At 36.6% G+C, this 144179-nt stretch overlaps 6 protein-coding genes across 9 annotated transcripts in view; 1 reads left to right on the forward strand and 5 right to left on the reverse strand.

The window, feature by feature from the left end:
- Nucleotides 1-2308: 2308 nt before the first annotated feature.
- On the reverse strand, nt 2309-13822 carry LOC132145626 (GTP-binding protein Rit1-like). The gene is made up of 6 exons (XM_059556765.1): nt 13671-13822; nt 11581-11670; nt 8701-8757; nt 7530-7603; nt 3947-4138; nt 2309-3105 (listed from the first exon to the last, which is right to left on the reverse strand). Exons 2-6 carry the CDS (start codon nt 11660-11662, stop codon nt 2875-2877), a joined length of 636 nt encoding a protein of 211 aa, XP_059412748.1. The 5' UTR covers nt 11663-11670; nt 13671-13822; the 3' UTR covers nt 2309-2874.
- Nucleotides 13823-15593: 1771 nt separating this feature from the next.
- LOC132145627 (synaptotagmin-11-like) lies at nt 15594-43800 on the reverse strand. Its single transcript, XM_059556766.1, has 4 exons — nt 43548-43800; nt 28832-29721; nt 19190-19310; nt 15594-19078 (listed from the first exon to the last, which is right to left on the reverse strand). The coding sequence occupies exons 1-4, from the start codon at nt 43579-43581 to the stop codon at nt 18768-18770; spliced, it is 1356 nt and encodes a 451-aa protein (XP_059412749.1). The 5' UTR covers nt 43582-43800; the 3' UTR covers nt 15594-18767.
- A 2822-nt stretch (nt 43801-46622) lies between these two features.
- On the reverse strand, nt 46623-73488 carry LOC132145628 (mothers against decapentaplegic homolog 4-like). Of its 3 annotated transcripts, XM_059556769.1 has the most exons (12): nt 73163-73486; nt 70251-70491; nt 64744-64918; nt 64614-64637; nt 62703-62921; nt 62430-62630; nt 60916-61014; nt 60765-60818; nt 60438-60621; nt 59423-59591; nt 51640-51778; nt 46623-50162 (listed from the first exon to the last, which is right to left on the reverse strand). In XM_059556769.1, exons 1-12 carry the CDS (start codon nt 73252-73254, stop codon nt 49951-49953), a joined length of 1809 nt encoding a protein of 602 aa, XP_059412752.1. In that variant the 5' UTR covers nt 73255-73486; the 3' UTR covers nt 46623-49950. The 3 variants fall into 3 exon arrangements, with proteins under 3 accessions (XP_059412752.1, XP_059412751.1, XP_059412753.1); XM_059556768.1 differs by having other exon boundaries at nt 60916-61011; nt 62430-62921; nt 73163-73488; XM_059556770.1 differs by having other exon boundaries at nt 60916-61011; nt 62430-62921; nt 70251-70496; nt 73163-73487.
- Nucleotides 73489-82691: 9203 nt separating this feature from the next.
- LOC132144788 (SNARE-associated protein Snapin-like) lies at nt 82692-85414 on the reverse strand. Its single transcript, XM_059555359.1, has 4 exons — nt 85146-85414; nt 84813-84859; nt 83570-83688; nt 82692-83495 (listed from the first exon to the last, which is right to left on the reverse strand). The coding sequence occupies exons 1-4, from the start codon at nt 85265-85267 to the stop codon at nt 83388-83390; spliced, it is 396 nt and encodes a 131-aa protein (XP_059411342.1). The 5' UTR covers nt 85268-85414; the 3' UTR covers nt 82692-83387.
- A 3231-nt stretch (nt 85415-88645) lies between these two features.
- Nucleotides 88646-102290, forward strand: LOC132145629 (chromatin target of PRMT1 protein-like). 2 transcript variants are annotated; one of them, XM_059556772.1, is made up of 6 exons: nt 88646-88927; nt 91258-91349; nt 92338-92488; nt 99232-99409; nt 99897-100025; nt 101881-102290. In XM_059556772.1, the coding sequence occupies exons 2-6, from the start codon at nt 91285-91287 to the stop codon at nt 102078-102080; spliced, it is 723 nt and encodes a 240-aa protein (XP_059412755.1). In that variant the 5' UTR covers nt 88646-88927; nt 91258-91284; the 3' UTR covers nt 102081-102290. The 2 variants fall into 2 exon arrangements, with proteins under 2 accessions (XP_059412755.1, XP_059412754.1); XM_059556771.1 differs by having other exon boundaries at nt 88649-88927; nt 99891-100025.
- A 21389-nt stretch (nt 102291-123679) lies between these two features.
- The window catches only part of eepd1 (endonuclease/exonuclease/phosphatase family domain containing 1), a 24288-nt gene continuing 3788 nt past the window's right edge, over nt 123680-144179 (reverse strand). The window contains exons 2-7 of the mRNA XM_059556773.1: nt 138255-138306; nt 131805-131915; nt 126636-126770; nt 125743-125851; nt 125343-125537; nt 123680-124418 (exon numbers count right to left, since the gene is read on the reverse strand). Of these exons, the coding sequence (XP_059412756.1) occupies nt 124222-124418; nt 125343-125537; nt 125743-125851; nt 126636-126770; nt 131805-131915; nt 138255-138306 (799 nt within the window). The 3' untranslated portion in view covers nt 123680-124221. The remainder of the gene's footprint in view (nt 124419-125342; nt 125538-125742; nt 125852-126635; nt 126771-131804; nt 131916-138254; nt 138307-144179) is intronic.

Here is a 144179-nt window from a genome sequence, read left to right on the forward strand (position 1 = left end):
TCTGTTCAGATGGCACACAATCTGACAGATGCATGCTGCGTTTAGCTGCTTGCAGAGCTTCAGCCGAGTTCCCCAACCGCATCTCTGACTCAAAACACACACAGACTCAACCAAGCAGACTCTGAGCCAGGACGGCAACACACACACATCACTGATTATTGGAAATAATAGGTGCAATCAGTTTAAACACCTCACTTATAGACCCAGGCAATGACTTGTTATCATGATGTATAATCTTTAAACATGTCAAGCCATTAGTTTGCATTGGGACACTGGAAAAATGTTATTGCTCAAAAGCTCAATATTATGAGCATGTACACAGTATACAGTCACAAACGTTCAGAAGTTTCTGTATTTTAATTCCATTTAATTAAAAACACCATGCTGTTATTTAAAAGAGACAATAATGATTAAGGAGTTTAAAAAACAGCTAAAAATCTATATTTTTACACCAAAAAGAAAAAAGTTCGACCCCCTAACGCCCAGTGTTGCATTTCAGTTAAAAAAAAATATATATATATATATTTGTTTTTTTATTTTATTTTTTTATTAATGCTTTCTAATGTTCAAAATATCAGGGCACGCAATCCATCACTAGCCATATAGAACTAACATTTAAATAAAATTATGTCAACTAAGTACTTTTCAAATATACACATTTGTTCAAAAATCTGTTAAAAACTGTCTGCCACAATTTTGTGTGACTTTAGAAAGTGAATGGAAGTAAATATGCAAATCTTCCCCCGTGGTGTTTTCAGAGGATACGCACTTCTGACTGTAGGCTGAGGCTGGAGTTATGTGGCATGCTTGCTGTGTTGCACTTGATTGTTTTTGTCGCGCTTTAATCAACGGACGGTGGACGAAGAGGGACATGCCGCGCGCGGGTGGATCAATGGAAAGCGCATCCTGCAGTTTTCCGTCAATAACAGTGAATCACGGTTTGGCAGATGTGTTTAGTACGTACGGAGATGGCAAACAAATAACCTTAAAGTGTCCATTTATTTTATTAGTGGCTGGATCAATTTAATATTTAACGACAACAGAGGTTTAATGAACTTCCTGTTATTTTCTGGCAACTAACATTAAAAACGACCACCAGGGGTCGCCAAATAAATTAAAAGGCATGCATTTAATATTACTGATAAAGTATATGAATCTGGACTACAAAACCTGTCATAAGGATCACATTTTTCGAAATTGTGATTTATGCATTATCTGAAAGCTGAATAAATAAGCTTTCCACTGATGTTTGTTTAATAAGGATAGGACAATATTTGGCTGAGAAACAACTACTTGAAAATCTGAGAGTGCAAAAAAATAAAATAAATAAATCTAAATACTGAGAAAAAAGCTGTTCAAATTAAATCCTTACTTAGCCATGCATATTAGTAATCAAAAATAAAGTTTTGATATATTTATGGTAAGGAATTTATAAAATATCTTAATGAAACATTTACTTTATATCCTAATGATTTTTGGCAAAAAAAAAAGGATACTTTTTACCCATAAAATGTATTTTTGGCTATTGCTACAAATATACCCGTGCTACTTAAGGCTGGTTTTGTGGTCCAGGGTCACAAGTATTGTACTTAATATTACTGATAATATCTATAAGAACAAAACAATACGAGGCTAATAATAATAATAATAATAAATAAGCAGACTATGCAGTAGATTGGTAAAGTGAATTTTATTTGAGAATCTTTGATAACAATAAATAAAGGACAATATAGTAAACCCATTCTGCTTAAAAATAAATTCTAATAATAACAAGAAAACAAATTTCATGAATTTGCATGAAATGCCAACGTGAACAGACGTACTATTCAAATGTGATGCGCAGTGAGCGCACAGCATGTGTAAGAGAGGAAATCCACATCAGAAAACACATTAAAGTCTTTCATTTCCTACACACTGACTTCAGAAACCACTGGGGAAAAATGATAATCAATCATTTTCAATCATAATCAAGTTGCTCAGCCTGTTAATGTGCTTAAAGGAGGACCTGAATATTGCTCAAAAAATAAAAAATAAATCATTCATACAGTGTATTTTCAAACTAATTCATACAGCTCAGTTTCCATCAAACACATCCTAGTTGATTGAATCTTACATGCCCAGGTCATATTTCAGGTCAATTATTTTGTTTTAAGAAGAGTGCATTTTTACGAGCATTTCTGCATTATTTCCATGACAATTAAGCGACCCCACTGTTACATCTGCATCCCATCTTATTAATTATTTATTAAATTATTTATTTTAAATAATAACACTTTTGGGGTGAAATGCGACCCGGACATGTTATATAAAAAAGAAGCTAAAGAACAGAGTTGCTGTTGAATCAACTACAGCAAGGGTTTTTAAATGTGTCTAACAGAAGGAAGGCTTCACAGTACTCATTATTCTGGCAGATTAATATTTCTAGCATAAACCCTCGCAGATTTACCCATCCTGCAGCACATCGCTCTCTTTTCCTTCTTTCTACTCTGCACAACATGCTCTCAAGAACTCATTCCACCTTCATTTTATTCCAACTAGCAAATCTCTGACCCTACACCTCTCTTCACTTCAAAAAACACATGCACCAAATCCTTCTTCATTCCCATCCGTTAAAATATGAGGAACAACAATTCACCTTCGCAAAGTATAAAGTGTCCAAAAATACATGTCGAGTTGTATATTTCTTTCTGAATCTCTAACATCAGTGAATCAGCCCACGTCCCAAATGACGACAGAGAGTGTGTCCTGCACGGTGAGGGTTTAGTCTAACTGAAATGATTGGGAGACAGTCAGATAGAAACTATAAAGACAGTTCTCAAACCACCTGAGGGAGCTGCAGGTGAGAAGGCCACGGTATCCCATCATGCCCCTCTCTCAGTGCTCGGACTGCTGTTTCTTATGGAAGGGGGCTTTGAGGCGCCTCCAGAAGGAGTGGCTGCGTCTGGTTTTCCTCTCGCTGCCTCGCAGCGTCTCGGCCTCGCGCTGCCGGATCTGACGCACCAGTGCAGCGAACACCTCATCGATGTAATAGCGGAACGCCGCCGAGGTCTCGAAGAAGGGGCACTGGAACTCCCTCGCCAGCTGTTTGCCCTCCTCTACAGACACCTGGACGTGTGAAGACCAAACAAACAGCTCTTCAGTCAAAACGCCTTCATTTGTCTCTAACGTAATGATTCAATATGTCCAAAATAGTGGGTCATTTAACTTTATACACACAGTATATTCATGTTTATGATGTTTTTGAAAGACCACTAAAGCACCTGCATTCATTTAATCAGAAAATAGAGTAAAAACTCTTAATATTATGAAATATTATTGAACATTGTAGTGTTTTATTTTAAATAACCTTTAGATTTTTTTAATACGTAGTTATACCATTTAAAATATACATTATACAAAAATTATAAGAATTTATATAAATTATAAAATGTAATTTTGAAAACAGTTGTAACATTTTAAATGTCTTTACTGTCACTTTTGATCAAATTAATGCATTGTTGCTGAATAAAAGTATAATTTTTGAAAAAAACAATCCCACTTTGAACTATTGAACAGTTATTTCTATCCGTTTATATATATATATATATATATATATATATATATATACCCTCACAGGTGGCTTGTTGTTTAGGAGAGGGGGCTATACTTGTTATATTGTTAAATATAACGAGTAGATGTGTGTCTGATTGGTCCAAATGCTACAAGTGTCTGAAGCTGGGACACGGTTCATTAAAAACAAGAAACTTCATATATGAATAATTTAAGGGCTGGCCAACAAAAATACTTGATCATACCGCTATATAACTGCTAAAATATCTGTTACTTATAGGTGTAGTATTTTGAATGGGATGCACCATGGTTCCGTTATGTAACACAATATTATGTAATACAGTTTGAGGGGGGTGAATATTTCTGCAGTACAGGGGTTTGAGGTAAAGCGTCTCACCTGTCTGAGATGGACCAGGTCAGACTTGTTCCCCACCAGCACGACGGGGGTGTCGACGGTGCGCCGCACGCGGTAGATCAGCTGCTTGAAGTGCCGAGCCTCCTGGAAACTGCGGCGGTCCGTGATGGAGTATGAGATGATGAAGCCTTCACCCGCTCGCATGTACTGATCACGCATGGCTGTGAACTCCGCCTGGGGTCAAACACAGAGATCTCACCGGCTTGTATCCTTGTGCATATCATGCAAAATTACGGGATTTTTCAGATTTACATGGTCATGACAAGAGCACTTAGGGCTGAACGCTAAAACGGTATCTTATCGAAACTGAGATAAAATTTATATTGTCTACAATTTTTACTGGATATGCATTAATCTAACAGTCAAGGCAATGCAAGTTTATTTATATAGCACATTTCATAAACAATAATCATTTAAAGTGCTCAGCATAAGAGTAAAATAATCTTAAAAAATAATCACATCAATAAAATGTTTTTTTACATAATTTAAAAAAAGATTTAAAATCAACTTAACCCTTGTGCATTGTTCAAATTCACTACCCTTTCGGTATGTGCACAAAGGTCTCTCTCACACCCTCTCTTTCTCTCTCTCTCACACACACACAAACACTATAATTTCCTGTTATACTCCATATACCAGCCAGAAACTAAGCCTTTTTTTGCACAGGCCTATCTAAAGGGTTAATGGTCCCACCTAGTGATCAACTGTAAAATTAACAAATTTTACCTCTTCCTAAAAGTGAAAACCACAAACAATCAAGAATGCATGATTATATGGTGTCATGGCTTTGCAATCAAATAATGTCGTTATAATGGAAGTCAATGGGGCAAAAACAGCCACCAACAACAAATGAGGGAGAAGAAATTAAAATCTAATGCTGTACAAAAACTAACAATGCATCAAAGTCAATCTTGTTACTAATCTTTGACCGGCCCAAGACTGTCATAAAAGGTAAAAAAAAATATCCAGTCCACAATCACTTTTTAAATTGAAAATATGTAATTTTGTGTGTTTTTTCCCCAAATCAGTGACATCATTTATGAACTTGGTAATTAAAGAGTTAAAATCTTGGATTTTTTTTAAACATTTGTTAGTTTTGATCAGGACTGAGGTTGATTAATAGATTTATGCAAAAAAATTGAAAAAAATATTTATCTGATACATTTTTACAGCAGTTTAATTGAGTGGATGTTTTCATCCACAAACATAACGAAAGGGTAGTGAATTTGCCCAGAGTGTACCGTTAAGTTTTTGAAACATTTCAAAGCATTTTCACAAAATATGGGTCAAAATAAGATTTGTCACCAAAAATCATTCCATTAGCTCAAACACAGAGAAAGTTGTGGTCAAAATAAGACTCAACTTTACCCCCTAGTGGACGAAAACATCCCCAACAACGCATAAAGGGTTAAAACAGTTAAAAATAGGAAATGATTATATATCAAATACAGTGCAGGTATTTTCAATCATTGCATGTTTCTAATAAGTGCATGTGTGGTGTGTTTCTGTGTGAATGAACGGCGCAGTTTCGTCTGATACACAAATAGCCTACATGTGACGCTCACTGATTTCTGCATTTTAATATATGAGGACATGAACAGATGAACTTCAGTCTCCAAAGCGGCTCTGAGAGTCTCTTTACCAGCACTACACAGTTTCTTTTGAAAAAAAAAAAAAACTATGTCAAATACACACTGAAACTCAGAGTCAAACTGAAAGACCATCCGGACAACCCGTCAAAATAAAAGTCTGCTTTAATTTTAAGAAATTATTACAGAAATTCACTACTACTGTACTGTATATACTGTATATACTACTACTGTATTTTTTCATCAATTTATACAGTTCTGTTGTGTAGCATCTTGCTTAAAGGTCCCATGACATGGATTATTTCCTTTTTTTTAAATCCTTTTTTAATGTTTCCTTAGGTGTACTTATATTGTTAGTATGATTTTTACATTTAAAATTTAGAAATAAAAAGCATTTTTATATCCTGATATTAGCCCTCTGGCTTGAATGCTCTGTTTGAAGGGGCGTGTCTGCTGTGAGACTCCGAGTAAACGACAACTGTTGTGATTGGCTGACATCTTTGCATTCGAAATGCATATTACATGTGGAACCCCTCTCAAATATATATCTATTTTTTTTTACTATTACAGCTGTCGAGATTAACGAATCGTGGAAGTATTGACTATATAATTATTTTTTTGGATCTTTTCCCATCACATGAAAGGCTGCAGTGATGAGCATTTAATAGACAGAGTGTGTTTATCGCGTGAATGCAGTGATCTCGTCATTATTGCAGAAACAACGTGAAGTTGATCGTTTAGTCACTGGCTTGATTCACTGATGCATAAACAGTATTCAACGATTTAGAAAGAAAGTCTGTGTGAACTTGAATAATTAGCTACACATCAGAAATCACTGATCACAGATCAGGCATTAATGAACACTGTTACTCACTGTTTGTGCCGGTGCTGTCGAATCCATATCATAAAAGTCTGTTTGTAACGCCTGTGCTGACATTGCGACTGAATTATATGTAAATATTTGGGCAGGCAAAGCAGAGAAAGGGGAGGTAACATTTCTCCTTACAACGTCACAAGGAGGAGATTCAAGATCAGCCCGTTTAAGCTTCCATTTTCTAAAAGGCAGAGAAAGATAGTAAAATCTTGATTTACACCGATTAAAATTTCTAGAAACTTGGGGACCATATACAGGCTAGGGGAACTCATATTAATGTAAAAAAACCTCAGAAAGTGACATTTTCATGTCATGGGACCTTTAACAATAAACATGCAATTTTTTTTTGTAAATTGATTTCATTTGATTACATTTTTAAATAATGACCAAACTGGTGAATTTTACTAAATCGACTTTTTTCAAACATGTGGAATTTCCTTCCCCATTAACAGTAGATGAATATGGCGATAAATATTGAAATATTACAGAAATATCATGATACAATTTTTGGCCATATTGCTCAGTCTTAAATAGATATAATTTTACACAAACAATGTTATTAAGCGTTTTTACCACATTAGTCTCTTTTTCAAACACATTTTTACATAGAAGTCTTGTGGCTATATTTCTGGCTGCATTCCTGTAAACAAGATTGTTTAAAAACCAAGAGATTAGTTTATACTGCGGTCAGAACTTATGTCGTAATCAACATCATACCACAGATGCATTGTAAAACATTCCCTGAATGTTTCAATAATGTTCCCAAATGAACCCTTAACACTACATTATTAAACTGTAGGCGAATTTTCATTAAACTCGTGATGAGATGACTAATGTATTTTATAACATCCCTGAGTGATCCAATGACGAAAAAGATGTTGATTCAAAGGGAGAAGCATTGTGCCTGATGTTGTGTTTGTGTCTTGTGAAGTGACAACCGCAAAGATAGACACAAAAAAAGAGAAGTGAGACATTTGAGAATGACTTTCTTATAGTCTGTAAAATAAAGTGTTAAGTTGAGCAGCACAGTTCACCATAGACAGGTTTTGCACTTCACTGTTTCTTGTTTTGTTTTCCATGTGTCCTTCTTTTATCCTCCTACCTGTCCTGCTGTGTCCAAGATGTCCAGGTTTGCTGGCTCATCGTCTATGCGGATCTGTGTTTTATATGCATCCTCTAAAAACAGAAAAGCACATGCATTGAGGTTTATTAGAGGACACAAAAACATTTAACAGCTCAACAGAAAAAAACAACAACCTTAAATGGGAAGAGACTTCAGTGTTATATTTAGGATTTAGTAAATACACACGACACGACCATTACATTTTTTAAAGGGTGAATTAAATTAAAAAGAAACTAAATTAAAATGTAAAGCCTTCCATCATGTTTTACTGTATTTATGATCAAATAAATGCAGCCTTGGTTAGAATTAGATGCTTCTTTAAAAAAAACATAACATACATTACAGACTCCAAGCTTTAAAACTCAATGAAGATAAATTAAACATGTATGTATGTAAAGCATGTAAGGACTTATAAGGATGTAAATGACTATTTCTAAATTCCAATTTATTACATAAAGTCAAATTATTAGGTAACATTATTAGATAATATTGTTAAATTAGAAAAAAAAAATTACATCATAAAGGTAAATTAGAAATCAACTCAAAGTGTCATTACTGTGCAACTACCAAAAAAACAATTACTGTATTCAAACAAGTTGCACATTAAAGGAATAGTTCATCCAAAAATGGAAATTTGCTGTAAATGTACTCACCCTCAAGTCATCCTAGATATAGATGAGTTTGTTTCCACGTCAGAACAGATCTGGAGAAATGTAGCATTACATCACTTACTCACCAATGGATGCTCTGCAGTGAATGGGTGCCGTCAGAATGAGAGTCCGAACAGCTGTTTTCTTACAAACACACATGCTTTTCACTTTACAAGACATGATGGACTGGAGTGGTGTGGATCATGATTATGTTTTTATCAGTTATTTGGACTCTCATTCTGACGGCACCCATTCACTGCAGAGCATCCATTAATGAGCAAGTGATATAATGTTAAATTTCTCCAGATCTGATGAAAAAACAGGCTCATCTACTTCTTGGATGACCGGAAGGTGAGATGTGACTTTTTGACGCATCCAGAATTCACCCAAATTCTTTGGTCATCTAAACTTGTGGCATCACAAAAACATAATGCAATATCACTCTGTAATGTAAAAGATTTGACTGATGAGTTAAGAGGACATGTTAATTATTTCCTTACCGATAGTGGGGTCATGATCCTCTGGAAATCTGTGACTTATAAACTGCATGATGATGGCTGCGAGACAATGAGAACAAGACAAGCAGAGTTCTTACATAATTGTGGTACCATGAAATTCAATGAGAAGAGTGTAAACATCTCCCTCTTCTCCCTCATGTGCGGCAAACACACCCTGCTGTCGGCACGTATTTGCTCTGTATGCACTCTCTCCTCTGTTCCCATGGAGACAGTGATATAAAGAGAGAGTATCGGTCACCCTAAAGCACCTTCTGCAGTGCACTCGAACAGTGAGACCCTCACCAGGTGACCTCTGCTCATCTCCTAGCCAACAGACTCCTGGAGGGGAAGGAAGCTGCTAGGCACCTGTGTCTTTGTAATGGCCAGACTGAAGCCCTGAGCCAACACCCACACTTTTATTGTCTGCCCGACTGTGACTGTACGTCTAAGGCTGTGAAACCAGCCCACTGTCTGACCACAATAAAGGGCTTCAGTGAAAGAAAACCACTCCGATCTGGCACAAGGGTCAATCACACAAAATTAATTCATGCCAAAATCAAAGAAAGGAAGGATATTTAAAGAGACAGTTCACCCAATAATAAAAATTAATCATACAATTTTCTAAATTTTATTTGAAAGCAACCTCAGTCTCAAATATCCATTACATCGACTTGATGTTTTTCCTGTGTCTTTTTTAGAGGCACTTAAAAGCTTAAATGTTTCTGTGTCGACTGCAAAAAGGCCCCAAAAAGGGCTGTGGGCTAAACTTGGCCTTTAATAATTGGGAAGAAAAATGTATCCATTTGCCCATTAATTTGTGGTGGTAAAATATGCTTGATTTTAAAACAATGGAAAATAATGACAAAAGTGCAAAAACTCTTAAAGGTATAGTTCACCCAAAAATGAAGATTCTGTCATAATTTACTCACCCTCGAGAATTTCCAAAACTGTTTCTTTCTTTTATTGACCACAAAAGAAGATACTGTGAATAATGTTGCTAAAGAAACAGTATTTTGTTTTGTTTGGTCACCAACAAATTTCAAAATATCTTATTTTGTGTTCAACAGAAGTATTGAAAAAAAAAAAAAACACTTGAGGGTGAATAAATGATGACAGAATCTAAATTTTTTGGGTGAACTATACCTTTAAGACTTTTTGCACTGTCATTATTTTCAATTGTTTTAAAATCAAGCATATTTAACCACCACAAATTAATGGGCAAATGGATACATTTTTCTTCCCAATTTATTAAAGGCCAAGTTTACCCCACAGCCCTTTTTGGGGCCTTTTTGCAGTCGACACAGAAACATTTGAGCTTTTAAGTGCCTCTAAAAAAGACACAGGAAAAACATCAAGTCGATATAATGGATATTTGAGACTGAGGTTACTTTCAAATAAAATTTAGATAATTCGTTTTTTAATTTTCCTAAAGGTTAATTCTTAAAAATAGTTTTTAGACTTCATTGCTTTTATGAAAAAATACATAATTTCTAATAGAGGAAATAGCTCCAAGCAACAGATATCTCTGACTTGCTCACTGAAGGATTTAAGCAGGATTTTTTCTAGCTGTTTAAATGGCTGCTGATTACATTTGGAAATCATATTTTTGTTAATACGTTCAAAAAATTGCTTAGTATTACTTAGAACAATACCGACTAATATAGTTGAAACAATTAGTCAACATTATTGTAAGGTCAACAATAAAAAATTGTCAACAAATATTTGTGTTGTCGAATAGCCGTGTGATCTTATGACCTAATGTAAGAGCCAACAATAATGAGGCTTGACCAGTGTGGCACTGCAGTGCAAGACTGTCATTCAGCTCCCCGGATGAAATCCAATAGAAGAAGACACAGCTGTTAAGAGAGCAAACGCAGCCGAATAGCATTCAAATGAATCCTCTAAATAATGAAAATAAACACAACAAAAATGACACCGGTGAGAAAGCAGCAGTTAAGAAAGCATCTAATTATAGCAATGTGGATATGTTTGCACACGCTCTGCAGTTTAGCACTCAACTAAAGTCCAGTCAATTCATGTTTATTTAGTGCTTTATACATAAGATTGATTTAAAGCAAGAAGTTTCACAGTATTTCACATTTTAAAAAATCAGTGTCAGTGTGGCTTTCAATTCGAATTATTAACGAAAATAGATTTTCTGTTATAAAGCATCTCTCGTGTGGAGTTATCTAATGATAAAATCTTTTTATTATTGAATGTAAAAATCCAAAACATATTATTACATTAAAGTGATAGTTTGGTTTGCAGAAATTAAAGCTCGATCTAACTGAGGACTGTTTTGATTATCGTAACATTATAAGGTATTTTATTATATAATTTTATATGGTATGCGTGTCACTTTTTCATATAGCTAACTAAATGGTGAATGTGAGTGTCACTCGTCTGTCATCACATTTTGTGTGCCAAATGTACTCTATTTATTTGTATTGTGAAAAAATATATAATTTTAATAACATAATATTAATACAACTTTCAAAAACTGAAGTGATTACTATATTTTATTTATTTGTTTATGTTTATAAAACTCATTGCAAAAGCTGAATAAAATTATCAAAGCCTACCAATTTAATCAGTGATAAATTAGGAAATAAATCGAAATAATCCTTTGTTGCAGTCCTGTTGACTAATATTAATATTTCTTATAGTTGCAAGAAATGAAAACTGCTCCTATCAGTTTGGTAAACCTTGTAGTAAACAATGAAAATTAAATAATTCTATTTGCTGACAATGACAGATGCTGACTTGTGAATGGGAACCAATGAAAGAAAACAACAACAGCAGCAGAGAGGAGAGAGAGAGCGAGAGAGAGCGAGAGAGAGAGAGAGAGAGAGAGAGAGAGAGAGAGAGAACTACTTTACTCACCACTTTTGCCCACACCTCCCTCTCCTAACATCACCAATTTGTACTCGCGGGAGTGACCCCCTATGCTCCGCGAGGACTCCATCCAAATAACTGAAACAAGACACAAGCAAAAACCTGTTCAACATAGTTTTAAAAACTTTAAAAGATTAAGCTGAAAGAATGACTGACAGACAGACAGACAGATAGGGTGCTCTGAGTGGCTGAAAGGCATTATTAGGTGGTTGCTAGACCGCTGTTAATATAGTTTGCAAGTTCTAGTAGGAGTTGGACTCTTTGTCAAGCCATCATAATAAACAATGAAACCCCGGGCGTTTGATTCCACAGCTGCACCGCTGCATGAGCACAGGCCTGTGAATGTGACCGACTGCACCCAGAAGGGCTGTGTTTGACACCAGAGCTTCAGTTTGATGGAGAAGAGGAAGTGAGTCATTTTGTCGAGCTATTCATGTGACAAAGCGAAGCATCCACAGGGTGGGTGTTACATTAACCACGGTCAATAATAGATTATCTGCTAGTGTACCCCTGTCTGATCTATGTTTCCATTGTCATTGACTGCATTAGTTACTTCAGAGCAGCCCTTCTACGTGATTTTCAGTGGAAATAATATTAGAAAATGGAAAAACACTGCTGAGTGGTGTTTTTTTTTTTGTTTTAAGCAGCTCTATTTAATGATGTATGTGTGTGTGTGTGTGTGTGTGTGTGTGTGTGTGTGTGCAACTCCTCTTCATCTCATTTCATCCTGTACATGTTTATCATTTTCATAGAAATATTAGTTGAGTTTGTTTGCAATTTTGTGTATTTTATAGGACCCCTGTACAAAACGTCTGAGCAGCTCTCATGGTGTCCATGGGTTGTTAGTTTGTAATAAACGACTTAGCAATTTATTATAAAAATAAATACCAAATAGCTTAAATGATTTACTCTGACAGAATCATTATTCTACTGTCAGTTTCCAAAGTCACATTCAGCCAAGTGAGTCTAAAATTTGGACATGCATATAGGTTTCATATAATTGATTATAAGCATTTACAAACAATGCATAGTATTTGTTTACTTCATGCTTATTATTCATTTGATGAATTCATCCTTATTCTAAATTAGCAAAAATTAAAAGCTTTAAACTGTATTCACACATCACAAAATCTGTCTGCAAGAACGACAAGATTGCAACAGAGATATCACAGAAAGCTGAAAAAATAAAGCGTTTGACCTTCACAATCAACATTTTCGGAAGGTTAAGCCTGTCCCTTTAATGACCATTTGTTGTTAGCATTTCAAAGTACTGTTAAATCATAATTAATGTGGGATCTTTTTCAAACAGTGTCTAAAGCTTTAGTAGCTAATATTTGTGACAATTAATGATTAGTTTAATCTGATGAAAGTGGTGGCTTACACCTTGTCCAGGACTCCAGACACTTTTACTGTAGGCTAGCCTTCTTTACGATATGAACTATGGTTACTGTGGTATGTTGGAGGAAACTATGGTCACTATGGTACATGTACAAAAGCGCATTCTTTTAATATTAGGCCTTGAATCACTGAGTGGCAACTGCGCCTCGAAACCACTGCGTTAAAAAGTCGAAAAGGGGCACTTGCATGACCTCAGGAACAAGTCTTTTAAACCACCCAAAGATGAACAGATATGCATTATTATTTAATGACCGAGTTTGAAATGAGCAGACCGACAGAACTAGATTATCTGCAATGAAAACATAGTTTGAGATATTAATAGACCGAGCGCCTCGACGACTTGCAGTGAGTTTATCTCTGAGTATACATCAAACACATATATGACTCATTTTATTAGTTATATTAACAAAGTGTATTTTATAAACTTCACTAAAACCATGCGAAGGTTTTAAAACGCTTTAGAAGTTGTGGAAGAACTGCCCTCAGTTCATCGATGTGAATGACTGAGCTTGTTTATGAAGCGACAGTGTTGCATTACAACAAACACTTAAATCGTTCAAATCAAATAAACTAGCATCGTTGCCGTCGCGGTTACAGACTTTTTGCGTTAAAAAGTGTGATTATGTACGTTACATGATAAAACTATGGGTAGAAGCCGACTGAGTTACTTGGTGGCTTACCTGTGTCACAGGATCTCTGTCTCCATTGGGACTTTTGTATCGATGCAAATTATGTTTAAATATTTGATGTTAGAAAATTCCTGCCACTGCCATACAATTCTCACTGTAAACATACAAAGCCCTGGAGGACTGAGCGCAGACGGGTCCTAAAGCCCGACGAGTTACTCTCGGAACGTCGACAGATATTATACCACGGTAACGCAAGTATATAATATATATAAATAAAAATACTTGCTAATCAGTGATAACTAATTACATTTGATAATGATAATAAATACATTTACATAGTTTAATCATATATAGTTAGCTATTACGGTTATTGTTGTTACTATAAAATTCGAAGAAATTAAAAGTGTAAAGAAAAAATAAATAAATATATAGAGAAATATAAGATAGAAAATTGTATATACTATCCATATTAAGAAGCTTTCTGAATCTTTTTGTCATGTATTTGTTTTCAATGACTAAAATACTGTTTTACCATTTACAGTCATGTTTTTTTTTTTTGGGGGGGGGGGGGGGGTACTTTAAAAATTTAGTTCTAATTATCCATCGTACATCCGAGAAAAAAAAAAGACTCTGTTGCTATCTGGGAAGCCAAGTGTATGTGCTGTGTCCAATGAATGCAGAAGCATAGTGAGCACGTGAAGCCGGCGCGATCAAACAGCTGAAACAGATAATAGACAAGGCCTACTCCGTCATTTTTGGTTTTACAGTAAAGGCATGAGTCGAAACTGAAAAGTGCAAAGTGTTAGCAGTTTGAAATTCCAGAATAATAGCAAAGTTAATAAGAATTCTTTCTAAATGTAGTACTGTTCCTATTTCACTCTGCATAACCTGAACGATAAAAAAAAAATGTTGCTAGGGACAAACCGAAATGAAAACATTTAACTTTTAATCTGTGTATTTAACAGCCTGGGAGATGACCGGACCCCCTAAGGCCCCCTGTGGCACCGACACTGCCTACTGTATGTAGTTTTGTGTAATTCTTGCGACTCTGGAGCCCCATATAGTTAAGTGAGCCGAATTCACTGTCGTAACACACGTGCATTTGTGAAATTGAGGTCTATGCAGCGCAAAACTGGACATTTCTGAATTTCTGGGTGTTTTCAAAGCACAGGGTGATTCTCAATCATGCAATCAAAATGATCCTCCTTACCTAACCCTAAACCTAAACCTACCACTATGACATCAGATCAGGCAATCAGGACACATGGTGTAAAAGCGCCCCGATTTGGTAACTCCCATTACTTTCCTGCAGAGACCTGTACTGGCATTTGTTACAGCCATAAAGCAGTCTGCTCATTTCGCAGGATTTCATACCATCCCAGGGCCACCAAACACCTTTACATAGCATCAGAAAACGTTTCAGATTTTGGACAAACTTATGTAGCAGCATAAAGGTTTAAGGTTTTACTACAAAAGAGAGGGAGCTTTGGTGATAAAGCGAATAATTAATTACTACAGTAATATTTTCTCGCAATAAAAAGTTGGTCAAAAACCTACATTTACACAGTAACTTACCACCCACCAACCACAACATTCAGATGTTATTTTTATTATTTAGCTCACAGAATTTAACACATGATTGTGGGATGTCAAAGGCAGCAAAGGATACATTTATGCTGCATTCAAAAACCAATGAAGGCATCTCTGATGAGGAGGGAGCATGGTAAAGTAACAAGCCATTTGCCTTATTACAGTCAGTGTACCTTCAGAATGATTCTGAAATTTATATTTCAAGGTAAAAAATGTAGTTACATTAAGTTGTGCTCAAATGTACTTCAAAAAAGCATGTATTTCCATGGTATTACCAAAAAAGCATGCTAATACTTTTTGTTAGTGCACAGTCGTCTTGTAATGTCATAGCAGTGGCTGTATTTAATTCAACTTCAGAGCAGAGAAAGAAGAGAAGGCCCGATCTAGTGTATCAGTTTTTATTTTATTTGCACGTCCACTTCAACATACAGTACAAGGCAGCATTAGTGTAACATACTGTATTTAGCATTAACTCACAGCAGTATGCAGATAACTTGCCCTCAAAAGCATTACATCTCACACTTTATGTTAGATGTCCCTGAAGTTCATGTAGTGAAATGAGCAGTATTAAGCCGAGTATGTAAAGTACATGATATTCACTGTACTTACATTATATATAGACAACTTGCTTTTACTTACAAATATTGAAAAGGCCACGGAACATCATGGATCACACTACAGTTGTGGTGAACTAACACAGTTTATCATCTAGGTACAGTGGTTTTAGGGGGACAACTAAAATAAAGCTGAATCACTAAGTTCTTTCCACCTTAACCATATCAACATTGCGGCATCCAAATGGACTAATATATATTTATTACAGAAATTTTTTTCTCAGCTCATTTTTGTCTTTGTTCAGCTTTCAATGTTTCTGTACAACACACAACAGCAAAAAAACTGAGGAATATTTAGGGACCAGTGGCAGAGAGAGAAAAAAGGGGCAGATAGCACTCCAAAAGAGGAGGTTTACACATAAAGAAACCATTTCCATTCCATGTAAAACAGTTAGATACAAGAAGAGCAGAAAGTGCTACTGCCCACCAGTGCATTGGAACAAACACTCATTTACAATTGGTTATATTCATCTTTATGTCTATAGTTATTGATGTAAATCAAGCTTGTATGCCCGAAAGATCAAAAAAAGTTCCAAGTAACACAAGGAGCTGAGGGTTAAAATAAAGTAAAACAAACATGTATTATTTCACATAGGCTGCATTGTGTAGCTTGGGTTGCTGTCTTTACAAAAGTGGGTTTTGCTGTCATATAAACCACTAAAAACTGTAATATATACACCAGTTTTATAGCAGAAATTTGAATAGTCATTGCATGCAGGGTTAAAAACATTATAGAGGGTGGAAGCGTTCACTTTTCTGTTGAAAATGTCTGGAGTGAAATCACAAGACGATGGGTTTCTTCATTTTCTTCGAAATGTGATTGGAATGTGATTCGTTTTTGCTAATAAACAGTGGTTAATCTCATTATGTGGCATTAATGACTCACAATGAGCTTGACTGCAGATATCATGGAGAGAACCCTCGGGCTTAATTTACCGCTATATTAATTTCACATGTTAAATATGAAGTATCTCTAATGAACCAGTTGTTATCTTTTTCCCTTCTCTCACCCTCCCACTTTCTGCCTTATTAACTAAATATGTGCTCATTCGCACTGGGAATACAGCATGTAATCTGCCTCAGGGGCTGTGGGCACCAAATGACATCAATGGGAACACATCCACACACACATTGCAAGCCTTCAAACATGGACTCAAAGCCTGTCTAAAGCTGCAGTGTGAGCTGCTTCATCATGGTCACCAACACACCACAAAACGTTGGTCCATCTACTTTGGTTAGTTTTCACCAGCTGTCGCTGACTAATGGTTACTGGCTCATGCCAAATCCTAACTTTGATATGGTCAGTTATTAGTCCTATCATAGTTATTAGGGTTTTGATATACATATATATATTTATTTTCTTTCTTTTAAACACAACTCATAAAAATAAATACAGTAATCTACGAAAGTGCAAAAATCGGTCTGAATATGCATATATCTCAGCTATAATCCATAAAATAGAGAATAGACTGCCTTAGAGCCAAACTTATTGAAGTAAATAAGCTGGGGTGGCTAACTTTTGTTCTGTTATTTCCATGACACCATTATTTAAGTCAAAGGTTCAAATGTATATTGGCGAAATTCTATGAAAAAAAGAAACTGAAGACTTCTAGTGTTACGCCTTATGATACATTATGTACATTGTGACCAAAGATGTTAAGATGATAAGAATTAGTTGTATGGGCTAAAGAATTAAGTCTGGCCAAAAACACGTTTGATGGCAATAGAAACTTTGATGTTTGGTACAGTACATGTGAAATGTACAAATATGACAATATGTAAATATACTAATATCTGTCACATTTGGCTTTTACTGTTGTTTTATCGGTGTTTCCCTCCAACGTTTTTAACCAAACCTTCCCTGATCTCTATGCTGTTGTATAGCACAGCAACTGGGTCAAAACATCCTTTGCAGTACAATGGAAATGTGCATAGATATGCCTAAAGAAAAAAATACAATTTAAATCAGTGAATAGTAGATATGTTGAGATACGCCAACAACAAATAGCTCATAGAAGTGCTTTGTCCAAGTGATTAAGACAGATAAATTAACAATAATGTATGAGTACAGCTACAAATAAATAAAACAGCTACAGCATAAAAACGGGGTGAAGTGTAGACTGTCTTTACTATATGGAACAACAGAGTTTTTTCATAAATCAAATTCATTTTTAATCCTGAGCTGACAGTCTTTAATTCCAATTTGGCGGTTGGCTGAAAACTGCCAAAACATCAGGTTTTGTTTAACTGGCATCTGGAGTTTTATTTTCTCCAGAGAATTTTCATCTCAAGTTCAGTTTCATTAAAAGATTACGCATTACTTTTTAGCTGGATATGAACAATAGCCATATTTCAACGTTGTCTTCTGTGTTAAATATTAGCATGTTAGCAAAAACGCTCATGATGGTGTCCAGATTAGATCACTTTTCATCCTTTTTTATCCTACACTATCAAAACATTCACCCCATTATTTTCTTAAAAATTTGACTTTAAAACTCACTTTTTCATCCAACCCTCATCCTAAAAATAAAAGTCCCTAGCTAGCTCTAGCATGCGGCTAATTGAAAGTAGTGTTTGAATAGTCTGAATATGCCTGTATACTGATAAAAGTCTCTGAGGATACTACTCTCATATGGGTATAATTCTCTTATAATTGACTTTAGCATTATTTAATCAGAGCCAAAACCAGACAGACCTAGTCATTTTTGCTTTTTTCCTTTGTTATTTTGCTATGACGTATGAGTCTTTTTTTTTGTTGCTACGAGTTCATTAGAGAACTTTCTAAGTGTCTTTTCCTGGTCTTACGTCCTGACACATACGTACTCTCATACAGCTATCTGTACTGGGAAAAGAAGAGACTGTTAAATGGGCTTCTTTCTATAGAGGGGCTGACAGGAAGGAAGTGGTATAATAGATTTTGCTTTCCCCATGTGTTAGCCGGACACTAGTACTCTATAAGGTTATGCCACTTGGCAATCTGCCGCCTTGGGTTGTCACAGACTTCCCTCCAGTGAGTCACCCCTGATGGAATTGGGCTCTGACCACCCAGAACCAGGCGACCCACGACCTCATTCTTAGTGGTGCGGTCAAAATCGATGACCAGAAACTCCACAGAGATGTCCGGCATTAGCTCAGTGGGAACATCGTAGATAAATGATTCATTGAAAACGGGACTGAGTGTGCATTTCTTCACATGTGTCTTCTTCTTGGCTATGCGCTTGCGGCCGTAGAAGACGTTCACTTTAACATAAGGGTCTGTGAGGGGAGAAGGGAATTAAAGACATTAGTATTTGTCAAGTTTTTGGTATCATAAATAGGATAATTTGAATATCTTTATATTTGTGTGAATGTGTGGTGTGTACTTACTGCCGGAAAGGCCAGTGATGTCCATGGTTGGCAGGTGTTTGGCCTTAAGGACTACCACGTTAAGCCTGTGAGTAACAGGCTGGTAGGAGAGAGAGACCAGCAGCTCCCCACGACTTTCACACTGCGGAGAAACAGAACAGAAATTGAGCACAAGATATAGGACGTAAATGTTTATAGGCATACACAAAAGTCTATCAGATGAATAAATAAGGACATGATGTTGAGCCATCCTATAAGTGATCACAGCACTGATATAGAGGGATTGTCCACTTTCCAAGTGAAAATGGGATACAAATTTGGATACTTTAGGTCAGTCCAGTCCATGAGTGTCTCACCTGGTTGCCTGTTGACGGCAACAATGCTCAAAAAGTTTCCCCGTGTATCATCAACTTCAGAGTCTGTCCAAAAGTAAGGTAAGCCTGGCACAATCATCCATGCTTCCTAAAGCAGTACCAACAAAGGGAACAATACCCATCATCTAGTGCTGTAGTCGAGACTAGCTATTTCGAGTCTAGGTACAGACTTGAATAGATTGAGTCAAGACCCAAGTATACTACTTTTTTTTCTTTTTTTTTTTTACATAGTTGTACGCGTAGCTTTTTAAAGTATAGTCCATTTGAGGGGTAATACCGAATGCAGGCAGTCTGAACATGCACTCTTTTAATCAAAAGTTGCTGCTATCTCACATCCTTTTCACACAAATGCTCATCTATGTGTCTGTTGTAGTCTCCACAATTTTGTTGTTGTTCTGTCTCCTTAGTTTTCTACTATGAAACAACAGCTCGGCCCAGTGTTGCCACCTTAAGGGCAACTGATTAGTGCAAAACCAAGTCAATGCCTATGTGCAACTGGTTACAAAATTCGGTTGGTGCGTTTACAGTACTATTAAGGTAATGAATTTTGCATCACATGGCCCCTCATGTACATGTAAATACTCACGTCTTCTTTGGCTTTCAGATTAATAACTGAGACCAGGTCAGCCGATAGCCTTGTGGGTAGTGCGTCGACATAGAGCACCATTATGCTTTGGGCATACTGAGTTCGCGTACCAGCTCACGATCCTTTGCCAATCATGTCCCCCTCTCTCTCCCATTTTGTTTCCTGTCAATATTTATACTGTTCTATCCTAAAAGGCAAAAATGCCAAAAAAATACAAATATTGAGACCATAAGAGGGTTGAGTCTGAGTCAACACCGAGACCTACATGTGAACTCTTCAGACAGTTTAAATAAGCTTTTCTTTTAGGCTGAATGAAGTCTGGTTTTACTTCAATGTCACACAAACCTGAGCAGCAAACACACAGTGTGCTTCTGTCCAAAGACACAATAGCACAGAGTGGACCTTATGAAGTGATACAGATAGCAAAAAGTATCCGCAGTGTTTTACTACTCAAGACGGACTGTCAAGACTGAGTACAAATGCTCTCAAGTTTATGACAAGTTTATGAAAACATGCTCTTAAGCTCAGGCTTGAGACACAGTCTTGTCTCTAGAACTACTGAGTACTGCCTACTCTGTGTCAGGGTATTGAGGGATCTAATTGTTTCTCTGATCATGCAATAAGGTCAGGTTGGAAAATTATTAGATTAAGAGCTAAGAGAATTGTTGCAAAGCAGGAGATCAGTGCTCTCTTGGCACTCCTGGCCTCTGGGACAAAGCTTGACTAAAACTGAGATAATTATGTGTTGTCTGCCTTGTTTTTGGAAATGATCTCTGGAGTGTCCTTCGGCCAAGAATAGAGGTGTCCAGTCCTGCTCCTGGAGAGCCAATATCCTGCAGAGTTTAGCTCCAACCCCAATTAAACACACCTGAACCAAGGTAATCAAGGTTTACTAGAAATGTCCTGGCAGGTATTTTGCGACAAGGTGTAACTGCTTGTGTCGAGTCTTTGGAAATATTGGCAAGTACCTTCTGTCACTTAGTTAGGGTCCTTCAACACTACAGGAATATTGGCAGTACAGTGCCTTTCCTTTCAGTATGCATGGGGTACCATCCTTGTCCCATATGATGTACCTCAGTCTACCTGGATGTAGTTATTATCTACTTTGTGTACTGGAAAGGACACCTACTTCATCTCCTGGACAGTGAAATTGACCATAGAGGAAGAGAGAGCATTTACTCCATTTACAACAGAGCCTATCCTGCTCACATGGCACATTAAATGGCCACTTATTCTCCAGATGGACAAGTTTGAAGGAGAACTGCAATGATGAGCCATGTCAGTTATCCCTAGGAAATGGTGATCATATGGTCATGAGGGTAAGCTGGGTGGAATAATCAAAGGCAATTTGTATTAATTTTAATGAATGACTTATGCCTAACCCCACCCTTAAACCTATCCGTCACTGGGGTCTAGACAAATCATACAAAATCTTAAGAGCGAGGTCCTACAAATTCATACAAATAAACAACCTCGGAAAAATATGTACAAATTGGTCGTAAAATAGAGTTGTATAAGAACTGAAACATTCAGCAGGAACCACCTAAAACAGCTTCGACTTTTATCCCAACTCTTTACAGGACTTTTAACCATGAGTTATGAAGCCCTGTGCCAGAGTATGAAAAGCACTAACATCAAATTGTGATTTTAGGAAAGTTCTTAGATATGGGAAGAAGGAGGCAGAGAACATTTAAACCATTTAATAATAAAATAAACAAACACAAAACCGCATAAAACATAAATGAAAACACAAACTAAATCCCAGGCCTGGTCCTCTCTCGTCTCCACTGTCATCACTCCTCCTTTTGTCCTTACAGAGCTCCTCCTTGGTGCTCAAAACCAGTGAGTGGCACAGGTATCTCTCATTATCATTATCATTAAACTCCAACGGTCTCACTCCGCCTCCATGGCTCTCGGTCCCGCCCCTCTCATTACAGTGATGACACAGGTATACCATGTAAACAAATGCCAAGTGTAAAATAGTGCCAAAATGTAACGGCATAGTTTAACAACAGACAAAATTTAAACTGTCTTAAGGCGGGCGTACACGGTGCGAATTCGGATGGTCGGAAGATCGTATGTCCACGCACACGACACGAGTTTATCTGAAAATCGTACGGAGGAGATGATATACGACACGATTTTCCAGAAGCAATCGCACAAAGTTGATAGACGCGTTCGACTTGAAGCACCGCTGCACGCACAGAAGGATCACCTGTATGACATTAAAGTACCGCGAGAGCGATTCGAATGCTTTGGATATGTCTGCTCTTTTATCGCTCTCGCGGTACTTTGATGTCATACAGGTGATCATTCTGTGCAGCGCTGCTTCAAGTCGAACGCGCCTAATATAACTGCTCTCCCTCTCCCATAACTGCTTATAAAATATTTATACAAGCCGTGACTGTTTCCTACACATACAGGTTATTTTTCAGCAATAGGAAAAAGGGACGTTTGGTCACCCTGTGTGTGTGTGTGTGTGTGTGTTCTTGTAGGTTTATAAATATCTGAAATAGGTATTACAATGTAAACATGGTTTGTGAGGACAATTCCTGTGCCCTCGTAAACCAAATGGCTTTAAAAAAAATACTATACGGTGTTTAATAGAAATTTTAAACATGCATTTTCCGTAATGGATAGAGGTGTATGGGGATATACAGTATAGAATACCGTTACGTCTATGGAGAGTCCCTGTAAACTACATAATGCGTGTGTGAGAGAGAGCGCGAGAACTAAAAAGCATGGTACACGTTGCTAGAAACATCATACAGCGCTCGCTGTTCCTGTCAGACTTCAGTGAATTTATCCTCCTGGTAAATAGTCCACATTCGCCGTGGCGCTGCCCTGTTTGTGTTTCTTCTTCTGTGGTTTTCCTAGTTCGTGATTGGTCAACTTCAGATAAATCAACAAATCGGCTCGTTCAACCGCACACATGTCACGAATTCAAACCGATAGCTCACAAACTTTTTAGACATGTTTAAAAATGATCGGGAGGTCGGGAAGTGCTCGTAAGCCACTCTGCTCGGCTCGTAATTCATCGCAAATGATACGAGCCACGAGCATACGAGCATACGCAATTTCCACACGATTGAAAAAAATCGCATGCGAACTCGTACGACAGCAAAAATCGCACCGTGTACGCCCGCCTTTAATGCAGTGCAGTCCTCATTAAATGTTAATGTGCTGTGTACAGTTGCTGTTTTTAATTTCAGTGCTGAACTTTCACTGTCCCTCAACGGTGGAACAAGCATCCAACCCCAACCTGATTTGCTGACGCCACAAAAAAACAGCTTAAGATGTAAATGAAGCCAATTAAAAAGGCATTCTTTTCTTTTTTCTTTTTTTTATTCAAGGTATGTTTTTTTACTTTTATGGTTTCATGCAGTTATGATTATTTTTATGTCTTGTTATGCAGTAAAAATGATTAAACATTACTTAAACAAGACAAAAATACAGACTGAAAAATAAAATATTGCAGATTTTTTGTGACTGCTTATATTGCTGGTTTCCTAACCTCCTTTATTATTCCTCAGTCACTTTCTATAAAAGTATCTAATCAAATTAATGCATGCAAAAAAATAAATAATCCACGGCTTCTTCCACACTGCATGAAAAGACTTTGCTTCTTATTTTTTCCTCTTGCCATCTCTGTTGTTTTTCTCTTCTTTGAGAGTTAAGATTCCAGTCCTGTTCCTGGTTATCACCATGGCAACTTGCATTAGGAGGCATCCTGGAGCTAAACATGGACTTAAAACAGCCTACATCCTAATGCGTAATGTCTGTGGGTGTTTGTGATTTTCTTTTTAGCTGCACAATGAGGCAGTCTCTGTGGGTAACTGTGCTTCTCGTATGCCTGTTGATGTGTGTATTTTGACCATAGATACATCGGACCAGGTTAATAAAATATTGGGTAACACTGATTTTCTCTTAACAGTTGCTTATTAACATGCATATGACTAGCATATTGACTGTTTATTAATACTTATAAAGCACATATTAATGCCTTATTCTGCATGACCACATTTTCGATTCCTTAAAGGCAGGGTAGGTAATGAATTTATAAACAACTTTCTTCCAAATTTGTTTAAACTTTCTATATATATCAGTGCATGATTAAAATGTAAGTACTCTGATAAAAATATTATAAAAATCGAGTGACTCTAGACCGTTTAATCTGTATTAAACACAGCTCATTATTTCCATTTCGGGACGAAACATAGGATTGGCTTAGGCGACTGTCACTCTCTCGCAACCATGGCAACCACCCTTTTGCCACACATGACCTGCCCACTTGCGCACGCACGTTTGATTTGAGGAATTCAAGAGGCACGGATCCTAGGAATACCAAAACAATGGCAGAGAAACAGCAAGCAAAATTCACAGTACCGGCCTATGCAGTTAGTGAAGGCGAACCAGGCAAAAAAAGGAAGACAGTAACAGTACAAGAAAAGGCAATGAACAAAAAGTCTTTGGATAAACAAAGAAATAAAACGCGAGTTAATATCGGCATGGCTTTCCAGCGATGGCGAGAACTGAGGGAACTCAAGGGGCTGAAAAGTGACTCCTTGATGGCTTTATTTCTGCTGGACAGGTAAATCTTTCTTTTTGTATTTTGATCATACATATTTTTTTCATGAAGCATGTGTCATTAGCACACGTAGCTGCGTAATATAGCTAACATAACATTACTTAGCGAGCCATAGTAGAGGCTTTGGAAGGAGCCCAGAAGGGAGGGGGTGGAGTGAATGGAAATAATGAGCTGTCTTTAAAACAGTCGTGAGAGGTCTACAGTCACTCGATTTTTATACTTTCTTTTTCAGAGTACTTACATTTTAATTATGTATTGATATATAAATCAAGTTTAAACAAATTTGGAAAAAAAAGTTTTTTATACATTTTTACCTACCCTGCCTTTAATCCTACCCCATACCTAAACTTAACCACTACTTAATAATCACAAAATTTGTAGTTTATTGAGTCAAAAGTCATAGTTAATCTAAAATTAAAAACATTTTACCAAGGTAATGTTTCTTCATAATTTATGAGATTTGGAGTTAATGCTCGAGTGATTTGTTGTACATCTCTCAAGATTCGTGAGAGATTATGCTTAAGATACTGCCAATATACATTGAATGTGTGCCTTTAAGTGTCTATTCAAAAGCAAAAAAAAATTAAATGTACAGTATGAGAACACTTTAATACAAATGCCTACTAATATGAATGAGATCATCATGTTTCCCCTTATAGCTAAACCTCATTAACAAGGCTATTTTTACTTCTTTATCTCCCGTGAAAATATTCTTCAGGAAGAGCTATAAGCAAGCGTAACGAGAATGGCGCTGCCGCAGTATGTCCCTCACTCTTCATAATCACCCATCTCTCTCTCTACCAGTCTCTCTTGCCACACGGACTGACTCCATCTGTTCCCTGAGCTTTTTCTCCTTCCTTCTCTCCTCTAATCCTCTCTCTCTCTCTCTCTCTCTCTCTCTCTCTCTCTCTCGTTCTCTTAGCTGAATCGAATGTCCACCACTCCCAGCCAACACCCTAATGCTCCTGTCTTGTGGAGTCATAGGCACAGATTCAATTGAAGATACTCTCTCTGTAGAAGAGTAAAAAGCAGACAGGAAGTTCTCTGATTTGAACAAGCTTACTTTGCATATTTTGTATACTGATTTACAAAGCCGTACACAAGCGGGAAAACAAGCTCAAATGCTTATTTGCCTTTGAGCACTAAAGATTTCCTGCCACCAGAGAGAATGAGATTATGAACATCGCTTATAATGCTATTGTTCCCGTTTCGATGGAAATACAGAAGAGTATTAAGCTATGATTTCTTGTTATGCAACAATTTGTACAGTGTTCAGCTTGTGTTGGAGAGCAAATGGATGCAAAGCCTTCTCTGTCTGATTCAATGGGTGTTTACTGAGGCCTCTTTTACACTTCCTATCGTTCTTGTTTGATATGATCACAAGTAAACAATCCAATGCAGTAAATACAGGTGCAAAAAAAGGTCCAATATATATATATATATATATATATATATTTATATATATATAACTATAGGGAGCACTTATTATAAAATATTAAATAGAAAACAGTTGTAATGTAGTAATAATAATAATGAGTGCTGTCAAATGATTAATCGCATTTAATCGCATCCAAAGTAAAAGTTATTGTTAACATATTTATTTTGTGTGTAGTGTGTTTATTTATTATGTATATATAAATACACACACATACAGTATTTAGAAAATATTTACATATATTTATATTAATGTCATTTATATTATATATACATTTATTTAATATATAAACAACATTTTCACTGAAATATATACATGCATGTGTGTGTATTTAAATATACATAATAAATATACACAGAACACATACACATATATTATGTAAACAAAAACTTTTATTTTGAAAGCGATTAATCGCGATTAATCGTTTGACAGCACTACTAATAATGTAATAATATTTCACTAAATTACTGGTTTGACTGTATTTTTGATCAAATAAATGCCGCCTTGATGAGCAGAAGAGAATTCTTTCATAAACATTAGAAAAATCTTACCAACCTCAACTGTTTTGAACAGTAGTGTTGTTACAAAGCCAGACCCTCCCTTCAAAACAACATCAAAAGTGTTGAAAGACTTACATTTCCCATCAATAACATTCCTCAATATCAGGTGTAAACAGGCGTAAGAGACTACAGAAGCATTGAAAGTATCAATCATTTTCAAAAACTGAATAACTGAACTGGGATGTTAATGGATTGGTTTGTGGGTTTCATTGCTAATGATGTGAGAATAAGCACTAGTTTCCAGATGGTTGTACTGATGGATGTGTCCCCTGCAGTCCTGGCCTTTATGGCTACACTCTCTGTCTGCTATAATAACGCTTTAATGGATCAATAGACGCTCTCACCATCCATAAAGCCCTGCCCATACATTCAAATATGTGTGGACCAATATGGTATAATCTTCATAATATAACATCTTATAGTTCAAAACACAGGATGATTTCAGAAGAAAAAGTGATTGACTGATGTTTTCCATTCAAAATGCACAATTGAAATGCAATTTGGTGTCTGAAAACATTACATTCAGTTACAACAAAGCGCTCTTATAAAGTATATTACTGTTGCTTGTCTAAAACTTATTTGTAGTCTTACAGTTACACATGCGGCTTCAGAGGTCTTAAAAATCACAAGTCGAAAGCTCATGTATCATTTTAAATGCCAAAAAAGTTGCAACTAGTTAATAATAAATTCTGTTCCTAATCTAAAGTGTTACCGGATTCTTACATTTCAAGATCAATCTTTTAGGGCTGTTTTTTAGTTGATGTATGAACAAAACTTGATAAAACATTATTTACTAGCATTCCTCCCATCCAATAAATTACGATAAGCTTTGTTCTTTGTTACTTTTGTTATGTAACAAAGTCTCAGCTTACAGATCCTGTCAATTTTGTTATGAAATTGAAACAATAAATACTTTTTGGAGCTCTTTAAAGGAACAGTAAACCCAAAAATGAAAAACTGCTATACATTTACTCACCCTCAGGTCATCCAAGATGTAGATAACTTTTTTCTTCAGCAGAACAGTAAAGAAGATTCTCGGCTGAACTCATGGTCCTTGGTGATTCATAAAATGCAAGTCAATAGCTACCTTCTTTTTGAGAGTCAAAAACAGCAACACAAGCAACAAAAAAATGAAAACCCATGGCTCTTGACAAAATATTGAGGTCTTATGAAGCGAAACGGTTGGTTTGTGCAAGAAACAGACAAACAGGGAAATCCAATTCTTTTCCACTAACTGGTTCTTTCAGACAGTTTGTCTGTTTTATCATGCAATGGCCTAACATATTACGCAATTAAAGCACTTAATAATGATGTGAAATGTGGATGTTTTACACGACTGAAGCATATAAAATGAATAATCTAGTCTTCACCAACTCATATTAAGCTTGTATCAGCTTGCATCGGATCATTTTCTTATTTCAGACGGGACATCACTACAGTCTGTTTACCCGAGGCTGTGTATTATAAGTAATAATATTGTAAATAATGTTTAGTTTCTTGCACATACTGATTGTTTTGGTTTATTAAAACCTTAATATGTCATCAGAAGCCACGGGTATTATATATGATTGTTTTGACTGGTAGCCACTAACCTGCATTTTATGAAAAACAAGGACCATGATTTCATTTAAAAATTACTGATCTACTCAAGAAAATTAATTATGTGACCCAGGACCACAAAACCAGTCTTAGGTCGCTGGGGTATATTGTAGCAATAGCCAACAATAAATTGCATGGGTCAAAATTATAGATTTTTCTTTTATGCCAAAAATCATTAGGATGTTGAATAAAGATCATGTTCCATGAAGATATTTTGTAAATTTCCTACCGTAAGTATATCAAAACTTAATTTTTGATTAGTAATACAAGTATGCATTGCTGAGGACTTCATCTGGACAACTTTAAAGGCAATTTCTCTATATTATTATTTATTTTTATTTTTTTATTTTTTTTTGCATTTTCAGTTGAATCCAAATATTGACCACTCCTAACTGGTTTTGTGGTCCAGGGTGAATACTGAATTTCCAATTTCATCCCAGAATTTTAATTTCGCTGCATCACTAAAGATTAAAGTCACCCATAATATCCCCCAATCCTGTGTAAGGTCAAGAAATGCTCACCTGCGTGTTCCTCTTGCTGATTTGCTGGGTGATGTGCACCCGTCCCGTGCTGGGATCCACACCCACCAACGGCACCACTGCCTCCCCGATTACATCATCCCGTGCGAAGCGATCGAAGCTGAGCACCAGGAAGTGCAGCGAGAGCTCGGGCAGTGAGCTGTAGGGGATGCCGTAGAAGGTGAACGTCTCGTCAAACACGGGCTCCAGAGTTTTCCTCAGGACACGCGTCTTCACCCGGTGCTTCTTCTCGGGCAGGATGGTCATCTTCACATAGGGGTCGGAGCTGCCCGCCTGCTCGTCCACCGCAGGGAGTCCCTGCGCTCCTACGATGGTCACAACGAGGGCCTTTTTGGGGAAGTTGTAGTCAACGGCCAAACTGAGCGTTCCCAGAGAGGGGGAGTCGAGACTGTGGGGCGACGCCGTCTTACTGGGAGCTTCGCTGCTGCTTCCTGAGCTGCTCTCCATACAGCAGTAGTCAGCCCGGATGGGCAGCGCCCTCTCCAGTCTGGGGGGTCCCACAGGCGGGACCAGGTGGTTCATCTGTAGGTGTGGGGTACCACCTTCAGGATCCGCATCCACAAGAAGCACATCGCCGTTTCGGGACCCACGACCCCATTCTCTCAACAGGGAGCCCGATCCTGAGCGCCGGCCCACCCGTACGATCTTCTTACTGTTGCTGAGGCTCTCGGGGTAGATGCTGATGCCTTTGAGCATGTGGATGAACTTGTAGGGAGGGTCAACGGGTGGGTCGTAGGGGCCGCTGGTCAGCTTGTAGGCACCTGTCATTTGACGATATCGCCGCTGACAGCACGTCCAGAGGAAAACGGCCACTGTCACAGAGACGACCAAGACCCCTGCACCCAGAAATCCTGCAAGTACTGGGGACACATCTGAAAGAGACAGAGACAGAGCATTAGATCGCTTTAGCAATCAGCATTTACACTGACAAGCATTTATTGTAATCTAAAATATACATGAATGTCATTTATACCGAAACTTGTATATCATGTATTTTAATATACTTGTCCTTTTTACACATTTGTAATGATGAAATGGCAATTTAGTACTTTTAAAATTTGTTAACTTTTATCGTTATATCAAAAAAAAAAAAAAAAACACTCCAGAGTTAAAATTATAAAACTGCCTTGTGTGATCTTGAGAAAATACATAAAACTAGGTCTCACAGCAAAGCACAGAAGCAGTTTGCAGGCACCCACTCGTTTCAGAAAGGCAGTTTTTCTCCTCAGGCTGAATATTGCAGAATATCAGAATATTGCAGAAATGAAGCAAACAATCATTCATACTGCAAGCCATTAAGTTGCTAAATTAATATACTCGAACTTGGAAAAAACTTTAAAGCCATCGTTTTAATTTTTGTGTTAGCATTCTGATATGTATGGTTTGTACTTCTAGTATGCATTTTGAACAAGCAATTATAGAAATGATTTGAGTTTGTTACTGATTTCCATGTTGTCTTGCCTTTTTGTCTATATGTACGTCATGTTTGATATACAAAATAAACATGCAGAGAACACCGACCATTTTAACATGAATGAATAGCACAACCAAACCACAGAAAGTAATTTTATGCAGAATCTCCTGCAATATTTGCATATTAGGCAAAGTATTTTTAGATTAAAAAATTACACACTCCACCTTCAAAATGTGTATTCAAACAGCATCATCACTGCCGCAGAACTCTTAACTAAATACTATGCACAAGTCATTTTCTTCATAACTCATTATAGTTTCGTTTGGACCGTGACCCACATTCACAGAGAGTTCTGGGTGATAAAGACTTGGATGAGGTTTCTAGAGAAAATATCTGGTCTCAAAGTGAATTTAACAGAATGACAAACATGGCCACAGATGGCCTTAAACTGAGGTGAGAGACTGACCCAGATAGATGCAGAACAGAGAAAAAACAGAGGCAGCGCTTCATGTCAGTTCAGGCAAAGGCAAAAACATGAATCTGAAAAAGAAGGTTTATGGAGTATAATTACAGAACTTGTTCGTGAGGGTGAAAAAGTGCACTCAAATAAAAAAAAAGAGCTTTCTAAGTATTGAAATGATCCACGTAATGAAAAACAATTTTCTGGGTATTGCATGATAATTCTTGCTCTTGGCTGCAGCTTGGATTCTTTCCTGTTTAATTCATGACTATTTGCTTCTTGCTTGTTCCACAGCCATTTGCTAGCTCATTGGGCTGATGCTGAGCACAGCAGTTATATTTATGATCATGGACTCTTCATTGCAGTCCATGAGAGGATCCACCAGCAACATCCACCTGACTGAAGCATTTACTATTCACACAGACCCAATCTCAACACACAGACATCTCTACTGTTTCATTGAAGGAGGCAAAACTGACAGCGCCAACAGAATCTGCTCATTTATATTGCAGTCATAACTGGCTCATTACAACACACATCCCCCAAAACGTTCAAATGTCAGCAACAGACCATAACAAGCTTAACCGGGGCTGGCAGATGCAGCTCTCACCCCATGCTGCAGGGCATTCAATTAGGAAACATCACACTGTGGGTTCCCTCTGCCCAAACACCTTTAATAACAGACATGCAAACAAGCTAATATCTGGAGGCTTTAGGACAACATGAAACATTAGCAACCCAAAGTTTAACTTCAATAACATAATGTATTTATGAATGGAACAAGACGTTCCAGCTTGGACTTCATCGCAGTTTGTTAGTTCAAAAAAAAAATGGGGAATTCACAATATTTTGTTTGAGGGCATGACCGGCAAATGTCCCCCATGTTTCTGACAGGACAATGACAGCAATTCGGTGGACAAATATTTTGGTAACTGAAACCTGTGCTCCTTTCATTACTCAAAGTATCACACCGCAGGCTTGTGCTCCCAGATTTCACCTAAATGCAACTGCTTTCATCCTGAATATCAAGGTGTGTTGGCAGAAAGATTGTATTTAAAGGTTGAATGCAGATGAACAACACAACAAAATTGTAATTATGAGTGGGAAACTTTAAGCTTAAGAGTTGGGGGCCAATTTGGTAAAGTTGTTTACACAATTATCTAAGTTGCATGTACAAAATATAATAGTATTGTGCAATAGAATATAGAACAATTCCAGTTACAGCATCTGTATTATCTGAATAAAAACATCAAGCAAAATCTCACCTGATGCACATAGTTTATTAATCATTTTGTAGATGTAGAGTTAAAAAATTCAGAACAAACCGTTCACAGAAAATGTGACATCACATTTTACAAGCCCCGCCCATAACTGTTGACAGACTGCTGTTTTAGCAGAGACTCCGCCCTGAGTGAACTGTTATTGCACACAATCCTCCATGTTTATCTTCACGCAAGAGCATTTAAAAGCACAATTCAAGTATAAGAAATCTCTTTTTATTACAGCTATAGAAGTTAATCAGTCTAGAGCATTGAGTGATTTTCTGTTTTTATTTTGTTTGGGTCATATTAACAGTGCAGACAGCAGTATAGGTTCTGTGTATTGTGCTGCTTGCACTTTATACACAAATCTAATATAAACGTGATTTCTTTCCCAGTTGTTTTCCTTCACAGACATAACTGACTGTGTTTTTGTAACTCATGTCTTTTAACAGAAATGTGTGTGTATTTGACAGTTTAAGTGCAATAAGTCAGGAAAGAGAACTTAGTTTAGTATCCTTTGTGTGTAGGGTGGCCATATTGTGCCGTTAATATGGGACACGTCCTGGCCAGGATAAAACATCCAAAGCAGTTTGACCAATAACATGCAGGTATTCGTATATAATTGACCAATCGTGGGGCTGCGTGTGAGAAGGTGAGATCTACAGGGAACGATCAAAGCGATGCAAATATGAGCACATCTTCGTTTTACTTGAAGTGTCACTACACACCAATCAAAAAAATACACACAGTGCGCAGTTACGCTTCAAGTCAAATTAATGAACAAACACGCAAGAGCGATTCCAAAGCATAAAGAGCCATCTGCTCTTTATAGCTCTCATGAATGTCACACAACGATCGACCTGCAGTGTAAACAGTTAAAAAAATTATATTGGTCTATATAGCTATTTTGCCCTTCATGACAACTGTGAGAGGAGTTTTTATAACTTATCTGTTTTAATTATATTAAGCCTTAAAGTTATGCATAATTAAGGGTGTGTCCACTTGAGTGACAGGTGGATTGCCGCTGCTGTCACCACCATCACTAGGTGGGCGTGGCTTCAGCAACCAGCTCCATCCTTTTTGCCCATTTTCGATGATCCGGGAGTGACACGTGGTTGCACGCTGCCAAGATGGCGACGGCCGCCTCCTCCTACTTTGAGCTTCAAAACACTCTTCAGAAAACTACGGGTGACGTCACGGACACTACGTCCATGTTTTTATGCAGTCTATGGCTTCCACTCAATATAAGCATTTTCAAAGTTATATAATAAATGATCTGTTGGGTATTTTGAGCTGAAACTTCTCAGACACATTCTGGAGACACATGAGACTTATATTACATCTCGTAAAAAGGGGCATAATAGGTGCCCTTTAAGAAATGCACTGGTTGGTTCTGTGTGGAGCACAAGTCATTTTTAAAAGTGCTTTCTTTGATAGACTGGCGTCCACTGGCTCCATTTTTCTTTGTCATTCCCTTTCTGTCTCATCCTCTTTCATTTCTCCATTTACTGATTTGACACTCTTCTCTATTCTCTTTTTGTTATATTCATTTCACACCCCTCTTTCTTCGCCACTTCTCTGATCTCCTCTTTTCTCTCGCCAAACTCCGAACTCCAGGGCCCGGAGCAGGTCGCCGTGGCAACGACAGGCCCCTTTCTTTGCTCATGGCAGTCAGAGCTGACTGGAATAGTGAGTCGGGCCCAGCTTCAGTGAGCTGATCACAACAGGATGTGCTCTCCTGCCCCGCACAACAGCCTCAAGGAAACAACAGCCAATGGGAAAACAGAAACCAACCACATGCCCGAGCAACAACACACAACAATAATGTCTAAGGAGACAAGCCACCAAAAACACTTCCTGCAGAAAATGTAGTTTAAAGGCGTCATATGATGCAATTTGAATTTTTCCTTTCTCTTTGGAGTGTTACATGCTCTTGCATGAAGAAGATCTGTAAAGTTGCAAAGACTAAAGTCTCAAATCCATAGAGATAATCTTTATCAAAGTTAAAGTTCAACTGAAATCAAAATTGACCATATTTACTTTGTTTGCCTAAATTGATAGTTTTGTGGTAAACAATTCATCCATGCAAGTCAATCCACACACAAAAAAAATTTGGCTTCGTAATCTTTAATCAAAACCTGAAAATGCCCCTCCCCTGTGCATTGGAGGACCTTCCCTGATGATGTAGGTTTGACCGTTTGGGTGTCTGCTTCGCATCCGTAACCACGCCCCTCCACGCATTGACAGCGTGTGAAAGGAGAGATGGTGAGGAGGTGCATTTTTGGTTGTGGCACTCACTAAACACTTTTCACATTCCCTAAAATTCCCCCGTTACGGTCCAGATGGCTCGAATTTTTTAATTTCGAGGAAGGAGGGATAACAGAGAGGTCACGGATGTGCTCAGGCACTTCACGAGCGAAGGCTTCAAAAACCGATTGCTTGCGTTTAGATCTGCCTCCATTTCTGAATGAATCACCTACTTTTCTAAATCCAATTAGGTGCAAGTTGGAGAATAAAGCCACGCCCACTATTTTTCCTCATTTAGTATTACGTTTCTTTTGGAAATACGTCTCAACATTGGAGAAAAGTCGTTTGCAACTTAAGGTTCACACGGACTTTAAGACTCTGCCACGCCCCACTAAAACGGCTCATTCAAACACACCCCCTCATGTCTACATCACTATGTGGAAATATTTGCTAATGCCGCACAAATGTTCATGCAAAGAAAGAAGGCGTAGTTTCAGTAACCGCAGTTAGTGTTGAAGCAGTCATGTCAGGGAGATGCTGTGTGTATCTAGATGAAAGCAAAAACACATTATTTGTCCTTCTGAAAGTAGATGCATTTAGGAATCTTTAAGATTACTTACAACAGAATAGCGACACATTTTATGGACAACCGTTTTATGAACATAGGAGAGGAGGTCATTCTGACTGCTACAACAATCTGGCGCTTCTGAATCATCTACTGTAAGTATGTTTTGTTATTAATTTAAAGGGATAGTTCACCCAAAAATGAAAATTATGTCATTAATGACTCACCCTCATGTCGTTCCAAACCAGTAAGACCTCCGTTTATCTTTGGAACACAGTTTAAGATATTTTAGATTTAGTCCGAGAGCTCTCAGTCCCTCCATTGAAGCTGTGTGTACGGTATACTGTCCATGTCCAGAAAGGTAAGAAAAGCATCATCAAAGTAGTCCATGTGACATCAGAGGGTCAGTTAGAATATTTTGAAGCATCGAAAATACATTTTGGTCCAAAAATAGCAAAAACAACGACTTTATTCAGCATTGTCTTCTCTTCCGTGTCTGTTGTGACATCATTTTTCGGTGAACTAACCCTTTAAGTATTTGCTATTGACTGTTCAGATGTGGAGTTTTGCACGTTGTGTGTTTGTGTGTGTGTGTGTGTGCGCGTATGTGATAGAGAAAGAGAGAGAGAGAGAGACTGTTACACAGTGGAGTCAGCTGTCTTAACTGTCCGTGGCTTGTTACTGCAAACACATACGAGCTTCATCACTGTGTCTGTCACGCGACTCTGTTCCTCTTTCAGGCTTGAACTAATGGTAAAACTAAGGATATTATTAACTGTCTTTATATTTATTTTGAAAGATGAAGCTCGTGATTATGGAAAGCGGCATCACATTTCCGATGAGTGCTTGCAGTGTTCGGCCAATCACAATGCACTGTGTCAGTTGGCAAATCAGAGCAGACACGTTTGAGAGAGATGGGGCATAGAGCATAGTGTGTAATGTTGGGAGTGCAGATCACCGACTGACTCACGCAAGACCCAACAGGTTTAATTGAGAGACCTTAAATAAAATAATGTTATAAATATTTAAGTTGTTAATTAATGAGTGGTGGTTATTCAAGGAAAACTTAAAGGTCCCGTTCTTCGTGATCCCATGTTTTAAACTTTAGTTACTGTGTAATGTTGTTGTTAGAGTATAAATAGTATCTGTAAAATTATAAAGCTCAAAGTTCAATGCCAAGCGAGATATTTTATTTTTAACAGAATTCGCCTACAAAAAACGACCCGTTTGGACTACATCCCTCTAGTTCCTGCAGTAATGACGTCACTAAAACAGTTTTTTGACTAATCTCCGCCCGCATGAACACACAAAAAGGGGGCGTGGTCTTGTTGTGCTCCGACGGAGAATTGGAGCTGCGTTTGTGTTTGTCGCCATGTCGTTGAAACGCTGTTATTTTCATCTCGGAGTCCAAACATCTTTGTTTGGGCTTCCCAGGGACGCTGTACTTGGAGATTAATGGTTACAATTTATGTTTAACTCGGTTCCCGAAAATTATAATCCACATGTAAAACTATGTGCAGCACATTTTGCTGAGGACAGCTTCCTCAGTCTCAATCAGTTTAATGCCGGATTCGCACAAAGATTATTCCTGAAAGATGGAGCAGTTCCCTCTTTGTCTGGAGAAGGCGTTGTTTATGGACCACAACCGGTAAGTGTATTTTATTATTTAAGTTGGTGCGTTTAACAGTTTCTGTAACTAATTACACAAAGGGCAACGCTGTTTAGCTTTGTTAACTAGATGGTAGGGCTGTGCAAAAAAATATAATGCGGTTTTTATGCGCATCTCATCAGTAAAAACGCTCCTGTGATTATAAGTCACAGCAGTTTTCAAAACAAATCCTACCCACTTGCTTCTCAAAACTAGCCCAATCGCGTTTCCAGGAGGGCAGCGTGCGCTCAGCTGCTGTCGAATCACAACACAGGAACCGCTGGCACAATCAGAACTCGTTACGTGTTTCTGAAGGAGGGACTTTATAGAACAAAGAACAAAGCATGAAAATCGGGACCTTTAAGTGTTCTTTTATTTTTATCTGCAAGTACAATTTATTATGCTTTAAAGAGTTTTAGAACACCAAAGGTGCACATTTAATGCAATTAAGTGTATGACTTGGGTGTCTGCTTTAGTTTAAATCTATGAGATTTTTTCATGCATTTTATAAAAAATTGCATATGAAAACAACATCACACCTCTTCTCAATAAGTTACGTGATTTGAAGCTAAATAGTTCAGAATGGTTAAAATCCCTAAAGAATGAGTAATAGTAATATTGATGCTTGCATTAAACATTAAAGCTATAATTTCAGGTACCAGGAACCCGTACTGCACAGAGAGTAGTGAGAAACATCCAAACATTTTGTGAAATGATCTGAACATAGTCGTTAGATAATAAGAGGAGACAAAGAGTTGAGAAAGAAGGAATGAACTAAGGTGGAGGGAAGAAAAATGTATATAAAGATTCTGTGTGACAGAGAGATTAAAAAATAGCGAAAGGGAACGCTAGATTAAGAAGAACAGAGAGACATAAGATATTTTAAATTCCTGACTGAAACCATCATCTCTGATACAGAAATCTGTCAATTTTCTTCAATTTGACCCTGATTTCGACCCCTTTGGCTTTATATTTCCTGTCATTTTACCTAAATTATTCTGGATTTCTGTTTTTTCCCCTGCCCTGGATCAGTCCACACAAAGGCGGGACCCTCCCCAACTCAACAGGATGTAATACGCCCCCCCCCGGAGGGACTCTAAATCACATGATGTCACTTTTGGCTGCATGTTTAAAAGCCAGCTGCTTCTGTTGCTTAGAAACAACCCCTCTGAGAGAAAAGAGTATGGGGGAAACCATTTTGCCAGCTGATACACTCAACTCTCGCTTTGGTAATTGCTTTATAAATGTAAAATTAGTGTCAGTATTCTAGCTGAAACCTGACATTGTAGGTACAAGGAAACAGGAATCTTAATGACCACTGAATAACCTTAAGCGGTGGTTGCTAAAGGTAGTACTATTGCTTGTGTTTATAGTTATGGATTGAACAAACACCTAACTATTATTATTACACCGTGTCCTAACTACAAGCGAAGCAACAAGATTTCAGCGACAAGCAATTTGGGTGTCCACACCAGACACGACGCGACACCATGACAGAATCAATCAAATATCACAGCCAATCAGAAGCGTGTGTGGGCGGGCTCTCTGTGGAAGCCCACTGCAATCGCGACGAATTTGATACGTTTAGAATTTAATTCATATTTAACCTTTTTAAAATCATATTTATTTAACATCTTTGTCAAGGAAACACTTGTTGGTTCGCAGTGAGTCCACAGGTTTAACGGTCATTTTTTGCTTTTATTTGTTTTCAAGATCTGAGGTAATATTGTTGCTTTCAGATGGTCATAAAGTCATACAAAAAGTAGGTTATGACAGTGTTACACGTTTCTGTTACAAACATGAATGAGACCTTAAATCAAGTGAGCTGTTACTTTTCAGTACACTTGAGTAGACAAGTGCACAAAGTAACAATATCAAATTTAAAAGTTTTATTTTAAAGTACATTTTAAATAATATTTTAATAATCGTTTGTCATGTTTAAAGAAGTACACTTATTGTAATGTGTTGCCTAACTAAAGCAGACGTAAAGTATTTGCTTGAAATATTAACTGTAGTGTGTTACTCATTATTACATTTCAAGTTAACAAATGGACTAAGTTGTAACTTCCTTTCTAAAATACACGACATAAACGTTTCAATAAATTACATTAAAGTACATTTAAGTTTATCGTAAATGCTTACCAGTGCATTCAGCAGTAAACTTTAACCATATTTCAAAGACAATAAAAGACATTTTGAAAAAAAAAAAAAAAGGTACAACAGCTGTACCTTTTAGGTACTAAAATGTACATTTCAGGTACTAATATGTCCCTTTAAGATACCATTATGGACTTTTTTGGTACAAAGCACATTCAGAAGATGCGCCTTTTAAAAAGTTACCGCCTCAGGGACAACTTTTGTAACTTTTTTTTCTGACAGTCTACTTAAGTAGGTTAACAATCGCTCTTAAGTTCAACTATAATAAATTAAGCTATAAATTTTTTTTATTTAACAGCAATTAGCTTAAAGTGCCTGAAAATATTACATTTAGCTAGTTTATTTTTTTAAGTATATTATCTCCTTAGTAAGTACTCTTTTTAAAACTACACTTAAGTGTCCTTTTTTTCACAATTGTCATCTGGTCTCTGATTGGCCAAAAAGCAGACTTGACCTAGATCATCTTAGTAACCACTTAGTAACACACTAAAATAACTCACACTAAATTAAAACCTTAGCATCCAGCGTAGCACAGTGACAGCAACTTCTACACACACGAACATCACTTCTTTTTTATTCATTACATTTGAATTTTAAATGCGACATCTTTTCATGCTCCAGAATGTGTGGCGGTCTCTCAACAGATATTAATGTACGTCAGCACAGCTCATTCCTCAAAAAACCAATACATTATCCACGCCAAAAACACACGCCTCTGATTATGACACCCTCCATAATGTGCTCCAGACGCACAACCGTGAGCCCAATGAGTGTGGGCGCACATGATTAATAAGCTGGACAAAATGGCCCACAAATGAGAAATGATGGCATTGTCTGTAGACACGGCTGAGCTGGACGCCAGGGTGGAGTTTGTGATGAGTAGAAATAAAGAGAAAGCAGGATGGGAAAATGATGAGGTTAAGAAAAGAGCATGTGCTGGTGGCGGAGCGGACAGGTGTGAATAATGATGCTCAGCACTGCTAGACTCTATGCTTTTCGCTCCTTCTTTTGTTATCGTTCGTACGTCACCCGCAGTTTTGCTCTCTGTTCAGCAGGATCACAAAGAGGTTTAGCTAGCTGCCATGTGAGGACGGTTCCCTCTCCATATCTGCTGTCAGTGGTAATGAGACAGCACCAGCAGGGTGAGAATGAGGATCAGCTGCAGTCGTGTTGTGGAGAGACACTGTGTGCTGGATTTCAGCGGGGACAGAGAAGAAATGTGTCACTCTGACCCCAGTCACACGCATAAATCAAGCCATTGTTCAATCACTGCAGCTACACTCAGGCTTCAGACAGAGAGAGAGCAAGACATATACACTGCAGATATCTTTTAGAAAGCTGAGATCAAATAGAGTCAAGGCTAGAACTTCACTTCAGAGACCCTCCGTCTTCAAAAACAACTCTTGAATTCAACGATTCATTATTTATCACTCTGCCGTAAAAAGAGCTGGGAAAGCATCAGTTTTAATTGCCATTTAATGATCCCAAAAAATAAAATGAAATAATAAAATGGATAACACCCAAGCTTTCCATCACAAACACAGATTAAATCTGTCCACATAAGACATTCAGCTGCAGTCAGTGAACTGCTGATACTTTCATCTAAACGTGTTAACCTACAAATGTGCTTCATGTGTTAATTATTATTTACATCATATAAAAGTTGAATAATGCTTATATATTTCTATAATATATTTAATAATTAAGTTTAAGGCAGAAGTACTATTTTACCATCACAGAATCAACCTAAAAACATTGTTGCACAAATAAAACTTATAGCAATAAACTCCTTATGTATGTATATACATATATATATATATATATATAATATAAAATATTATTGGAGTATGTTATTCCAAAAAAATAATATTTCAGTTTTTTTAATGTAAATGTTATTGTTTGTGAAATTTACGAGCATTTTCTTGATCCTGTTTTGCTGATGAAACGTATGTCCTACAAAGTCAGTCGATTCTCTGTTCAATCAATGAAGGCACTGTTATAATCTGAGAGGACTTGACATTAGATTAATATTGATACAGACACAATCTGACGCAGTTCAGAAACCAGGTTCTTGGTTGGGCAGTTTCAATAAGTTACACCCTTAACCAGGTGTGAGTTGTCTGTTCACACTGAAAACAAAAAATGCTGGAAGTGGGCGGATGATATTTCAGTGTGGTTGTGGCAATACAGTGTAAACCACATAACCGGTATAGTTTGTGATGTCAGTATCTGTCATGTTAAGATACAGCGATTTACAGACTTGTTTTATGTCATATATTAGCATTCTAGTTAACACTTATCAAGTGTCATAACCAGGCATGATGCAAGAAAAGTTATTATTGATAAAAGCTCTTCCTGCTAATCAGAGTATCAGTCCTACCCTTGTGTAATAAACAATAACTATAGCATATTTTAAAAAGATTACTAATGTACTTAAGTGTGAACGGAGTTTAAAGTTTTCAACACTTTGATTAAATGAAAAAGTATTGTAGTTTACATTTATATTAAATGCAATTATCTGCACTTTAGAGTGTTTTTGACCCACTTAAGTGTGTCTTAATTACATCTTTATATGTACATTCATAATCACTTTGAAGTGTATGGTAAAGTAAAAAAAAACTTTGAAACTTGTATGCATACATATATTTAAATATATTTTAATTAGACATTTTCAATGATAAAGTTGCAATTTAGTACATTTAAAATATATGAACTTTATATATAATTTTGGATAACACACTACAGTTTAAATTACAATCAAGTGCTTCACATTTGTGCTTTAGTATATTAGTCAACATTAAAATAAGTCTACTACTTTAAAGCACAACAAATGATGTTTAAAACATGATGCTTTAGAATGTACTTTAAAGTTGAACTTTAATATTGATGATCTGACATTACTACAGACTGTGCTTTTTAAAAGTGTACTTAAGTGTGTTAAGAAACATAGTCTTGAAAGTTAGCTTAAGTGGCTTTTTATTGAATTAATATTATATTATCTGCAAATACAGTTAAATATATATATATATATATATATAATTTTTTTAAAAAAAATTCTGTGGTGTTGTACATTTTCCAAAACTCCACTTCACACAACTGTACATGCATATACATCCAACATGTCCTGATTTTCTATTGTTTCATCACAAAAAAAAAACAGCATTTTTGCTTTAAGATTAAGCAGACAATTCACTGAAGGCATCTTCATGGTTTCAGAACTCCTAAATCTCAGTTTATCTGGCTGAACTTTTTCTGGTTATTTTCCTCTCTTGCTGCTGATTCTGTCTCCAGTCAACTCCCACGCGCTGAGTTGTGATCCAAGATGCCTCAGACGTGTTCCTAAAATACCTGACCCAAACTACATCACACGCATCCACCAGGACACACGTCAAAACTCTCCACCTCCCCCAGCGCATGACATAACCCCCATAAAGACTCACACAAAACCGCTATAGTTATCAGAAAGAAAATCATGTTTTCTTCTGTACTGAATATTCTCAGCCATGGTTTCTAGGCAGTCCATTAGGCTACAGTATATTTACATATAATTTTTATATAAGCCTATATTGTATTATAGTCAGTAGGCAACTCAGGCAACAGTAAATAAAATAATTAAAATAGACATTTTGCTATTTATTTTTCCAGTCAATATTTAGCTTTTCAAACTTGAGTGGTCTTTTTGACATATCATATCATCTATGTTCTGTGGTATAAAAAATGGCCCAATAATGAAAGACTGACGAGAAATGAAACATGGTCATATAAAGGTGTATTATACAGATATTACATTATCCATAACAAAGACTATAATAATATATTAGCATATAACAGGCTACTTATAAAGTAATATATGTGACCCTGGAGCACAAAAAGTATATTTGTAGCAATAGCGACAATACATTGTATGGATTTTTCTCTTATGCCAAAAAATCATTGGGATATTAAACGTGATTGAAGATCACGTTTCATGATGATATTTTGTTAATTTCCTACCATAAATATATTAAAGCTTAATTTTTGATTAGTAATATGCATTGCTAAGAGCTTCATTTAGGCGACTTTAAAGGCGATTTACTCAATATTTCCATTTTTTTTTTGCACCCTCATATTCCAGTTCCAGATTTTATATCTCAACAATCCATACATCAATGGAAAGCTCATTTATTCAGCTTTCAGATGATGTATACATCTCAATTAATAAAATTGAGCTTTATGAGGTTTTGTGCTCCAGGGTCATGATACATAGTAGACAACATGAGGCTACTGTTTACTGTGAATAGGCCAGTGATGTGGGCTATAACTGTAGTTTGACTGTGATTACAATTATTTATGAAAAGATATAGGAATAATCACAGTACAGTTCATATGGCATTATGAATATCGTTATGATGCACGGATGGTATTATCCATGTATCAGTAAGGAATGAAGTGAATAAAGCAGCTCCAGCTGATGCGCGCGCGCTCCACAGACATGGCGTCATGCGCGATCGCGATCCGAGAGTTTAGCTGATCTAAACGCGTCTTTTCTATAGAAAATACATTTATTTCTACTTTGAGCCTCTTTTTGAATGACATCAATCATCATATGGCGCAGCACGTGTCCAGATAAACATACTTCATGCGTCTGTCAGGTGCTGCACTTTACGCTTTACACTTCATTGAGGAATATTATGTTTTTTATGATTTTATAGTTGCCTATTTTATAATCCGATATTTCCTGTCCTCATTCACTATAATACAATATAATATAAACCGATATAAAATGGCCTATATCCTGTAGCTAAATAATGAACAGCTCAGAATATTTCGTGAAAATGACAAATAATCCCATTAACCTAAATTAAGATTAATTAAGAACCGAATAAACAGGTTACGATGGTGTTTCTATAGCGTCTCAATGTGAAAGACCGGATCATTACGTAAATATAGATCGAGATCCACTCACCATAGGTTGGTTTTAAATTATTCATCTCAGGCATTTTGAAGTCCGGTGGCTTGGCTGTGAGCAGAAAACAAAAAAATAAAAAGCAAGGGGAATGAATTTCTATTTTATTTCCATGAATTTCTCCAGGCCGATCCTCCAGCTGAATGGGTGGCCGAGCTGTGGATGTTTTCTTCTGTGTCTGCGCGCTCCTTAAGGATGCACTCGGTGACGCGCCCGCGCTCCCGCCTCCTCCTCCGCTCCAGATGAGAGTGTGGTGAAGATGATGATGATGATGCACAGGGCGGATGCTCCGAAGACTCAACCTAAAATCATATGGAAACCCTTCAGCTCCCCCTACAGTCTACAATGTTGAAAACACAGAGCACACCCCGAACCTGAAGATATTACATTCACTTACATTATATAAACATGATTGATGTTGATTTCACTTTAAATTATATAATATTTTATTTGTAAATACACAAATTATTTATGTTCGATTAATAAGTAGGCCTACATTTAAAAAGTGTCATTCCAATATTATTGTATAAAACGAAATATTAATTTAATATCTATTTAAGAACTTTTCACAAATTAATGAACTTCCATGTTTTTCCCAGATGTGTGTGATTACTTTTAATTAATGCATCCAAATAAATTATTTTGCATCCAAAATAAATGTTTTTATTTACATATGTGTGTGTACTGTGTATATTTATTATGTATGTATTTATATATATATATATATATATATATATATATATATATATATATATAAATACAAATGCATGTATATTTAAGAAAAAAATAATTAAATATATTTATATGTAAAATATAAGACAATAAATATTTTTGGTGCAGTTAATCATGATTAATCGTTTGACAGCACTATACATTTAATTATAAGTAAATTGTAATTGTTAATAATTAAATTGAAAAATAAAGTAATACATGTGTGTGTGATTACTGAATAAGGACTTAAACTAAACTCGTTTTATAGAGATTGCATTTGCATAGAATTCCTTCTATAAATTCAAGGCCTCGAAAACACGATTTTAAAATATTCTGATATTTCTAGGTTTTCTGTAAATGCATAATCCCCGTATTTAAGTTGATATATACTGTGTATAAGCATCATTTGACACAAATAAATACATCACAAACCATATCTGTATCAAAATGTTTTTTGTTTTGTTTTTTACTTTGGTGTACAGTCAACATACAGGAGCAGAATGTCCTTTAACAATAGAATAATTATAACAACAACAAGAATTGAAATGACAATATCAGTAAAATAGTCGATTCAAATATATTCACACTGGATAACAGACTGATAAACACTTGTAAGAAATAGTTCTCAGATGGAATGCTGTTGATCTGACTTCCAAATGAGTGATTGTCATGTGACTGACACACATGTTGGTTGTATCCTCACACAATACAGTATGCGTCATCAGTGGAAAACACACACACACACACACACACACACACACACACACTCACTCTAGGTAAAGTGTTACAAGGGGCTAGGCCACATATTTTCAGGAAAAAATAAAAGTAATCCTTTGGATTTCTTCAAATATGAATTACAGTGCAGAACACAGTAGCTACTGAAGGAGAAAGAAAGTGAAGTTACTGTACAATGGAAGTAGTAACTGTACATTTGTCACAACGACGTGGGCTCGACTGTAAAATATTGTCATTTTTTAAGGCAAAATAAACCGTAAAATGTCAGAGAACCATCTAATATTATTGGTTTAAACCAATAAAATGTCTCGAATCATACCTGTAAGTCTAAGCAAGCTATGCACTGAAGTCGCTAATGACATTTAGATACCTGCCTATGTCTATTTTATAAATATTTCTATCTTTAAATACAACACATATGTTTTTACAACACCGAGGTGTCCATTGGATGTGTAATGCGAGAGCTTAAATCTATTTCACCCAAAATGACCTACTGGTTTAAAGATAACTCAACACTGATTGCGTACAATGCAGAGTGCCTTTGAAATCTGTATTAAAACTACAGCTTTACTGTAATTAGCATTTAATCTGCAGTGTATGTATATGTAGCACGTATCCCATGAAATACAGCCTGAGGCACTCATCGAAACAATGAGCATACCTGACATCTAAATTGAATGTTTAATAGCAACCGACGACCACGAAAAAGAAAGAAAACAAGGCATTATGCTTCACAATAAATTTCCCTTAAAGGCTCATAATTCTCAACGTGACCTGAGCCGATGTGAACAACCCTGCAGATGAAGAGTTTGCATCTTTTGCATCGCCCATTTTACAAACGTCATGCGGGGTCCAAACGAAGCCCGAAAGACGACTAAAACATCCCTGACGTACTTCATTGCTTATAACTACTGGAACATTTCAGACCAATAGAAGGTTTGCGATGTTCATTATCAATGTGAGAATCACTGGAGAGGGCTTTTTAGTAATTGCAGAATCTACCTATGAACAAAGGAGCACAAAGGAAAGGCACAAAGATTACTACAAAGGAAACAATACTGGGAACGCAGAACATCATACGATCCTTAGTTTCTCTTAAGTTGTGACTAATCACAGATAACACTTTTCAAGCACTGATTAAAGTCAACATGAAATGCCATTTGCTAAGCATTTTCTCCCGTAACGTAACATTTCACAGCCATATGCAAAAATGCAGTGAAAACTACAGTGACCCTAAAGGGACATGCTGATGGGAGGAAAAACTGTATTCGAATGCTTTTGCATTCTCTGTGATCAAAGTTTTTGTTTTGTTTTTTGCCCAAGAATGCAAAGTTTCTCAGTTGAACACAATACTTTTCTTAGAGAACAAAAATGTTTAACGAGAGATTGCAAAGGTTTTGCAAGAAATTGCGATTGTTTTATGAGCGATTGTATATTATTTTATGAGATGTGCAACTGTTGTGCGAGAGATCGCAAATCTTTTACAACATTGTAAATATTTTGCGAGAGATTGCGCATTTTACAAAACATGGCGTGTATTGTGCGACGTTTCGAATTTTTGCAAAATCTATTTTTTTTTTGAGAAATCACAATTTTTTTGCGAGAGATAGGAAATGTAAACAAGAAAGAGATTGCAAAATATTGTGCAACATTGCAATTGTTTTACGAGAGATCACAATAGTTTTTTTTACTTCGCAAATGTTTTACAAGATTGATTTAAAGATATTACAATTTTATTTTTACAAGAGATTGCAAATATTTTCCGAGATGACAAATGTAATGCAAGAGATCGCAAATATTTTACAAGTTCTTAAATATTTTGCAAAGGATGACAAATATTGTGCAATATCGCAAATGATTTACAAGAAAACACATTTTTTAACAGAAACTGCAATTGTTTTATTAGAGAAATAGCTTTTGTTATGAAAGCGCAAATATTTTCCAAGAGATGGCAAATTTTGTGTGACCTCGCAAAAGTTAAGAGACTGAAATGTTTTTGCAAGAAATGACAAATTTCTTTTACAAGACATTGCAAATATTTTCCGAGATGACAAATATTGTTTGATCGCAAATATTTTACACGTTCTAAAATATTTTGTGAGAGATGGCAAATATTGCACAATATCGCAAATGATTTACACCTTTTTTTATTATGAAAGCACAAATATAAGAGATCACAAATGTTTGCAAGAGATCGCAAATTACACACATTTGTGAGAGAAGGTTTCTTGGTGAAATGCAATACTAGAATATAAAATTTAACTATAATTTTTTGAATTTTACTAAATATAATTTTTCCTCCCATCTCATATTTTCTTCCATTCCCATGTCTCCTGGGGCTCTGTAAAACAAAAATAATAATGAAATATTTTGACAATCTATTATTAAGAGTTTTCTATTTAAACATATTTGAAAATGTAATTTATTATTGTTGCGTCAATAAGATAAGATCAGGAACACGTGTTTAGAAAGTGAACAGGATGAATCTTGATTTCATGTTGACTTTAACGTTCTATAATGTGGTTCCACTTTCACCATTACATTTTCAGTTACTAAATATTTGCATTTGTACTGGACATACATCTTAAATAAGCCAAAATGAAGGGTCTTTCAATAAATGCAAAATTTACTGTAAGTGTGCAGTATAATATAGACATTTCAATTTGGGAAGGCTGCAAAACCATAATGTTCTTTGCTCAAAGTTTGAAGTTTAGATGTTCTATCGTTTGCAAAATGTTAAAGTGGTATGGGGCTGAATTTTGGTCACAATCCAGACAAGAGTTTCTGGATGAGATAAAAGCTGAAGCTGAGTTACTGGTGTTTGCAAAAACCCGTTGTTTGAAATCGGTCAGTCGGTGCATCAAGGCTCTACATTCGTTTCAAGACACGCCCTGTTTTAATTTGGTTAAAGTATGAGGTGAACATGACGTCCAGAAAGTAGAAGATTCCAGACACAATTTGGCATAAAGTAAAATCCACTGGGTTCATGCTTGATTATCATGAGGTAATCTGGCTTTGGTGACATGGCAACTGATTTGGTTACAAACACTGAACTGCGTCACAATACGAATACCACCGTTTTAAAGCTGAACTATTTTTTTTTCTTCTTTTTTGGGGGGTATGAAAATAGAGGAGCTGGAAGGCTATTGCAAGTTTAACTAAGAAGATGCCTGGATAGTAAGCTGCATCAAAGCTGAGTTGAGGTCCACATGTCGAGGAACACAGCACAAGCAGAGAGACGATGAGCGTTTTGTTTTGACAGTGTGTCCTGTTATCTGTCTGGTTCAGTATTTCTCTCAGAGGCAGGTTTGCATCTACATCAGCTGGACCAATCCAACGCTTCCTGAAGTGACCAGCGCCAGAATAGTGATTTGCTCTGAGGCAGTTGGTGCTACCAAACCCGTGAAACTCGAGATCAAGAGTTTTTGCAAAAAACTTGATTGGAGGTCGAAAAGTCTCTTCCTCACTTGTGTCGCCAGAGCGTAACAGAGCACAACCGTATGGCTCCAAAAGCAAAAATACCATTCATTTACTCCACAGAGATTCGAGTCAGTCTCTCTACCCAGTATTTGACCAAATATTCTGCAATAAACTTCAAATATATAGCATGCAAAAGTCATTTAAATTCAAAATGCATATGTTTTGAAATGTTCATCCTGTAGCTCTGAACTCTCATGGAGTGAATGAATGGAAAAATACTTCTGAAACCAAGGCCACTGCAAAAGCGTTTTGTTTTATGTTCAGACACTGACCCATAAATGTAATTCTTGCAAGGACAGATTTTAAGCTTTTTCTACCAGTATTGCAAAACTAATAGACTCTAAGATTCTTAGTATACCTGCATGATGTGCAAAGCTAGAAAGGCATATGAACAATAAAGCTATTTCCCTGAACTTAATCTGCAATCAACCCAGTGTAAACTTGCATTCGTTAGTAGACCTGTAGCGCTAAGCTATATACATCTAATTTAAACAGAGTGTCACAAATCCCATCAAGAACATGTCAAAGTCATATTTCACCTTAAAAAAAAGAGAAAGAAATTGAAAATGATATTCTGTATAAAGAGAGAAAAAAAAACTTTTTTTACAGAATTATTTTCATAATAAATCTTATTTCCCCCATTTTCCATTGAAATAACATTATAAAAATTATCATGATATAATAGATCTAACATTATTATTCTTTTATTTTGTATTCTTTATTATTCTTATATAAATATAACATAAATGTTATTTTAAATATTTAATGAGAATACTACCTGACTGTTCAAAGAACTACACAGATTAATGTACAAATATTAATTATTGTATTTGTATAACTGTAATTGTAATTTTTTTTTTTTTGGACCTTCCTTAATTTATGCTGAATTTAAATCAAACAAATCATTATTTTAAATAAAAAATATACAGTAATCTGATAAGAATCACCACTGCATAAACAAACAACCTCAAAACATCTGGAAACATTTCAGTTATTTTAGCAGCAAAATGTGCTTAAATAATTTAAAATAATGTCATAATTAGGGCTGCAAAGAGGCAGTGAATGTCTGGTAAATTTCCAGAAACTTTCAAGAATTTTGGGGAAAATTTGTGAATTTTAAGAAAATTTTAAGAAATGTTCTGCCCCTTTGCAACCCTAGTCATAATGCAAAAAAAACATCAGTCTCCATTGTCTTTAAGCAAATATAATTTTTTATATCAGAGCAAAATATGACCTAGACATGTTTTTGTGAGATGAACCCGAAAAGAAATGCAACATTTCACGATAGAACAAGAAAATGCACTGAAATATCTTTCCAAAACATGAATTTTAGAATAGTGAACTTCTGTGGTGTTTTCATGGGTATTCTAATTACTGATAAAAGTGCAAAGCACACTGTGGCATGTCAGCTCTTCGCACGCTTACTGTAGTGAGTCCAGTGTCTGTTTGGTGAGTGTAGGCTGTGTATTGTTGGCTCTCAGTTAGCAGGTCCAGGGTCTGCCAGTGGCATAGTGTGCAGCACCTCGTCCAGCAGCTGCAGCGCCCGGTGCAAGTGCACCTCCACCCAGCAGGGGGTGTGCTTGATGCTCTGCCGGGGGTAGTCAGGACCCCAGCCCTTCACGAAGCTCAGGCGCAGGATGCACAGCCTCCGGAGATCATCCACACCGATCCCTGCTGCTGCCGAGAGGCCTGGAAACAAACATTCCCAAAGTCAGGCTCCAGAACTGACAAGAAAATCTGTTATGTTTATATGATCAAACATGACCAAAACAGATTTCTACCCAATTTTGACTTATGTTCTGTTGTAAAGTTGTCAGTTAACTGGTGCTATTTCTATTGCCGTTTTTCCCTATCACATATTTTTGTAATCATTGTAATTTGCTACAAATATTTTTTAATCAAGACTTTGTTCTAATCTTGACAAAACACATTGTTGGAGTCTCAAGGTTCCATATTTTGTGGTTATTTTGTGACAGACAAAATATTGTGAGAAATTTATTAATTTGTGGCAGGAAAATTCAATGGAGTTTGGGTGCCACCTGGTGGATATCCTTGGTATAGCATCTAAACAAAATCTCAGGGACCTCAATTTTTGTAATATCAACTTCAAATTTGAAACAATTTATTTGGACATATGGCTTTGATTTTATAGCAATTTAGGATTCCTAAATATTTTTTAAAATATTAATTATATATATATATATATATATATATATATATATATATATATAAAATAATTTTACAACTTCTCTACAGTAAACTTTTGTGTTTTGTTTATGTTTGAAAAGCTGCTTCCACAGAGCACGATCTTGAAGGGTTGCCATGTCCACTTATCATAAACGATGCTTTTTAAGCATTTCACGGATTGTTGTTTGGACTCAGCTTATAAAGTGATCCAGTTTATGGATTAATAAAGTAGACACATGCAGGTCATTATATTTTGGGATGAGGTGCATTTACAAAGATAATGCATTTGGATTCATCATGAGTTCATCATGAGTTTTCTGTAAATCATACAACCACAACAAAAATACATAATGTGTTTAACTTTGTCATTAATCACTTACCCCCATGTTGTTCCAAACCCGTAAAAGCTTCGTTCGTAAAACCTCCGTGCCACAAGGATGCGCTGTTTCTACGTGTATATAGCTTTGATTTGAAATAAAACAGCGCCTCCTTGTGGCACGGAGGACACAGAAGAGCATACACAGCATTCGGTGATATGGAGAGACACAGAGGAGACATTTGACAAAGGAATTATTGAATATCATTATTGAAGTCATTATTTTTGTTTTCTTCGCTTACAAAAAGTGTCCTCATCGCTTCATATAACCCAGATTGCACGCCTGATGGCAGATGGAGTATTCGACGACGACTTTTCATATCTTTTGTGGTACTTGGCAGTCTATGGGATAGTCTCAAGCCTCCAGGTTTTCATCCAAAATATCTTAAAATAAATTCCAAAGATGAACAGAACTTTTACGGGTTTGGAATGACAAAGTGGGTGGAGAATCCCTTTAATTCACCACCCAGAGCCGTGTGAGGCATGTTATATTCTGAAGGATTGTGCTTTATTGGACTTATTTTGGACTGTTGAAAAGAAAGAGTTGTCCCCTGCCATTATAAAGCTTTGAAGTGCCAGGATGGTTTTAAATTTAACACTCACTGACTGCAGGAGCGATTCCACCAACACTTCCTGGTCCTGGGATATTCCCAGCCACCGCTGCGGCCTGTGCTGCTGCTGCTGCCTGCGCCGTGGCCGCCTGCTGCTGCATCTGCCTGTGGCACTGCCTGAGGTCAAACACCTGCAGAAACCAGACAACACACACACACACGTCTGCTATCAGCAAAGCAATGACATACTGAAACCTCGCTGCTGTGTGCTGAAACTATGGGGTTAGAATTGTTGCATTATTCCAAATAAATAGATTATGATCCACAAATAAATGTAACGAGATTCACAAAAATATATCAAATTCACAAATGAATATAAAGAGTTTCACAAAAAAATTTAAAACTCACAAATAAATAAAATGAGATTTGCAAATAAAAAAAATATATTTACAAATGTGTTTAATGTCACAAACACAACTCTACCTGGTATTTATTTGTGAACCGCTGTCTGTGCATTTGTAAATCACTGCACGCATTTGTGGATCGGTTCCTGTGCATTTGTGGATTTGAAACACTTCTAGCGTCGACGTGCAGATAAATCCACAAATAAGTGGACTCCACCCACCGTTTACTCAAGCCAATCAAATAACGGCCACATTGAGCTGACCAATCGTAGCACGTTATCGCTTCAACCAATCACGTTTTGGCTTACAGCCAGGGGAACTGCGGGAATAGACACCGAACTTGAGACCAACAACAGACAGTCAGGGCATTTCTCAATACCAAGTTCGCAGAGTCTGGACTTCCGTCCTTCCGAGTTTGGACATGCCAAGTTGGATTCAGAAGAACGAACTCTCGAGGACGGGAGGACGCGAGTCCAGTCATTCTACAAATGGAACGGCAGCGTACTTGATAGCTTCACTCAGCATGCATGTTTTACTTGAATTAACTTCTTTTTTATTTTCAATATATTAAATATATTAGTATTAAAAAACTAATATTTACCTACTCTGATTATTTTCACTTTATATTTATAATGAAATTGAATATAATATTAAACGACTGTCTCTTTTTTATTTTAAAAACTATTAAACATTAATATGTGGTTCAGGTAACATTAATACTGTGATTATATTTACGTCGTTCAAAATAAATAAAATATGTGGAAACAACTGCCTCTTTTCATTAAGAACAATCTAGCAATAAACCCACTCAGCTACAATTTAAATAATACGGTTGAAAAGTGTAAATCAATTGTAAATAAGTGTAAATCAAAATGGAACAGCTTAGGATTGCCATTGCAATTGCTATTTATCAAGATGCTGAAGAGGAGGCTGCCGAACGGAGGAGACAAATCCTTCAAAGAAAAGCCAGGATGCAGCGGAGGATGGCGAAGAGACGTGCCATATTAGCATGTCTCTCTAGCATTGTACGTTTTTCTAATTATTCTTTCTTCATAAACTGCCCATATACTTATGTGGACTTAGTTAGGTATATCCAAATGAAAAGTCATAATAAAAATGTATTATAATGTATCATATAGGCACCCTATCAACAGACTACAAAGTACTATCTCACAAAAAGTTATGTAAACTATTGCAGGGATGTAATGAGACAACATTAGATTTTTCAGTATACCAAATAAACTGACAAGTACAATAGGTTTGACAGTTGATAACATTTAAATTAACTAGCTTACACTTCACACACCTTTTATTTGTCTTTGTGGTGCTCAAATAAGTTTATAGTTTATCATCTTTATATAGCTAGGTGCACATCATATTACTGCATTAACACAAACAGGACAATTTAATATCTATAATAATCATATAGGCTACAACTTTTAGACTCTGGGATGAATGTTGTGCTAGAGCTTATCAATAAATGAATGAAACCGAAATAGAGTATAAAGAAATACTTCACGAAAAGAGCAAATGTTAGAGGGAGATTTAATTATGGCAGATTTTAGTAAATTTTAGACAAAATCCTTAAAACAACTGAGTATATAGCTTATATTAAATCCAAAAATATAATAAATACAATGCAACGACAGTACATATAGTAACAACTTTTTAAAAGCAATACATATAACAAATACATAATACAACAAAAGTAAAAACATTCTTAATATATTATCTATATATTTTAACAGGAACAAAGTCCCACTCGCAGGTATTCACAGATCAATGACCAGGTACCAATCCTGGTCAAGTTTTTTTCTGGAGAGGATTTAAAGCCAGCTTTCAGGCTCTCCAGGAACAGCATCAACATGCTGGTACAGATGCTGCCCCGTCAAAAAGCCCATGGATGGAGCCGTGAAATTGAAGTACTTGTTACGGTTTATTGGCTTGCCTGTTGAGCATCCTACAGGGTCACATCAGATGACTTCAGCATGCCACTTTCAACAGTTTGTAGGACTGTTCACAATGTTGTGGAGGAGATGATGACCATCCTCCACAAAATTATTCATTTTCCAAAAGCAGAGGAAATGGATGAGGTGGGGGGCCTTGCTGGCCATGAGGCATTCCGCTGTGCTGCTGGTGCCACATCAGGATTGTTCCTCCTGCAATGCCACAAAAAAGATGCTACATAAATAGAAAGATCTTCCCTTCCATCATTCTACAGGGCACCTGTGATGCTAAAGGCATATTTATAGATGTGTATATTGGCAATCCAGGCTCTGTACAGGATGCCCTTGTGCTGCGCAGATCACCAATGTACCAGCAGGCTTTGTATTCACCAGCTGGATACTATCTTTTGGGAGATGGGGGATACCCTTGCTTGCAGCATCCTATTGCAATCATGACCCCATACCGCCAGCCTGTCGCAAGTAAGAACACTTTTTTTATGTCAGACAGACAGACACACACACACGATAAACCAAATTTTTACTGTTATGAATTTGCAATACACTACACATTTTCTACACGATTTTTGATTAACAGGCCAAGTTGAAGCCCGATACAACAGGCATTATGCACAAGCACGGAACATCATCGAGCGCACTTTTGGGATGTTAAAAACTCACTGGCGTGCAATTTTCTTGCGGGCCCTAGAGATCAGGCCACTGTTCGCCCCAAAGGTGATTGGTGCCTGTTGTATCCTCCACAACATCTGTGTGATGGGAGGTGATCTCTTGGAGGAGGAGGAGGAAAGCCAAGGACAAGAAGACCGCGAGGATGGTGAGAATGCAGCAGTGGGTGAGAGGGACCTATCAGGGAACCATCTCCGAGGACGTCTGGCTGCTCAGCTTTCTTCTCCCGTGGAACTGCCTGGGTGTCTAACTGAACAGTACTACATCTAGACAGTAAACCTTTCCAGATGTTGTCATGTTCATTAAAAGAGCAACATAAACAGTTGAAATAGCTATGACATTGATTAGAAAGATAGGTATGAATAAATGTGCAAGTAGATGGGTATAGATACATTTATACGTTTTCTTAATGTTGGTATGTTCTTCTTGAGATTTAACTGCATGATTGTAAATAATTGTATACCACTATAGACATTGGATATTACATTATTTTATATTATTTGTGTTTTTGTTGTAAATATAAAGAATACACTGTTGCTATAACAATGATTTGCCAGGGTTGAAATTGAAACATTCATTTTTATTTTTTTTATTCAAATAATCTATATAAAATCATTTATCATTAAATACAACATTAATTTAGAATTTATTAAGTTTTTCAAAAAGAGACATATGTCTCTGCTCTGGCTGTTGCTGCCCTCTCTCTCTCCTCTTCTCTCGCCAATGCTTCTCTCTCCCTCTCCTCTTCCCTCTCTGCCTGTTCTTTTAGAAACTCAAGAAGAGCCTGGCTGTCCCGTCGCCTCTTTCTTGACTGCTGGCTACTCCTGGCTTCCACAGAAGGGGCTGAACCTGGTGTGCTGACTGAGCCACCTGTAGTGGCAGTGGGTTTGATGCAACAACTACGGGCATAGTAACTGAGTGCTGCCCCTGGAGTGCAGCATCCATTGCAGTGTACCACTGCCAGGTTGCAGCAGTCACACTACCGGCCTCTACCCCTTTTCCTGTGGGTGGGTCCCTAAGCTCCTGAAATAAAGCAAAATGCTGTCATGTTCTCACCTCACGTTGTTCCACACTTTTAGACATTTTTTATTTTTGCTCTACACAGAGGAAGATATTCTTAAGAATTTTTGTAACCTAACAGTTTGAGGCACCAAAAAATTACACATGTCAGTGGTGCCCCAGAACTCTTAGGTTACAAATATTCTTCCTTTGTGTAAAGCAAAAAAAAAAAAAAAAAAGAATAAATAAATAGTGTATACAGGTGTGAAACAACTTAAAATTGTAGGTGAATGGCAGAATGTTCATTTTGGGGTGAACTATTCTTTTTACAGTCTCAGAGTAAATGTAAACGGAGTAAACTACATTTTACAAAATAAAATGTAAGGGCCAATGCATCTATGTTAGGTTTCAAATATGACCGGAAAGTCTTTACACACATCTTGGTAAGCCTCTTTCAGTAACAGAAAGTAGAGAAACAGGCAGATTACCTTGTATTTATCTTTTAGGTTATTCAATTTTTTCTTTGCCTGTTTGGCAGTTATGGCCAAACCAGAAGTGGAACAAAATGCCTATAGGCAAAACAAAACCATAAAGATTTACATGATTCCACTTCAATAACGTATTCATTTTTATGGATGAAGACTGTCCAAATCTAGCTCCAAACCTTCAGACATGCAGGGAATTATACAAGCACTCAAAATGAATACTCACTCCCATCAACTTTTGGAGGAATTGCGCCTCCCGGTGAAAAGCCTTTCGTTGGCCGCCCGCCACTCTATCAAGGCCCGAGTTTCCTCAGCAGTCCCTTGATAAAAAATAATGCTTAATTTAAGTTGATGAAAAATAATACAATTATAAAAGAATTTGTAAAAAATTTTTAAATAAAGACAAGCAAACTATTTGGTTAAAATGACAAGAGCACTCTAAAATAAGGTTTGCATTTGATATAAGTATCGTTAGGCAAACGTTAGTTAGGAAACTTTTCCCTCAGGCAAAACAATTGCCCATTAGATATACCCAAAGCAAAATATATCAAATGTTTATCCACTACAGAATCAACACAGGCAGCCCCATATTTTACAAAATGTTACAGGGCCTAGCTACTTTTTAGGAGGACTTGCCGAGGGTTAGGCTACTTTTCAACTCGTAACGAAATAGTCTGAGCAAATTTTCAAAATTCGACGGTAGCTTTGAAGTTTAAACAACATTCTGGCATCAAAACTCTTAGAACTACGTTACATTTTGTGATAAAACAACAATAGTATTTCGAAATGTATAACTTACAGTTGTGAGTTTTCTCCTCCGCCATTGATGCTAACCTGGTTCGAGCTGAATTCTGGGTTATGGCCCGTATCAAGTCCGCACAAGTCACCTCTCCATGCATCCTCGGTAAAAGGAGCGGAGCAAGAACACATCCGGGGATTTGAACTGGACTTGGCTAGATGTGAACTTTGAAAAGGGAAACAGTACTTGGGCAGCGACTGATGACATTTCACAAGTCCACAAGTAACGTTACAGACAAGTACGCACAACATGGCCGATCAGGCAAGACGCCCCCCCCCCCCCCTGGCTGTAAGCCAAAACGTGATTGGTTGAAGCGATAACGTGCTACGATTGGTCAGCTCAATGTGGCCGTTATTTGATTGGCTTGAGTAAACGGTGGGTGGAGTCCACTTATTTGTGGATTTATCTGCACGTCGACGCTAGAAGTGTTTCAAATCCACAAATGCACAGGAACCGATCCACAAATGCGTGCAGTGATTTACAAATGCACAGACAGCGGTTCACAAATAAATACCAGGTAGAGTTGTGTTTGTGACATTAAACACATTTGTAAATATATATATTTTTATTTGCAAATCTCATTTTATTTATTTGTGAGTTTTATATTTTTTTGTGAAACTCTGTACATTTATTTGTGAATTTGATATATTTTTGTGAATCTTGTTACATTTATTTGTGGATCATAATCTATTTATTTGGAATAAAGCAACAATTCTCACCCCATATGAAACAACAGCTGACGAGAAGTCATCTGGACAGGCTTAAAAAAAAGTCAAGCTCTGGATCATGCAAATCTAATGTGACAAGAAGCAAAAATACATACAGAGCTCTCAAGTGCACAAAGGTATTCACTGGCCATCGAGGCTGGAACCACAGGGGCCATATTAGGAGAACTTTTCCTTGATTTTCTAAGATGTAATAATAAAAACAGCATGATTGCACTACCATTTACTATGAAAACAGACCGAAAAATCTTTTTTCAAAAATTAAATGAGGAACTTGTCTCAATTTATTTTACATTTAATTTTTTTTTTTATATTTTACATTATTTGCATTTAAAAATGTATTTTTAATTTATTGTTATATGTAACTACATTTTAAATTTTATCTACACAAAAACAATAATTACATTTTTTAATAACTTTTCAAATGGACAAATAAATAAATTGACAAGTTACTTATTTCCATTTTTTAAATACAGTTTTTTTTTGTACATAAAATGTAACATATGCTGTTATGCTTAAAATAAAAATAAAAAAATTCTAATTGACAAATAAATCATTTAAATGCTTGTAGAAGCTTTAGTTGCCTTATTTTGTTACATGAAAAAGGTTTTAACCACAAACACATTCATTTTATTAGATACATTACATAAGCAGCTGGTCTAAATTAATCCATTATGTAATTTAGATCAAATATTTCATCCATTTATTTATATATTCCTATAAAAATTCATCAACATTTAAATCATTAAAAAAGGTGATTTATTTAAATTTAGAATTTTGAAGTGTTACTTTTTAACTAGAAAAAAGCTATATCTCAAAGATCAAATACAAATTAGACAAATTAAATATATACATTTATTAATGTGAAAAAAAGTTATTTCGATTTTAATCGTTGTATTTAGTAATTTGTTTAATCGATGTTTTTTTTGTAGTTAACAAGTAATGCGAAGATAAAATACAAATTTAAAAAAATGTAATTCAAAGCTCAAAACTTCACCCACTTTTTCAACACAAGTCAATGCTATTTGACTGGCACTATTAAAGGTACAATATATTTGCAGTAAAATATCCAAAAACCACTAGGCTAGTGTTATATATTTTGTCCAGCTGATTACTAACAATATCTCTAATGTTTTCAACTACTTGTAAATCATGAGAAAATTGCAACCATGGCTTACCAGGTGCTTACCGCCACCTACTGTATCGGAGCATGTAGCATGGCTATGAATCTAATGAGGCTAGCTACCCTTTGTTACCGCCTTTACTGACGTAGAAACCACATGACAACAGTGTCATGGACAAATGCGAAAGTAGCTTCGCGACAAACTTCAACTAGAAAGAGATGCCGATCTTGCAAGTGTTTTACTCGACAGATGAGTTGTTTTGATTTGTATCTTTACAGAAAACCTATGCTATTAAAACGATCAACAAGATTAGTATTATGGGGCATACACGCCAAACGCGGGGCATTGCGTCTCTAGACCCGCGCTAGGACGCGTCTGATCCATAGTCTGATCACGTCTTTGCATTGACTTTGTATGTAATCTACTTACGCAAATCATTGAACTCGCATTAAATCCATGATTTATCTTTCCGTCTGATTGATGGCCGTCAGCGGTTGGGTAAAAGACAACAAATCCCATCATCCCACGCTCCTTAGCATCATCAAACCACGCGATTGTTATTGTTTTTATAGGGCGCCCTCTAGTGGCAGGTCCTACAACCTGTACCTTTAACATTGCACATAAATAATTAAAAAAATATGATGACCCCTTAAGTGTTTCATCTTTTACCTTTATGTAGGCCCCTGGGTAGATCTTGTGCACTGCGTCTCCTGGCGCTCGACCCGCTTCTCTGTCCAGGTAATAACTCTGCACAAACACGGCATGATCACTCATGCAGCGCATCCACACATCGCCCTCGCCACGACACTCCAGCTGCACTCCTTTACCAATGTGCAACCTGCAGACAGAGAGACAAGACACTGAAACAGAACTGCCTTTAACTATGTCAGGTAGTTACATAACCAAAACCAGATGTGCCTCTGTTGATACGCTTACATGTCATTTCATCAGCTTGTTAAAGACAGTTCTGTCCCGGCTGTTATTCTCACATAATCTGTCTGTTTATTATTGTTCATCACAATGTCAATCTGGCACAGTAAGATGTTTTTGAGACGTGTGTGAAGGCAAACATAAAACCTGTGAAATTCATCTATACACAAATAAACACATATCACACACACATACAGCCATTTTGTCTGGACAATATAGCTTGATATTTTTCAGCCTTTTGATGATTTTCATCATTGCATAGATAGATAGATAGATTAAATATCATTAAATAAATACTATAATTATATATAAGCAATATTAAAATAACTTTGAATTAACATCTTTAACATTAACACCACGGTGCAGTGAACTGTAGCCAAAAAGTCATGAATTGCAGAAACAAATGCAGTCCGTGCCCTTTTTTTTAATACTACAATATTTAGTTGATTCTCCACCTTGCTCCAAAAATGTCTTTCTTCGATAGCTTGCAACTGTCTGCATCTCTACCTTTCTTTCTTGTTTGATGCCATTAAAAATGTCATTCCATTCAAGTTGTGACAAAATAATAAATGTGGAACAAGTCTACTGTCATTGATCTTTGAAGCTTAATAGCTAAATAAAAAGGACATTAAAATCATTGTCATATTCACAATGTTGGTTTTACATCTGCATCAAAACAAGACAGAGTAAATCATAAATCCTCAGTATGTGACTCAGCTCTAATAAGCACACGGAGACATTACGTGACACATACCTGGCGCGCTCGCTGGCGTCTGTGCGGTGCACATTACTGAGCTGACCCAGGCAGAAGCGGTCGCCTCCTGAGGGGTCCACATACCCATCAATCGTCACCACCGGACAGCTGGACAGCACTTTAAACATCTCCCCCACCTGCACATCCATCTCGAAGTATGAGACGGAGCACCAAAACTCAGGACCTGTGGACGCACCTTTGATCAATTTAATGTGTCCTTGCTGAAAAGAAGTATTCACTTCATCTCTTTTGGGGTTTTTTAAATATCAGACCATTTGAAGGTTTTGTATTGTGTGTTTTAGTGGAGACTATATAGAGTCTATAAACCTGGATGGTTGGAGACTGGAGGAGGGAAAGACGCTGAACTGTGATGTTGAGACCCTGATAGAGACAGATATAATAATGGATTCATTCAGTTCTAGTAGGAATAATGGTATATTTGCATACATGTTTGTAGCAATGTTTCAGGCGAGCGTACAGAAGTGTGGGTGATGGAGAGGAGGCTGGTGGCCGCGTCCGTTTTGCTGGGGTCCTACAGGAGTGTAGGAGGCTGTGCTGCTGCCTGTCCAGGTTGCTGCTGCAGCAATTTAAAGATGAGAAAGGTTTGTATATGAAGCACATAACACCTAAACAGACATGACACCACAAGTTTCCAGCGACAAGTGTTTTATCGGTCTACACTGAAAGAGAAAGTGCATGCCAAAACCACGGCCAATATACGTGATGTGTGATATACAGCTTTGAGGAGTTGAGTTTGGATCGAAGAGATTTCACTGTGGGCGGGGCTACAGAAACACAAACCAGGATCTTATTATTAACTAATACTGAAATTAGCTTTCATTCATTGAAATAAAGCTGAAATTAAATCATAAAATGTTAGGTGAAAAACACAGATTACTAAAACTACAAAAAAAGTAAAGCTAAAGAAAAATATTTAAAAAGTAATAATAATAAAAATAAGTCAAAAGCCCATCACAAAATTACTACAATGTAAACAAAATGTAAAATAAAACTGAAAAATTGTAAAATAAATAAAGGTTATAAAGAATATAAATAACTTTAATAATACATTAAAAATATTAAAACAATAATAATCGACAGAAAAGGTTTTATTTATTAAACAATATAACAGGATAAAAATTATACTTAACTTATTATTACAGGGTATCTGCAGGATTTTTAAAATCTAATTTCAGACTTTTTAAAACCTTTTAAAGATGATTGTGAAAAGCTTTACTTACAGTTTAGATACCGGTTTTCACAAAAACAAAATGATAAAATTCTTTTCAGCCTCAGATATTATTTTAAACCATTATTATTAATCAATTATTATATTAAATAACAAATATATCTTAATTATTTAGTTTTTTATAATGCTTTAGCATTTGCTACAGTGCATATGGCTGGATTTTCACATTGGTCTGAACAAAAACAGCAGACGTGCTTAATGAAAATGCAAATTTGGTATACACTTCATATAAAGGTGTCCTTGTTACAGTGTAATTATACATTTAATTACTGAGTAATATTCCTTAACTACATGTACTTACTCTATGGTTAGAGTTAGGATTAGGGTTTGGCTTAGGGTTACTTGCAAGTACATTTACATTCATTCATTTAGCAGACGCTTTTATCCAAAGTGACTTACAATTAGGGAATACATCAAGCAATTCATCTTAAAGAGGCGAATAGACACAGGAAGTGCTCGAAATACCAAGTTTCAAACATTGTTCAAATAAGTACAAGCTAGAGAGGGAAAGATTAAAGAAAAGATTAAAGAAAAGAGAAATAAACTGGGTTTTTTGTTCATTGTTTTTAGGATGAAGTCAAATAGTGTAATTATGCATAATTTATTGTTATTATAACCTCAATCAGAAAATGATGTACATGTTAACATGGCATTTCTAACAAATTAACACAAACTTATCTTTATCAGTAAATAAATGTATCAGTAGTCTCGCTGTGATTGGTTGGGACTAGTGTGATACTCACTGTGAAAGGAGCCTTGCGTCTGGGAGTGTTTGGAGCCGTTGTAGCCGTTCTGGTTGGGTGGAGGCTGGGGTGGGACGGGGGTCTGTGGGGGTCCATGTGTGGGGGTGGAGGGGGGAGGTGTAGGGGTCATGACTTGACCCTGAGGAGACGCAATCTGAAGTAAGCCTACACCGTGACCTCCCTGCATCTGCATCATAGAGCCTGAAGATGAAAGACATGAGAGTTTGGAAGATGACACTGTGCTGATTACAACAGCTGTGGTCCAGCTCTTACCGGCGGGGGAGAGGGGCATGTTGGAGTAAAGGGTGACCGCTGGGGGCGCGCGGCTGGGCTCTGAAGGCAGCTGTAGAGGAGCAAGGGACTGGCCGTAGTGGTCCGGAGGAGGGAGATTCATCGCCCCCTGGTGGTCCTGCTGAGGAGGCAGGCCTGGGGGGACGTCCATCTGGATGCAGTCGTGGCTGTACTCTTCCTTTATTAGTCTGCCAATGGGACCTACATACCAGCCAGAGGACAACTTGAATCAGTTACGGAGTCAGTTCATAAAAAAAATAAATTGCAGATTCATTTGGGACTTCATTTGAGTCAGTGAATCTTTTTTGAACCTGTGTGAAATGGCAAGTCATTTTTTTGTAGAAAAACACAAAATAACACTGTTTATCATCATGTTTAATATTAAATAATTTTGCAACTTTATGTGTTCATTATGAAGATTTCAATAAATGTGTATTTAAAAATATATATTTAATAATTTATATAATGTATCATTTGATTTATCAATCAAATGTAATAATAAATATTAATATTAATATTAATAATAATAATAATAATAAATATTTCTTACTATGTGTAAGTGTAAGATTACTGATAAACTACTGTCGATTAAATTGTATTATTTGTATTTGTTATTTAATTGAATTTTAAAAGTTATGTCTGAATTTTATTATGTCTGTATAGGTCTTATATTAAGTTTTAGTTTTATTTCATTTGAGTTATTTCAATACTTCAACAAACTAAATGGAAATTAAATATATAGAGAATTTATAAATGTGTATGTATATGTATGTGCGTGTGGTTGTACATACACTGTATGTTTTTTGGGGATTAGTGTTATGGTAGAATCATTATTATACTCTTATACCTTTTGTTCTTTAATATTTTTCTTTTTTCATTTAAATGTTACGTTTTGAAATTTTGCTGTATGCATTTGTCATTTCTATATAATTCCTTTATTTTTAAAATGTGTATAGGTAGTATTTATACAGTTTTAGCTTTTAGTTCTGGATCTGTTTTTAGATGTTTTAATACTACAATTGATTGCTTCTGTTGTCCTCATTTGTAAATCGCTTCTAAAAAAGCATCTGATAAATGACTAAATGAATGAAAAGAAATGAATGAATGAAATGAATTTTTTTTTTAAGTTAAAAGCCTGATATAATTACATTTTTAATAACCATGTTTCTTGAGCAGCAAATCAGCCTATTAGAATGATTTCTGAAGGATTTTATAAACTATGCATCACAGAAATAAATTACATTTTAAAATATATTTAAATAGAAAAACGGTTATTTGAAATTGAAATAATATTCTACAATATTATTATTACTGTTATTACAGTTTCTGATCAAATAAATGCAGCCTTGGTGAACATAAGAGAATCTTTCAAGAACTAAAAAAAGGTTAATTGTTCTAAACATTTGAACCAAAGTGTGTGTGTGTGTGTGTGTGTGTGTGTTTATATACAGATTTAAAATCATAACAAGATATAGTTTAATAGTTATGATACTGTTTTTTAAATCAAATCTTTGCATGACAGGAAACACCGGCATCTAACAATGCCCTGAAAAATAAAATAAAAAAGCATCTTAAAAAATAAAGCATATATATAAAACAGTTATAGAAGTAGTATGTGTCCTATTCTGTGTCTCCTGAAAACTCCTGAAACATTGGTGTCTCATATTTTAGAGCAATCAGTGCATTTTGGGAAAGAAATCAATTAAATCTGTCTGTGTGTATGTGTGTGCGTGTGTCATTGTTTGTAAAAATTCAGATGTAACCCTTTTCCATTAGTTAACATTTTTCTCAGTAACTGTAACTGATTAGTATTACATTTATTTTGTAATTAAATTATGAAATTCCTTTATATGTAACTAGTTACTCCCCGACACTGATTATTGCATCACTTACCCGTGTTTTGAAGACTGAGACCAACTTGAGATGAGAGAAAAAAGAGAGAAACACTTATTAGAGCCTGTTTTCCTGCACTGATGGCAATGAACAGCATGAGACTCAGTGATGTGTGTGAGGACAGACTCACCGATGCCGGGTGACACCACTCTCTCATAATGGTAAGGGTTCACACAGACATTATCGTACTTGAGGTCAAATGCGTACTGGCAGAATTTCACATGCTTCAGCTCGTTCTTGTGAAGGTCAGGCCAGCGCCACAACCGCGCGTAGATTACATGAGGAAAACCTTTACGACCGGCAACCTGTGGGAAGAACACATGAGGGAAAAAGAAACGGAAGAGTTAATGAGGATTATAATACTAAATAATCTGTTAAGTACTGCACAATCATTATGTAGATATTAACCAGTCATGGGCCCTTTTTTAAACCAATTAAAACGTTGAATGTTCCCAGCGCTAATATAAAACCTGTATTAGTGGTTTAAATATTTCACACGATTACACTGAAAGGATGCAGCCATACGCTATGATAACTGATTTCAGGTCACGATTTGGTTTAATTTAATTTTCATAATCATTAAGGCATGCCTTATCAAGCACAAGCAATTTTAATCTATTACTGAATTATGGGATCACTACGGTGTTATTTAAATATTATTTACTTACTAATTATAATATAGGAAATTATAATTGCTATAATTTATGGTAGTTTATTATATTTTCAGTTTAAATTTGGCTTACGTTTTAGTCATTTTATGTGTTTTCTAACAGTAATTCTACCTAGAATATTAAATGTTATTATTAAATTTTAATGTATTATGCATTATATTAATAAATGTATACATTTATATTACTGAATTTCAGTTTTTTATTTTTCCATCTGATATTTATATTTTATTTCATTTCAGCCTTATTTCAATAACTTTTTTTATTTGTGCTGTCAAATGATTAATCGCGATTAATCGCATCAAAAATAAAAGATTTGTTTACACAATATCATTGTTTGCTGTTTATTTATTATGTATATATAAATACATTAAAAAAATATATATATTTTGGAAAAATACTTACATGTATATATTTATATTCATATAATTTATATTATATATAAATATATTTAAAATATAAAAAAATCTTAAGTATATACAAATGCATGTGTTTGTATTTATAAATACATAATAAATAAACAAAGTACACAACATACATAATGTAATAAATTAATAATGTGCATAATCCAAAATGACTTATTTTGGATGCGATTAATCGCGATTAATCGTTTGACAGCACTACTTTTATACATTTTATTATATTTAAACTGTTTGAAATACATGTGATTTTAAAAACAAAATTTTTTAAAAACAAAATTTATATTTTTTTATATAATGTCATTCTTTTTAGCTGACTATCGATTCCTCACACTCTTCAGCAAAGGAACTGTTTAACATTTTTCTTTTGGCCTGCATGTCTATTATTGAAAGATGGGAACCGAGATCAGGAACTGAACAAACTCATGTCGCCCATATGAGTGAAGTGGCTCATATGACAAGTCAAACTTCTGCTAAAGACACAGTAAAATGTTTGAACACAGCACGTATGTGACAGGAATGCAGCAGTATGACAAAAGAGCGTCACATGATCCTGAAAGCACATTGAGCATAAGGTCATGTGTTGAGTTTTGACTGCATATCACAGCTGCAGGAGGACGTGTGTGATATGATAATCCTCTGTAGATTAACACTAGAGGCATGACACTACAGTTGTGCGCTAGCAGCGTGATACGAGAGAGAGAGCTGAGCAGAGGGATAAATCCAGCTGTCAGTGCCATTTCGGCAGAAGCACTGAAACACAGACACAAATGTGATGGGGCTGCAAACCAAAAGGGCCAGGGTTCAAACCCCAGAGCAGACAATAGAGTCTCCTTGGTCACTAAAGCCTAATTACACCAGGTGCACATCTCCATTACATTACACATTTAAATTATACATTACCTTATACATACAAATGCTAATGTTATTTATTTTTAGAATTAACATAAAAGCTTAAAAATCCAACTTTATAAAACCTACATATTGAAACCCATCTGACAAACATTAGTGAACCTGTTCTGATGAATAATACTAGTTGTTGGCCGATATATCGGCCGATATTTGGCTATTTTCAAAAGCCGATGTGTTCTAAGTGGGACTTTTATTTTGACGGCGGTTCTGTTCTGTCTAATACGGATAGAAGTCTGTCTAATAATCAGATAGAACGGTTAAACAAAGAAATTTATATATACAGATAGTATTATAACGATTGTTTTTATATTAGGCCTATTAGTAAGAGAAAGGCAAGCATTATAATACTTTCTCGTTTGCCATCAGCATTAAGCAAATATGAATTTATATAATTTAAACAAATATTTGAATGCTTAATGAACATTTTTGAGATTTGAGATTTACGACAGCCACTAGTGAAAAAGAAGCACAGTGTAATATAAAACAATATAGCAGGTCCCACTATTTTTAATATAGGTGTCTTTAAATACTAGTATTTACTTAAATATAATTATATTTTATATATACTGTTAGGCAAAACATGCAAAACACTTTTTAAATTGACATGAAATGCAAGTACATAGTAGTTAAGGACACTTAATATAAAGTGGGGCCTAGTAGTATAATACAATCATATAGTATTATTTTAAGTAAATATATTAACGTAATGTTTTCAGACCATTTTTGCATGTTAATTGCAATTAAATAAAAACATTTTACTGTTCAAATTTATATTAAATGCATGGCTGACCTTGAGAGTGCTTTCTGATACAATTAGGATTTCATAATAACTTCTATTGTCTTTGAAATATGGTTAAAATGTGCTGCTGAACTAAAATATAACTGAATGTAATTTCTATTCAATCTTGTATGTCATGTATTTAAATATATTTTTAACTGCACATTGTTATGATGAAGATGCATATTTAACACATTATATTAACATTGAATATTGATATTTGTGCATTTAATGTTAACATATTAACAATAAATGAAATGTTGAATAACACACTACAGTTACAATTATAATCAAGTACTTTACATGAGCTTTAGTATGTTAGTCAATACAATAAAATGAATGCATTTCACTAACGCACGATAAAACATTATTAAAACATAATGATTTAAACGTACTTGAAAGTCAAAATGTTAATTTGCCATGGAAATCATAGACTACAAGTGCACATTAAATGCAATCAAGTAAAAACAAAAATACATTTACAAAATATCTATAAATTATCATTTAAAAAATCCTATACCAAGTAATTGTTCATTTCTATAGATTACATCATAATGATTCAAACTTGGTGCAATAATAATGTTTGTGATAAGAATATTGATGAAAAACAGATCAGAGGTATGTGTGTGTATCATACAGCTTTTTTACAATAGTATCTTAAGGTCTCTTTTTTCCCATGCTCTCTCGGTCTATGATAAGGTCAATAAAGGTGACACATTATGTCTTGACTCAGTATTTCAGCTTTACTTCACCAGATCCTCTGTCACAGCACATACATGTTTTTTCCCTTGTGTTGCCTGGATATCATCACATCTTGTGTGTAAAGAATAGCATGGACTATCTACCAGCAGCCCTTTTACACAGAGGAAAAAATAGACGGCCTTAACTTAACCCAGCCCCTTTCCTGTGTTTTAGACAAAACAACCTTCCCAGCCTGTCCTCCACCCCTCCCTCTAAATCTGCCCGTACTAAAGGCTGGGGAAACTGCACACACATTGTCCTTCTCCATATAAACCAGCACTTTTACTTTGAGGTTGTTGAGGTTTACAGTCGAAGGCCTAGTGATGAATGTCTCTCTTTGTAGCAGCTGTCAATCATCTAGTATCCATGCAGACCGATGCTAGAGGCAGGAAGCTATTAGGATTGGCTGAAGCTGCGGCTAGAATGGTCTCCATATGAAAGCCGTATGTTCAGATGTGGGAGGTGTGGATGCGATGAGCGCTGGGCCTCAAAACAACACCCTAACACTACGTTTATTCAATGGACAATGCCTTGATTATTTACTTTGGCTGGCATTATTTTTCCCAGGATTCACAAATAGATTAGGGGAAACACAATTGTGTGAACAAAGTTGGAAAACACACTTTCCAAAGTTATTCTAGACTGGGGAAAGGGAGTTTATACAGTGGTTGACTGTTACGAGTTTTAAAAGGCAGATGCCAAAGCCGATATCTATAGAGCGGGACAGACGGTGAATCTTTTTATTTTTTTTTGGGCTGTTTTTCTGTGGTATGAATTTAAATATGGTAAAATGTGTTTACTAAATGTTGGTTGCTTATGACTTGTATTTGCAATCAATATAAGTTCTAGGTGTGGTTTTATTAAAATATTTGGGGTCTGAGAGATTTTTTTTTTTTTTTATTAAATACAGTGATGCATTAATTTAATCAAAGGAAACAGTAAAGATGTTCCAGTAAATGTTCCTGTGGCTCAAGAGGTAGAGAACTGCTTTAAAAGCGCAAGGTTGTTGGTTCGATTCCCAGGGAACACATGTTAGGTAAAAAATGTTAGCCTGAATGCACTGTAAGTCGCTTTGGATAAAAGTGTCTGCCAAATGCATAAATGTAATTTAAAGACATTTATAATGTAATGTTAATAATCATGTTACTTGGGCATTAAATTAGAATTAATATTATCAGAATGATTTCTGAAGGATCATGTGACACTGAAGACTGGAGGAATGATGCTGAAAATACAGTGATGCATACAAACAAAAATCTAATACATTTTTAATTATATATGCAAATAGAAAATTGTTATTTTAACTGGTAATAATATTTCACAATATTGCTGTCTTGGCTAAATTTATGATCAAATAAATGCAGCATAGGTGAGAGACTTCTTTCCAAAATAAATAATAATAAAAAAACATTACCAACACCAAACTTGGGAGGACGAGTGTCCAGTAAATATAATGCAATTTATTGATCCTAAACTAGATCTGAATTTTATTATTTTACACAATATTTACCCAGAAAAGAGGATCGATCTGAGGCAGTTTGCATGAACAAAATGTTATTTATTTATTTACTTGTTTTTGTTTCATTCATGTTTCATTTGTAACCGCTGTCACAAATGATGACCAAAGCATTGCTACCTCAATAAAAATACTGGATTTCTTAATTTTAAACCATTTGGGTTTTTTTTTTTTTTTTTAATGCTTCATTTACTCTTTTACAGCTGTAATTTACACTATTACCTTTTTTTTCTTTAAGAATACATTGTTTATTGACAGCACTAAACAGCCTATGTCTACCAAATAATCGATCTGGCCAAACTAGCCTATTGCTAGTTTTTTTGTGACAAAGACACATCCTCTTTAATACCCTTTAAACACCTTTACCGCTGTGTCATGTCCGATCAAACCTTCACATTGACAGAATGACAGCCTAAAACAGCAGTTCAATGCCTGTCTGAAAAAACCATCTAACACTGAGTAAAGCAGACGAGAAAACCTGCCAAATGAAGACATGACTCATCCATTCAGTCCATTCAGCCTTAACATTCCTTGAATTCACTGCATTAGAGCATTAAAGCGAATGTTAATAGTTGAACGTGAGTTACTGTAAGCGTGGTTCACCTGCAGGCGTCCGTCCAGCGTCCTCTGGATGGTCACGCACTTGCTGGGATGGACTCCGTTGGTGGTGATGGCCGTGATGAGGGAGTCCAGCTCGTCCTTCTTCTCCTTCAGTTTCTTGACCAGGCTCTCGATAGCACGCTTGGCGAAGCCCTCGTTTTCGCCGCCCTGCCTGTGACACATGAGGCTGTGCACGATGCTGAGGCAGGCGTCATTACTGTTGGGAGGGTTCACGGACATCCTGCTGCTCTGACAGATGGGAAAACAGAACAGCAGCATCAACACATGACTCTTACAAGCTGCATCTAGTGTGCCAACACACTGTCAGTGCCGTAGTTATTCTTCATGGACATCAGTGGCTGAATCGCTCAATATTTCAAAGCTATGATTTTGCTCAGTTGCATAAAATAGTTTACCCAAAAATGAAAACTCTGTCATTAATTACTCACCCTCATGTCGTTCCAAACCTGTAAGAGCTTCGTTCACCTTTAGAACACGAATTCAGATATTTTTGATGAAAACTGAGAGCTTTCTGACCCTCCCATAGACAGCAAAGCAACTGGCACGTTCAAGGCCCAGAAAAATAGTGAGGACATCGTTAAAATAGTCAGAGGTTCAACTGTAGCCAATGAAGCTTGGAGAATACATCTTGTGTGCAAAGGAAACAAAACTGTAACAACTTTATTCAATATTTTTTTCTATTCTGTGTCAGTCTTTGAACCAATTTTAACGATGTCCTTACTACCTTTCTGGGCCTTGAATGTGTCACTTGCATTGCTGTCTATGGAGGGTCAGAGAGCTCTCGGATTTCATCAAGAATATTGTCATTTGTGTTCTTTCGATGAATGAAGGTCTTACGCGTTTGGAACGGCATGAGGGTGAGTAATTAATGACAGGAATTTTAATTTTGGGGTTAACAGTCCATATAACTGTGTGTTTTTAATTCCTTTTCCTGAATGCGCTGTCATGTCGCTTACATTTTGTATAAAAATGTCAGTCTTCTGGCAGTTTGATCAAATAATGAGTCTACAAAAAAAGATAATTTGTCACACTGGAAATGGAAGTTAAGTGCATTGGATTATGGGATACAGTATTCCATACAGTGTGTTTTTCATAATACTGCACATTGTCTGCTCCATGTATACAAAAACTGCATATTTGCACAGCATGCATACAAAATACTGCGTAAATAGTAAGAGTAGTAAATAAGTATGCAATTCCAAATATTTAAAATGTTTAAAAAAGCCAAAAAGCATTAGCATTTAGTGTAAGGAGCCATGTGAAACTCCAAGTCGGGCCTTTGTTATTATAAATTTGCATTTAAGATTTAGCCCAAACAAAACAAAGCGATTGTGAACAGAGGGCCCCAAAGCATATCTGAATACACATTGATAAATTCAGCATGTAAAAACAAATTAACTTGCATTATTCCCTGCAGAACTGCTATCCTCTCACTGATCTCTATAGGTTACAGACAGGCCTATGATATCTATGTTACAGATCAGTGTTTCCACAGTGTTCCCCTTGCAACATCACAACACGGCAACTCATGTTTTATCAAGAAATTTGATTTGATTTGATCTGCACTCGTAAATATGACTTTGCTTGGTCAGAACAGAGCACATACTCCCAGTTGCCCATGCACAATAAACTAAAATAGGAAAAATAAAAGTGGTTTAAAAAAAAAAAAAAAAACATTTACTGCATGCTGCAAGTGAGAGAGGTGGTTTATACAGCAGTGATGAACTTGAATTTGTATTCTCTGTACATAAGAGGCAGAACTTCATGTTTCGGTGATGAAAACCCCTGTGATCTTTGCATGAGATGTTGCAAGTGCAAAAGTGCGAGATTTCTAGAGTGCAGTGGTAATTGAGAGATGGTGGAGCGCTGACGGATCCTGACACTTCAGATCTCTGAGCATCATCAACTCTAATCTGGGGGGAGCTTCTCTGAGACCCTTATTATCAGACGACTCAGCGATGCTCTCCGTGTCTGCACAAGTGGCCCTTTAGGCAGAGCACCAGAGGAACAACTTTACATTAAAACTGTCACAGAATATATAATGCTATCAGATGAAGGGATTTCATATGCTCTAATATTAGAGAAAGCGTTTTCTTTTTAGTTTCTTCTGACAGAAACACGCATGCATTATTCCTTTCTTCTTATCTGGGTGTATTACTCTGTTATTTCATCATATACAGTGTACTTGACTAAAGCATGGCGACCTGATTCTAAAGGACATTTGGATCCAAACCCAGCTTTAGAGACCACATACTGATTTATGGTAACATTTTAAGACATAGACTTTCTTTAACAGATTTAACATGCAATATTGTATACACTGAATGAAATAATCATAACATTAGGACTAATTCAATAGTAAGCCTTAATGTTTAGACTACACTTCATCCAACACATTGCCAGCGCACTATAGGATAACATTACAGCTCATGAAATGTCATGCAAAGTTAAAGCCAAACTGTTGACTGCTCTGCAGGCAAACAAACGCAGCGGTCACGTGACGTCATCGAGTCCTCGTTCTAAACGTTCTAAACGTTTCACGCGCTCCTGCTGGACTGGAGCATGTTTAAGGTGACATGCAAACCAACTAACTAGTCGGGTCAATAAAATCAAGGCGAACTGTTGAATGAACGAACTGCTCGCGGACTTGTTGTGAGAGGCTGGACGTTTCAGCGTCTCGAGACAGCATTCAAACGCTAGACAGTTACTAAATAGGCTATTTCAAAGCTCAGACAAGGGCAAAAATGAGTTATTAAAACACGGCCAGACGCAATATGCTTTCTAACTAACGAAATGCATCACAGAATACGCGCAGTTTCTGATACGGTCTCCAACGGTGCAACGTGCCCTTAAAAATGAATAACACAGATGCACAAAAATGTTAAAATACTTACACATCGGTCGTATTGTTGGAGGATAGCGAAAAGCTGTCTTCTGGACGAGGACGGAGAGGTAGTAAATCGTGTACCCTTCCCCCTCCCAACATCTAATTTGAGTGTATCAGAGTCGATAGCGGTCTATCAGGCTCGCTGTCTCCGCATCCTGGCCGCTCGCTACAATAACAAAAGCGGGTAGACATTGTGCGAGTGGAGTCCTCACAGCTCCAGCCAATAGGAGGGCGAGTCTCAAAAGGAAGGATGCGCCCAGCCAATCAGAACGCGGCTCTCACGGCTGGGCCTCAGGGCCGAGGTCTGTCTGGGTCGCGTCTGGATTGACATATCGGCGCGACTGTGTTTTAAGGTGGCGCCGCTGAGAATGCTCCGCCCCTTATCGGCTCTCCCCGCCCCATTCATCCCTTGTCAGTTTCCATCGATGATTGAAATCTACAACACAGGTTTATTAACACAGGTTAATAAGAAAATGTTAAATTTTAGTTGAAAGAATAGCCCACATTACTCAAATTGAGGTTTGTTAGGCAATTTATTCCATTAAGGTGCTTTAAATGCTATTGAGTTTGAAGTTTATAACACCATTTTTTAAATTAACTGGATTCAGAATTATATTAAATCTAATAACACAATTGGCGGTATTAAATTTATTTTCAGTTGTAACTTTGATATTAATTAAATGTCGATGGGCAAAAAATACACCTAGTTATATACAATTTAAATTTGAGCTTAGTCGATATCTTAAATCACTGGAGGATGTAATGAGCAGCAAAGCAAAAAAAGGTCTTGAAATTCTATCCATTTTAAGAATTGTTGTATTTATTTTGTAGATAAAGATATGGATTTGACTTCAATACCCCTGTGTATATAGATATTCATCCTTGTATTTTGTCTTTATTGTTTTTTTATTATTATTTATTTATTTTATTTTTTAGTAATTATTTTTAAATGTATTATTATTATTATTATTATTATTATTATTGTAATTTATATGTATGTTTTTACTGTGTTTTTTTTTATTCTGTATTATCATTTTTATTTAATTATTGTGTTTCTTGTTACTTAATAAAGCATAAAAATAATAATACAAAATACTCTTAGACTAGCACAATACTGGTGCGTTACAAATCGCGTAACTTACACACTAATCTGTGACGTGTTCACATAAAAAAAAATTCAATTAGAAGACGTGCACTTTAAATACCAAGATGATGCACTTAAAAGGGTCATGAAACCCTAAAGCACATTTTTTGAGATATTAACATATATTTGCATGTTGCACATCATTGAAAACAATAATATCGCTCATTATGTCTACAATTAAGGATATTTTTAATATTAATAATTTATTTTTAGCAATTTCGTTCTTCCGGTCCAAAAAGCAAAATAACCAAAAAATAAAACATGCACTATTGTGGTCAAAGATGTAGTGTATGAATTTAATAAAGTTATTTTGTCATTCCTAATCAGAGTCCTATATCACCTCCCCCTTCGCTACTTAATTAAAGCTGCGATAGTTGAGTGCATTAAGTGTCCAAAATTCCACACTTAATTCTTTGGTTATTTAAGTGCATCATTCTGATTTTTCACTGTGAACACACTATTTATTAGGGGTGTAACGATTCACTCGTTTTCTCGATGCATCGATTACAAACCCTGTCGATTCATATGCATCGATCTTGAAACATGATTTTTGAATCGTGAATCACCGATCTTGGACAGCAATCGATTCAAAATGCTAAGAATCGAATGAATCGCGATTTCTATAGCGATTCAATTATTTAAATATGTATACACATTAAATTACTACACGCACGAATTAATGGAGACATTGAACAGTGTTCGTGAATCGTGCCTCTTATCTGTCCTTCACGCGCTCCACTGTTTACCGCCTGAGACTGTCACAGGATAGATACAGTCGGCATCTAGTCATAGCTGGGGGCGTGGCGAGGGCAGAGTCGGCGTGGGGGAAAACACTGCGAACATCGTGTGTATTTGAATGACAAAAATGCACATATTGAGCACTCATTCCCAGAGACACGTAGAACAATTGTAGTCTCTTTTAACTTTAATATTCATATACACTAGTCCATATCGATATTTGATTCATTTTACAGCCCTAATATAGATGTATTCATTCAAAAATAGCCAAATTCCGTGACGTTCTGCTTTATACAGCAAGTTCTATTTTTGACTGGATTCCGCGATTCAATCGCTTCGCAAACACAGACGGGGTGAATTTATGAATGAAAGTGTAAAAGTTCTGACACAAAACTAAGTTGTTACGTGTCCACACGCTTTTTTAAGTGGGTTTATGTTCGACACTAGGCTAACATTACATAGTTTAGCTTCAGGTAGAATGATAAGGCTAATTATATATGCATGCCACTTTCTGAAACAACCTTACACAGTTTTGATAACGTTAATAATGAACACGATGTTAATATAGCCTGCCTGTGATGAAATGCCGACTGCACACATACACATGCTTAGTCTTGGGATTCCACAACTTCCCTTGATCATCCTCAAAAACGTATTGCTTGTAGCCATTTTGTCCTCCTTTCCAGCTCTGTATGTTTATTAGGAAGGATGTAGAACTTCAATTCATAATTTGTTCGTTTATTGGAGGTACAGAAAACGACAAAGCAACTCTTCGGCGTGATTGTCCCGTGTATTTCAATTGGCGCCAAGGCAATGTTTTCCCCCACGGGCTAAATTCACATCACGTGACGGGGCGTTCCCAGACCAACCGTCTGTATCTATTCCGCTGCGCTCGCGCTCCGTTCATCTCTGACGCAGCTGACGTGTGATCTATAGGACTCGTGGCCAGTAATGCTAACGTGAAGTAGTTTTACTTTTCTGTAGTTTGTCAATGGCTCTCTGCATCTTACCGACGGAGTTACCGCAAGTAGGGCTCTTCTTCTTCTTCTTCTTTTCGTTTTTTGGCAGATTGCAACCATGACTATAAAGGTGCATACCGCCACCTACTGTATAGGAGTATGTAACATGAGAAGATATTATCATGACTATATCAAAAAAAAAAAAAAAAAAAAAAAAAAAAAAAAAAAAAAATATACTACCTAAATCCTATTATATATTCCAATATTTTTCAAATATTGTACAACTGCTTTCTGTGCATCCTTTACCCCATCTCCTGTTGTGCCTAACAAACCTTCAATATTCCACTTTCTTCCTACCTGACTTATCTTTTGATTTAGTCTCATCCTCTCATCCCTATATTTCTTACAATGCAATAATACGTGTTCGCAAGTAGGGCTCGCTGCAGCCTGCGGTGGACATCCAACCCCGCCCACATCCAAGCGTGACGTCAGATACCCCGCCCACATCCAAGCGTGACATCAGAAACCACACCCACATCCAAAGACGTCACATATCCAACCCTGCCCACCCGGATGTGCCATCATAAACCGCGCCTATATCCGTCTACGTCACGTTCTCATTAAATTTCAAACAGGAAGAAGCGTCAAGAAGACTGAAGTGAAGAAGTTTGTGATGTTTTTAATCGGTAAAAGAAGGAAATATTGTTTTGCGATCGCCAGAAAGAAGAAGAAGTTGTTGTTATCTGTATTTGCCAGTTGCCCAGAAGAGGAAGAAGTTATCTGCCATGGCTGTAAGTAATGAAAAATTCGGTTCTTAGGCCAAAAGTGTTTGTCACACTCACTGTATGTCTCTGCTTAACGTTAATAGTTAAAATGGTAAAATGTACATTAAATTATCAATGAATATTTTGTTAGACATGAAGTGAAACGATAGCACAACGATAACTGTTTTGTTATGAGCTTTAGTAAAGTTACAAAGACACGATGCTGACTTCACACAGGCACATTATAAGGCTACCAACACTGCTGTGTTTACTTTCATAATGTCTATATTGCTCCTAACTGTATCCTGATAAAATGTATGTGCATTGATTCATCCTTCATGTTTTTTTTTTATATCCCTGACACATAATACTGATCTCTCTCTCACTCACACACACACACAGACACACACACACTTCACCTCTCTCACATACATGTACTCCCCTGGCCCCACGCAAAACACATGGAATATATTTAATGATATACACTGACAACTCTTGCACAGTAACTTGTTTGAGCAACCACACAATTCACTATGTCTTACTATGTCTCTGTTCGTGGCAAATCTTTGTATCCTTCTATATACACATAATATTTATCATGTTTTACAGGATCCTACACCTCTGCAGTCCAAACCTGATCCAGAACGGTTCTGCCGTGATGGGGGGGTTTGAATGTCCCTGCTGCAGTTTCACCACTGAAGAGAAGTTCTCTTTTACACTTCACCTAGAGAACCACATAAGTCATGCAGTGGACCATGGAGGTATGGTGAGAGTATGTCTTTAGATAATGATTGGTTTTTGTGTTTTTAAATAATATATGCATGTATATGTATGTTGTATAATCTAAATATGTATGTGAATCTCAAAGAACAACAAGATGAACTGTAGTTTCTTGGGAACCACTAAAGTGATGAGAATATTGTTGTTATTTATCTATGTGTGTTTTGTAACTTGCTGTGTACACTACACTTTTGTTAATTTTTTTTTCTACAATCCTACAGGTTACTTCATCTTAAAATGAATGGCCCATGGAAGATCATTAAAACCAAGGTACGAGAATGCAATAATCATTTTTTTTTCAGTCCTTGTTCTGTAGTTTTTTGTATAAGAAAAAAATTAATTATACATTTAAATATTTGATAGAATATTCCAACCCAGAGAGAGGGACTGGATTGTGGTCTGTTCATGCTGATGGTAAGCTGTGAATTACAGATTCTGAGCATTTATGGTGATGGCAGAAGTTTAGTTTAGTTTACATGCAGTATTTAGATGAATACGGTCGCGTTATCTGTACGTTACAGTAAATTTGTGTCAGTTAGTTTCAATATTTGAATTTTCTCAATGGTATTTGTTGTCTGTTTCAGTATGCACTCTATATAGCCCTGGACTGGACATTTGACTTTAGCCAGGTGATGATCTCAAATTTTCTTTTGGAAGGTTTTCCTTTTTTATTTATTTATATTTTCCAGAAGTTTTTTCAAATGCATTCTCAGTTTTTTATTTTGTGTTTTATCTGTTAGGATAACATCCCGCAGCTCAGAAGGTGGTGGTGTAGTTTGCTCTTGCAAAACATGTCACATCCAATGTACACACAACTGGTTAATGAAATGAAATTGATTCTTCTGCATTCAAACTACCCAGACACACTAAATGTTTCCTCCTAGAATGTTAAGCGGTAGCAAAACTTTGGAGAGGCCACAATATTGAATGTTTAGAAATGTGTTGAATGCTTTGAGTGGTTGGAAATACTAAAAAGATGCTCTACAAATGGTCCATTTACCTAACCTTTGAGTCTGTCTTTAGGTTGTCGGAGTCCACCATCACCAAACAGCCAGCTAGTACGGAAACTGTGATGGGTCAAGATGACAGTGATGAGGTAAAAACTTTTTTTTTTTTTTTTTTTTTTTTTGTGAAAATAATTATAGTAATTTTAGATTTACCCCACAAACACAGTTTATTTTGTACTTTCCACAGAAGATCGAAGAGGAACTGAAGAGGAAGTTCGAAGAGGAACATAAGGGACATTGGTGTAGCATGGTGCTGGGTTCAGAGCCACTGTCAGCTGTTCCATGGAGAGGTGACAGAGCCTGAATTTCTTCAGATGGACGAAGAAAAACGGTCTAATATAATCAAAGACTACCTGAAAAGAGAGACTGAGAAAGCAAGGGATGCCTGTGTGTTTGTCTTTGACAATCGCGAGGATATGGAAACGTTCTTATTAAAATGTGTTGATGAACAGGGGCTGAAAGTCAATACCATGTTTCTGGGAGTTATTTAATTTATAATAATTTATTTACTCTACATTGTTGAATATTATTGTTTTGTGAAATAAATATAACAATACCCAGTTAAACAAGGGATGTCTTTTTATTGATCTTTATGCATCCGTAGGACTTGGACACATTTTTATATATATTTGTGTTGATGGAAAAAGGCCCAAAAGTCAATGCCATGTTAATCTATCAAAGCAACCAATGACTTAAGCCTATGTATGTGTAGCTTAGTCTATATAGAGAACCGTCAATCCTATCATGCAAATGTAGTTGCTCTTTTTTGCGAGGTGATACATTTTTTTTTCCATGCACATATAAAAAATATTAGTGTGTAGATCCTAATTGTTCTTGTATATAATTAAAAGGAAAATACAAATACTTAAAACCAAATGAAGTATATAAATTTGCCAATTTCAGGAACATTTTTTTTATTTAAAATGAAAGAAATATGAAAAATAAACCCATTTAAAAAAAAAGAGAGAGGAGGATTCCAGTTATTGCATAACACCCATATTTATCCTTAAAATAGTGATATGATCACTAACATTCCTACCTTATAAGTGAAACATATTTTTAGAGAATTAGATAAATAAAAATGCCTTAAACAAAATTGTCTACTTAACTTTGAAATTGTCTAAGGTAAGTTACAATCGATCATAAAATATGTGAATTTGTCATTACATAATCGAACAGCGGAAGGTATAAATATTTTATTAATTTACCTAAGTATAATCAACCAATGCATGCGTTTTACCGGCTGTTTGGATGAATTTACTTCCATACATTAGAGATGTGGCCTAGGTTTAATTTGTACTATTTAAATTTATTTAATGCAAGTTATTTAACCTGTATTAGTAAAACGAAAGATAACATTATTTAATTTGATCCCCGAAACAATATACTTCCGCCATATTGATTCAATTTTGTTTACGTCTTAAAATTGTACCTTGACAAAATGTTAATAAAAAAAAAAAAAAAAAAAACATACTTCCCCCATTTTTGCACATGCACACAACACATGGGTGTTCACCTGGCATCACCCGATGACGTATTTTTACGTATGGCATAGGCGTGGCGTCTGATGTCACACTTGGATGTGGGCGGGGTTGGATGTCCACCGCAAGCTGCAGCGAGACGCTCCTCAGTTACCGGAGCCGTCGACAGCTGTGTTTATTGCATGGACGGAGCAGAAATGTAAGTGTCTAAATCATACGCACAGATCCATTGAATGATAAATGTTTTTAAACAATGCGGATGAACCGAATATACTAAGGAAACTTTTAAAATTAACCACAGCATTAACAACGACCTTGAAATAAGAGCGCGAGATTTATCTGATAATATGCATGAAAGTAGCGTTTGTTTCATTAGCAAACAGACATCTGGCGCGTTTTCTCTCAGAATCATTCGCTGATGGAGAGGAAAAGTTAAATAGAGATGAAGACGTTTTCACACTGAAAGAGAAGCGATCTCGCTCTCATAGACGTGCCAGGCTATATCTGCAGCTAAACTGAATAAAAGCAGAATGAACTGATGAAACTAAAAAAAAAACACAAACAATTTATGAATGATGCAGTGCTAATTGACATTTATTACAGTACAGAAACTATAAAGTATATTTTCTACCTTATTCTGTGCAGAAAATTTAAATAATTGCTAATTAAATGTAGCCTAGTATATAAAACAATCATAAAATTGCCGTTAGGAAAAAAATATCAATTACAAATGATTGATTATTGTCCAGCAGTGTATTTGATTTATTACAGCTAATTAAAAGTAATTAAAAAAGATAATTCCTTGTAAAAAAATATATATAATAATAATAATAATAATTATTATTATTATTATATAGGCTACATACATAAAATTATTGTATTTGACATTTCTGTCACTTCTGAAATTATGGCTACGCCCCTGGTGTGACAAAATGTTAGCTTATACATAATACTCTATAAGCTCTTTTTTAAAAACTTGGCTTACATACATTTTTACGTATGCCATGTCGCATCATTAAACTAGCATTTAACAATGGACAAATTTTTTTTTTCTAACCTATGGTGCTCTAAACATAAATGCTACTGTAATTTGCCCCCTGACTAAGCATTTAAAGAATTTAGTAAAAGCATTTAAATAATCCCGTGAATGCACTTAAAGAATGCAGAATCGAATCGTTATAATCGAATCGAATCGAATCGTTCTAAATTTGCAAAAATCATTCTTGAATCGAATCGAAAACCTATGTATCGTAATCGAATCGAATCGCTGCCTTGCCAAAGATTCACACCCCTACTATTTATACTACAAAACGTCACCGAATAGTGTACAAGCACACGATTTGGGACGCACTGATGGTGTATAAGTGCATAGTGAATAGTGTGTCATTTGTTATGCAGTTCTTCTTTTTAAACCCCACTGACGGCTTTAATGAAGCACTAATATGTACAACGGTGCCCAGAAGTCCACATCGAAAATCTGGGATTTATAAAACAACAAGCAAAGCATAAAAAACAAAAGATCAGATTTCTCACTACTTTTGGATACAAATAGATATATTTTACAGGAACAGCATACAGTAGCATGCACATCTTTTAGCCAAGTTTGCATATGCAGTGAGCATCAAACATGAGCAGACTCCTAAAGGCTTTTACTCTTTCATTTTACTTGTTGCAGTCAAGTGATTTTCAGCAATCTGTCTTTAATCTCTCATCAGCAGAGTAACTTTTAGGAGGCCCCTCATATGATTTCAGCTTCCTCCTTGATAGATTCCTTCCCTTGACCTTTCACCTGTCCTGAAATCTTGTCCTAACCCTCTCCCTTTTAGCCTTCATCAGCCCTTTCTCCTATCCTCTTACAAAGCATACACTATTTACATAAAACACGTGCATGCCAATGATTTTACTGCTGATTCAATAATAATGCAATGCCATGCCATGGATACCTGGGTGCTGGGGAAGTTCATTTCCCCGCTAAAATTGCCATTTATATCTACACACTTGTATTGGCTTGATCTGTGATTTATAATCAAGTAATTCTAACACTCTTAAATGGAGTCTTCAGTGGCTATATACATATATATATGTGTGTGTGTGTGTGTGTGCGTGTGTGTAAAAATGTATATTTTAACATTAAAATATTTTTGAATGTTTTTTTTAAATGGATAGTGCACACAAAAATGAAAATTTTGTCAAGTTACTCATCATTCTAAAGACAAAAAACATGAGACATCACTTGCTCACCAGTGGACGCTCTGCAGTGAATGGGTGCCGTCAGAATCAAGAGTCCAAACAGCTGATAAAAACATCACAATAATCCACACCACTCCAGTCCATCAGTTAATATCTAGTGAAGTGAAAAGTTGTGAGTCTGTAAGAAACATCAAGATGTAATGAACTTCAAACTGTTACTTCTGGCTAAAACAAATAATATTGCCTTCCCCAGTGAAAGATTATTCTTGTATGAATCAGGAGAGAAATATGTACATGTAACATAACATCATACAATATAAATAAGCACCATTCAGAAGCGAAAAGAGTCCAAAACTGGATTTTGATATAACTTTTGCATTGGACATTAATATGGTGTTATAATGGACTCGTAGTTTGGCCAGAAGCAACCATATACGTAAAGTTACGAAGTCTTAATGATGGATTGTTTCATACAAACATACAGGTTTTCACTTCACAAGATGTTAACTGATGGACTGGAGTGATGTGGATGATTGTGATGTTTTTATCAGCTGTTTGTACTCTCATTCTGACGGCACCCATTCACTGCAGAGCATCCACTGGTGAACAAGTGATGTAGTTGTTCTGATGGAGAAACAAACTCATCCACATCTTGGACGGCCTGAGGATGTGTACATTTTCAGTTTTGGGTGAATGATTCCTTTAAATACATTAAGCACATTTGCAACAGAAAATAATTAGATAAAAATGTGTACAGAGTATAAACCCAAGAACAAATATGGTAAGACTGACAGTAGAATATTTGCAGGAGTAGCCTTGATATTTTCACTGATAGTTCTGATAAACAACAATTATTCAAACCCTACATCTGCAAATTATTAGCAAATCCAAAGCATTGCATTTGTCAGCAACAGTTAAATTCATAAAGACAAATATTTTATTTAAAAAAAAAACATATGTTCAAGAAAGGGATGAGTGCATATTTACACTGCTGTCTCCCTGACTACTCTCCAGTGAACTGACATTAATGCTGCAGTGCTCTGTTAGCAGTGCTTTGCATAGCCCAGCGCCCTTTAATGAGAAGAGGAAGATTCTGCAGGTCTACAGTGTCGGCCCTTGGCATCGAGCACAGTGTAATGGTGCATTCCCACAATGTGCGATTTCGGATATCATGGTTTGCTGGGAGAGCGTGGAGTAAATGCTCCAGAGGCCTCAAGCATGGTCTTCCTGCGTGCCGTCTCTTTAGCAACATTATGGTTCAGCCTTCGCAAACGCTCCTGCAACATAAAGATGGAGAAGAGGAAGAGAGCAAGCAGACTGATGTTTTATATTCAAAGTCTCAGTCTCTTACCTGTGCATTCTGGAGTATGTTGTTGACAAGCACCACTCTTCGTCTGGCATTAAGGAGTTTTTTCACATATGGATCTAAATCTAGTGCCACCTTCTGGTGTTCGTTGATCCTACACAGCTCTGCAGAAGAAAGGCTCACATGAGATCACATAATATTCATGAATTCTGCAGAAATTATACATTTTGTAATGTGGATGGATTATTAAATACTAATACTGTAAACAGACATACAGCCACATTTTATCTTCTTATATTATATGACAAAAGAATTTCTAGTCCTAACACGTCACTTTCTAGGATGACAATATGTTTGATTTTTCATGCTTTGACAGTTCTCTATAGATCCCACCTTCTCGCACACAGTGATTGGTCGATCATGTACAATGCCTGCACGCTATTGGTCAAACTACTCTTCATTCATTACCTTTTGCAAGTATCAAAACAATTGGAAACGTATAAATCCTAGCCAGAAAAAGAAAAGAGGACATGACCCTATTCAATTAATTTGTTTTGTGTGTGTATATATATATATATATATATATATATATATATATATATATATATATATCTCGGGGGTATATTTTTAGCAATAACCAAAATTATCGATTTTTCTTTTATGCCAAAAATTCTTAGGATATTAAGTAAAGATTACCTACCGCAAATATATCAAAACTTAATTTTTGAATAGTAATATGCATTGCCAAGAATTAATTTGGACAAATTCAAAGGTGATTTTCTCAATATTTAGATTTTTTTGCACCCTCAGATTACAGATTTTCAAATAGTTGTATCTCAGACAAATACTGTCCTCCTAACAAGCCATACATCAATGGAATGATAACTAAATCTCAATAAATAAACTGACACTTAAGACTGGTTTTGTGGTCCAGGGTCACAGACATAATATACATAAATGTACACATATACACACATACACATATGATTGTGTTTCCGATATTATTATTATGGCATGTCATTTCCCAATTTAGCAGACATCAACAAATATTCCATGTCACAAATATTTACAGAATATACATGTGTCTGTCAGATTTTTTTTTACAATTAAAGGTTTAATTTTTACATGTGATAGCTCACACACTGAATATAATATTAGAAGTTGTGAATGTTATAATAATTTCACACAAAATATCTGAGCAATTAGAGACACAGGTGCCACAGCACGTGCAATCTGCTAAACTGAAAAGAAATTCAATCCTACCGTTATGAGAAAAATAAAAACTTACCAGATGCCAAATTATCAATGTGTTCCCTGAGTTCCACTTGGCTTTCTCTGTGAAGATACATTTACAGTATATAAATGATGTAGCTGTATATACTCATGCACGCTTAGAAATCCATGACTATGAATCATATCTCAAACATCGTGCGATACTGCGAGAATGTAATAAATAAACAAAATGAACTGCACTTGTTTTAATGGTAACGTTACAGCATCCCAGAGTCACGAGACCCGTCATGTTGACAGGCATTAGCATATTAGCACACAGAACTAATCGTTTTGAATTAAACATTTATCGGGTCTAAAAAACACTCGTATGTTTCCCAGAATGCACTACCTGACTGAGTGCACATGTGTGTCGAGCTGCTGTACAGCGGGACTCAGGAGATCCAGCAAACCCTCGGCGAGAGCATCTCTCCCTGAAGGGGTCTCCTCCACTGCTAGCGCGGCCATCTTCATACTGAGCGCTGATTGGACGGCGCTGCTCAGGGTTGCCAGGTTTTCAAAACAAAACTACTTCGATCCACCGATCTATAGCTATTATCGATCAGTGGCCAAATCGATTTTGGAGTGGGGTACCACAGTAAAAAGTGTGTTCCGGAGATAAAATGCACGTTATTTTTATACAAAGCTATATATCATGTGTCGATTAACCCGCGGAAACAGTGTTAAAGTAGAAAATCGGGAAAACCGCGGACTTGGCAACACTGCGTCTTTAGCGAAAGTACAGAGCCCGTCTTCCTATTAGACATTCTCTGGAAAGTACAAGAGCGGTGCGATGATTTTTAAATCAATGTATCTCCAAATTTATGGATATGGCTGTGTTCAAATACAATAGTAGACTAATGCTAGCGTATTGCTTACTACACACGACGCAGAATGTGAAAGTAGCACATGAACAGTAATGGTGAACAGTAAACATAAAGCACACTGCAGAAATAGTGTGCAACTATTCATTTCAAGCAGTGTACTCAAACAATTTAGAAAAAAAAACCGCAAAAGCAGTTCAGTCAGTGTACTGTTTGAGTGCATGAATTACTCCGGGATATTGGTTTGTTTTAACTCAGAGGGAGTGTCAGCCACATTAAACAAGTTAACAGCTTAATTCATTTGTGGATTAATGCGTATTGGAGACAAAAAAGTAAAACAGCTTTCGATTACAATATATTTATTATTATTATTTTATCCCAGAATTAGTAATAATTTATGCTAAAATGCTTTTTTGACTGTCAGTTAATCTAAGTACTACACTATATATCGTGCCTAAACATGTCATCAATAATATAATGTACAAATATAACAAAATATTAAAGTTTTTTTTTTCCTTTTTTTTTTTTTTTTGCTTTATCTGGAATCTCAAATGCTGAATGTTGGTCAAGTGTTTACTATAAGGAAAAACCTTTAAGCATTCATTGGAAATAGACCAATTTCACATCTGTGTTCTTATTGCTCTTAGTGAGAGTTTACTACATGAGTATTGTTCAACACAGTCAATGACCATGTATTGTGCAAATCATTCAAAGGTCAGAAAGCTACATGTACTTGTTTATATAGAGAACACTTACAATCTTTAAAATCTTTCCCCTTCATTTACATTTTCTAAACCTCTTTTATATCACTCATCTACCTTTCTTCTAGTTCTGTATATTATTAGAGAAATTGATGTTTTGATGAAATGGATGTTTAAGCACTTGTGTTCTTAAATGGATTTTTAAAACCTGTTTTCTTTGTATTCTCAAACCAATGTTAAAGCTTGTACAACATTACTTGAATTTTTGAATATTTCAATAAATTTTTTACATTTTTGAGCAGACCAGTTACAAGTTTATTTATTATGAGCTGATTTGAGTTTTCTTGAACTGATAATGTAACATAGTAAGTTGTTTTAACTCAGAGCATCAAGTTGAAACAACAAATGACCATTAGTTTAATAAATTGTAAAAAGAGTATCTGTAAGTTGAGTTAACTCACATTTTTAAGGCAGCAGGTGAACTTTCGTTTATAAGTTTAACCAACGTGAAATGTTTTACAGTGAATGTAAAAAATGTTGATTAAAATAAATGGATAATAAAAATTAAAAGAATAAAAATAAATAAACACAGCACATTTGTAAATAAAAATAAACGTGGTAATGTAATATAAAGTTATGAAGTTCATTTTTCACAGCATGGATTTAGGATTTTATACATGAAAATGTAAAAAGTGGCTGTCTTCTATTTCAGAATAAGGATTATTGCATTGAGATGATCATTTGAGGGTCTGTGGCATGTTAACTTTTGCGGTCATTCTACAGCAGTGGTCACCAATCTCGGTCCTGGAGGGCCGCTGTCCTGCAGAGTTTAGCTCCAACCAGCTCCAACACACCTGTTTGAAAGTCAGTTTGCCTAGTGAGATCTTGATTAGCTGGTTCAGGTGTGTTTAATTGGGGTTGGAGCTAAACGCTGCAGGACAGCGGCCCTCCAGGACCGAGATTGGTGACCCCTGTTCTACAGAAATGTCAATTTTTGGTATGGACAAGATGTCTTAAAATGTATGTCTTTTTCTAGGATTTAAACTTAGGCCACGTTATTAGATTACCTTTATGAATAGGTTATAAATAAATGACAGCTTAATAATTTGTTTATCTTTTTTTGTGCATTTATTTACCCATGAGGAAGTTAACAACAGTGACAATTTTCATGAAAAATGCATTTGTGTCATTCTGTGTCAGCTCAACCAGAGGTCCCCGGCTCAAGCTGAACGATGTCCCTTGAAAATACAGACTTCAAAAGAAAGGTTTATTAACAACTAGAATCTAAAAGCATATTGCAATATTTTTAATACTTCTTGAGTTACAGGAAGGAAAACCTTGGGAAAATAATATATATGATACTCTGACAGACCTATGTTCAGTGCATGTTGTTCTGACAAAAGGACCCATTGGTTTTTGACCACTGAAAATATGTACGATTTAATGATTTAATTACTCCTGTAGCCATATTGAACTTCCAATATTTCTGGAACCGAACAAAATAGGGCCTTAAAAATGAAGACGTCCAAAGTAAAGTTTGTTAAGACCCAATATTTAAAAGGGCATTGAGATATCTTTAATATTTTTTGAGCTACAGGCCTGCAAACTTTGGCGAAAACGCTTTAAAAGTGCGCTTTCCTGATTTTTGAATCGTCACCATTGGCACATAATGCAGAAAGATTGCTAAAGTCGACAGATTTTACAAATAGACCTAACAATCTCTGTGTAAGAGTAAGATAATGGTGCTCTCATCTTTCTGAAGTCATTTTTAACCCCGTAATTTGGCTCTGAAGCTCAGGTGAAAATGGCCAAATGGGGATAATGAGCAATTTTGTGCTGCTTGGAATTCTATAGAATTAATTTAAAAACAAACATTGCCACATTGATGGCTCAAAAATGTGTTATTGTTCAAATAACATATTGTTTAAAATAAAAAAATATATAAAAGAATTTAAAAATCAATAACAAAAATGTTATCAAGTGTAATATTTCTGTAAAGGCTAGAGACAAATTGGCATTTCAGTAGAATGACCCTTTTCTTTAAAATAACAATAATAATTATAATTATACATGTTTTATACAAGAATTTAGCTATTGTGTGCAATATTTTTTATTATTTAAATTATTTTGTCTCACCGCAGGACGACAGGAAGAATATTGTAATTTCTCAAATGTAATTTAAAATGGTTAAACCTGCCCAGAACACCTTAAAATGTGCCGCGACGTTTAATAATATCTAGAAAATATTTTATGTCTACAATCTTGATGCACGCTCAACGTCACGCACAACTAGAAAATCTCGCGATATCTGACGTAGATCTCCATTTTCCTCGCTCGCGCAGCTGCTAGGCTGCTAGCACCATTTTGTGATGAATGAGGGGAGGTAGTTAGAGTTGCGGATTAGACGTAGATTGGTGTTATATAGCCACTTTTCTGGGATATAGCTTTGTTTTTAAGTTCTAAGATATATTAAGAAGAAGGAGCGTTAGTTGTACAGTTGTCGTGCGCTAAGTAGAGAAGTTTGGAGCGTGATTGTGTCGAGTCAAGTCAGCGAGCGCTAAGCTAACGTTACACAGCTAACATATCTACTCGAGTCTTTTAGAGAAAAGGTGAGAATTAAATATATCTTACACATTAACATATAAAATTAGAGTGGTTAATATGTGAATAAGAACGATTTTTGTGTGATTTTTAGGTTGATATTGAAATAAGGCTGATGAGCAGTCGTGCAGTTATGTAAATCCTTCTGTTTAACCGTCGAGTCTTGTTGTTTTATCATTATGTATGATATTTTCAAACACACTGAGCTCCTGAACAGAATTTATGAACATCATAAGCACTATTATACCTACTGCAAACATGTAATGCTGTGTAGGTCTTAAATCTATTTAAATAAATTTGAAAAAATAAATGTAAATGTTCAAATAAATAATCAAGGGAAGGGAATTAAAGGGAGTCAAGGATAAATGGAAAAAGGGAGAAGATTATTATTATAAGATTAAAATAAATATGAATTATTCAAACAAATAAACGAGGTCCACAAGGTTTTTTGGGGGGAAATATGTGGAAAAGTTTAGAGAAAACTGTAAAAAATAAAAAAAAAGGTAGAAAATAAATAATCAAAATGTAAAGATTTAAATAAAAGAATGTATATTTGCATAAATAAAAAGATTAAATAAACGGGAACCAATCCCTTGCACATTTTTGGGGTTTATTTTCTAGGCAATATGTGAAACAAATTTAGAGAGCAAACTGTAAAAAAAAAAAAAAAACTGTTTAGAGAAAAACTAAAATAAAATTACAGTACTCAAGAAAAAATGAAACAAGTAGGGGGACAAAAATCACCTTAAAATAAAAAATATCTAAGTATTTTAAAAATATTTTCACTGTATATAATGTTTCTTGCTCTTTATACAATAAAATGTAGTTACAGGGCTCGACATTAAGCTTTGACATGAGCTAAGTAAATAAATCATTCACTTGTCCGAGTAAAATAAGATTCTTGTGGATAAAGTTTTTTTTGTTGTTGTTGTTTTTTTTTTGGCACAAATGTAATTTATTCTGAAGCAGTCTCATCAGAGCTCTATAAGGTATTACTTTAATCAGCATATTTTAGATATTTGCCTTCAATTGATTGCTGGCACACTTTTTAACTTTATGTAGGACAATATTTTGATTAAATTAACTAAACTGATTAAATGTACGTGTCCATTAACGTTGATTTTTACATTTGATCAATACGTTAAGTTAGAATAATAAGACACTATATGGTTGTTACTATTCAAATGAAATCAGTATCAACAAACTCTGTCCACTGCAGAGGAAACACAGAAGCTGCGTCGAAAGTGCCATTTAGATGTATTTACTCAGACTGTTTAATGAAGATAGGTTCCATAAATTCACTTACTCAAAATTGTAAATGCATAAATAATGTTATTAGATTAATGTTTTACTTTTTTTGACATACAAATATGAAATGTTGGAAAAATGCACTGATACTTTTAAATATGAAATTAAACCACCAGTAGGTGGTGGCAAGTCACTGTCTTAATGAGTGAATCACTGATTCAACCGATTCATTCAAATGTCTGATTCATTCAATAAATGAAGCAAGTAACCGTTTTTATAAATGGCTCACTGAATCATTGACTCTTTCAAAAATGAGTCGTTTAGTAACCAAAGACTGTTGCGTGTTTCTCAGAGATGCGCGACTGTTCTGCTGTGGCTAACTGCTGTTAACGAAATGGAGCAAAAACGATCCGCAATGTGTCAAAATGTCAGTTAATGACTTTTATAAAATCAATGTCATATTTGCAATCGAGTTGAAAGTCGGGAAAACATCACTCTTGTTTGTGCGATGTTGCATATATTATATATCTTTTTTCTACCGCATCATTTGTTCATGTTTGTTTCTTTGTGTGTGCTGTTCTTATAGTGTTGATTTCTCCGTGACAGTCTGCACGAGCCACAACTGACGCGATCTTGATACTGTCAATACATTATCCTCTACTAGTCACCGTTTACACAAATAATAAAATCTGATTCATTCTTGCCAAAGTTTCCGTGCTTCCCTAGTTATTGTTTATTCAAATTTTGATCAGGTTACTTCTCCGGTCGGGCAAGTAAAATTCTCTTTCACTTGCCCCGTCACAAAATCCACAAGCGTTAATGTCGATTGTCGAGCCCTGCAGTTGCCTTCTATATTTACACTTGGAGGTCCCTTGCATTTAAGAATGATCATATTTGTGGGTCTGTGGTGTCTGAAAGGTTAAAAACCCTAGTCTAGGTAGTCAACTCACGAGATTTTACAATACCGCTTTTAAAATGACCTTTTCTAACTTCAGGTTTCCCGATTGATTTTCTTGTTTCTGTCTGTGAAACTTTCATTTCACGCAGCATAGATACCGAACATCTATATTCTGCTGTTTCTCCCTTACAGGAGAGATCCCTGCGAGTCTGAAGGAACATGAGCGCCCCTTCTTCTCAAAAAGTCGTGCTGAAAAGCACCACCAAGGTGTCCCTGAATGAGCGGTGAGGCGCTACGCATCCTGACAGCATTATCTCAAGGCCAGGGGGAAAGCATACAGAGATAACTAAGGCACCAAGCCTCAAGACACGTGTACTATGGAGGTCATTGAGGGAGAGACATCAGACCTGACGCGGACGCTAGACCGCCCTCACGGTGTGCGCCGCTCACCCAACATGACGCCGATTACATGAGTGGAGAATAAAGATCTGATAGTGTGCCGTGTTTGGCGAGAGGTCTCTTGTGTAAGCGGTGCACACCCGGAGGTGAGAGGGTAATGGTGAGGTAAGCCGACTGCACTGCAGAAGAGCATCCTCAGCCATGGGAATAAGATGATCATGCAGGATGGTGTGTGTGTGTGCCATCCGTGTTTCTTGCCCTCTCTAACACAAAAACACACACTCTCGCTCGCTCTCTCAGATGAGTTTTTCTGCTCCTCCTCTGTGTTTCTCACTTTCTCTGGCTGTCTGCAGAATAAGGTGCTCAGTCCGTACCTAGACGTGACCTGTCCCCCCACAATCCCCTTCCCTTCTCATCAGAAGCGTCTCTCAGAACAGTGTGACGGGTCACGGTCTTGGTTGTAAGTGGCTGGGTGTCCAGACACCCCTCTTTAGCCCCGGGTCGACTCACCGTGTGGTGTCTCGGTGACTGATGACGTCACAGTGGGTTGATGCCGGCCCGTAAGTGGCAATCGCTCAGAAAAATCTCCCTCTTTTCCATCTATGTGTTATCTTTTCCCGCTAAAACCAAATCGTAGGCATTGGGTTTAAGCCAAATATGTTGGGGTGTCTCCACACATAATGGGGAGAGAGAGTGAATGAAAGCAGCTGTGGTCTAAGAAGGGCATTCTCTTGATTGCTGCAGGATCAGCTGTAGCTGCGTCCATGATGTGTGAAATGATTTGATTTGGAACCCTCCTTTCCTCGTATCCCCCTTTCCCTCCTCTTTCTCTCTCTCTCGCTCTACCCTCCTTCTTCTGTTGTGTCCCACAAGCTTCACGAACATGCTGAAGAACAAGCAGCCGACAGTGAGTAGCATCCGGGCGAGCATCCAGCAGCAGCACATGGCCAGTGCGAGGAACCGTCGGCTCGCTCAGCAGATGGAGAACAGGCCCTCTGTGCAGGCTGCCCTGCAACACAAACAGGTAAGAGAGGAACATGTGCAAAGATGACCCATCATGACACTGAGCTCGTATAGATGGAGCTGCAGATCAGCTGCTTTAACTGTACAAGTGAATGCAAAAGGCTATTGAATATGTACACTACTGTTTGCATTTTTATTGTTCAATTTATTTATTTTTTCTCAGCAAGGGCACATTAAATTGATCAAAAGTGGCAGAAAGGACAATTATTTCAATTTAAAAATAAAATTTATTTTTTAATTTTTTACATTGATAAAAAAAATCCATTACAGGGAACTACACTGCGACCAAAATGGTCACATATGCGACCTTTTGAAATGACATTGCGACCCAAATTTTTTTGAGGTCGCAAATGTATCACTGATTATTTTTGTACCTACCTTATGTTTTAGGCAATATGCTATTATTTACTAAGAGCATTTATTAAAACAGAAATGTGTATTTTAAGAATACGTTTTATAACGTGCTCCGAGCATTCAACACATCAAGTTGGCTTCAGCCAAAGCTGAACTGAGTAGCTGGTTACTCGCGCGCTCTGTTCAGTGCACACGAGAGAGCCGCGTCTCACGGACAGCAACACTGAACCGAGCTCTCCTTCAGGACATTCGCGTCCTCCTGCACCTGAACGAACAAATACAAATCGCAGTTTAAACAAACGGAAAAAAAGAGCAAAAAGCGAAAGAACCCAATTCAGCACCACAGTGTTCAGGGTGCACGCAGAGATGCGTTTCAAAGTCTTCCTGCTTTTGTACCGACTAAATATGTCAAAATACCCGTCTTGGAAAGTGTGTTCGAAAAGTCTGTGGTTATTACTTAAGTGAAAGAAAAGAGTTGAGAAAGAAATCGGATGTGTATCATTATAACAGATGCATTGTCTCTTAAAGTGACCGCGCCAAATTTACTAGCTCTGCTGTCAGTGTTTTTAATGTTAATCCAAGAAAATGAAAGTAAATTACTCACTGCTCTTGACTGAATTACATTGTATTTTAAGAATTTATCCACAGTCAAACCAAAGATAAAATAAAATTGATTATATTTTTTTTACTAGTGGGTGCAGGACACAAGTTCATTTATGTGAGTATAGCAAAATACAGCGAACTGTGAAATATTATACCCAAAAATTCTTCATAATGTAGACTACCTGTGAAATTGATAAAAAAAATATATATAATAATAATAAATTAGGGACCTGACCATGTTTTGCTTAAGTGTTTCTTTCTTTAATTGCTAATGCAACCTTTTCACACCACAGAATGAACAAAGCATTGCTTGCTTAGTAACTGTTCAACAAAGTATGGATATTTGTGTAAATATTGTCATACTGACAGTTGTCTGAAGTTTTGGTTGTTTCCATTACATATCTTTCAATCAAAGTTATCTGACATTATCAAGATGAATTTGTTCTGACACAGTTTAACTCTGAGTTCTTGTCATATTTTATTACCAATTTCTAAACCATAACAAATAAACTGTGATAATGTGAGAAATGTTGAAGGTGTCTGCATACAGTTTGGTTTGACTGTGTATTTTATTTTACAGTGAAGACTATGCAGTGCTATTTTAAATTAGTTTCTGGACACCTACAAAAAAAAAAAAAAGTAAACATTGTGTAAATAGCACAAATAAATAAATAGAACGAACATACAGTAAATATTAAACAATTTCAAACAGGGCCCACTGGTACAACCTGCACCAGGGCCCCTCTAACCCCAGCTAAGGCCCTGTGTTAAGATACCAAGAAAGAGCAATTCACTGTATGTACTGTAAGAAATAAAACAAGACGTGGTTTAAAACATGGCAAGTAAAATTAAAAGCACATGTGTATGCAATACAGTTTCATTATTATCCAGAGCGGCTTACTATAAAAAATTTGTGCGACCAAATCATGTTTTGCGCCAGTAACTGAAAAAGTTAGTCACGCAAGTGCCACCAGTGGAAAAGGTTAGTGTAGTTCCCTGCATTAAGTATTAAAGGGATAGTTCACCCAAAAATCATAATTATGTTATTAATAACTCACCCTCATGTCGTTCCAAACCAGTAAGACCTTCATTTATCTTCAAAACACAGTTTAAGATATTTTAGATTTAGTCCGAGAGCTCTCAGTCCCTCCATTGAAGCTGTGTGTACGGTATACTGTCCATGTCCAGAAAGGTAAGAAAAACATCATGTCCATGTGACATCAGAGGGTCAGTTAGAATATTTTGAAGCATCGAAAAAAAAAATTGGTCCACAAATAGCAAAAACTATGACTTTATTCTGCATCGTCTTCTCTTCTGTGTCTGTTTTGAGAGAGTTCAAAACAAAGCAGTTTGTGATATCCGGTTCATGAACGAATCATTCGATGTAACCGGATCTTTTTGAACCAGTTCACCAAATCGAACTGAATCGTTTTAAACGATTCGCGTCTCTAATACGCATTAATCCACAAATGACTTAAGATGTTAACTCTTTTAATGTGGCTGACACTCCCTCTGAGTTCAAACAAACCTACAAGCCTAAAAACGCGTGGAAAACACTAGGCGCAGCTTTCTCCTTCTTTCCAAAGCGCTCGGGCAGTTGCGCCCCTGGGATGTCTGCCTTTGCTAAGCAACCATGACGTGGTCTCTCCCTGAAGACGCGGAAATTTCAGCAAAGGATAAATGGATTTGCAGCACTAAAAATAGCTTGCAGTAGCTCTGCTACTAAATTTATTTCAAAATGGCAATCCATATACAGCTATGATCAGCAGTTCCTTCATCTTAGCTGAGCTTTCAACGTTGTTACGGGAAAGGATGAAACTGATTGGTTAGTTCTTGTCACATGACCCGCGGTGCGCTTGTGGCTCTCTGAAAAGTTGAGATGTTTTTAACTCGATGCGGTGCGGACGCACCTGTTTTCGCGTGCGCGACGCTTCCATTATGAGCGCGCCTACATTAGACATAACGAACTTGAGCGCACAAAAGACGCGATATGTGAACGGCCCCTTAAAAGACAGAGCGCCGCGAGACAACCGTCACAAACCACTGAGCTACCCAGAATCAGCTCCAGATCTCTGGAAACCATGCTAAACCATAGCAGAACCCTGACTACATTTATGGTTTGTGATGCTAAAGAACATTTCATGACGTCTCAGACAACTGTAAATTTGTGGCTACTGTGGTTTAATTATAAGCGCTATCGTAAACTCATATTTACCATAGTAAAATAATTGTCTTTGCCTCTATTTTTGTATACTGTAAAAACTTATAAAATGAATAAAGGTTGAAATATTATATTAGAAGTTGTACTTTATATTTTTTTTGTAAAGTTATCCAAATGATTCATTAGCTAATCAAAAAAGGAACATTAGATTATTTATTGTAATAAAAATAATCGTTAGAGTAGTTGACTAATCTGAAAAATAATCGTTAGATTAATCGGCAGAAAAAATAAGCGTTAGTTGCAGCTCTAGAAGAAAACGGTTCACCGGTTCTTTTGCGCTCAACGTAATGGCGTCATTGGCGATGACTGTAAGCCTTCGGTTTACCCGCGCTCATAACATTAGCACAGAATCAGTTCAGAATCAATCACCAAAAGAATCAGTTCGGTTCAGACACTCTGTGTGTCAGTCTCCTTCACGCTGAATCACACATGAGCAGTATCATCAGCTCCTCAGTTCTCGAATCGGACGTGTCTGACAGAAACGGTTCTTGACTCGTGAACGAGTCATTATCTGGCTCGGCTCGGTGTTCATCTTCAGTTCTCTCTTCACAGCAGTTCAGTCAGTGTACTGTTTGAGTAAATGAATTACTCCGGGATATTGGTTTGTTTTAACTCAGAGGGAGTGTCAGCCACATTAAAAAAGTTAACAGCTTAAGTCATTTGTGGATTAATGCGTATTGGAGACGCGAACAGTTTCAAACGATTCAGTTTGATTTGGTGAACTGTTTCAAAAAGATCCGGTTACATCGAATGATTCGTTCATGAACCGGATATCACAAACTGCTTTGTTTTGAACTCTCTCACACAACAGACACAGAAGAGAAGACAATGCTGAATAAAGTCGTAGTTTTTGCTGTTTTTGGACCAAAATTTATTTTCGATGCTTCAAAAAATTCTAACTGACCCTCTGATGTCACATGGACTACTTTGATGATGCTTTTCTTACCTTTCTGGACATGGACAGTATACCGTACACACAGCTTCAATGGAGGGACTGAGAGCTCTCGAACTAAATCTAAAATATCTTAAACCGTGTTCAGAAGATAAATGGAGGTCTTACGGGTTTGGAACGACATGAGGGTGAGTTATTAATGACATAATTTAGATTATTGGGTGAACTATCCCTTTAACACAGAATTAAGTGTCGCAACTGTTTTCAACATTGATAATGTTTCTTGAGCAGCATAATCGAATGATTTCTGAAGGATCATGTGACACTGAAGACTGGAGGAATGATGCTGAAAATGTAGCTTTGATCACAGGAATCAATTACATTTTAAAATAAATATTCAAATAAAAGGCATTGTAATAATATTTCAAAATATTATTGAAGATGCTGTATTTTTGATCAAATAAATGCAGCCATGGTGGCCATAAGAGACGACTTCAAATGTTTTTTTTTGTTTTGTTTTTTACCCCAAATGTAAATTGTAGTGTAAGATTGAAGTATGTCATCAATTAAATTTGCCCCTTTTTTTTGTTCATAATGTGCTATTAAGAAATTTTCTATGTCCAATTCTACGCAAAAAGTGAAATTTTCCAAAGGAAAATTGTCTTAATCTTTTAGTCTTTTTTTGAGTAAATACAGTTGTGTTCAAAATTATTCAACCCCCTAGAGACTGCAGTACTTTACAAATACAAGCTTTTCTGAAGATCCAGGATATAATAAAACTTGCATCTATAACAGTTCACTGGCATATTAAAAGTTATATTGTCAATATATAATGTAATATATTTGAGTTATAAGATTTTTTAATAATACTGCTGTGTCATAATTATTCAACCCCTATTCAACATTGCTGTTTTTAAATCACTTATTTGCATGGTGGGGAATAAAACCGTCTCAAAACACAATTAAGCCTTTAGAAACTCTATTAAAAACAGAATTAGCTTGAGCTGTTACACATACAGTTTGGCCCATGCATGTATTGAAGTTGAGTAGCAAAAATGTCAACAGAGATCTCACAAAAGCAAAAGAGAATAAATATCGTAGTACTTTAGAAAGGCTAAGGCTATATGATGATTTCCAAGAAATTGAAAGTTCCTAGAGACACAGTTCTCAGCCTTATTCATTAGCTTAAAATGTGTTTTACCAGAAAACCTTTGAGAGGTTGTGGAAGAAAAAGCACAATATCATAAAATGTTTAATCAGAGCAACTGAGAAAAAACCTGCAATGTACAGCCAAAGACTTGCAAGATGACCCGATGAAAGGAGGAAAACCATTTCAATGCAGTGTGTAAGAAGAACACTAGACAAGTATGGCCTTCATGTTGAGACATCTTGATAAATACCACTCTTGATCAAGAAGAACAAAAAGCAAACTTAAACTTGATAAAAATTCATTTGTGTAGACCTGTGGAGCTCTGGAGGAATGTTTTATGGAGTGATGTGACCAAACTGGAACTTTTTGGACCCATGGATCAGCGGTATGTCTGCTGCAAAAAATGGCAAAGCTCATAAGCAGAAGAACACCATCTCCATCGTCAAACTTGGAGGTGGATCAGTCCTGTTATGGGGTTTCTTTACTGTAGAAGGAAGTGGAAATCATGACTGTATGAAGGACATCATGGATTCTTTAAAGTGTCAGGCCATTTTGACAAGAATTGTGATTCCTTTGGTGCAAAGACTGAAGCTGATGCTCAATGGGCTTTCCTGCAGGACAGTCATCCCAAAGTACACATTCAGATCTACTACTGCTTGGTTCAGGGATCAGTCACAATGTACTTGAGTGTCCTGTTCAGTCTCCAGGCTTAATTCTCATTTTAAATATCTGGTTGAATTTGAAGAAAGCAGTGGCAATGTGAAAACCAAAGATTATCAGTGATCTGAAAGCTTTTTCAGGCGTGGAATGGGCCAAGACTTTAGTAGAGAGGTGACAGAAGCTTCTAAACGCTTACAGACAGCGTTTATTGGTGATTTTAAAGAATAAAAGATTCTGCACAAAGGGGGTTGAATAATTTTGAACATGAATGTTTAGAGCCAATTCGAATTTTATCATGATTCATCAATGTTCCATTCTCAGAATCACTCAAAAGTGTATTAACAAACTTTCTCTAATACTTTACTGATGCCTTTGTTAAATTGATTTCATAAAATGTTATCCTCCACAGCAAATTGTCTTGCAAGTCAAGGGGGTTGAATAATTTTGAACACAACTGTATGCTCCATGCATGAAACAATTTTAGTTTTCAGCTCACATCCGAACAAGTTAGCACAGGCATGTTCAATTTTCTAGGAATTATTTTAGGGTAATGTTGTGGGTGGTGCAGCCATTCTACAGTTTACGTGTCAATTTAATTTTGGCTGATAATGCTGTTACCTTTATGGTAAGACTTTACAATCTGAAGTCACAAAACTGCAGGCTCTCAGTTCATTCTGGTCTGAAACATGCACTTTTTTGCATGGGTAAAACAAAGTTGTTGGTTTTTACATGTTGCATATCACGTTTCATTATTTTGTAATACATTACAGATTTATTCCGAAACTCAATTCATGCTTTTATAAGTTAGGCATACCACATTTAAGTCAGCCCAGTGTAACAATCCTTCATATCACCCGCCTGTAGAGCCTAAAACAGCGACTTGGGAAGAGCAACATCCAGGCCAGGCTGGGTCGGCCCATCGCCTCGCTGATGCCGGGAGGCGGCAGAGGACGAGGTTTTCCTGGAGGATTTCGAGGAGCTGGACGAGGACTGCGGGGAAGAGGGAGAGGTGGAGGCATGAGAGGAGCACTCTCTCTAAGAGGTGACTGTCTTTTCATCACACGGCTGTTTGTGTTCTCCAGTGCACTACTAGTTTACTGTTAATTAAAACAAAGCTGAATACCCTCTATTTATACACAAACACAGGTTCTAATTATGTGGCTTTATTATTTTTCACTACTGTGTTATTATTCCAATGTATAATCCTTGTTCGCCAAGTAATAACCTGTGAAGCTGATGTGGAAATAAACTTAAATCAAGTCCAGATTGAGATCATTTGGAGATTATTTTTGCAGTTGAAATAAAAATGGAGAATCAGTTGTAATTTTGACTCATTGCAGATCTTGAATTATCTTTTAGTTTTTGAGAGAAGTTCACAGTAAAAGACATGGCATTGTCCTGTGTGGTTAAACAATGGGATTCTTAGTAATGGTGTTATAAATGAACTGCAGGTACTCCCTTATGCACTCTGGAAGTAGTTTTTACCTCCATTTTCATGTGGTGAAATGATCTTTTTCTGTCAGGTGCAGGTCAGATGAGAGGTAGGGGTGGTCCTGGACGTATCGGTCTCCGTCGAGGCATGCGTTATCGCGGAGGAGCTGCAGGACGAGGTGCTATGGGTGGCCGAGGAGCAGCACGTGGAGCACCTGGAGGAAGAGGTGAGAAATATTAGGGCTGGGCCATATGGACAAAAAATAAAATCAAATATTTTTGGGCTGAAATGCGATATACGGTGTATCTCAGTATTTTCTGCATTTTCTGTTTGGATTAAAAATGTATTTCATTCATTCTGCCCAATGTTGTCCCAATGAAACCATGTTTATATTAAAGACAATGTAAGCAAATATAGTGAAAGTATAGGATATGTTGTCCATTATGTGCAAAAAGGGACTAAAATCACATTGCATTCCAATATTGTGACATTACAAACAAAAATAATGCTTTTTAAAGCAGAAGTTCAATTCACTAAGCTAAAAATTAAGTTATTTGGATTACTCTATTACTGCTATCTGCTATTATTAAATACACTTGTTAGTTACATTTATTTATATAAATAATTTTCAAACAAAAAATTGTCATTGACGTGTCTGAATTGGGAAATTGATTGTTTCCTCTTGCCTTGACATGGCGTTAAATCATTAACTAACTTGTAGGTTTAAAATTTGACAATGTTTGGTGTGCCCGTTCAATGAAGTACTTGAAGTCTAGTGGAGAATCACATGCAGAAGGCTCCTGACAGCAAAATGGAAATACTTCCATGATTGTCTAATGTTTACAGATGGAGACCACACCTGTATGTTATGCACTGATGAAAATGCACATCTCAAATGCATTAAACGGCGCAAATAGCGGACATGAGTCTGTCAGAGCATCTGATGGGGCAAGCCGCTTTGAACTATGCATGTTAACTATATCTTACGATTGATTTTAAAGTCCTTGATACAAAGCATGTCTCATGTTTAGGAAAAACTGGATTATGCACTTTACCGGCAGCAGCTCACTCTGTGTCCTCCGTGATTCAGATGGGCGTTTATAAAACTACTGTATATCGAGAAAAATGGTATTGCAATATCAATACCATTGCCATCACCAGTGAATCAAGTCCTGGCCTACATATTCATGTTCAAGAAGCCGTTTCACTCCTATATACATCACAATAAGGAAAAATACCATTGAAACAACATCTTTCAATGAGCTTTGAACATAAAAAAAAATGCAGTCTTCTGCCAGTTAGTGTTTTCTGTTTTGTGCTTAAAGGATAAGTCCATTTCCAGAATAAAAACTTCCTGATAATTTACTCACCCCCATGTCTGTTTGTCTTCAGTCACAAAGAAATTAGTTTTTTTGAGGAAAACATTCCAGGTTCCATTCCAGGAAAACATTCCAATGGTCAAAATGCAGCTTCAAAGGGCTCCACATGATCTCCGCCGAGGAATAAGGGCTTTATCTAGCGAAACGATTGCTCAATTTCTTAAAAACTAACATTTATATAATTTTTTACCACAAATGCTCATCTTGCTCTAGCTTTGTGATGTGTATCCGTGTCGTCACACAGTTCTTCGTCTTTGTACTTCGTTTAAAAACTTTCTCATTTTCTCCTCCTGCTTTAAAATCATCCAACATCAGTGTTTTTTTTTTGTTTGTTTTTTTTTTTTTTTTTTTTCACGTTTTCTTTGTAATCTCTGGGCCGGTACTTCCACCTATATGTCATGCATGACTGTTCCTACAGACGCACATCGCAGCCAAGATTTTGATTTGTGGTTAAAAAGTGTATAAATATAACTGAAAGAAAATGACTGATTGTTTTGGTAGATACGGCCCTTATAGCCCTTTGAAGCTGCAATGAAACTGCATTTTTTAATCTTGAAATCGTTAGCAAACAAATCCTGGAATGGTTTCCTCGCGTCATTTCTTTGTGACTGAAAAAAGAAAGGCATGAACATCTTGGGTGACATGGAGGTGAGTAAATGATCCTTTAGATGTGACATTAAAGTCTGTGCTTGTCTCTGTTAGGCCGCGGGGGTCTGAGAGGTCGTGGAGGGTTTGCAGGAAGGGGTCGTGGACGCGGCAGAGGCCGAGGAGCAGGCCGTCCCATCGTCACACGAGAGCAGTTGGACAACCAGCTTGATGCTTACATGTCCAAGACCAAGGGCCATCTGGATGCCGAGCTGGACGCATACATGGCCCAGGCAGACCCTGAGAGCATGGAGTAACCAGAGCCGAGCTGAGAGAGAGACTGCAGCCCCCCGAAGATCTGCAGAGAATAGACTGATTGACAAGATACACGTCCAGTACCATTGAACCTGTTGCTCTTGGACACTCCCTGAGAAGACGTTTTAAACTTGAAGGTTGTACAAAGTTATGTACTATCCCTGTTACCTTCAAAGATTTGTGAGTCGCCACTTGCGTTTTCTAAACTGAACTCTGTATCATCATAAAAGCCTTACCACGGTACTTAAACACAAGTCATCTTAGAAAACGTTTTGGCAGTGAAGTGAAGAAAAAAAAAAAACTTGTTTTCAACTGAGCTATAATAATAGACATTGTGTTTATTTTTTGGCTGAAATTCAGAAAATGGCCCAATGTGTGAGGAACTGAACTGAACCAAGTACATTTGATCATCCGGTGTGAAAAAGTGGTTTATATAGATGAACGGATGTTAATTACCGTAATGCTCTACAAATGAAACTTACCTTTTTATTATTGTATTTTTATTATGTTTTAAAGTAGAACTTTTATTCAGTATACACAATCTAGATAAGTCTTTTTCTTTTTTTTGTCAGACACAACATATGTTTTAAAAGTATATTGTAACCTACAACCAATTTGTTTTTTTTTTGGCTTCAAATAAATCTTGGCCATAAGACTCGTGTGCTTTCTTAAGGATATTATCAACACTAACTTTATAGACATTTAATGATTTTTTTTTTTTGTTTGTTTGTTTTGTCTTACAAGCTTCAAATATTAAGTATCTCCAAAAGAGGGAGATATAAAGCTGTCTGTGTGTGGTATTTTATTTATTTTCTTTCTTCAAAGCATAATTTAGATGGAAATAATTCAATGTTTCTGGGGTGTATGAATGTGTACAGTGAGAACTGTACATAACTCTGTTCTATGGTCTATACATATCGAAGGAATTCGATTGTAAAATATATTTTACAATACACGGGACGGTTGAAACATCAAAAACATGAAATCAGAGGCTAGTGTTAAAAGAAAAAGAGATCATGAGGTCCCGATGGTTCAGGAATAGGTAATAAATTACAAATCCATTTAAGACTGAAAAATGTAAAACATTTTTAACATGATTTACATATTGTCTTATGTTGCAAGCATTCATAATTATATATTATGCAAACAAAAATTAATCGTTTGACAGTACACTTTTTTTCTTCTCTCCTAAGTAAATAGGTGAAAGAGGTTCAGATGACACTGTTTGGGAATGCCTGCATTACATGTAAATAAGAAATAACGTGAAGTTTTTGCAATTCAGTGTGTTTGAACGATAAAAGCCCACCCAAATGATATAGTAATACATGGTGAAATAACCTAATTCCGATAAAACGTGATGCAATCTTGAAATACTTCTTAAACCTGAAGTGATTTTTATAAATCAGTGGTTAAATGCTGTGTTTGCACCTGATTATTGCCTGTTCTCTGTGTGAATGTCCATTAAACTGGAAGACTTTCTGAGTCTGTCTGTAAGCAGCAGGCTATTTTAGAAAGAAACATTTAAAAGATAAAAAGGGGACTAGGGAGAATCAATAAATTATTAATAATGCTATAGTGTGATTAATATGTAGCCTAATCAATAAAAAGGGAATTGTCCGATCACGAGCATTCTTAATTAGTTACTTAATTTCTTAAATCTGATTACCTAATTAAGATCGCATGTAATTAATGACTACAAAGCACTGTTAAATGTCTTCGCTGGACATATGCAAGATATTACAACCGCATAACTGAGTATTTGTCGTGTTGTTTATGGGCTTCTTTGTTTCATATAAACATTTAGTTCACGGGGGAAAAGTTGAGGCTGCACAGCACAAGCGAGATGATGCTCGAATCCATTGAAGTTACAGGTGAGTCTGTTAGGATATGATGTTACAACACTGTTCTTCAGTGGATTGCACAGATGTAATGACCATCTGCTTTACGGAATTGAAGTGGATGTTAAACTAAAACGAGATTTCTTAGAATTAATTGCAGAGACTTGAAAGGAACCGGTTTCATACATTAGAATCCACCAAAATTAGACTACCACGACACTGTTTAATTACAAAAATGGCTCCAGAAAGTAAAATGAGTTCACTGTTGTCGTGTCGAATTCATTGAATTGCGTCTAAGTCTACTTTATGCATGATACATCATCCAATGAAGCCCTAAGATCATCATTACGAGAGGCACGTGGAGTATTGCTGCCATTTGACGTTAACACTGATACAGTAAATGCATCCTTATTCTATCTTCCTAAGATGATGTAATCATACATAACAGTACATTTATTCATTTAGCAGATGCCTTTATCCAAAGTGACGAATGTGGACCAGACAGGGATTACGAAAGCCTGCAGGATCATTGAATGCAGAGCATGTGATGATTGTCAAGCAGTACCTGTCATGCTGAATGGGGAATATTATTTGTGGGGAATATTATTTGTTGTGTTTTCTAATAAGATAAGTCTGGTCTGTGAAGACAAATCACTAGACAGTGAAAGAGCTGCTTACAGCGTGCTGTGCTGTTCGGATCTGTTTCTCGTCTTTTGTTGGATTCAAGGTTAAGTGGGCGAAGGGGATTTTGTTTCCAGGGAAATGGGGATGCAACACTGAATGGACAATTACGAGCTTAGGACCAGCAGTATTTCCTTTACTTGAAATTCCACCTAGTGCTCTCGGTTATCCCATCCTAATATGTTTAGATATTTAAACTTTGGGATTGTTTGGCCCACGAAGCATCCTTTCGTTGTTTCCTTTGTGCCCTGGAAAAGGAAGGGCACATTTCAAGGCCACTATTGAAGGAGGCTTTGAAACGGATTGTCTTCATCGTGCAACTGTGATGCTTTGAAAGGATACATGTCATATTGCATTGACTTTGGCGGACGGTGCTTGCGATCATTGCACATTAGCATTAGTGTCTAGCAAATAGTGTTACCTTAAAATTCACAGAGACATAAATTCATACTTTGGTTTTGTTTTAAATTGTATTGCATGCTGCATGGCTTCAAAAAGGACTTAGGAGAGAATTAGCAAATGTACATAAGGATTCAGTCATGGTTGTCTGAGAGCTGACTTGCCCTGAATTTGGTTAAAGAGCTGTAGTGTGTCAGAAGTCACAGCAAATCTGCCCTCAAGGTCTCTGCTTCAATCTCTCTCATGACCTGCCACATTTAGCATTCATTTGCTTTCGACCTTTTTTTATGCTGATATCTTCTATAAGATGTTGCGTTTGTTATTCTCATTCACATCCCGTAATCCAGCTCCTGTGTGGGCCCTTCTCCAACTCATACCAGTAGTATATATGAATATCCTGAAGAACTTGATCAGCTGGATCAGATGTTTTTAATTACTTACTAGTTTTACTTACTAGTCACCCCCCTTTTTTGGCATGGAGACAGAAATGACATACCCAAAATAAAAATGTTTTGCTCATGATTCTCTCTGACTAGATACATAATCAACATTTTTCCACAAAGCTGAAACTTCAAAGTTTACTGTTCAGGAATCAGAATCACTCAGACGGTTATGATAATAGAGATAAGCTCAAAAAATAAAATATTAAAAACATATTTTTTAAATGTATTTTAAAAATTGTTGATGTAGGATATGAGTTTGAAAACACATTGTAGCTAAAGCCACAAGTCTTCCAAAACTTCATAAAAAAATCATAATCGAATCTGTAAAACTGTGAATTTTATTAAATATTTTCTAAGGCCATGTCATGTGTGTTTTTAGAGAAGGCTAATTTGATTGATTTATGGCAGTTCTCATCTCTGTAAGATCTCACATGTAAACTCTCCTGTGTTCTCTGTATGTGTGTTGGCTTTGAAAACTCCCCGATTCATTATTCTATTGTCCTCACCAAACGAGTCTTTCACACCTCCGCCAGGTATGACACATTATCCGCATTATTCTTTTATCATTATTCTATTGTTTTTATTCCACCTTTATCAGCCTTTGTTGTGGTTTTTCAGGCTTTACAAAGACACAAAGCAGCGATCTCGCTTCAGTCTCTATTTGCATTTAGCCCTTATTTATCAAAAGTCTTACTATAAAAATACAACAAAACATTTTCTTACGACCTTACGTGAATTATTGTGACAAAAATGCATTATGCAGAAGAAATACACCTGCTATTAGTAGCATTAGAGCTAACGTTAGCATCAAGCTACATCAGACAATTTATGAAATTATTAGCACACTTTTACTCAAAACTCACTTTAAACCCCGATCGAGTTTTTGTAATAACTTCCTTTAGCGATCAGGGGTGGAATTTGGCCGTTTACTGTTGTAAAAATATGCTATTTATAGCCTTTTTCATCGCTGCACAAGTTAGCATTTCAGATGTACATTTTCGATTTTTTTTTTTTTTTTATAAAAACGCCCCAGATCTCAAGAAAATCTCATACCAAGCTTTACTATCGTAATCGCGGGTTTATTATTCGGATATTTCGTGTGTACAGAGGTGTTTCAGTGTTATGGTAAGATATGAACCAGGAAGTTTACAGGAAGCATGTGACACGATGTGGCGGTGTCCGGTTATGACACTCTAATATTGACATTGCGAAGGACCAATCGGAGTCTGACTGACACACACGAGCTCCCAGCTCTGCACACACACACAGAGATCGCTGGGAGAGGCTGTTTATCATCAGATCGCGTAATGTCGATTCTGTCTATATGAAGTAAACATCAGTAAATATATCCATATATCTACACGGATATGCATCTTTGGTCTATAAATCCTTATTGTCGCTGTTCAGTGAGTCTATGTGAACACAAATAAACCGCTGCTGACGTGGCTGAATATGAATGAGTGGTGAATTTCTATTCAAAATGTGGCATAATACGGATTTATTATTTTGCACTCCTGACATAAATCACTAAATAACTGTCACTGCAACAATGTTTTATCAAAATATTGGTCAAATATCGAAGCTAGAGTCAATGAATACTCATTAATCAGGTGCAGTGTTGGGGAGTAACTAGTTAAATGTAACGGCGTTACGTAATTTAATTACAAAATTAATGTAACCGTAATTAGTTACAGTTACTAAGAAAAAATTAGTAATTAAATTACAGTTACTTATGAAATTTTTAACGATTACAAAGTGGATTACATTTGAATATTTACACACATCCAAATACAGATTTAACTGATATCTTTCCCAAATTGCACTGACTATTCAGAGACATACCGCCCTAATAATTTCCGGGATGCGGAAATACAGTCTGGGTATAGAATCCAGTCATAAAAACGAAATGCCTAACGCGGACGGAATATGCCACCTTTTGGATGACTAAATCAAAATTAGGTCAGTACACTTGAATCAAAACATGACATGGACTAGTGTCTGTGAATATTAAGCCCCAAAAATGCAATATGACTGCACGTTCTGCATGTCTGTGGAAATCAGGCGCGGACTGGACACCGGGAGAACCGGGACAATTCCCGGTGGCCTGGCAGCCGATTTTGCCCTCTATTTAATATCATTATTGTATAATTGCCTGCCAAATGTAAAGCGATCATTTGCGAATCCGCCATTTGATAATTAAATCTGTAATAAATCATGAAGTGTTAGTCATGACTCGCGCGCTCTCCGCGCCTCCGCCAAACGGTTTGGATCAGACGAGAGAGAGAGAGAGAGAGAGAGAGAGAGAGAGAGATTGAAATCACCTTTATTTACAACATAGGTAAAACCAGTCTGTGTTACCACTAACAATCTGCATTACAAAATCTCAAATTACGAAAAACACACAAAAAAATAAAATAAATAAAAATAAAAATAAAAACAACAACAAAATGACTTAAAAAGTCAACATTAAATCATCATTTTCCTTAACTGTACATAACACTCCATTTATGGCCCAAGTATTCACAAACACTGGTAAGCACCCAACTAATTTATAGTACGCATATTCTATCCTAAGCCTTGATGCTACCAAACCCTTGAACATCATCAAAGGATCTAAAGTATCTTTGCCAAGTATCTTATTTTTCCTTGTTTTCCAAATAGTGAGTTTGGCAGTTCCAAACACAAAATTTAGTAAAACCAAAACATGTTTACGACTAGCGAAATACTTTGGCCCAAAAATAAACAATTGAGGAGATAAATCTTCACCTAAAGATGATACCCATTGAGATAAAAAGGAGAATAAATTACCCAACCGTACACATTGCACAAAGAGGTGAAAAATAGTTTCGTTTTCAGAACAAAATAAACAACCCACCTCTACATTTGGATTGAGGTGCACCACATGTCTGTTCGTAGCTATTGCACTGTGTACAATCCTCCATTGTAAATCACCAGTCCGTTTATCAATGGAGCGTTTATACAGTGACCGCCAGCAACCTTTGGGGGAGATATCTACTCCAAAAAAATCAGTCCATTTAGATGACTTTACTCCGGAGAGAAGATGTGTATTGGTCACTTTCACACAAGTCACATACAGAGCTTTTTTCCCAACAGACTCAAAAGTATCCAGCTGAGGAGTTTTGAAAGACAATATGAGATTTTCCTCCTCATGCCATCCCCCCACGTTAGCAGCTATCATCAAGGATGGAAAATCATAGTCACATCCAGCCATCCACTCTTTGATATGATTAGAGTTGTTGATAAAAAGTATCTGATCATAGTTCAGTTCTCCAAGTACTTCATCAGTAACTTGTTTCAAAAATCGAACAGATTTTATCCCAGTTCTCTCACTCAAGATCTCCGAACTGATGCTTAAGATGTGTCCAAGTTTTACACATCCAACAGCTATCAGCCGTGATGACAAATTAGCAGAGCTCAGGTGTCTAGAAGGTAAAAAGGGGTTCTGGAACAATGGCTCTTCCATCAGCCAAAAACCTGCATGTATTCCAGCAGGTCTTGAGACAGAAAAAACTTTCCATGCTTCCATCACAGATCTGTAGAAGGGAGTCAAATCTGTAAGAGTTGATTCATTCAAGTTCAATAAGAAGAGATGTTTATCAAGTCCCATGTTGCCTGCTTTCCTCAAGAGTGCAACTGCAGTGTTGGACCAAGCAATGTCACCATAATACAGCAGTCTCTGAGCAGCTTGCAGACGAAAGGCCATGAGTCTTAATCTGATGTCCACAAGACCTTGCCCCCCTTCATGCACTGGCAAAAAAAGTACAGCTGATCGGACCCAATGCTGTCCTGACCAAAGAAAATTCACCAGCATCCTTTGAATATCTTGAACTAGTCCAACGGGAGGCTGCAACACAATAAATTTATGCCACAGCGCAGAAGCGACCAAATTATTGGCAACTAGAACTCTCCCCCTATAGGATAGCTGGGGTAGCAACCAGGTCCATCTAGACAATCGGGTGCACACTCTCTCCAAAACTCCCTCCCAGTTTTTCTTCTGAAACTCTTCTGATCCCAAAGACACACCAAGTAATTTCAGCCCTTTTCTATTCCAGTTTAAACTACCTGGTAGTTGTGGGAGATTTTCTAAATTCCTTTGACCTGACCAGAAAGCCTCAGTCTTCTCCCAGTTTACTTTAGCTGATGATGCCCCTTCATACAGCTCAAGTGCTCTAGACAAAGCTTTTATGTCATTATTGTCATTGACAAACACTGTAACATCATCAGCGTAAGCAGTAATTGTAGTTCTTAAATGTTGAGGCATTGTAGGTATTGATAAACCATTTAGAGTTTTTCTTATATTGGAAAGTAAAGGCTCAATAGCAATACTATACAATTGTCCTGATAGGGGACACCTTGTCTGATTCCCCTTGAAACCACAATAGGCCGACTTAGGCCACCCCCCACCTTGACCATACAAGAAGCTCCAGTGTACAACAAACGTATCCATTTGATAAAATCCTGACCAAACCCGAATGCAGCAAGTAGATTAAAAAGATAGTTATGATCAACGCGATCAAACGCCTTTTCTTGGTCTAAAGCAATCAATCCAACCTCTGCATTAAACATTTTACAGATATCCAAAGTATCCCTCACTAAAAAAAGATTATCCATTATAGATCTTTTCGGAATGCAGTAGGTTTGGTCTTGATGAATTATCAAATGTAAAAACTTCTTAAGCCTATTGGACAGACATTTAGACAAGATTTTATACTCTGTTGTTAATAAAGCAACAGGTCTCCAGTTCTTTAACAGAGTCAAGTCTCCCTTTTTAGGTAACAGGGACAACACAGCTCGTTGACATGTAGCAGGTAAAGTGCCATCTTTATAACTTTCACAGAAAACTTCATAAAGGTCCATTCCAATATACTCCCAAAAATGTTTATAAAATTCAGAAGTCAACCCATCAATTCCAGGAGAGCGTCCAGATTTCAACTGTCCAACAGCAATAGTGAGTTCTTGAAAAGTAATTTGTGTGTCCAAAGCAGTCTTAGAAACAGAGTCTATTTGAGGAAGTTCATGAAAAAGTTGCGCTTCACAACTAGAGTTACAAAGATCAGCTTTGTATAAAGAAGAATAAAAACCAACAGCATGACGACGCATTTCTATAATGTCATTTGTAATCTTCCCATCTGGAAGACGTAAACATGTCATCTGCTTAGACTGTGCCACTGAACGCTCTAAATTAAAAAAATAGGCACTTGGGGCATCCATCTCAGTAACTGATGTAAAGCGTGACCTCACCAAAGCTGCTTTCACCCTCTCATTCAAATGAAAACTTAGCTTTTCCTTTTTCTGTTTTAAGTTGTTAATAAAAGCTGGGTCATGTCTTCTTATCATTTCTGTCTCTATAGACTCTATATCTCTTTCCAGAGCTTGAACTGTTTCTCGTTGAGTAGTCGTACAATATGCAGTGTACTGTTGACAGGATAGTTTTATTTGAGTTTTTCCAACCTCCCACCATTGTTTTAAATTTTCAAAATCATTTTTCTTCCCCTTCCAATGATTCCAAAAAGACACAAAATGTTCAGAAAATAAAGCATCCTGTAACAGTTTAGCATTAAAATGCCAATAAGAAGATTTTCTTGGAAATTGTGCCATGTTTACTGAAATATATACCAGATGGTGATCAGAAAAACCTACCGGAGTAATGAAACAATCAATAATTCTGTTATTTATATTTTTTGAAACATAAATTCTATCTAAGCGAGCAGCACTTACTCTGTTGTCAGAAATTTTAACCCATGTATATTGTTTATCTACCGGATGCTTGATTCTCCACATATCTAAAAGTTCAGCCTCTTTCACCAATCTTGACAAATAGTTGGATGAAAGCATGTGAGGCTCTTCATTATTACGGTCAACATTAAAACATTCTGTACAATTCCAATCCCCACCAATGATGATGTCTCCATCACTAAAATCCTGTTTTAAGACATTGCTTAGCATTCTAAACAACTGTAATCGCTCATTTCCAACATTTGGTGCATAAACATTTATAAAATAAATTGTCATCCCTTCAATAATAGTTTTGACAAGAACCAAGCGACCTTTTACAAATTCCTCTGTTTTTTCAATGCTAACTTTTATATCTGGAGAAAAAAGAAGAGCAACTCCAGCGCTCAGATTTGTACCATGGCTAAGTACATGTTGACCTTTCCACCACATTCCCCACTCTATTTCGTTATCCATATCACTATGTGTTTCTTGCAGTAAGATGACATGTAACTTTTTATTTTTCATGATTTCAGACACCAAACCTCGTTTATGACTATCCCTCCCTCCATTAATATTTAATGAACCCACCCTCAAAAGATCCATGTATAAGTTTAGGGAGGAGAGAAGAAAGACAACGGCAGAAGAAACCAGAAGAAATAAAGAGAAGAACACCGCGTGATGCATGGCTAATCGTTTATAAAAATGCCTTTAGCCTCTTCTTTTTATCCACCATTCTACATTTTCTAATAACTGTAACATGTTTTTTTAACCGAAAGCGTTTCTTTTCACTCAGCTGATCAAGATTTACAGTCTTTTGAAGAACTGCCACTGACCTCTCAAATTTTCCAACATCAGGAAAAAATTCTTTAATGTTGACTTGTTTTCCAAATGTCTCATCAAGAAACCCATTGATTTCATCTAATGTATACAAAGAGGGATCTTTAATGGACATATCTTGAGAATCGCCCTCAAGTCCACATACAGACCCTCCTTGGGAGTCACATTCGTAATCAAGAAGAGAAACATTTTCGTCAGATGCATCATCATCTACTGCACTACCATCATTACTCAAACACAACTCTCTCTTTCTTACAGCCGACCCAACAGACTCACACCTGCTTGGACCTGCAATTTCCACACCATCATCTTGCTGCTCATCAGCATTGATATTTTGAACAGTATTTTCATTTTGCTGACGTTCATACACATTAGTATTAGTCACAGCATTATCATGTACTTCAATAGCGGACGGCGCCGCACCAGAAACGCTCACCTCCGCTGGACCTGCGTGTTCCTCTTGAGCAGCGCGCTCCTGCTCCACCGCATCTCCCTCTCCTGAGACAGTGGGCCTTTGCCTATCCTCTGGTGCGCGCTCTCTGTGAGGGCATGCGAACTTTTTATGCCCTAAATCGCCGCAATCAAAGCACCTTAAACTACCAGTGCTTGCGTACACCATATACGTTTTGGCTTCATATCGTACTCGGAATGAAACATCCAGCGTGTTTTCGGGGGAGTCTAAAAACATAAACACCTGTCTTCTAAAAGATGTAACGTGTTTCAGAGACGGGTGTTTACAACCTAACGTGATTGTTTTAAAGCCACTGGCAAATTTGCCAAAACGTACTAATTCCCGTTCCAACGCTTCATCCGGAATGAAAGGTGGAACATTCGATACCGTAACTTTAACTGTCGGAGCGTATAGCGGAGTAACCTGAACAAAGTTTTCATTTATAACGAGACCATTCTCGATTAAACGATTGACAAAGTTTTGTTCTTTCAAAAACACTACTACAGCTTTATTCATACGAGAAGCGGACACTATATTCTCGTGTCCTACTTCCCCACCAGCCGAAATAAGCACGTCTTCCACTGTGACGCCATCCTCGGGTACACACCTAAAGCCATTGCGCAAGGACAAAGACGGCATCTCCTCATGAGACGCCATCTCTCCCTGCGCAATACCCTCAAAAACTAAGTCAAAAAAACTAATTTTAAACCATGCAGAAAATAAAAGAAAACAAAATCCCCATAATTAAGACTATGTGAAAAAAAAAAACACAGCTCAGGTCTCACCCAACACCACTCTCACCCACAAAACCCCCAACATGCACCACGTGAGAGAGAGAGAGAGAGAGAGGGAGAGAGAGGGAGAGAGAGAGAGAGAGAGAGAGAGAGAGAGAGAGAGAGAGAGAGAGAGAGAGAGAGAGAGAGAGAGAACTGTGGAAGCGCACAGCTGGAGTAGAGAAGCAGAACTATACTGTTCAGGGTTTCAGGTCAGTTTAATCTGTAAAGATGCTTTTATGTCTTTGTTTTTTTTATTTATTTAATCAAGCAGCAGCACGTTGCTCATCAGTCATTACTCAAAATACTATATAAAGGACATCATTATTATCAGTTGTAATGTTACAGTAGTAATTTAGCTGAAAAAACAATCAGATTTTTTTATAGTTTTAGGGGGAGCTACGGACAGACAACAACAAAAAAAAAAGCATTTTTGTTAGGAAAACATGACTCGTGTACAGTATTAGGATTTTTCTATAAAGATATTGTAGTATTGTAGAGTATTGTATTGTAAAGTATAGTTTTGTTCAATCTTGAGTATTAAAGTCATGAGAGAGATGGATAACAGGGCAAAATAAAGAGACTGAAGAGAAAAATGGAAGTGAAGGTGCAGTTTAGGAGAGAACTTTTAATTATTTTGCATGTCCCCAAATTAAAGATTTAAACCTTTTTTTTTATCTCAGGTCCATAACAAAAATAGTTTTTTCCATGAATTTGTTTGTATGAGTTTGAATTTTCCAGTCTGATTTTTTTTTCCCAGTCCGCCCCTCCTGTAAATTAATGGCAAAGACATGGTTTCATTTACTACACATAGGCCTACTGAAGCTCGCAGTGTTTTCAACCTCTGCCATCTCAATATAGGAGTACACGAGCACATAAACATAATTTCTAGAACTGCTCTGTGTCACTTCATGTGCATTTTACTTATTTTGAGAAAACTATCATCATATCATATACAAAGAGACCGCAGTTTCAAAAAAACACCAATGTTTCAAGAGTTTATTACACAGAATACGTCACATGCTTATTAGATAACTGTATTTAAGTTGATGTATATGCTTTTATTTATTATTCTTTAATTTTCACAAATTTAGAAAAGTAATCAAAAAGTACTCAAAAGTAATTAGTTACATTACTTTAATAAAGTAATTGAAAAAGTTACACTACTATTACATTTTAAACAGGGTAACTTGTAATCTGTAACCTATTACATTTCCAAAGTAACCTTCCCAACACTGATCAGGTGTAACCTGAAGGCTCACAAATCAGTGTACATAAATCAACACAACACCAAAGCCCCAGCTATATTGAAAGTGAAAGTGAAAGTGAAGTGACATTCAGCCAAGTATGGTGACCCATACTCAGAATTTGTGCTCTGCATTTAACCCATCCGAAATGCACACACACAGAGCAGTGAACACACACACACTGTGAGCACACACCCGGAGCAGTGGGCAGCCATTTATGCTGCGGCGCCCGGGGAGCAGTTGGGGGTTCGATGCCTTGCTCAAGGGTACCTAAGTCGTGGTATTGAAGGTGGAGAGAGAACTGTACATGCACTCCCCCCACCCACAATTCCTGCCGGCCCGGGACTCGAACTCACAACCTTTCGATTGGGAGTCCGACTCTCTAACCATTAGGCCACGACTTCCCCTGACTGTACATACATGACCTAACAACTGATCACATATGGGATTTAAATCCTGCCATGATTCAAAACTGAAAATACAGGTCTGAAAGGTTGAAACTAAGTGTTCGAAAACTCAAAATCTTACAAAAAAAAGTTTTGCAAGATCGAAAAATAAGATTTGCAAGCTTGCAAAATGTAAAAAAAAATAAAAATATCTCTGCAAACATTATGTTGTTTTTTAGATTTCCTTCTTCAGAACTGCAACATTTTTTTACAATGTTGCGCAAATAATTTTTCAGAGTTTCAAATTTGTCAGTGTTCTCCCACTGTATTAGATTGTTTTCCAGGTTTGAAACCTTGTAAATGGTGATCTGAAAACTGGTGTGCGAATGTGTGAATTTTTTTTTGAAACTCTGAAAACAGAGCTTTGCAGGCTTGCAAAGTGGTAAAAAAAATTACATATCTTCAAACGTAATTTTGTTTTTGAGTTTTCCCTCTTCAGAAGTACAACACTCTTTTTTTTATGGTGTTGTGCAATCATTTTTTCAGAGTTTCGAATTTGTCACTGTTCTCCCAGTGTATAGTTTGTTTTCAAGGTTTGAAACCTTGTAAATAGTGATCTGAAAACTGGTGTGCCAATAGGTGAAAAAAAGTTTTGAAACTCTGAAAACTGAGGTTCGAAAGGGCGAAACTTATTACATTACATTACATTTGCACTCCTATTGCAGACTATTTTTTCAGAGCTGAGTTTACAACACCCACTTTGCGGAGATACGCACACACAGTTGCGAGCTTGCGTCTCACGTGATTTGTGGCAGTGTTGTCACGCAGCTCTGCTCTGAAAATCTGAAACTCAGACTGAGCGAAAATGAAGCTTCGCAACCTCACAAATAAAAAAAGCCTGGAGGGAGGGCCTTCTGCTCTTGGCCAATGCTTTGCTGTCTGCTGACGTACAGTCCAATCACAAGTCGTATTTACTGGAAAGGTGGGATTGACCGACTGCTCCGCCAATGACAAAAGCGCACAGGATACGCAAACAGAGGATGCACGGATTTCTGTCCACAAGGCGGTCCCGTCGCGGTCCAGTTCTAAAATAAAGGTTTACCCACTTGTCGCTGAAATTCACCATACAATTGCCAGTAGCCACTGAGTTTACCACTGATAGACCGGCGGTGCATCAGTATGCACTCAGCTCACTTTCCTCAGCTGGCGACTCACTTTCCTCACGCAGTGGACCACTGACTCTCTCTTCATGTAGAGACCGAATATTACAATTAAAGTGACTTCAATAGTGCATCCAAAAGAATATTTAGATATTATATTGAAATATTCAGAAAGGTGTACAGTGTATTTTTTACTTTTATTAAAATTAATAAAATCGTATGCTTCTGCAAGCATATTTCACTTACACAGTTTTATCTTAAAGCACAAGTCGCCCCATTTATCAGTCCTACTACACAAGGAAACCTTATTAATAAAGGCTCCTATGAGAAGTTTCCTGAAGATCCTCAGACACAGAGACTAGATTGACTTCCAGCTGCTCATGGCTCTGGGAAAGGTACTTTACTGATACACTTAACTTGATTTATGTGCTGCAGGATTAATTGAAATTGAAAGCTAAATCACAACATTCAATGAAATAAATATATGTGCTGAGTGAAGCGCAGCACTGTGTTCACCCACATGGAAAGAACCTATATGTGGATATATGCGCATATATGAAACCTATATGCACATAAATGCTGCATATATGCACATATATGATAATATATATGCTGCATATATGCGTATATATACTGAATATATGCTGCATGCCGTATATATACTGCATATATGCTGCATATATGCGTATATATGCCACATATAGGCAAAATTGAGGTGCATTTTTGTGCATATACAGGAAATATAGGTCTCCTGTATTGCTTCTTCATATCCACATATAAGCCCTGTACATACAAGATATGTCTTCTATATAGCTAATGGCAGGATCTGGTAATTTTGTAGCTCATATCCCATTTTTGACTGTCATACATGATGCCTAGCTCATATTTTCTATTATCAAGGCAAAAACTAAGAATTAACGAAAAACAATTATGCAAGAACTTATGTATGTGCAAACACGTGAAATTGGTATCACATGTAATTGGCATGTTATGGAATTTAACTATGGCAATATATTAACATGATATACAGAGCCGGACAGTAACGGAGTACATTTACTTGAGTACAGTACTTAAGTACAATTTTGAGGGATCTGTACTTAAAGGCGGGCGTACACGGTGCAAATTCGGATGGTCGGAAGATCGTATGTCCACGCACACGGCACGAGTTTATCTGAAAATCGTACGGAGGAGATGATATACGACACGATTTTACAACCTGCGAATTCCAGAAGCAGTCGCACGAAGTTGATAGACGCGTTCGACTTGAAGCACCGCTGCACGCACAGAAGGATCACTGTACGACATTAAAGTACCGATAAGAGAGCGATAAGAGAGCAGACATATCCAATGCATTCGAATCGCTCTCGCGGTACTTTGATGTCATACAGGTGATCATTCTGTGCAGCGCTGCTTCAAGTCGAACGCGCCTAATATAACTGCTCTCCCTCTCTCATAACTGCATATAAAATATTGATACGAGCCGTGACTGTTTCCTACACGTAACTTACAGGTTATTTTTCAGCAATAGGAAACCGGGACGTTTGGTCACCCTGTGTGTGTGTGTGTGTGTGTGTGTGTTCTTGTATATCGTTTATAAATATCTGAAATAGGTATTACAATGTAAACATGGTTTGTGAGGACAATTCCTGTGCCCTCGTAAACCAAATGGCTTTAAAAAATACTATATGGTGTTTAATAGAAATTTCAAACATGCATTTTCCGTGATGGATAGAGGTAGTGTATGGGGTTATACAGTATAGAATACCGTTACGTCTATGGAGAGTCCCTGTAAACTACATATGAGTGTGTTAGAGAGAGAGAGAGAGAAAACTAAAAAGGCATTGGAACACGTTAGAAACATCATACAGCGCTCGCTGTTCATGTCAGATTTCAGCGAGTTTATCCTCCTGGTCAATAGTCCACAATCGCCGTGGCGCTGCCGTCTTCGTCTTTCTTCTTCTGTGGTTTTCGTAGTTCGTGATTGGTCAACTTCAAATAAATCAACAAATCGGCTCGTTCAACCGCACACATGTCACGAATTCAAACCGATATCTCACAAACTTTTTAGACATGTTTAAAAATGATCGGGAGGTCGGGAAGTGCTCGTAATCCACTCTGCTCGGCTCGTAATTCATCGCAAATGATACGAGCCACGAGCATACGCGATTTCCACGCGATTGAAAAAAATCGCATGCGAACTCGTACGACAGCAAAAATCGCACTGTGTACGCCCACCTTTACTCGAGTATCATTTTTGGTGAGTACTCATGACTTTACTCAAGTACATTTGAGAGGCAAATATTGTAGTCTTTACTCCGCTACATTTCTATCCATAATCGTAAGTACCCATTACTTCTTCGGCCCTGTCCACACGGAGACAGACCCCCGATCTTTTTTTCCCTCGTCTCAAGAAATATCCGCATCCACACGAAACCGATGTAGTATACATGCCAGATCAGCATGTGGCGCTGTAATTCTGCCACAGAGATACACTTAAAACAGAGAAGACATGGATTTGTTGCGCGTGGTACACAAGCGAACATGGAACAATACATTTATTAATCCGTGTTAATGTAACCTTTCCACTGCATTTCATTGCTGTCATTAAAGGACCTGCTGAGATCATTTCAGTAATCGTCTTGTTAACTCAGGTGAGAATGTTGACGAGCACAAGGCTGGAGATCATTATGTCAGGCTGATTGGGTTAGAATGGCAGACTTGACATGTTAAAAGGAGGATGATGCTTGAAATCATTGTTCTTCCATTGTTAACCATGGTGACCTGCAAAGAAACGTGTGCAGCCATCATTGCGTTGCATAAAAATGGCTTCACAGGCAAGGATATTGTGGCTACTAAGATTGCACCTAAATCAACAATTTATAGGATCATCAAGAACTTCAAGGAAAGAGGTTCAATTCTTGTAAAGAAGGCTTCAGGGCGTCCAAGAAAGTCCAGCAAGCGCCAGGATCGTCTCCTAAAGAGGATTCAGCTGCGGGATCAGAGTGCCACCAGTGCAGAGCTTGCTCAGGAATGGCAGCAGGCAGGTGTGAGCGCATCTGCACGCACAGTGAGGCCAAGACTTTTGGAAGATGGCCTGGTGTAAAGAAGGGCAGCAAAGAAGCCACTTCTCTCCAAAAAAAACATCAGTGACAGATTGATCTTCTGCAGAAAGTATAGTGAATGGACTGCTGAGGACTGGGGCAAAGTCATATGCTCAGATGAAGCCCCTTTCCGATTGTTTGGGGCATCTGGAAAAAGGCTTGTCCGGAGAAGAAAAGGTGAGCGCTACCATCAGTCCTGTGTCATGCCAACAGTAAAGTATCCTGACACCATTCATGTGTGGGGTTGCTTCTCATCCAAGGGAGTGGGCTCACTCACAATTCTGCCCAAAAACACAGCCATGAATAAAGAATGGTACCAAAACACCCTCCAACAGCAACTTCTTCCAACAATAGTTTGGTGAAGAACAATGCATTTTTCAGCACGATGGAGCACCGTGCCATAAGGCAAAAGTGATAACTAAGTGGCTCGGGGACCAGAATGTTGAAATTTTGGGTCCATGGCCTGGAAACTCCCCAGATCTTAATCCCATTGAGAACTTGTGGTCAATCCTCAAGAGGCGGGTGGACAAACAAAAACCCACTAATTCTGACAAACTCCAAGAAGTGATTATGAAAGAATGGGTTGCTATCAGTCAGGATTTGGCCCAGAAGTTGATTGAGAGCATGCCCAGTCGAATTGCAGAGGTCCTGAAAAAGAAGGGCCAACACTGCAAATACTGACTCTTTGCATAAATGTCATGTAATTGTCGATAAAAGCCTTTGAAACTTATGAAGTGCTTGTAATTATATTTCAGTACATCACAGAAACAACTGAAACAAAGATCTAAAAGCAGTTTAGCAGCAAACTTTTTGAAAACTAATATTTATCTAATTCTCAAAACTTTTGGCCACGACTGTATTTGTCTTTTCTATTTTTTGGACTTTTATTTATGTTGCCTGGCAGCTTTGGATTTTAATATTACTATTATAGGTGAACAGATAGGTGCATATATATGTGCATATATGTACCTATATAGGTATATGTATGCACATATATATGTGTACATATACATGTATGTGTAAATATATGTGTGCATATATGTACATATATGTACATATAATAAAGGAAAACGGCCAATTTTATATATGTCACATATATTAAAAACCTATATCAAAACCTATATTGAAACATATATGTTTATATAGGTTTTTTCCATGTGGGCATTTAAATGTGAGCAGTTCCTAATTCAAGTTTAAGCATCTGGGATGGATTCACAGTGAATGCTGCTCCACATGATCTCCATCTCTGCATCTCTTTTGAGTTTGATTGTGTTTAATGTGCACTTGAGAACAAAACATGAGCCAGCCATCTTCCCATACTTGTAATGAGAAGCACAAAAGGAGAAGCTTTAAGGACTTAAAAAAGTTTGATAGTCTAACAATTGAAAAACTGCATTGACATTTTTCCCCAAATCATGCAGCTTTTCACTTTTGACTGTACATGTGTTGTGCAGGTGTCGTATGAGGACGTGGAGCGCCTGAAGAGTCCCTCACTTCCTGCAGGACCAAGCGCTCTGCACAGAGCAGCTTCATACAATCATGGAGGTCAACCAGTTAACAGATGAAGAGCTATGCATACCTCTCTGAACACATGACCTCTGACCTCCCGCATGAATCTCACAAAACCTGTCCAGGTCATACATTACCACGCATAAACAAAAACAGGTTCAGGTCATATTTCACTAAAAACGGAAAAAAAAAGAAAGATGAAATGACATTGAGCATGAAATATTTGTGAATTTTCTAAGGGTGCTTTCACACCTGCCTCATTTAGTTCGGTTGAATCGTACCAGAGTTCGTTTCCCCCTTTGGTGCGGTTCGATTGGGCAGGTGAGAAAGCAGCAATCGCACTCCGGTGTGGACTAAAAGTGGACCAAACAAGCATACCAAGACCTGCTTGAAGAGGTGGTCTCGGTACGCTTTCAAGCGAACTCTGGAGCGGTTCGTTTGTGGTGAGAATGTGATCCGACCTCGAACAGATCCAACTGCAAAAAGTACTGATCATTTTTGGACTAAACCAGCTGCCGTAGTCAGCTGCGTTGTGCATTATGGGATGAGGAAGTGTTTGTTGACAGTTTGCACTTTAGCATGGCAGCTCGTGGACAAACTTGGAGTAGTGAGGAGGTGCGAAGCCTCATAGAAATTTGGTCAGATGACCACGAGCATGTCAGAGTTAAGAAGAATTAATGCACGCCTCTGCTTGAAGTTACGGGCGATGTCCGCTCGCCGTTTGCAGTGCATTAGAACATTGTTTTCAAGCCGCATCCGTGCTTCATTATAGAAATGTATTTTTTGCATATTGTGGTGTATACAAACAATGTACTAGATTATGGCCAGGGATAGAACCAGCCCGCGCAGTCGTGTTGTCGTGTAGTTGTGTTGTCTCCGTGTTGTTTGCTGGCTTTTCCTCTTATGTTGGGATTTTCCCGCACGTAAATTCAGACCAATCGAAAATTGTTTAGGAAATACGTCATGGCCAATGAGTGATGTGGATGTTGTCATGTGACTGCATTTTGGTTTGTTTCAACTGGTACGGACCAGAGCAATCAGTGTGGTGTGAAAACGAACCAAAAAAGCTGAAAAATGCTACAATGTATAATTTTTTGTACATCACGTTCCTTACTTAGCGTAGATTTACAAAAATCTAATTTCAAATACTGTATCTGAAAATGAATTACATCACAGTCATTAATCATTACCAATATTACAAAACGTAAAAACAAGTGACCAAATTACTATGCAATATTAGCTCTAAAGGTTTTTTTTTTATTTTTTTATGAGTTTGACCTTGAGGTGGGTTGGAAAATAAAGAGATTTCACAATAATCAATCTATATAGGGGCCGATGGAGCTTTATTTGTTTTTGGTAAAACTTGTAATTGGTTTTTTACTCAGTGCTGAGCATTAAGTCCCTTCTGAATGTTCTCAGGACATGTGCAGAGTCATTTTCTGTGTGCCAAGATGTTAACCTTTGATTAAAAGGGTTTCTTTATGGAAGTAGACAGTCCTAAATGTCATATACTAAATATACAGTATATGAATAACAATCTCAACCTTGACTATATTGTTGAGGTGTATGACCTTTGACCTTGCTCTTTTCCTGCCATTTTCCCATAGATCAAAAAACTCTTTAAAGTTGCCTATAAAATGATTTCATGGCCCATGACAACTTCTCCATATGATCTTAATATATCTAAATTAATTAAATCAATTCATGCAATTGCATTCAGACAAGCTCTGTTCAGATGTTTAATTAAATTGAAATTATTTCAGATATTTTTCAAATGTAGTTTATTGTCTCTTGAATACAGCGTTTGCTTGGTTCATAGGAAGTAGCTCCAGCTTATTCTTTTTAGGTTGTGTCCTGATTGTCCACCACAATTCGTTACTTAAATTATTATTAAGATTTATGTCAAATATGCAGTATTGTTTCATGGGGACATTAAAGCCAATGTACTATAGACCTGACATCAGACTTCATTGGCACAGGCCACTCGATCTTTAATTACAGGGGATTTTATCCATGACTTCAAACAAAGTATGCTCATTGTTTACAAGTGAGCAAGGATCAATCTCCATTCCCACAATGCCTTCTCAAACACGCGGTGAGTGATCTTTTGGCAAACTCTTTCCACAGGTGTCTGTTCTCACATGTCTTAACCAAAACACCTGCTGATGGACTCTTACAAGAAGCACACACATGCAGGACAAAAGGTTTCAGTTTTCAGCTGCGCTTGCAACCACACACACACACACACACACAGGCCCCATTAATCTCTATGAGGTCTTCTTGGCTTTCACACTTCCTGCAATCTGTGGGATTAAACAAGGATTGTTGTGTCATGTGGACATTCATGAGACTCACAACAAATTACCATCATTATATATACTGAAATGCAGTTTTTATTGAAATCCGGGGCTAATATTTATCTTTTATTATACTCATAATCACATAATAATGATTCTATAAAATCATCTCATCCTTACTACATCAGCACTAAATAATGTAAAAAATGTGAACGTAATCAAAGGCATTTGAACAGAATGGAGGATGAGTTTCACTTAAAATAGTTGATTATTAATAGGAAATCAAAATGTATAAATGAAGCATTTTGCAAATTATCAATGAAAATATGATTATTATTATTTAGTGTAAAAAATTGTTTAACTGTAAGATTTAAATACTACTAAATGTCATATCAATCATGTATTATTATTTTATTTTGACATCTGCTCTCTTATTCATTTTTCCATCTAGTTATGAAATGCACATTGAGGCAGTAAAAGTAAGTGGCCACAGGAGGACACACTGGACTGCTTTCCTGCCCTGCCAGAAAAAATTAAATAAATAAACATAAATCCATGTTTTAAATTTCTTTATGAGTGTATATTTGTGTGCAACGTTTATAGAACATACTGTATATTTGATTTGACCTAACACGTAAATTTAAATATGCAAAGCACACCGAAAATAAAACAAGGGCTTGCATTTTACATGCTTCACAACATGCACATTAAGTTATTTACAGAAAAAAAGCAATTAAAGGTGATTTTAAAGGATTTACTAACGCTAAAAGATAATGTACACATTTCACTATTCTTCTCTGTAGCTGTACGGCTCATCTGCCGAATTTCAGAAATAGAAATCTTATATTATTATAAATGTCTTTACTGTCCCTTCTGATCAGTTTGATGCTTAAAAAGTTTTTTAAAAAATCAATAAATAATCTTTTGAATCTTAGTATGCAATACCTAACCCCCCCCCCCCCCCCCCCCCATAGGAGACAAACTCAGGTTGTAAATATTGATTTATTGTTCTCACTTAGAAAGTTTTGGCAAACAATAGTCATGTGTTTCTTATTAACCTTCATTGTATGTACATGTTTAATAAATCTGTGTTTAAATATCTCTCTTATATTGTTCTATATTAAAATCAACTGTATAGAATCTCTACTGTACATTGAACAGACAACACAAAGGCAATCATGGTGCACTTCTCGCCCTCTTCATCTGCATTCACACAGTCATAGTGTCAGTCCAGACGCGGGTGACCTTTTCAACAGAATCCATGTCAAAGGTCAAAGGTCAAAGGTCACCGCTCATGTTTGGACATGGAGTCTCCTCTCTCCACCACCGGGACTCCGTTCCCGCAGCACAGGTGCTCCTTCAGCATGACGTCCATGAGGAACTCGGCCACGACGGGACAGTGTTCAGATGCCACCCCGCCCCACGACCAGTTATCAGGGATCCAGGGGTTGGTCAGGCCCTCGCGCACCACCCAGCAGTGACCTGCAGGGGGCACCACACACACAGATCCAGCATCTTGGAATTACACAAACTTGGAATTATTACGATTCATAAATGTTTCTGAAAGACTTCTTGTATTCTCACAAATGCTGTAATAGTTTGATCAAAAATACAGTAAACTGTGAAGTATTACAATTTAAGCTAACTGTTTTCTATGTGAATATATGTTAAAATGTCATTTATTCCTGTGGTCAAAGCTGAATTTTCAGCATCATTACTCCAGTCTTCGGTGTCACATGATCATATTCTAATATGCTGATCTGCTGCCTGAGAATACAGCTCTTTTCTGTATTAATATCTTTACTGATGCCAAGAAATTTGATTTTTGAAGTCATACGAGGTTTTATTTGAGCTATTTAAGTTACATATAAACCACTGTTGAAACATTTGTGGTCAGCAATATATATACACACACACACACACACACACATACATATACATATATATATACATGTGTGTGTGTGTGTGTGTTTACTTGTATTCATCAAGGATGCATTAAATCAATCAAAAATGGCAGTAAACCTGAACTTTCTATTTATTAAAGAATCACTGTTTCCACAACAATATGAAGCAGCACAACTGTTTTCCACATTGATAATAAATAAATGTTTCTTGAGCATCAGATCAGTATATTAGACTGATTTCTGAAGGATCATGTGACACTGAAGACTGGAGGAATGATGCTGAATAAACAGCGTTTATCACAAGAATAAATTACACTTTAACAAATATTCACAGTTAATTTAAATTGTAATAACATTCCACATTTTTACAGTATTTTTTTTTCAAACAATATGAAGCCTTGGCGAGATACGAGCACATGAGGCTTCTTTCAAAAATATGACCACTATCTCAATGACTCCAGTTGATTCTACAGGACGAGTGCATTCAATCCTACACCCCCACCTGTGTACGTCTTCTTGAGGGAGCGACTGGTCCAGATGTTGTCCAGACAGCGGGATCCCTGCGGGGCGCGGGTGCTGATGTTAGTAAAGATGGACGGCGCGAGGAGGGCGCACAGTTTTTCTTTCCTCAGGCACTCCATCCCAGGGCTGTCGGGAGCCATGCCAAAGTGTCCCAGCACCAGTAGCTCTCTCTCACCTGCATCAGCAACACCAACACAGAAGTATTCAGGGCTGTGGATGTCACTTTCAGTGTTATTTCATTTCTGTCCCTGCTCTTGAACACGCAGTATCAGTCAATATACAGCAGAAACACACCACCATAAAGAGCACATCTACAGCAGCTGACACACAACAGATAAGTCCTGCAATGATGATGCATGAAGTATGGTGTCGAAACAGACCTTTGAGAGTGTCCTGGAGAGCAGCGCTCAGTCGGTGAGCCTTCAGCTCGTCACACACACTTCTTCTGTTCTGGTGCAGATTGACCAGCGTCAGCTCAGACGAGCCAATCTGGATGTAGACAGAAAATGAGCAAGAATCATCATTCCAGACTTTTTTTATGTTTTTGAAAGAAGTCTCTTCTGCTAACCAAGGTACATTTATTTGATCAAATATACTTTAAAACAGTGCTGTCAAATGATTAATTGCATCAAAATAACAGTTTTTTTTTACATAATGTGTGTGTACAGTGTATATTAATTACGTATATATAAATACACACACATACAGTATATATTTTGAAAATATATATACATTTGCATCCTTATATACTAAATTAAATTACATTTATGCATTTAGCAGACGCTTTTATCCAAAGCGAGTTACAGTGCATTCAGGCTATCAATTTTTACCTATCATATATATATATAATAAACAAAAATTGTCTTAAATATATACAAGCGTGTGTGTGTATCTATTTATATATGCATAATAAATATACATAGTGTACAAACATCTATTATGTAAAGAAAAACTTTTATTTTGGATGCGATTAATTGTTTGACAGCGCTACTTTAAAAACAGTAAAATTGTGAAATATATTTACATTTTAAAATGACTGTTTTCTATTGAAATATATAATAAATGTAATTTATTCCTGTGATGTAAAGCTGAATTTGCAGCAGCAGTCTTCAGTGTCACATGACCCTTCAGAAATCATTCTAATAAACTGTTTTGCTGCTCAAGAAACATGTTGAAAACAGCTGGGCTACTCAGTATTTATGCAAAAAAAAATAGACTAAATATATAATAACAGACTCAATAACAGAAGGAGCTGTACTGCAGGTTGACTCACATAAAACTGTCCCAGGTAGGGCTGAGGGTGTGTATGCGTCCCGTTACCATTAGTCGTCGCATTTTCCAAGACAGTGGCATCCTTCAACTGGATCCCAGAAGAGCTGTCCCACAGGAAACCCGAGTACTCAGCAGCCTGCAGGATCACAGCACAACCTCAACAATGACCAGAATCTGACGAATAACATGCAGAAGCCAACAACCGTCCTGCTACACAACACAAAGAGCACATAACAGCAACGTATATACGGAGCGCTCTTTATTCCAAGGCTTCTGAAATCATATCATAGCTTTTTGTGAGGAAAAGACTCAATTTAAGTCTTAAAGGTGAAGTGAGTTGAAAGTGGATCAGACCAAGCACCAGTAAGAGAAAGGGGCGTGTCCACTAATGACGGGAGGTGCTTGTTTGTGAACTTGGGGGCGGAGCAGTGGTGCAGTCTGGGCCATACACAAGTATATGCCGTATGTTTTCTTTTTTCCCACGGGCTTTTTGCATATTACGACCTCTAAGGATATATATTTGCGTATACCCACATGTTTTGTTGCTTCACAAGCCTGTAATCTACTGTCATGTAGCTTCCCCTTTAATGGTGCCCCATACAGTTGTGTTAAATGATAAGCAGCGCAAGTCACTTCATCCATTCAGATGTGGCACTGAATTATTGTTATAATCATGAGAACATTAAAAGTTCTGTAGTGATGCCGGCTGAAAACAGCCATGTTAATAACTGCATGAAGAGGTAAACTGGAAAACAGGCCTACATAGGCTTGTCAATTCAGCACCATAGTTATTTACTATGGTTTTACTTCTAATGACCACCATCCTACTAAAAGGCCTAATAATTATAAGCATGAATTTATCTCTTTAGATGTTTAGTTTTAATTTTAATAGAATTAAAACGTTGATTCAGTAAGAGCCCTATTAAATACTAACACTAAATATCAGTGTCTTTCATAAATTAGGTGTTCATTATTTACACACATTAAAGTTCTTAAAGGGATAGTTCACCCAAACATGTAAAAAATAACCATTTACTCAACATCATGTCATTCCAAACCTGTATTCATTTCTTTCTACTGTGAAACATAAAAAAATAGGATAATCTGAGAAATTCAAGACATTTTTGTCCATACAGCAAAATGATTTGGTAACATTATATTTAAATGATTTTACATTTACAATGATTTTTCAAACTATTTCTTTACTGTTATAGTTTAGGCCTTTACTGCTCTGAAAACACAAGTATGGAAGTAGTAAAAAACATTCTGCTAAATATCTCCTTCTGTGTTCAAAGGAATTATAATAATAATAATCATATGGGTTAGAGGTAAATGATGGCCGAATTTTCAGATTTTATTTAATCCAATAGTGTTCGTATTGTTATATGAAAAACTAAAACTATTCAATTTGTTTTAATTAGTTATGTAGTTTTTTTTTTTTTAAGTTAGTTGCTGGGCAACATTTCAATTTTTTTAAACTAAAATTAATAAAACAACTAAACAGAAACAGAACAATGTCAAATTCACATCATAAAACTGCTAAAACTAAAATTAAATGAGACCTGAAAAATGAAAGCTAATTCAAAATATTAATTATATGTACTACTGTAATAGAAAACAATACTAAAATAATACACTGAATTACATTTAAGATTAAATGTTCGGGCTCAGTAAGATTTTAAATGTTTTTGAAAGAAATCTCTTATCCTCACCAAAGCTGCATTTATTCATTTATTATAAAATACAGTAATATTGTGAAATAATATTAAACTTAAAGGTTTAAAATTAAAATGAGAACTGGAATTATCGAAATAAAAGCTTATTCACAATATATAAAAAACGCTATGGTAGTAAATTAATAAATAGTCAAACAACTCATGATTCAATACCCTTCGTAACAATGGCAGACACTTTCCTTCTCTGAAAACACATCACGGTAGACACTTATCACACATAACTCAGCTACAGGGAAAATATCCGGTCTAATGCATCCCCAGAGCACATTGATTCATATTAATATTTACAGTAACGCTCTGTGACGAAGAGCAGAGCAGAACTTACATTCTCCTGCCAAATCTCTTTCATTTATCCTACATGACGGCTCAGTTTATATCTGTGTGGGTAAACAGCGCCATCTAGAGAACATCTTGTGTTTATCCAGACACCTCTAGACAAGATCTTTAAAAGCACAGTATGGAATTTTTGGCCACCAGGGATCACTCAATCAAAACAATAACATGAGACGTACTTTGATGACGTCGGGAAAGAGCGTAGGCTCATGGGAGTTGTTGTTCATTGGAACACGCGCTCTGTCGCTCCCCACATTCCTCACTCATTTGAGCCGCGACACACTGGATGCGTGGCGCAAGCGTCTCAGCTGCGTGGCGTGTCAGTTTAATTCGGCTCCCATGTTAATAGGTTAGAGCTTGCAGACTGCCTGCGTGAGACGGCGTCTCAGGCGCGGCTCGAGCCGCACGGAAAACGTGTGCATGCTAGAAATAGAACCGACGCCTATTTTTCACGCGACACGCACGCGTGTTGGAAGCGTTTCCAGGCAAAATATAATAGGAAAATATGTTTATATGTCATTTATGTGTCATATGTACACAAATACATATTAATTCATGACATTTTGATGTTTGAAGTCTATAGGTTGACATAAATTCAGATATAAATGTAATTTAAAAAATAAATAAATAATTATCGATTTTCAAATATTGCACCTGTCAAACATCGTCTATTTTGCCGTCAATACTGTTGACGGTGTCCTTTATCAGTAGGCTTTATATTTATGTTCAACATGAAGTATAGATATTATTGTCATGAAGACAAGAGCCTGGTCTGTCAGCGGTCTCCCTTCACCAACAGCAGCAGCAGCCTAGTATTTTGACAATCACGTCTTTTCGAACGGAGAGATATATGAATTATCAGAGCCCTATCAAATCAATATTCCATCTAGCTAGTAGTAATATATGTATAAAACACAATATATGTTAAAAAAAAGCTACTTTATCCAACTAGATATAGAACACATGTAGATTTACATTATACTCTACATGAGAGCTAGTCCGTCTGCGTTTTACACAAGACATCATCGTTTCACAAAATATACGGATAGATATAGTTAGCTGAATGGATGCATACCTGTTTATTATAATGCAAGCATCTCTCTGTAGTTTCAGCTTGTCTCGAAGCTCTCTCTATCTTGGAAATGCAACTCCAATATTTACCCGTGTCTCGTTTCTTCTTCGTCCCAAAACCTTCTCAGGTCATTTATTTCACCCGTATGTTTGCGCTTCACAGAACGTGCAGGCAAAGCATAATCATGACCCATAACTGTTATTGATTGAAGTATAAATACGAATATAAACAATATAAATATAAAATATAATAGTCTCAATCAAGACTAGCTACTACTTTTTCTTCTTCGTCTCGTCTTTGCTTCCGTTCACCTTTGTATTTGGCGGTTCCGCAGGAAGTTAGATAAACTAGAGGGGTCAAAGTTTATATGACGCCATAGACGGGCAACAAAACGGAAATAAAGAAACGTGCCGTGTCTTCTAATTAAACTATAATTTTCTCCGGATTTTAAAGTTCGTGGAAACTGTCGGGATAATGTAAGTACACAACAAAAAAATATATATAACATAGATATAGTGATATCTGCTATTTTTAAAGCAGAAAAATTACATATTGTGCCTTTAACTGTTGTTTAAGTGTTATGGCTTTATTCGTGTTCTTCGTCCTTAAAAGCCAAGTGTTCACACAATCTGTTTTTATTAACCTTCTGTAAGCTGTAGCCGCAGATATTTGCTAGTTGAACATTTATAGGCGTCGTTACATAAGAAATCCAATTTGTGCCTTGATCTTTTGTCTTATAAGAGGCCTTTGTACCATTAAAACATCCTGCAAGTTTCATAGCTTAAAACGTCCTCCTTATTATAAACAAAATATTTACACAAATATTTGCATAAACTCCGCCTCCAGACCAAGATATCGACGAATAGTCTTCTTTTCACAATAGGCCCCGCCCACTGGCGTCCAGTCGCTTAACGGCTGACTCTTGATTACGAGTCACAGAAGAAAGGAATAAAATATATGGTTGAACAAAACAGAAGAATCACAGAGTTTCTCTAGTAAAATGATCATTTCAGGGGCTAAATATCAGGTTATTGTGGTTGCTTCAACACGCGGACGTAAACAACCCGCGGCAACAGTGTTGAAGTAGCTCGATTCCACGGGGAAACCGCGGACTTGGCAACACTGAGTGAAAGATCGTTTGCTTCAATGCATTTGGTTTAAAGGATTGTTTGGTCTGAGGACTGATCGGAGGATTTTGTTTTGTAAACAAGGCACAGTTTCATGGAGGGTTCACAAAGAAACATTTGTTGAAAGATGAAGTTTTCATGATGCTTTGTCTGGAAATGATCATGTTGTCAAAACACTCAAACCATGTAATAGCGAGGGGGGCGTTGATACTGCTTCCTATGAAGCGACATTAGCCAATCAGAACAATGGCCAATTACTGACAAGCCTTAAAGGACCCCTCCCTAAAAACAGTTTGTTTTAGAGACGTTGTCAGAATGAGGGTTGAAAATATAATTTTTCCATATATTTATTAGTTTTTTGTTGTTGTTGTTGTTGTTGTTGTTGTTGTTGTTGTTTAAACTAACAGCATTAAAAGTAAACCTCAAGGAACATATTAAAATAATGATTATTAAAAAAAAATGTCACGACCCCTTAAAGATTGCATATATGTGACCCTGGACCACAAAACCAGTCTTAAGTGTCAGTTTTCAAAATTGAGATTTATACATAATCTGAAAGCTGAATAGATAAATCTGGAATCTGAGGGAGCAAAAAAATCTAAATACTGAGAAAATCACCTTTAAATTTGTCCAGATGAATTCTTAGCTATGCATACTACTAATCTATAAATTAAGTTTTGATATATTTACAGTAGGAAATTTACTAAATATCTTCATGGAACATGATCTTTAGTTAATATCCTAATGATTTTTGGCATAAAAGAAAAATCTATAATTTTGACCCATACAATTAATTTTTGGCTAATGTTAAAAATATACCCCAGCCACTTAAGACTGGTTTTGTGCTCCAGGATCACATATGCGTGTGTGTGTATATATGTGTTACAGGAAACTAAGCTTACGTTACTGGACTGTCCGGTGGGTTTCTCTGAAACAGCACATCTCCACAGGCCTCTGGCGCTCGTCCACTTGCGTACGCTGCAGAGAGTGGGCTGATTCAGCTCTGCACAAAACTGAGGCAAACAAACACCAAGCACAGCTGATTAGCAGTGAAAAATGATAGAGTTACACTTCCTTATTGCTGCTTTGATTTATCTTTCACGATTCAACATATCTGCAAAACACACTGAAATCGATATCTTTGTTATTCACATATGTAGACAATTTTTCTTGAGTCAAAAGAGGGGGGAAAAAAAAGAGAGAAAAAAAATATTACTACACTGAGAAATTTTAAACTGGATTTTCTTAAAAGATTCAAGACTGTAATCCAGTGCTTCCTATAGCCCTCAATAACACCTAATTCAAGTGCATAATACATACATATTGGATTCGTATTGCCTTTAGCTTTTGTGCTTTGCATTAAATTACCATAAAGATGCAACGTTTCTTAAAAGCCTAAGTCTAAATCATGTCTGCACAGACCTACAGTACGTCAATCCCTAGTATTAAAGTGTGCGGTTGTAATTTCAGTGTAAATGCATTCATGCCACTTCTGAGCTGCATTAAAGAGTCCGTTCAAAGACTCCTAAATGGCTCCCCAAAAGTGCCACTGTGCCCCCTTTACATTGTAAATTTGCATTATAGAGTGCAACTGTCAGGTTACAAAATATTTTTTTTTATTAAAAACCTTTAAAGACAGACCTGCTGTGACATAAAAGAATCATGACTTGGATTAAGCTGCTTGATTCATAAGATACACAGATTTAATTAAGTCTTTTACTGACTTAATCGATGTCATACAACCATCTTCGAGCTTCCATTGACCATATTTGATGAGCTCTATGTATGTGCACTGCTTATATGTGAATAAAAGCCTAAATTAAATCTGTTTAATGGTTTCATTCGTCACTTCAAAGAAGAATGACAGTCTTAAAAGTTTGGAACAAGATGAGGTTGACTAATTGATGACAAAATTATGCGTGAGCTTGTCAGTAATATTTAGATCTGCAATTAATGCTAAGCACCTCATTGAAATGATTTGGAAGCATCCCTGTGTGCTTTTCATAGAGTTTAGGGTCAGTTTCCTACCAGAGGACTCAAAGATATATCAGATATCTGATGCTGGGTTTTACATTTCCGAGAAGCCAAAGCCTTGGCAAGTCTGCAGACAGATCTGAGGACCTGGCATTATTCTAGCAAAGAGTACGTGCCGAGTGTGTCCACAGGAGCTGGGAAATCTGATAACTACATCTGACATTCCCATTAGCTCCAACCCCCCCCCCCCCCCCAGTTCTGCTCTATAATTAACCAGGAGAGTTTCCTGCAGGGAGCCAGAGCTTCAGCAGAAACAACACTGTCATCAGCTGATCTGTAAAGAGCGCCGGAGGAATGTAGGTTCAACAGACCTCTCCAAAACAAACCAAAAACTAAAACAAAACCCTCCAAAAATCCCCAAATTCAGGTGCCAATTGTGTGTCTGCTCTGTATGGGTTCTGCCGGAGTAAATCTGTAAATAGCACAATGAGGGACAGGTGTCCAGGAGTCACTGTAACTAAAGACAGGTGTTGAAACCAGACAGAGCTTCGGCATTGTGTTTGTCAATGGATTCACTCAATCTCAACAATCTCATTTACAGATTCATCCAGTGGATGCCCACACATGATGATGATGATGATGGCGAGCAGGAACCATCACTGTTTACACTGGCAGCTGTCTGTCTTGAACTCTGCCCACTGCACAAATAACAGTTAGCTACAGATTGTGTTTCAATAGTCAAAATATAGGTGAAAAACTACACTACCTGTGATCCTGAAGAGAGATCAACAAGAGAAACGTGATATTTTAGTATCATTTATGTCCGAGTATAAATATTTACATATTTATAAATATTTGTAATTGTTTTTTTTTCTGTTTAATTTCAGTACATTTAAATTTTTATTAGTTTTAGCTTTAATTTATTTTTTAATTCAGTTTTAATCATTTTAGTACTTAGTACTTTAATACCAACTTAAAACAAGTTTATATTACAAGTACTTAAGTTTTTCATCTAATACTTCTTTGATTGTTTTTTGTTTTTCATTTTAACAAAAAGTAGAGAACATTAACAGTACTGCAGAGAAGTTGATGTTACAAAATAAAATAAAATAAAATAAAATAAAATAAAATAAAATAAAATAAAATCAGTGCAAAAGAGCTCAGCAGGAATTGGTCAAGGCCTTGTGAAAGATGTTACTCAAAATATTTATAGATTTCAATTTTTTGCAATAACCTTAACATATAAATATATTTATATAAAAATTAAATTGTTGTTATCTTTTAGTTTGAGGTTATAAACATTTAAAGAAACGAGTAGTTCATGCACTCCTGGAATTGATTTTTAATTTTATTTTAATTAACATTTATTTTTTTCTATTTTTCATATATTATGTATTCTATTGCAAACGTATGTAATGCTGTAATTCATCTCAGAGTTTGGTTCATGACTTTGGCATTCATAATAAGTTATTTTTTTAAGTTATTATTTATTAAAAAAGAAAAGAAAAGAAAGAAATGTTAAAATAAAATTAAATAAACTTCCAAAACAACTATTGGAATGAATTAATGAATTCAATGAAATTATAAATGAATAGTTGTAACTATTTATAGTTAAATAACATAGTAATAATTTAACTGTTTATATCAATAACTTTTAGCACTGCATGAAAAGTTTATAATCTACATTTTGCTTTGTTTTTTTAAGTAAAGTAACATATGGATCAATTGACAAGTGCATGAGAGTGATTAACATAATTGGCAATATGTTGAGGAAGTTTTCTAATAAAGAATGATAGACTGGGATCATAATATTTATATGTTTCTCAGAGAGACCACGCCATAACAGTCTATATATAAAACTATTTATGGAGTCCTTCATTCTATATGCCACGCACACATTGACATCAACCAGGACACAAGAATCAATACTGTTTTCGCACCTTTAGAAAGAGAGATCATTAAAGATATATAACAGGTATGTAGAAAAATTCAGCTTCACTGGACAAATGACTGACACTTTCCATGAAAGCATGCTATGCAATATTGTGCTCTAACTAAGAGAAACAGACACAAATGGAAAGACGGAGTTAGATGAGGAACAGGAGCAGAAGTGTGAGTTTTTAAACAAGAGGTCCAAATTTGCCTCGATGATGATGATGATGACTCAAGGTCATGACTCATGAGTAGTTCGGTGGAAATATGTGTTTATAGTAGAGCAACATCTAAACCACAAACTCCACGGAAACTGAGACACGCGATAAACAAACAGTCCAACAATCACTCTGCCGTCTTCAGATCTACATCTATGCCTCGTGTCTAAGAGATCGCAAAATACATTCTCAGCAGGCCTGCACATTTAAAATCAGCATGCAATGAAAATTCACCACAATTTACTAAATGCATGTTATACTGTCAACAATTCAACCATATAATGTATTACTTTTTAAATTAGAATATCTGAAGATCTGCCTCCATCCAATCTACACCATCACAGATACTGATGAGATCTCTTGCTGAAGCAAAAATGCACTTTAAAAGAAGAATGCAGTCACAGCAGAAGCAAGATGATAGGTTTGCAGGACTGTGGCTTAAAACTTGGCCACAAACTATCAAAAAAGGATGAGCACTTCACCATATCCCAAATTCCTGTTTCAAAAAGAAATACACGTTGAAACGTATATCATTTCTTATATTTTAATTCACAACTTTAATCAGAAGTGTCAGCATTCCATGGATCGCATCGGGAACTCCATTATTTCCCAAATGATGTCTAAACAGAGTTAATGTCAGATTGCAGCAGGAGTCCAGAGAGGCATTCAGAAGCCCACAGCATTTCATTCTGGGCCAGAAGTGCGCCTTTCCATCTCTGTCCGTCCAGTCAGCATTTGGAAAAGCAGTCTAGAGGAAACACGCCGGGCTCACTGCGGCATAACAGCAGCAGAGCTGTTAAAATCACTCATTCACGCCCCATTTGACCGTAATGGAGTCGAGAAGAAGAGAAAACAGCAAAGAGAAGCATTGAACATGAAGATCGCAAGCAGAGAATAGTAAATGGTAATTTGTCAGACACTTTTTTCTAAAGCATTTTCTATAGCACACTATAAAATAAATTAAAATGAAATTTATATTGAAAATTTCCCAGAAGTTTATCTTTACCAACTTTTTTCCATCTTTTTTTGCAAGTTATTTTCTGTGAATGTGCAAGACTTTCAATTCATTGGCCACTACAGGTTATTAACGAATAAAGTGCAGTAAATGGTAAAACTATTTCTGCAAAGCAGTTGGTTTAGTAAAATAACTGATACATACACTGTAAAAAAAAAACGCAACTGCACATTTTCAAGTTAACAAAACCTTTAGAGTCTCAAGTACTTAAAAAAATTATTTATATATTTTCTTGAAACTACATAAAAACCCTTGCCAGACCAACAAAATGACCCCAAATGTTGTCCCAACTAGTCAAACACAGTTGTCTGAACAAAGAATTTCATATTGTTGAAATGTTAAGGCTTTGTGAGTTCCCAGCGTGCATTGCAGCATTGAGCTTTCAACCATGCATTCGTGGCGTAGACGCTGAATTTTTCAAAGTATTTTACTGTTAAATTACCCTAAAGCTGAGCTCATCAGTGAAGAACGTACCATTTTTTTTTTCACATTTTAACACACCTAACCTGATTATAGCACTTAAATTAGCATTTTCATTATATGTCACCTTTACATTTTGAGTGATTAAATTACTGCACATTTACATGAAGGTTGACCTTAACAACAGTTCCTCATGTCACCTCAGATTTAAACATAATTAAAAATTGTTATTGTCACCTTCACAAGGATAACTGCCCTGGACCTCAAGGGCCCAATGGTGATCAGGTCAAAGCTTGCACTCTGCAGGGATTGAACCAGCAGCCTTCCCATCACTAACCCTATACTTCAGCCACTCTGCCATGTACTCAATCAACAAGGTGTGTCCCAGAAAGACAAGCAGGAGAGCTCTGTACTCTGCAGTGAGAGAGACAGAACAGAAATAGAGTGCAAGTGAAAGAGGAGAGAAATATGGGTTGATTCTGCCCTAGTCCTCTCAATGACAAAGTGCTGCTCTGCTAACCTACTTTACTAGTCTATTCCCAGCATCAGGCAGAGCGGAGGAGACCTCAAACACAGCACACACACAGGGCTTTGTGCACTCAGAAGGACAACGCACATAGCGGAGAGAGGCTAAAATAGGTTTTAAAAAAACAATAACGTTATTTTTTCCCCTTTGTAATCTATTCACTCTGTACATGCTTTAAGGATTGTAAACACTGAGTTGACATCTGTGAGGTTGATAACATTGACTAGAAGAGTGAGCATGACACCTGATATTAACTTCGGTGCACTGATCTGTCTCTCATGTGACCTCAAATGTCAACAGAGTCCAACAGTGCTGCTGAAATTGAAATATGTCTTCATTTATGAACCAGCAATAGCAAGCTAGCTTTAAAAGCATACAATGCCATGCTCCCTGCAAATCAGTCTCCAAAAAGCCACGCCTCCTCCAAAACACATGACCACGCAGAGGCTAACCAGCGACACGATGAGAGATGGCATCAACGCTGTAAGATTGCCTCATGTCTCATTCACCAATGAGAAAACATCACAGTATGAAGCGCATAATATTACAATAATAACGCCTTCCTTTCTCACTCACTCTATGGTATGCAAATACATACGTTGACAGGCAGGTAGGAGAGCCAATCGTAGCCCTCAGACCGAGTAATCTGATTGGACGAACATTTTATGATCCTGCGCCTTCCACAGACCATTTAAATACATTTAAAGCACTTATCTTAGTGATTGCTATCGGGATGTGAAGAGGCTTTCAAGCGGCAGACCAAATCACCTACCGTGCCTTTAAGACATTAATCACACCAACTAGACACAAGGTGAATGATTAACATGCCATACAAACTTCGATTTGAATATTAAAAAGTGTTTGAACAGGGCAGTTTGCTTTTTTTTCCCAATTCTGCTTGGTGATGATTTCTTTGCAGAATTATTGCATGTTTATTTAAAACATAAGTTGAACTAGTGTGGGCTGAAGGTTTGAGCAAAAGCATATACCCTCAGTTAACAATCTCAAAGATCACAGCATGGTCTGAGTATAAGTTATTGCTAAAAACAGTTCCCCAATGGAAAACATTTATTTTGATGGGCACACCCATTTGTTCTTTGATTTGAAGTATACTGGGGCTTTTTAACCACTAAACCACACAAATGTAACAAGGCGGATCAGGTGTCTCTTTACAGAGACACAGTGTATAAGTGCAAGACGTGAAACACCAGGCTAGCGTGTAACAGTGTGCTGAAGGAAAGAGGTGTGTGTAGAAATGTAACAGTACCTTGTCTAGAGCCTCTCGATCGGCCAAGTCTTGAATCGCTAGCAGCTTGATACTGGAGAGAGAGAAAAACAAGGCACGTGAGACTGCATCATAACACCTCTAGTGTTACAGAAACTGGATATTAAAGCAATCAGATCAACACTAAGAATTGATTGTATGTGGGTTCCACCGAACAAACAGATCAATGTTCAACAAACAATCTTCAATTGACTGCTTCAAATCAGCCAACCACTCATGCTGTGCGGCTAATTATATATGTTGGCATCCGTCTGTCTCTTTACATTTTAAATTAAAAATAATAATTTAATAAGTATTTGAATATAAAAAAATTCTCTTCAGCTTCCATTTTTATGTGCTTTTGGCGTTTTATTTTTTTTTGCCTTTTTAAATATTTATTTTAATCTTTCCATTAAAAAAATAAAAACTTAAATATTTGAATATTTAAATGTTCCCTTAAGATTTCGTTATTCATTATAATCTCGTTTTCATTTAATTTTTTTTTGTTAAGAATAACAAACACCAAGTTAGCTTTTATTTTTATATTTTCAGCTTTTAATTTCAATCTAGATTAAGGTTTTGCAATATTACATGCTTTTTACATTTTATTTAGTTACTTTTTTGCCTTTTTAATAATTCCTTAAATCTTTAATTTAAAAAATAATTACAAACTTAAATATTAAAAAATATATATATTAAATATTCTCTTAATCTTTCATTATTTATTATATTCTTTTTTCATTTCATTAATTCTATTACAGATTTATGTCAATTAACAAAAAGCATTGTAATAGTATTAGCTTTGGTGCTAGTTGACAATAACAACACTGCTTCTGGAGGATCGAGGACAGAGCAATATGGTAATATGTACAATTCATAATTGTCATAAATGTAAAAGTCATAAAAAAGACTTAAAAGTCATAATTTACAATGATGAAGCAGAAACTATATTTTCCGGACAGGACACTATGTTGACCCTGTTAAATCTTCAAAGAAGAAAATGTTTCAAAATATTAAGTACACAACATAATATAAGCCAGGGGTGTTTATCTACACTGGAGCTTCAGACTGGAGACACAAGGTCGATATGAAACGAATGAGCTCAGTATACTGTACTGTCAGGAAGAACAGAACAGTCCTGCAGGCTGTCCACAGCAAACACACAGAAAAACACATACAAGAGCAAGAGTAAGCTGAAGGGAGTCCCGTTTTCAAGGTTAAAATAATGAGGGGGGATGGCATCCCCCTAGTTGAAAAAGTGACAAAAAGCATCCCCCCTTACCATCCCCTTTCGATTTAAAATGTCTATTATGTAAAACTTATCGTGCAAATGAAATGTTAAAATTATCAACAGCCCATTCAGATGGACACTTTCCCTGTGTCCCATTGTGCATACTATCCAGCCTATCTGCCATAAATAATATTGAAAATATAAATATCACATAGACTTTAGGATGGATATTAGGCACAGTGGGCTGTTTCTATATCTAGGAATCAGCCGTTTGAACAAATCTTTTGATTTGAACGATTCAATTAATCATTTATCAAAACAGGGGCTTGCTGCCCCCTACTGGTGGATTTATTATCTTCATTATTTATCCATGACAGGACTAAACCAGCCAAAGTTTCAGCACAAAAGCACATTTAGCAAAATATTGTTTAATTATCAATACTGATCAAAATTCCTCTTTTTCAGGACCAAGAAGGGAAAAAAAAAGCTTATCAAAAATAGTTTGTTTAATAAGGCAAATTTTCTCATTAAATAAAAACCTTTTAAAATTGACAAATTGGGGTCACAAGTCAAGCTGCAGTGAGAGAGACAGAACAACAGAAAGCAATACGCAGGAGAGAATCCATCCTTATTTTCCAGCCAATGCTGAAACTGATTACACAGATCCTGTTTAGAGAACAAACAGACAGACGGACAGACAACACCCTGTTCCCTCACAGGTGAGCACACACTCTCTCTGTGTGTGTGTGTGTGTGTGTATTTATACTACATTGTGGGGAACAAATGTCCCCAAAACAAGCATAGTAAAACCATAGATTGTATGAGTAAAACCTACAACTTTTGACTTTGTGGGCACCGGCCTGCAGTCCCCATGAGGGACAACATTATTAAAAATAGTAAATGATGTTTATCTGAAAGTGTAACAACACAAACAGGCCTGGTATACCTTTTCAGCCAAACAGTCATGTTGTAAAAAATAATAATAATTAAAAAAAACAAAAACAACTTAAAATGTTAATTAACACTATACCTTTACAGTCAGTTATTAGCTAACACAACAAAATAGATGGGCATTAACAAATATTAATAAAGCCATGTTCCTTTCAGTCTTCCTTGAGTTTTACCATGTGTCACCCGCTCCCAATGTGTTTTGCTTCTGTACTTCCTATCTAAACACCTTCTTTGCACGTGAAATGAGAAAGAGTTTCCTCCTTATCGCTTCACTCAGCTGAAGTTGCTGGAAATCAAACAGACACTGTATGCAGTCAGAAATCCAGTTTTTGGAAGCAGATGCTTCTGCATTTTGGCTTGTTTTAGACCGAGGAATATGTAAGAACAATATAGAAGCATGCAAATTCTCCTGTTTTGGAGATGTACAATTATATCAACAGAGAAGGTCTGTGCAAACAGCTTTTATTATCAGATGAAGTGGGACTTGTTGATGCATTTTATTTACTCAAAAGCTGTAGTTTACCATTGACTGTATGTTTTGTGTGTCACTTTGTCTGCATGAAGTTATACACCTGCAAATCAGAGCTGTGGATTTCCACAAGAAGGAAATACGATGTGAAGAGGCTCTCCATTAACTTTTAGAAGTAGGCTCATCCGGCTGTAATGATGATTCGGTCAATAAGAGCATGACAGACAAGGTCCAACTCTGTCAAAATGTAACCGGTGAGTCTGCAGTTCTTCATGTGTTTTTGCAGTTCATTACAGCGTTAAAGGAAAAGGATGGAAAAAATGTCCTATAGACACACGCACACAAACAGGTCTACACATCCGGTCACAATGTGCCACTTCCAGCACTTGTTTTTCTAATAATGCCGCAATGCTGCGTTGTGTCAGCAGAAAAGGAAAGGTTTCCAGAGAAGTGAAAATGATGACTTTGATCCAGCTTCGTCTGTGACCCTGAGGTCAGTCTTGGGAATAAATCAACAGCAACTGCCTCTTTCTCACAGTCTCTCGTTCGTGTCAAACAACCCAAACATCTCAACACCTTAACTGCTGCTGCAAGGAAACCTTTCGAAATGTCATTTTGCAATAAAATGAAAGCTCTTGCACAATGACTGACCCCTTGACATCCTATGAAGGGCAGGCCATTATCACTCGTCACTATCAGATATTGACAAACCCCTAATCCTGAGTAATAAAGCTCAGTGTGCTACAAAAATTGGGTCTCAAGAATTTGTGTGTGGTGTCTGTGTGTGAACATTTTCACCCCCCCCCCCCCAAAAAAAAACTATGATTTGTATAAAAATATATGAAATACAAACTATTTATATATATAATAATATATATATTTACTGCATGTCTTTTGAGAGCATTGTATGTTTGCTGAATGAAGACAGGCTATGAGCGAAAGATTGTGTGGACAATTTTTGTGAGAAGTTCCCCTGATTACAGCCTGAATCAAATTTGATTAGTTTCTTGACATGATTTTCACTTGGTGGATAATAAAATAGGTGAAAAAAACTGCTTTTGAAATATGAAGATAGGCTGGTTTCTGTATCTGCCTGGCTTTGTGTGAATAAGCAGTGCAGGTTTTAATTCAAATTTAATCGAACTATTAAAATGAGGGAAAACTTGGATTTTTTTTTGGGGGGGGGGGGGGGGGGATGAACTGTCAAATGATGCTCTTCTGTAAAGGTATGCACTATTCTCTTGCTCCAGAAAATGTCAAATGTATTTTCGGTCAGATGTTCCGGGCAAAGCAAGAAGATGATTTGTTCATTCCGTGCGATTAGAGATCTGAAAACGTCTTTCTGCAGATGGGTCATCAATCAGGATGTAGTACAGCACCATGGAGACTCAGCACATGTGGCACACTCGGAGAGTGAGCTGAAGTTGACAGATCTGCAGAGGAGTCAGATTGTTTGGCTTCTCCAGAGTGAACTACAGTAACCTCTGTCTGATGGTTTCCTCCACCCTGTGTGTTTAACAGACCAGATCCGTCGCAGCATTTTAAGCAAACACCTCGAGTGCTGTGGGTTTTAATGTGTGCTTTCACACCGATAACAGCGTTTAATTTACCACAAAGGTCCAAGCCTGATATCAGATCAATAGCTGAAGGATCTGTTGTGTGGTAAGCATGAAGACTGCTGTCTCCGAACTGATGACGACGCGAGACGGGACGCTTTTTAGTGAACTGTGGTGATGCCTAGATAGAGATGTTTGTCCGGGATGTTTACCCTAACCCTAAAATAATAAACTTGGGTGGCGTTTGGCAATACATAAATGCTATTACAAATCACGCAGCTAATTTATGAGCGTTTTTGCACAATCTGACAAATTAGTTGAATATTTCTTTTTACATTAGAAATGTTTTTAATGTCACTTTTGATCAATTTAAGGCACCTTTAATAAAAAAAATAAAAAAAACTAGTTCTGGACGATATGCTCCATATTCATATTGTTAGCCTTTGAGATTGCCGATACACAATAGCATCGAGCTAATTTTGTCAATTACTTAGTTTCATTGCCGAGTGGAGAGTGACTCCAGGGTAAGGCTAAAATCTACACTTTATATCGTTCTAGTCAAGTAGCATATGGATATCATGTCATAAAATATTTTAAATACGACTGAATTTAACATGATCATTTGATAGAAGCACTGAAAGCTCCAAATTAGAACGCTTGTGTTTCCTCAGTTCTTCAAAAAGCAGCTCCAGAAAATGAGCAAAGAACATTCAACAACAAAACTCCAGAACGCCTCTGATTGGCCGCTGCGTTCATAAACTCAACAGAATCGCGTCTGTAAAACGCAGAAAAAGAAATATGATGGAACACACCTAATGTTGATTAAATAGTATTACTAGCCTGATATTAATAATAATAACAATAGTCATCTTGCTATTGTCAAAGCGATCAGTCGGTAGCCTACATAATACCTTCTAAACAAAATTTGTTATAAATCATTACCATTTATATCAATGTTTACTACCATTTCATGTTAAATCCCACGTCTTCTCCTCTCGACCAATCTTGTATCACTGGAGCCCTGTGTGTACTGGAGGCAGCTGGAGGGAACGGTTTGAGAAATAAGCATCAGATGGGACGTTTGATTTAAGGTTTCAAGAACGCAGTTATTTCCGGTCCAAGGTTTGTTTTGAGATGACTGAATTTGATAGAGATTTATTTACTCAAGGGCTGTGCAAAAAACCGAATGCGATTTTCATGCACATCTCATCAGTAAAGACGCTCCTGTGATTAGAAGTACATTTCCAGCACGTGCGTTCAGATCAGGGTTGCCAGGTTTACACAACAAATCCTGCCCACTTGCTTCTCAAAACTAGTCCAATCGCGTTTCCAGGAGGTTCCCCGATAAAAATTGCTTCTCGGGATTAAAATATACGTTTTTTGGAAGAGTTGCCTTGGTTGACTAAAATTTGCATTTTAGGAGCTAAATATCACCTTATTGGTATTGGGGTTGCTTCAAACTGCGGACATGAAAAACAACAAAACAACAAAATCATGCGCACATGAAAAACAACAAAACGCAGACTTGGCAACACTGGTTGGCATTTACTACACCGAGCCGTAATTCACCAACAAGCTACACAAAATCGATTTTAAAATCGCAGGCGATTCTTTGTCGATTTTGAAATCGATTTTGTGTTAGTTGTCGGTAGACTACGGCTCTGTGTAGTAACTGCCGCTCCACCTGAACCAGTGTTGCCAAGTCTGCGATTGTTTTTCAT

This window comes from Carassius carassius, chromosome 8 (assembly GCF_963082965.1).
Source record: "Carassius carassius chromosome 8, fCarCar2.1, whole genome shotgun sequence".
NCBI classification, from domain to species: domain Eukaryota; kingdom Metazoa; phylum Chordata; class Actinopteri; order Cypriniformes; family Cyprinidae; genus Carassius; species Carassius carassius.

Coding starts and splice junctions, on each gene's coding strand:
- LOC132144788 (XM_059555359.1), bottom strand. CDS start 85,267: ATGAAGATGGCCGCGCTAGCAGTGGAGGAGACCCCTTCAGGGAGAGAT. Junction 83,689..84,812: donor CATTGATAATTTGGCATCTG/GTAAGTTTTTAT, acceptor TTTCTTCTGCAG/AGCTGTGTAGGATCAACGAA. Junction 83,496..83,569: donor ACATACTCCAGAATGCACAG/GTAAGAGACTGA, acceptor TTTATGTTGCAG/GAGCGTTTGCGAAGGCTGAA.
- LOC132145627 (XM_059556766.1), bottom strand. CDS start 43,581: ATGCCTGAGATGAATAATTTAAAACCAACCTATG. Junction 29,722..43,547: donor TAATTTAAAACCAACCTATG/GTGAGTGGATCT, acceptor TGTCTCTTTCAG/ATGTGTCCCCAGTACTTGCA. Junction 19,311..28,831: donor TCAGCAAGAGGAACACGCAG/GTGAGCATTTCT, acceptor GTTTCTCCGCAG/TGTGAAAGTCGTGGGGAGCT.
- LOC132145628 (XM_059556768.1), bottom strand. CDS start 73,254: ATGTTGGGAGGGGGAAGGGTACACGATTTACTACCTCTCCGTCCTCGT. Junction 60,819..60,915: donor TCTCCATCACCCACACTTCT/GTACGCTCGCCT, acceptor TGTCTCTATCAG/GGTCTCAACATCACAGTTCA. Junction 59,592..60,437: donor GACGCCAGCGAGCGCGCCAG/GTATGTGTCACG, acceptor CTCTGTCTGCAG/GTTGCACATTGGTAAAGGAG.
- LOC132145629 (XM_059556771.1), top strand. CDS start 91,285: ATGAGCGCCCCTTCTTCTCAAAAAGTCGTGCTGAAAAGCACCACCAAG. Junction 91,350..92,337: donor AAGGTGTCCCTGAATGAGCG/GTGAGGCGCTAC, acceptor GTGTCCCACAAG/CTTCACGAACATGCTGAAGA. Junction 100,026..101,880: donor TGGAGCACCTGGAGGAAGAG/GTGAGAAATATT, acceptor TGTCTCTGTTAG/GCCGCGGGGGTCTGAGAGGT.
- LOC132145626 (XM_059556765.1), bottom strand. CDS start 11,662: ATGGAGTCCTCGCGGAGCATAGGGGGTCACTCCCGCGAGTACAAATTG. Junction 8,758..11,580: donor GGGAGGTGTGGGCAAAAGTG/GTGAGTAAAGTA, acceptor ATTGTCTCGCAG/CCATCATCATGCAGTTTATA. Junction 3,106..3,946: donor ACCTGGTCCATCTCAGACAG/GTGAGACGCTTT, acceptor TCACACGTCCAG/GTGTCTGTAGAGGAGGGCAA.